This window comes from Ovis canadensis, chromosome 2 (genome assembly GCF_042477335.2).
Source record: "Ovis canadensis isolate MfBH-ARS-UI-01 breed Bighorn chromosome 2, ARS-UI_OviCan_v2, whole genome shotgun sequence".
NCBI lineage: Eukaryota > Metazoa > Chordata > Mammalia > Artiodactyla > Bovidae > Ovis > Ovis canadensis.
Genome location: NC_091246.1, coordinates 2,433,264 through 2,552,840, shown reverse-complemented (window position 1 = coordinate 2,552,840; position 119,577 = coordinate 2,433,264). Strand labels below are relative to the sequence as shown.

General features: G+C 42.9%; 2 protein-coding genes across 10 annotated transcripts; one reads left to right on the top strand and one right to left on the bottom strand.

Moving 5' to 3' along the window:
- The first annotated feature begins 6,642 nt into the window (after positions 1–6,642).
- Positions 6,643–97,242, top strand: CNTRL (centriolin). 9 transcript variants are annotated; one of them, XM_069575225.1, is made up of 44 exons: positions 6,643–7,323; positions 13,731–13,978; positions 16,743–16,873; positions 21,166–21,296; positions 22,669–22,810; positions 24,691–24,877; positions 27,673–27,866; positions 34,104–34,223; positions 37,564–37,792; positions 39,038–39,147; positions 41,162–41,356; positions 46,939–47,092; positions 48,108–48,328; positions 51,450–51,626; positions 54,885–55,019; positions 60,655–60,800; positions 61,393–61,600; positions 62,288–62,467; positions 64,332–64,511; positions 65,239–65,355; positions 65,650–65,794; positions 66,223–66,371; positions 67,977–68,157; positions 69,214–69,527; positions 71,057–71,262; positions 73,189–73,381; positions 76,082–76,212; positions 76,355–76,495; positions 76,599–76,725; positions 77,469–77,633; positions 78,319–78,478; positions 79,925–80,040; positions 80,125–80,342; positions 83,324–83,481; positions 84,588–84,661; positions 85,685–85,873; positions 86,269–86,494; positions 87,956–88,161; positions 89,090–89,230; positions 90,572–90,844; positions 91,015–91,077; positions 94,314–94,520; positions 96,454–96,594; positions 96,802–97,242. In XM_069575225.1, the coding sequence occupies exons 2-43, from the start codon at positions 13,762–13,764 to the stop codon at positions 96,511–96,513; spliced, it is 7,017 nt and encodes a 2,338-aa protein (XP_069431326.1). In that variant the 5' UTR covers positions 6,643–7,323; positions 13,731–13,761; the 3' UTR covers positions 96,514–96,594; positions 96,802–97,242. The 9 variants fall into 9 exon arrangements, with proteins under 9 accessions (XP_069431326.1, XP_069431329.1, XP_069431328.1 ...); XM_069575229.1 differs by having other exon boundaries at positions 7,206–7,323; positions 13,731–15,010; XM_069575226.1 differs by lacking the exon at positions 6,643–7,323 and adding an exon at positions 7,546–7,607 and having other exon boundaries at positions 11,265–13,978.
- A 1,950-nt stretch (positions 97,243–99,192) lies between these two features.
- RAB14 (RAB14, member RAS oncogene family) lies at positions 99,193–118,965 on the bottom strand. The gene is made up of 8 exons (XM_069575235.1): positions 118,609–118,965; positions 111,119–111,177; positions 110,002–110,055; positions 108,524–108,701; positions 105,767–105,833; positions 102,815–102,902; positions 102,429–102,459; positions 99,193–101,474 (listed from the first exon to the last, which is right to left on the bottom strand). The coding sequence occupies exons 2-8, from the start codon at positions 111,168–111,170 to the stop codon at positions 101,297–101,299; spliced, it is 648 nt and encodes a 215-aa protein (XP_069431336.1). The 5' UTR covers positions 111,171–111,177; positions 118,609–118,965; the 3' UTR covers positions 99,193–101,296.
- Positions 118,966–119,577: the final 612 nt, after the last annotated feature.

Genomic DNA, 119,577 nt, shown 5'->3' with positions numbered 1-119,577 from the left:
AACTTTAAAAAATGATCTACCATAAAAGTATAAGATTTTGATAGTGTTTGTTAAGTAGGAGCCTCATTGCTGTAAAGCGAGACTTCATTTTGTTGGTAATTGTAATAATAACGGAATTGTATGAGTAGTGAGTGAACATTCTCATGGAAGTGATGCCGCTGACATGTATGCTGTTGCAAGACCGTCTTCTAAACCGGGACCAGTAGGCTAATATTTGAACCACTGAGTCTTGAACCATATCAAGCAGGAACAATGATAAGACAATTACTAAGCAAAAGTATATTAAAAAGATTTAATGTAAAAGGATTTTTAGATTGCAACTGGTGCAACTGATAAGTCTGGCATCAATTCAGTCCAGAACATTTTCACACCGAGAGTCAGAAACGCTCTCAACTCTGGTGAGAGTGACTGTAGCTGTAGTTTAATTTTTGGCCAATTGGTTCTGTAACTGAAGCCACGCAAAGGGAAAAACATTTTATTTCAAGGTCATATTTAATATATGCCAACTCTTCTCACACAAACTTCAAAACTCTGGTCACAAGTAGACAATGTGTGTTTCTTATTTTGTGTGCAGGCCTGCGCATGGACTTAAACTATAACTAAGAAGAAACAAACACAGTGACACAGACACGGAGCCAAAAGAGCTTCTGGTCAAATTTCACATCATTTTCAGTACTATTTACACAGTACTGAAATAGGCCACAAACATCTGTCACTCCCTAATACTGAGGAGGGAGATTCCCCTCCTCCCCACTTGTGACAAATAAACAAAACTATGATAACAATGAACAAAAAAAATGATAACAACTGAGGTTATCCAAACTTCCTCAATCATAGCACTACTGACATCTGAGGCTGAATTACGTATTGTTGTGGTTGCCCTGTGCATTGTAGGCTATTTAGCAGCATGCCTGATACCATTAGGTGTCAGTACAACCTTCCCAGTCATGAAAACAAAATGTCCCAGACATTACCAATGTCCCCCTGGACAAAATAACCCTTGGTTGAGAATCAGTGGGTTGCTGCTGTATGGCTTAGTATTTAAAGGGAGAATGAGGAAAGTACTTACTTATGCTCCTATCAAAGATACAGAATTTAGCAGGCTCTCACTTGAGCTGTTTGACTATTTTAAGTTAACATTGCAAACTGTAATTCCCTCGATCCTAGTAGGTTACAGTCCATGGGGTCGCAAAGAGTCGGACACGACTGAGCGACTTCACCTTCACCTTCCCTCATAAAGATATTATTACCTCAAATACCATCTCTCTAATGATGACTTCCAAATTGATATCTCCAGTGAGAAACTCTCCTTCTAAATATTGGTTTGCTCCAGGGTTCTGGTCTTTTTAAAAATCTTTTTCTACATACATTTACTGGCAGGCAATCTCATTTAATGGCATGGATTTCAATCCCATCTCTGTACACCAATGCATCTAAATTTCATTCCCTGGAGCTCTCTTCTACCTGCCTTACTCAAAACCTCCACTTGAATATCTACTGCCTCACTTAAAATCTCCACTTGGCAATCTAATTAGCATCTTAAATTTAATACATCCCAACTGAAATTCTAAAGATCTCCTCCACCACAACAGAGCAAACAACGAAAAACTGTCAGATGTCTGAAAAAAGCTTCTAACATAAATTTGTTAACATAAACTTTCCCCCTAAAATTAAGGAGGGGAAAATCTTGCAGGAAATATAGCTTATACAAAGTGAAGAAGACTATTACCCTTTCCACAAAACAAACAAATGAGACGTAACATTCTTGTAAAGATATATTGCATTCATGAAGCTAGAATAGGATACTATTAAAAGGAACATTCAGAAACAAAATGAGCTCTTGGATATGAAACACATGACAGCACAAACAGAAAACTTTGGAAGATAAAGCAGAGTAAATCTTCAAAGAAAAAATTAAAGCAAAAAGACAAAGGGATGGTAAATAAGAGAAACAAGGAAAAGATGATTAGAGGGCCAGCATGAATAATGGGAGCTCCAGAAAGAGGGAACAGAAAAGAATGAAGGGAAGTTTCATCAATGAAATAATAAGAAAAAAAATTAAGAACAGAAGGACATAGTTGTTAGATTAGAAAAACCTTCCAAGTGCCAAGCAGAAAGATGAATATATATTGATACCAAGGCACATCATTTGAAACATTTGAGACACTAAGAACAGAAAAATAGATCCTACTAGTTTCCAGAGAGAGAGAAGGAAAGAGGCGACATATAAAGGAGTAGGAGTTGAAAGGATTAGGAGTTAGAATGGAGAAAGGTTTGGGCTTTTCAGCATGGGAAGAAGACGACGATGAAGTAATATCTTCAAAGTTCTAAAGGAAAATTATTTCTAATGTGGAACTCTATATACAACCAAATTATCCATCAACTGTAAGAACAAAGACATTTTTTAAAATGCAAGATTTAGAAAAAGTTTTTCCCTTCTGTAACTCTATGCGAATGTGCTACTACCAGAGTGGTAGAGAATGTGCTCTACCAAAATAAGAGAAAAAACTAACAGAATAGAGATACGGGATACACGTAACAGGAGGCCCAATGCAAGACGGAGGCAAAAGGATTTCTCAGTAGAATAATGAAGGGAAAATCCTTGATGACAGCAGTATGCAAGATTTACAGGAAAACCCAAACACTTGGAGCAGCTGGGACTCAAAGGACCTAGATTTATGTTGCTCTTATATCATTTCTCTAACTTGAGGTAAGAACACCCACGTGAATCTGATCTAGGTTCCTATTTGTATTTGGCATAGGCCTGGCGTGCTGTGATTCATGGGGTCGCAAAGAGTCAGACGTGACTGAGCGACTGAACTGAACTGAACTGAACTGAATCACATTCTCTGGAGAAGAATCACATTCTCCTACTCCAGTATTCTTGCCTGTAAAATCCCATGGACAGAGGAGCCTGGTGGGCTACAGTCCATAGGGGTCGCAAGAGTTGGACATGACTCAGTGACTAAACCACCACCACCACCACCAATCACATTCTGTTGAAATTCCTGCTTTTTGCTCCTGACCCACACTACTCCCTATCAGGTGCCTAGTTGCCATGATTTCTGTTCTTACTCACTATGTGACCATGTACACTGACATCCTAAGAAACAGTTCCTATATACTCTCAAGAGATAAAACAAGGTTGTGATCTAGAAACTATTCACCTATCTACTTTAGGGATCCTAATAATGGCAATCTTGACCTTTCCTTAAGTAGGCTTTCTACTTTTCGTTTTCTACTCAGCTATTCAAAGCTAAATATTATATTTGTTGTTGTTAAGTCAGTATGTCACGTCTGACTCTTTTGTGACCCCATGGACTGTAGCTTGCCAGCCAGGCTCTTCTGTCCATGGGATTTCCCAGGCAAGAATACTGGAGTGGATTGCCATTTCCTTCTACAGGGGATCTTCCTGATCCAAGGACGTAACACATGTCTCCTGCATTGGCAGGCAGATTCGTTACCATTGAACCACCAGGGAAGTCCAAAATTATATTAATTAAGGACAAATATACACTTGGAAAAACTATAGAGAAAAGCAAGAAAATTATTAAAAGTAAGAATTATTAATATAAAAGCCATTTTCCTTTGGGAAAAAGGGTGGGAAATGATATAGGGGATGGGTACATTAGGGTTACAAAGAGAGCATTTGTTTCTTAATGTGGGTGGTAGATATGCAAGTATTCATTATGTTATTATTCTTTAAGCTGTATTTAAATTTTTATAACCTCTTCTATATATGTGATAAATAATAAATGCCATGTAAAAGATTAAATAACACATTTTAAGAGTGATGAGTGCTTTTTACAGAAAAATCTAAGTGGAAGGTAAGCACAATATATTCTATAAATATTTATGTGCTCTCCTTTCTTTTGTCAGATTCTTTAATAAACTTAAATTATATAAGGTAATAATAACAAAGTACTGGGTGTGTTAGTAACATATATGTGGGTTGTAAGTACTATAATAATAGCACAAAAATGGGGAAAGAGGAAATAAAGGAGTAGCATTTTTATGTTTAACTGGCATTAGATTAGCACAAATATGAAGGAGATTTCTATAAGTTAAGGTGTATATGGTAAGCCATAGAGTAATCATTAAAACAAGAAGTGTTTTTTTAAAGTTAATTAAAATGCTAAAAAAAAAAAAAAACAACTGCAGATGGTGACTGCAGCCATGAAATTAAAAGACGCTTACTCCTTGGATGAAAAGTTATGACCAACCTAGATAGCATATTCAAAAGCAGAGACATTACTTTGCCAACAAAGGTCCCGTCTAGTCAAGGCTATGGTTTTTCCTGTGGTCATGTATGGATGCGAGAGTTGGACTGTGAAGAAGGCTGAGTGCTGAAGAATTGATGCTTTTGAACTGTGGTGTTGGAGAAGACTCTTGAGAGTCCCTTGGACTGGAAGGAGATCCAACCAGCCCATTCTAGAGGAGATCAGCCCTGGGTGTTCTTTGGAAGGAATGATGCTAAAGCTGAAACTCCAATACTTTGGCCACCTCATGCTAAGAGTTGACTCATTGGAAAAGATTCTGATGCTGGGAGAGATTGGGGGCAGGAGGAGAAGGGGATGACCCAGGATGAGATGGCTGGATGGCATCACGGACTCGATGGACTTGAGTCTGAGTAAACTCCGGGAGATGGTGATGGACAGGGAGGCCTGGCATGCTGCGATTCATGGGGTTGCAAAGAGTCAGACACGACTGAGTGACTGAACTGACTGACTGACTGAATCCCTTGAATCTATTTGTCACTTTGGGATTTGATTTAGGTCATGCCTGAATGGTCTAGTGATGGTGACTGCAGCCATGAAATTAAAAGATGCTTGCTCCTTGGAAGGAAAGTTATGACCAACCTAGACAGCATATTCAAAAGCAGAGACATTACTTTGCCAACAAAGGTCCATCTAGTCAAGGCTATTGTTTTTCCAGTAGTCATGTATAGATGTGAGAGTTGGACTATAAAGAAAGCTGACTGCAGAAGAATTGATGCTTTTGAACTGTGGTGTTGGACAAGATCTTGAGAGTCCCTTGGACTGCAAGGAGATCCAACCAGTCCATCCTAAAGGAGATCAGTCTTGAATATTCATTGGAAGGACTGATGTTGAAGCTGAAACTCCAATATTTTGGCCACCTGATGCAAAGAACTGACTCATTTGAAAAGACCCTGATGCTGGGAAAGATTGAAGGCAGGAGAAGAAGTGGACGGCAGAGAATGAGATGGTTGGATGGCATCACTGACTCAGTGGACATGAGTTTGAGTGAACTCCGGGAGTTTGTGATGGACAGCGAGGCATGGTGTGCTACAGTCCAAGGGGTCACAAAGAGTCAGACATGACTGCACAACTGAACTGACTGACTGACCATTCTCTGGACTTTGTGTATATTTTCGACAGCTACTTATTAGATCTACACCAGCATACCATGATTTGACAATGGACCCTACCTGAATATCATTACAGACTTTAACAGGTATAGCTGTGAGGTGACACAATAAATCTAATTCTCTGTCAGAAAAGAGAAGAAAAAAAAAAAACAAAAACAAGTGTCAGAACAAAACAACAAAAAATAATAGAGCTAAAAGTCAGCAATGTACACATTCCAAACTAAATATCATCTGAGCTTAGAATTTTTTTTAAAAAAGGATAGATCTTCCTTTCAATTTAAAATGTGGGGCTTTTCATGAATTTTGACTTTTCTAGAGCTCAAAGGGTCTCCTGTGTTGCTTAAATACTAGTGGGGGAGAGAGAAGCATCATTCACTTAAATGTGAATGTGAATGGAGCCCCCTGTTGAAAACTACCCGAATTTCTGATTCCTGAATCCATCTCTGCCTTTCAGAAAAATTACAAGTGCTTAAGATGGTTCATAATAAGGCCCCTCTTCTTGCTTTAGCTTCTGCACTCCAGATTTTTGGCTGCCATCCTGATTTACTTAACATCAGCTCATTGCCAAGCTCCTTCTCCCCATTCTTCCTGGGGTTTGCACAAGTTGCTCCCTTTGCCAAGCAAATTTTTCCCCACTCCCATACTCCTTGATAAGTTCTTTGGTTCTTCCAAGACTCAAGGATGAGGCATCATTTCCTCTGGAAAACCTTTGCCTAATACTAAAATAAGTAAAACATACTGAGAACTTATTACAGGACATAAGAAAGAACTTAGAACTCTTTCCACATGCACTAACTTTTATAACTATCAGGAAGTGGGTAGGATTATCCTGTTTCGTAGAGGAGGAAACTGAGGCACAGAAAGAGGAAATTCTTAACAGTGTTACACAGACAGACCACGAATTCTGAAGGAAGGAACTGACTATGGAAAACTGGTAAGAACAAGGGATGTGAAGTCACAAGGAAGGGAACTGTGCTAAGAGGGGGTCTTCCAAGCGAGCTGTTAAGATTGGAGAATTGTGGTAAAGGAGACTTAATGCCTGCTTTGGCGGTTTTTGGAGATGGTGCAACCTCTTATGGTGATACCGTCCAGGGTACCAGCTGGGAAATGGGAAGCTGGAATGGAGGAACAGTGTCCTTAGAGACCAGATTTTTAAAAAGAATTCACCGTATTTCCTTAGCATTCAGCACAGTAAGTGCTAAATTCTCTTAAACTATGTGTTAAAAGTATGTGGTGAAATGCCGCCCTTTCAGGCAGGCCACAGCCGAAGTTTCTTCGACTGCTTCTTGTTTTGGCTCTCCTGTCACAACCTGAGGACTATTCTCAGCCAGGACTCCCAGGCTGCTCTCATTCCCGTAACCTCGGGTGCATCTGAAACCTAAAGTGCGTTCCCTCAGAGGTTCATCTACGTCTGGCTTGTCTGGCCCCTGAAGAGAATTCGTCTCAGAAACGGGCGGTGCGAAGGAGGAGCGTGCGGCGAGGCACACTAGTTCAAAGCCAGACGGCCGGCAATGGGAATGCGGGGGCTTGGTGACAGCGCTACATCGGTCTCTCAGGTGGTCCTCAGGCCCAGCTCCCGCGGAGCATGTCAAGGCCTGAGCAGGAGGAGTCAGCCGCTTCGCCTCAGAGAAAAGAGCGGAACCTCTCGCCGCCGGCAGCGGGAAATCTCGCCTCGCGCGGGCTCCCGCGGGCTCCCACGCGCCTTTGCGCGCCCGCGGCCCTGGCCGACTGAGGGGCGGGAAGCCTGGTCCCGCCCCCAAGCTCCGGGGAGGGGCGTGGCCGGTACAGGCCCCGCCCACGCGGCGCGCACGGCCCCACGGCAACCGGCACAACACAACAAAATGGCTGCCGCGCCGCTGGGCGCCTGAAGGGAACCACCGGCACCTCTCCGCGCGGCCTCGTCCGGCGGGCTTGCTCGGCCTCGCTCCTTCGTGGTGAGTGCCAGGCCTGGTCTAGGCCGTTCTCCGGCCTCCAGGCGGAGCGGGTGGGGACCAGCGGCGAAGGCGGGAAGGCCTGGACCCAGCGAGGGATGGGTTCGGGGCGGGGGCGTGTGCCTGGGAGTTGGGATTGGACGGGAAGGAGGGGAGGGCCCGGAACCGGCGCGGGGAGGAGGCTGCAGGGAGGTTTGGATAAGAAGAGAGGAGGGCACGGGCGGGGGCTTTGGGATGAAGGACCGGAGTGTGGGGAGGTGTGGACGCGGGGAGTGGGCGAGTGACAGGTAGGGTCCCGCTGCCGAGCGGAGGAGGGTGGAGGTGCGCCAGGCGTCTGCGGGGGATGGCTGGGAGACGGGATGGTTTGGTACCCTGACGGGCGTCCTGAAACCAAGCGGAATCCAGTACATGGAGAAAAAGGAGAGTTAGGGTATGGGGAAGAAAAGTTAAAAGAAAGGGAAGAGCAAGTACTTTGTCGTATAACGGTTAAGGGACAGGTACATTTCAAGTCAAAGCTTGGCTTCACGTCTTGATTCTGCCACCTGTGCTACTGACTGTCTGTGAGATTGGGGCTTGGTAATGTTTCCTCGTTTGTGAAAATACTCACTGATCACTTTTGAGTGTACCGTGTGTGCCAGATTCAGTTCTCCGTCCTTTAGTCCTTCCCATTAACTGATTTAGAATGTAAAATAACTTGAACGAGGTCATCATTCCCATCTTAAAAGATGAAACTGTGGGTCAGAGAGGTTAAATAATTTGCCTATGTCACACAGAAAGTGGGAAATTAACATTTGAACTCAGACTTAGTTGTAGAAACCAAGCTGTTAATTCTTAATGATACAGTGTCACTTATAAATGAGGCTAATAATGGTCATAATATACATTATCTGCAAGAATTTGTTTGGTAATGTCTTTAGAGTGGGGCACAGCCCTTCACTCATTCAACAAATATTTATTGTGCAGCAAACAGTACAGCCTCTACTGTCTTGTGGCCTAAACTCTAGAAGGAGAAACAAGCAATAATCAAGTTGTTGCACAAATAATCATTTAATTGTAATTTTAAGGTGTTGTGAAGGATGCTGTTGGGGCAGAGACCTGATCCTGTTGTGTGTTTTGAGTGTGGAAGCCCTGCCTTCCCATCCCTGTATTCTTAGAATCTAGCACAGTTCTTGGTGCCTTAAAGTTGTGGAATAAAATTGAATGACTGAAAAAAAAAAACTAATGGAAAGGTTTGGGAAGCTTCCCCCCCTCCCCATACCTGAGTAGCATGGAGAGAGATGTGAGAGGAGAGTGCGGGATGTTACTAGGATACAGAGGGACATAGGTGTCAGGGTGCTAGAAGGGAGAGGCAAGTAGATAGCCAGTTGGGTTGAGATGAAGTGGAGTGGATGGAGACTGGAGTATTTTGTTTGAAGAGGGGATAATTAGAAGCCACAATATTCGAATGAGTTAGGGGGTCAGAATATTTGCTGTGATGAGCAGTTTGGGAAATCAGGATGAGTACAGAAATGTGGAGGCAGGGCACTGGAGAGAACTGTAGCGAAATGGAGAAGACTAGTACAGTGTTAGGGAAGAGACTTTGTGGGAGAACTTGGCAATCAGAATGGGATGAAGGGTGGGAGGCAAAGGCTGATGAGCACAGGATGGGAGAATTGCTGTTGGTGAGGAATAGGAGTCAGGATATTTGAAAGGACTAGTTGGAGAATAAGAGTGTTGAAATGGGTCAGAGGGTATGGGATGAAGTCAAATTATAGGGAAAGTACTGAGATGTGCTTAAAGGGCTAAGGGGTGCCATGGAGAGGCATATGGAGGTCAAGAAATGGGGATGGATATTTGCTTACTGGAGTAGCTGGGAAGAGAGATGGAAGGTTTGTGAATTATAGAGATCTGCCTCATTTGGATGGAGAAGGCAATGGCACCCCACTCCAGTGCTCTTGCCTGGAAAATCCCATGGACGGAGGAGCCTGGTAGGCTGCAGTCCATGGGGTCATAAAGAGTCGGACATGACTGAGCGGCTTCACTTTCACTTTTCACTTTCATACATTGGAGAAGGAAATGGCAACCCACTCCAGTGTTCTTGCCTGGAGAATCCCAGGGACGGCGGAGCCTGGTGGGCTGCCATCTGTGGGGTCGCACAGAGTTGGACATGACTGAAGTGATTTAGCAGCAGCAGCATTCTCATTTGGAAAAGATCAGAGATGATGGAATCTTAGGAAAGGCTGGATAGAGGTGAAGGTGTAGACTCTACTCAGCTGTGGTGGAGGGGGTTGTTAGATCAAGGCAAGTTTCCAAATCTGAGCAGGACAGGATGCTCAATCATATGATTTTGACTATCACATCATTCCAGTGGCTTTCTTTTATTCTGCAGACTTCCTTCTGGGTTTTCAGACTATCTCCAGCTCTGGGCTTGTTTTGATTTCGGTTTATCCTGCCCCTTCACACACACTAGCCCTGCCTCTCATCCCTGTCTTCTCTTTTCTATTGCTCCGTCTTTCTGTTGTTTATGTAATTGCGGACCGCAGCCTTGGTTGAGCAACATCGCTCTCTCTCTCTCCTAAGCTCGTGCTTCAAGGTTTTACTGCTGCCCGGTGTCCTTCCTCAAGTACAGTAAATCCCATTTTACTGAGTTAGCGCTTCTGTGAGATCGTATGTCCAGGCTTTACAGGGGCTATGGCGACCCGGGGAGGAGGTCTGGGAATGCACTGTGACTTCGAAGCCATCATTTAATCTTTCAGGTTACAATTCATTAAAGGAAGGAGTTGATTTTGATTTCTGGAATCCATTCTAATATATTTATTTCACTCTATTATTGAGTAAGGCAGAGTTTTTCTAATCAAGAGACATCTCACAATATTCTAGTGAGGCCCAAAGAGTCTTGGTCATTAGGATGTTGTGAGAGGAATTCAGGATGGTTCATTATTTTTAAGAAGTTAGAGATAAGACTAATGTGCAGGGTACAAAATAATTGCATTGCATTCAAATGTAGGATGTATGTGCATTTTGAAACGAAGACACTAAAAATGTGTATAAAGCGTATCTCTGTAGCATGTCACATGCTGTCATTCTAATTGTATCATTTTCTATCATGCTGTGAGATAGAGAAAGACACACAGAAGTGGGAACTGGGCCCTGTACTGCTCCTCTCTTATTTTTTAAGTCCCTTGCCCTTATGAAAACTGTATTTAATTCAGGAATGAATAAAGTTGTGTTATTAAAGCACATGCCTCTTAGCTCTTTTCAAGCTTGAGTACATTATTACTTAGAAAGAGAGCACCAGTGCAGTCTAACACAGAATGAGGCATATTACTAAGAGACTTTTTGCCTTGGCAGAATGTTAAGATAGAAATTGTTTGCCACACTTGTGAAATTAAGTCCTAAAGCTTTGTGGTTAAGACATCAGTAGCAGTTGTGTGAATTGAAGGAAGCTTTTCTGACCTTTGTGGATGATTTGACATGAAAAAACGAAAGAGAAAGTAAAGACATAGATTTGCATTTTAAAGTGATTTAGATTGTTGGAACAAGGCAGTTGTCCTCGTTGTACTGTATACCTGTGAAACAATAATCACTTAAAAAAAATTTAGCAGGTGTTTGTTACCTTCAAACTAGTCGCCTTAAGATGCTAGATCATGAGTTCAGTGATGCTTTTGTTGTATTAAATTTTCTGTTTTTCCTTCAAAAAAATTAAAATGTTTTTAAAAGCTACCATTTATTTTTATTTCTTTTCCTTCCTTCCTGTTTTTATTATTTTTTTGCCATGCCTCACACAGCCTGTGGGACCTTAGTTCCCTGACCAGGGATCGAACCCACAGCCCCTGAATTGGAAGCATGGAAACGTACATGGACAGCTGGGACAGTCCCTGGCATTAGGATTTGAGCTATCCAAAAACTCTGGGTCGCAGGTTGCTTTTCTAAACATTAGTTTGTGTTTTGTCTTCACACTTCAGGGCTTGCCTGGTGGCTCAGTGGTAAAGAATCTGCCTGCAGTGCAGGAGACCCAGGTTCAGCCCCTGAGTCGGGAAGATCCTCCGGAAGAGGGAATGGCTACCCTCTCCAGTATTCTTGCCTGGAGAATCCCATGGACAGAGGAGTCTGGTGTGCTGCAGTCCATGGGGTTGCAAAGAGTTGGACCCAACTGGGTGACTAACACATACACATACACACACTTTACATTTTCAGTAGTGAGGGTACGGGAGATTATGGATATTGAGCAAAGTAGAATCATTGTTAATGCAGCTTGTTCAAGACCTGTACATCTTATAACATTTTTTGGTCTTAAAGTTTGGCAGATTTATAATGTTTGCAATGTATTTATAAGAGCAATTGTATACCATGAAAATCTTTTTTGCATAAACCTAACTTGTAAGTTAGGACTCTTGGTATTGAGGACTGATACTGCTTATGAAGATAGCCTTTTAGTGAAGTATTGAATAGCATTTTATTGTTTCTAGGTTCTTTATGAATAATGCATTCAATAAATAATTATCTGCCATCTTCTAGGCTTTGTTCTTGGCCTGGAATACATCAGTGAATAATGTCACTACTTTCATGGAACTTATATTCTACTAGATTAATTGTGTGATTTGACTTACAAGTTAATTTGAGAGAAGAACTGATTCTCATCATTACTCTAGCTAGCATTCTATCTGAATTTGGACTTTTACCTAATACCACTGGGTTTGGCAGTGATTTCTTGAATATGACATCAAAGGCACAGGCGGCAAAAGGAAAAATAGACCAGTTGGATTTCTTTAAAAATTTTGAACGAGTATCAAATTACAGTATCACAGGGACCTCCTTGGTGGCCCAGAGGTGAAGAATCGCCTGCCGGTGCAGGAGACACGGGTTTGATCCCTAGGCCAGGAAGATCCCACATGCCACAGAGCAGCTAAGCCCGTGTGCCACGACTACTGAGCCTGTGCTCCAGAGCAGAGGAGCCCCAGCGACTGAAGCCGGAGCACCCTAGAGCCCGTGCTACGCCTCAGGAGAAGCCGCCACAATGAGAAGCCCTCGCATGGCAACTAGAGAAAAGCCCAGGCAGCATCGGAAGACCCAGTACACTAAAAATAAATCGTTTTATTTTTTAAGACAATAGCAGTTAGTAGAAAGGAAACCACAGGGTGGGAGAAAACTTTTGCAAATTATTTATTTGACTAAAGTTAATATGCAGACTGTATAGTGAGAACTCCTGAAAAGGTTAAAAAAAAGAAAGACCAAAGGCAAGCATTTGCAACACCAGAAATTAGATATAGAGGTCTGTGTGGCTCCAGCCCACAGAGTATAGGAAGCTAGTGACAGATGTGAGGCTAGCGAGACAGGGCCATATCATGGAGGATCTCTTCGGTCAGGATAAATATTTCATTTATTACAGACCCACAGATTAACCTTTTAAATGGATCACTCTGGCCACAATGCAGTGATGGAAGAGGAAGGGAAGAGAGCTCGTAGACAGATCGGCTGAAGCTGTTACAGTAGCTCGATGAGTGTGGGGGCCAGAGTGGGCGAGGGGGGGTGGGGAGAAGGGGAGAGGGCGAGGGGGTGGGGAGAAGGGGAGAGGGCGAGGGGGTGGGGAGAAGAGCTGATTCGAGAGACACTCGGGAAGTAGAATTGACAGAACCTGGTGACTGGTTACGGGAAGAAGGAAGTGACTCCCAGTTTCTGGCTTATTCCCAAGAGCATTGTCCACTAGTAAGGGAACGCTGGGGGAGGAACAGGATGGGAAGTGAACGAGGGCGGAATGAGGGAAATGATAAGCTCAGTCTGGACATGTTGATTCAGGATGCCAAGGAGATGTCAGGTAGACAGTTGAGAATAGGTGTCTGGACTCAGAGAAGAGTTGGATTGGAAATGTAAAGATCAGTAAAAAGGTGGCATTGGGAACCATGGGTGTACATTAGATTGTGTCAGTTGAGTTTAGAGAGAGATCAGAGGAGACCTGAGGAGCTCTGACATGTAAAGAGTGACTAGACGAGCCTTGGCCAGGAAGGCGGGAGGAGAGTGTGGTGTCCCAGAAGCCAGAGGAAGAAACTGTGGCAGGAAGGAGAGAGCACTGATCAGCATGAAATGCTACTGGTTGTCAAGTATTTCCAGCTTTATGCACTCCAGAACTCTTTGTAACTAGAAGAGGCACTGTGACTAGTTTGGTCCAATAAACTGAGAACCAAAGTGACAGATGAGGCTTCTGGCTGGAGTATATGTCAGTACAAGACCCGCTGGAGGTCTCTCTTCCCTCTGGTAAGGTAATCAGCAATGCCTGAAATGGTGTCTGCTTCCATCTGCTTGGAGTAGTGTGGGTTCTAGCATCTATAACTTCTGAATTTAAAACTTTGTAGTCTTGAAAGTTCTGGAAATAGACTAATAGTTTTGATAGCTCTAAAAATTAACCTTGTTAAATATACTGGAAACTCTTACAGGTTTTGATGGATACCTGGCTTTATTCTTGCAATGAAGAAAGGTCCTCAGCAAAAAATTTCCAAAACAAAGATGCCACCATCATCTCACTCTCCTAGTCCATCATCTCTTACGTCCAATATGAGATCTAGGTCACTTTCACCTTTAAACGGATCTGAGACTCTGCCTTTTCATTCTGGAAGACAGTGGTATGAGCAAGTCGAGATTATAGGTGAAAACACTATGCTTTTGGACTGCCACGACCAGAAAGGTAATGCTTTTGAATCTGCACATTTCACCAAATACTCTTCTAAGTACAGATGGAAAATATTGAACTTACATTTTTGATCCAAATATAACGTGTATCCATCCTACTAGTAACTTGACCCATTGTTTTTGACAGAAATTGTCTAAGGACAGTGGAGGATGGAGGCTTCTGGTTGAGGGTGAAGATGTCTGAAAGGGTTAGGAGAAGGGTTTCCAGAAAGAGGAAGCTTTATTTCCTGTGGTAGGAGAGGGCTTTAAAGTTCATATGCCAGTTTACCATCATCCTTGGTTGAGGGGAAGGCATATCTGGTCACTTAGTACTTTAATTCCGTATAAACATGTTGTCCACCGCTGGGCTGTTCCAGTCTGCTTATAGGCAAGCTGCCAATCTGTGAATGGACTGATTCTCAGATCAGGGACATACATATGAATGTTCACCAAGGTTTTTTTGTTTTTCTTAAAAGCATTCCATCAGTCTAGGAATCTGTTTTCAAAAATGGGTTCTTTTTTTAAGAAATTTACTTACTGTGATTAAATACAAAGAAAACTTTTTTGTGATTTCTTTCCTATGTCATGAAATCATGGTCATCAAATTCTATTGATGAATACTGCTGCTGCTGCTAAGTCACTTCAGTCGTCTCTGACTCTGTGCGACCCCATAGACGGCAGCCCACCAGGCTCCCCCATCCCTGGGATTCTCCAGGCAAGAACACTGGAGTGGGTTGCCATTTCCTTCTCCAATGCATGAAAGTGAAAATTGAAAGTGAAGCCACTCAGTCGTGTCCGACTCTTCACGACCCCGTGGACTGTAGCCCACGAGGCTCCCCCGTCCCTGGGATTCTCCAGGCAAGAACACTGGAGTGGGTTGCCATTTCCTTCGCCAATGCATGAAAGTGAAAATTGAAAGTGAAGCCACTCAGTCGTGTCCAACTCTTCACGACCCCGTGGACTGTAGCCCACGAGGCTCCCCCGTCCCTGGGATTCTCCAGGCAAGAACACTGGAGTGGGTTGCCATTTCCTGCTCTGATGAACACCGGTCAGTGTTTATTCATAAATATCATCAGCATTGAGTTTGGACTGTACCCTTGCTACCCACTGGCACATTGTTATTTCTAATTTGATTAACACTTTAGAATATTTTCTTCTCTAGATTGGGCCAAATTTTTAAAATTATTTTCTTTTGAACCAAAATAAATGTAATATATACTTATTATAAGTAATCATGGGGAAACGTTGGCCTACAGCCTGGATCTGGGCTCCGAAATCACTGGAGATGGTGATTGCAGCCATGAAATTAAAAGACGCTTCTTCCTTGGAAGGAAAGTTATGACCAACCTAGACAGCATATTAAAAAGCAGAGACATCACTTTGTCAACAAAGTCCATCCAGTCAAGGCTATGGTTTTTCCAGTGGTCATGTATGAATGTGAGAGTTGGACTATAAAGAAAGCTGAGCACCAAAGAATTAATGCTTTTGAACTGTGGTGTTGCAGAAGACTCTTGAGAGTCCCTTGGACTGCAAGGAGATCCAACCAGTCCATCCTAAAGGAGATCAGTCCTGGGTGTTCATTGAAAGGACTGATGTTGAAGCTGAAACTCCAATACTTTGGTCACCTGATGTGACAAGCTGACTCATTTGAAAAGACTCTGATGCTGGAAAAGATTGAGGGCAGGAGGAGAAGGGGACGACAGAAGATGAGATAGTTGGATGGCATCACCGACTCAATGGACATGGGTTTGGGTGGACTCCGGAAGTTGCTGATGAAAGGGGAGGCCTGGCGTGCTGCGGTTCATGGGGTCGAAAAGAGTCGGACACGACTGAGCGACTGAACTGAACTGAACTGGATCTGAACCCAGGATTAATTGTCTTCGATTCATAAAGAACCAAGAGACAGTTTTCTTTTTATGGATGCTTTTGTAGAATTTAACTTGGCTTTTTCAAAGTGTTTTTTTAAACTGGAGTTTAGTTGATTGGCAGTGTTGTGTTAGTTTCACACGTGCAGCAAAGTGAACCCGCCATTCGCACGCACGTGCACACTCTCTCTCAGGTTCCTTTCCGTGGACGCCGTTACAGACTATTGAGTAGAAGTTCCCTGTGCTGTGCTAACATGGCTTTAATAAGCTTGGATTGTAATATCCAGGAAGGTCTTTAGACAGGGTATTCTATCCATTAAGTTAGTACTTTATAAAATATGTTGTGATCCCTTACCATGAGTTTCCTACCATAACAAAAAATAGGAAAAGGACATTTTTAAGAATTCCATTATTTTTTTACTTGATTAGATTTGTTTAAAACAAAAAACTAAATAATCCAATATATTTTTTTAAAAACTAGCATTAAAATTCTGCTAAAAACCTCAGTGCTGCCCATACTTAAAAGTATGTTTTAGATTCATCTGCCTAGGTTCAAGTCCTAGATCTGCACATTTTTGGCTGTAAGAGCTTGAATAAATTGTTTTTCTAATTTTTTTTTATAAAGGAGAATAGTAATTTCTATCCCAAAGGTTTGTTGTACAAATTGCATTTTTTAATGTAAAGCGTTTAATACAAAGCTTGCACACAGTTAATATTTATGAAGCATAACTGATTGTCATCATTGTGAAATGCTACATGAAGTAAAATATTACTTAAACATTCCAATTAGAGCTAGCTAGCTGTTTTTACAATTGCATGGTTTAAATTTTTGTTGTTGTATAACATCAATACAGTTGGTTTCTCAAAGTGTTCCTGTCTTCCTCTTCTGATAATGATCTGTTTGTGTAACTTCAGAAGCTGATTCACAAGCCGGAGTTCGGTATATTACAGAAGCCCTTGTTAAAAAACTTACTAAACAGGAAAATTTGGCCTTGGTAAAATCTCTGAACCTTTCACTTTCCAAAGATGGTGGCAAGAAATTTAAGGTAGGTTACCAACATTTCTGAATACAGACATTGATTTTAATTTTTGCACTTTAAAATGAAAAAAATATAAATATGGGATTTACACTGTTTCACCCTAATGTCGCTGGATTTGTTGCAGATCTTTTAGTGTTTCTAGTGAAAGTTCTCCCTCAGAAGTGTGAAGTGCGACATCTTTAAATTCATAACCTCCTGTTATTCTACATGTCATTGATTCTTTCTAGAAAGGGTCAGCAAACTACAGTCTAAATGCCAGATTAGGCCTACTGCTTGTTTTTGTTAATAAAGCTTTATTGGAGCACAGCTACACTCATTTATTTCCATATTGCCTGTGGCTGTTTTTGTGTTACAATATCAGAAGTAAGTGATTGTCAAAGAAACTATATATGCCTCACAAAGCCAAAAAATAGTTACTACCTGGCCTTTTGCAGAAAAAGATTACTGATCTTTGCTCTAGACTGTTTGCTACTTTATTCTATTCATAAACTCTACACCATGAATACATTGGAATTTAATTTTTATTTTTTTAAATAAAAATAATTTTGTTTATTTTTTATTTTATTATTTTTGTTTATTATTATTTTTATTATTTACAACTTAATATTTTTGGTTGGAAAAAATATAAACTTAGATGCCTCCTACTCCAGTCACAAAAATTAATTCCAGGACATTGACAATCTTAATGAAAACAAAACAAAAATCAACCAACAAAAGTGCTATGAAAGTATTAGGAAAGAATATAGTTTTAAATCTTAGAATTGGGAAGGCCCTTCTAATTGAACACCAACCCTAATACCACAAAGAAAAATATTGACAGATTTAGCTTACATAAAGATTAAAAAGTGGTGTTTAACGAATTATTATGTTTTAAAAAGTTAAAGAAAAACAACAGGCTGGTGGGTAGTGTTTCTAGCATGTGTAACAGTATCTGCATGATATAAAGAGCAGCTGTGATTCAATAGAAAGAGACAACCAAACGGTAAATGTGCAGAGGATAAGTCTGTTCACAAGAGTGTTATAAATGGCTGTTAACATGAAAATATATTCAGTTCCATTAATGTCAAAGAGATGAGAACTAGAACAATGGTTTGATGCCATTTTCCATCTTGTATGTCTAATGGACAAGAATTAAAAACATTGTTTCAGCATTCAGAAAGATGTGAGAAATGGATCTTCTCGTTTGGTCTTAGTGGATGTATAGATGGGTACAGCATTTTAGGAAAACAGTTTGATAGTATTTATCAAAATTTCAAATGTACTTATTTGATCCAGCAATTAAGTTTGTACTTACTGAGTTTATACTCACCAACATAGTAGTTCTACTCCTTGATGTCTATTAATATTTACACATGTATCCAGAAGTATCTGAAGAGTAATGTTTATTAGGCATTATTTAAAATAGAAAAATTGGAAATAACCAATTGTCTGTCAGTGGGGAATTGCTTAAAAATTATGGTGCAGTAGACCATGGAGTGGGCTTCCCTGGTGGCTTGGTGGTGAGGAAGCCACCTGCAGTGCAGGAGCTGCAGGAGACACAGGTTAATCCCTGGGCAGAAAGATCCCCCGGAGCAGGGCATGGCAGCCCACTCCAGTACTCTTGCCTGGAGGATCCCATGGACAGAGGAGCCTGGTGGGCCACAGTCCATAGGGTCACAAAGAGTTGGACACAACTGAAGTGACTTAGCATGCACGCACGCCATGAAATACTATCAAGTGTCTTGAAAAACAAGAACAGAAGCAAAAACTCCCAGAACTCTATGTATCAATGTGGGAAAATGGTCTAGTATGTTTAATGGAAAAAACAAATTCTAAAATATTTTTAGTAAGGTCTCAGAATACTGTTTTAATGAATAGAAAGGTCTGGGTGTATATACACTGGTCTGTCAACAAGGGTTACCTTTGAGCAGTGAGATTTTTTGGTGGGAAAACTGAGCTGAAGACCTGATGAAGAGAGCTTTTTAGGTTTTGTTTGAAATTTGTATTAGAGTATATTTATATCTTATGTAATTAAACAGGAAAAAAGGAGACATCCTGGAGTTTAAAGATTGTAAAAATGAAATATCAAGTTAGTAAGTCCTTACAGTGTGGTTTCTATATATGCCAGGTATTACATTAGGCTGTAGGAATAAATATAGTAGTGAATAAGCTTAGTTTCTGATTTGGGGAACTTAGAACTGAGTGTGAAGACTGAGTGTGAAGAATGCCTAGAATTAAGAGGAGAAATATTGAGGGGGAATCAAAGGAAGTGAGTGGGTCTGGGAGAGACAGACCCAGTGAAAAAGTCTGAAGGGGCTGTTGGCATAGAAGATCCAAGAGTGTGGTGAATGGAGACCAGTGGAGGAGGGACTTCAGGAGGAGGAGACACGCTGTAAAATGTCAGAGCATCAGCCGACCGTGTGGAGACTGGGAAGAAGCTGTTTGATTTGGGTGTAAGAGGCCCTCTCCGTTCTGGAAGCCCACCAGCTTCATTCTTTCAGGGTCAGTGCTGCTTGCTTTTTTCTGCCTGGTATTCTCTGTCTGCAGATGGTCACACAGCTAGCTTACTATTAGCGTCTCGCCTCAGTGCGCCTCCTCTCTGTGAGGTCTGCTCTTACCGCCAGCTGCAGGTAGCTGCCTCCTCCGTCACTCCCTCTCATTCTGCCCCGAGACAGAGACTGATGTGGCGCCCACTGCGCGCCAGGCACCAGTACCGAGTGGTGAACACAGCGACAGAACCTGCCCCCATGGCGCTTCTATTCTGCCACATCAGGTTATCTCCTTGCTAGTATACTTCGGTGCCTGGAAGCTTTGTTCTCTCTATTTGTTTATTGGCTTTCCCTGTAAATGAAATCAAGAGCCTTGTGTTCCTTATCCATCACTGTCTTTTCCATATTTGCAGTACCCAGAACAGCTCCTGGCACATAATCCTTGTTTGATTAGTATTTGTTGGAATGGGCGAATGAATGGCTATCTTGCAGAGAGCTCTTTGAATACATAGTAGGGATGGAAGACGTGTTGCCTTACCAATAGACTAATACTGAATGGGAGGCCGCAGAGTGAACAGAGGTACACAGGTTTTATGAGAACATTTACGCTTACTCCTTGGAAGGAAAGTTATGACCAACCTAGACAGCATATTGAAAAGCAGAGACATTACTTTGCCAACAAAGGTCCGTCTAGTCAAGGCTATGGTTTTTCCAGTAGTCATGTATGGATGTGAGAGTTGGACTGTGAAGAAAGCTGAGCGCCGAAGAATTGATACTTTTGAACTGTGCTGTTGGAGAAGACCTTGGACTGCAAGGAGATCCAACCAGTCCATTCTAGAGGAGATCAGCCCTGAATATTCATTGGAAGGACTGATGCTGAAGCTGAAACTCCAGTACTTTGGCCACCTGATGCGAAGAACCGATTCATTTGAAAAGACCCTGATTCTGGGAAAGATTGAAGGCAGGAGGAGAAGGGGACAACAGAGGATGAGATGGTTGGATGGCATCACCCACTTGATAGACATGAGTTTGAGCAAGCTCCGGGAGTTGGTGATGGACAGGGAGGCCTGGCGTGCTGCAGTCCATGGGGTTGTGAACAGTTGGACACAACTGAGCAACTGAACTGAACTGAGCATGTTGAGTGTAGATTCCAGTGACAGGGAAATTGTCTGGTGCACTGGTATGTTTCCATTGCCTGGTGCCACATCTGGGATGTAGCAAATGTGTAGTGAATATCTGTTGAATCATGACTGTTTCTATTTTTTGGCCATACCACACGTGGCATGTGGGATCTTAGTTCCCCAACCAGGGATCAAACCCATGCCCCTTGCATTGGCAGCTCGGAGTCCTAACCACTGGACCATCAGGGAAGTTCCGAATAGTGACTTTTTCTAAACTTGAGGGGAAGAACCAGGAGAGAGAAAGGCTGAGGATCCAAGAACAAAGGGAGAGGAGACGGGAGACATTGTGCCAGAGCATGAGCGCCTCAGCTGGGCCTTGAAGGAAGGAAGGGAGAGGCAGAGGCAGAGGGAAGTGGAGGAGGCGGGAAGGACTGGTGGAGAAGCCTCTCGCGGAATAGGCTTCAGTTTCTCAGTATGTAGGAAGTGTCATCTCCTGCAGGGCAAGAAAAGTTTGGCAGCTTGAGGAGAGTGGCCCCTCCTGACCAGAGAGAGCTGCACCAGGGTTCTGTGCAGGGGAGCAGGAACGGGGAGCAGGAGCGGCTTGGTCTCTGGTGACTGATCAGCACAGCCCCTGATGCATGTGCTCATATGTCGAGCTTATGTCGAGGAGTCTGTTGTTTAAAGCATTTATTCATTTGTTTCCAATTAGTATATTGAAAATTTGGAAAAATGTACTAAGCTTGAAATACTGAATCTCAGCCATAATCTAATCGGGAAGATTGAGAAGGTGGACAAGCTGTTGAAGTTGCGTGAGCTCAACCTATCATACAACAAAATCTGGTGAGTAAATACTTCCTTGGGTGGCACTGCAGGGTCGTCATCTTTGTTAATGAGGTAGACTCACACTGCCTGTGTTACTGAAAGAATCCTTTGAAAGAGCACACTCTTTGGTTATTCACTTGTAGTCTAGCCCTTCACATAGGATAATTGTCATATTTTGGCATTTCTAAAGAACAGAATAATACCTAGCATTACCAAAGAAGGAGATACACTTTTTGATTACCAAATTGTATCTTAGTTCCATTTTGACAGGACGTTTTCCCAGCTGCAGTCTGTGATGAACTGCCTTATTCATTAAGGAAGTTGGCATGAAGCAGAATGTTTTAACCCTGTCGTTTTGATCCTAAAGATATTTCGACCTGTTTTGAGCCTATGTATTTTATCCTGATGTTCTTTGCTCATTTCTGTAATAAATATGCCCTCAGTCTTGTTTCTACTTCATTATATATATTACTTATTCTGAGAAATAAACATAATAAAACTGACAGAGGCTAAAAATACACATAGAAAACGTGCTTTAGGCGAAACGATACAGTTATCAAGTGCTGAGAGTCTTTGCGTCTGTGTATTTTCCCTCCACGTAAGACTTGGTGTATAGAATGTCCAAAGAACAAAACAACCGTAGCAGAAGCTCTAATATGGAAAAAATGAAATGGGAAAATATGATTAATGAATTAAATCCTTAATGTAAAGTTTGTATAAAAAAAATTGATCCTGATGAAAATACTTTCAACAGAATAAAACTGTAAGTACGTTTGCCCAGTATAGAGAATTGACAAAGGAATTAAATTGAAATCAACTCAGGGAAATATTTCATCAATGAAAATTCACCAATGCAGGCGATAAATGTTTTATTAAATATTGATTAAAACATCTTTTTTCATAAATACAGTGTCATTCTGGGGCTCCACCTGCTCAAAATGGCAGCGTGTCTCATAGCTGGCATGGCTAATCTTTTGGTAGTGACTTACGGTAGTAGTCGAGGGCCTCTTCTCATGCGGGGCTAGAAGCCTGGAGAAGGCTGCATAGCACCGTGTGTGCTGTGGAACTTTGCAGCTCCCCCCTTGCTGCCCCACTGGTAGTCTTCACAGTGCTTAGTGAGATTCTCCCAGGCAGCCTCCTCTTTTCTGTGTTGTGGGATCCTAAAGGCTGATAGTAAGAGAGTTGGGACACCTGGACACGGACAGTAATGGAGAGTTTACTGGAGCTGTTCTGGTAAGTTTGTTTTTAGCCACTATTTTTAAATTCTCATTTGTAACTTATAGCTGTGAAAAGCAACTCCACGTAAAACCATGCCTGTTAATTTTTAAAATACAGTGAAGGGACACTATCATTGTGCTTAATAAGTTTGATTTTACCCTTTGGTTTCTAGCAAAATTGAAGGCATAGAAAATATGCACAGTCTACAGAAGCTGAACCTTGCAGGGAATGAAATTGAGCATATTCCAGTGTGGCTAGGGAAGAAGCTAAAGTGTTTGCGCATCCTCAACCTGAAAGCCAACAAGATATCATCGGTAAGTTATTCAAAGTAGCAAAAGTACTTAAATTTTTTGGACTTGTTGAGGTAAAAAGATTAAAATCTAAGTATTGTTTTTTTTATGGGACTTCTTTTGATGTCCTTGACCAAGCATCAGATTCAGACAGAGCTGAGTGTTCTCTGTGGTAGTTGAATAGACACAGACGTGGGTTTGCGTGACCACATAGTGATGAGAGCTGGCGTCACGGCATTTTCCCATCTTTCGTTTCATCTGAGCCTCTGAGTTCTCTCCTTATGGAGACAGTGCAGGGGTTATTTTTATAATTCTGTGAATTAGGTGCCATTTTATTATTCCCATTTTGAAGTGACGTCTCAGAGAGGTTAACTCTCTTACCCGAAGTCATTCAGCCTGTGCTAGAATCCATGTCACTTCATGCCTGGAGCAGAGTTCTTTTTTTTTCTTTAATTCATGAATTAATCTGAATTAACCTTGATTATAGTATTAAGTGCTACAGGAAGTGTTAATCACTAGCTTTTTGTAGTAAAGCAATTTTATCATGGTTCACATAAGCTGATGGTGACATGTATTTTTCTCTGTCATAAAATATATGAGTATATTTTATAATTTTCTTGTAACATTTATACAGTTAGATATTCAATAAGCATTGCAAAGTGAAAACATTAATTTATTTAAATCTGTATTAAAATGGAAACAATCCTCCTATAATTTAAAGAACTTAAGCCTTAGAATAGAAAATAAAAGAGGTGACTTCCAGTATGGGTCTAGATTTGCCTTCTGTGATCTTTGGATAAATTTTCATCTGTCTAAAACTCACTGTTTAAATTGGAAAAAGTTTATCCCCTGCCTTCTTTATGGAAGTGGTATAGGGCTCAGGTGAAATGATAAAATGTGAAAATAAAACCTTTAAGGAATACAGCCTTAGAGTCATTTAGTGTCTTAGACTTTTCCAGTATAAGGGAGCAGTGATACGTGCCTTTTGTTTAATGCTGTGCAGTGTCTCTGCTTTGCTGCTCCATCCTTACGACGGTCTGATAAGGTGAGTCTGCCATCTCACTCTGGCAGCCCCAAAGACTCAGAGCCGAGCCCCACGCCGCGTTGCACAGCGTCACCTTGGAGAGCTTGGGGTTTAGCGGGTGATGGGAGGAGGCAGCCACACATGTTCCTAAAGTAGTTGATCCCTAGTTAATACTGTTAACTGTATGGAAGCTCATTCAATAAATGCTTATCTGTTACTATTTCTAGTTTTGTACACTCACTCATCTCAGTTCGTATTTGAATTGCGTTCAACAAGAGCATCCATTCGGGGAGATTTGTTTGCGCTGGCTATTAGTAGTAGTATTTCTCAACCTTTTAAAATCCCTCTCTGGATAAATGTAAAAATCTCACTTCAGGACTGTGAATGTTTCTATGTATCCTTATTTCTTTTAATTATCAACTATAACAGTTATCTGAAGATTTATAAAATTTGTCTTTTATAGCCATTTATATTTTTGATTTGTTCATTCAGAGTAATGAAAAGATAATAGGATTAGAGTTACCCAGTCTTGAATTCAAATCCTATTTCATTCACATATACTCTCTGAGCTTTGAACAGTCACCTAAACTCTTTGAACCTCAGTTTCATGATCTATAGAATTCAGACGCTATGTCATAGGTTTCTGTGAGGAGTCACAGATGGCATGGCATGTGGAAAGTGCCAGATATAGCTCTTGATACATTCTAGGTCCTCAGATATTCCTCTCTGTCCCGCCGTTCAAACTACCATTGGATAATGGGTTTTATGAATAGGTTCCTTGTCATGATAATTGTAATTTCCTTGACTTACTACTTCCCTTAGGTATGTTTAGGATGTTTAAATTCAATTATGCCAATAATAATATTACGTATCATTTTAGCTCCAAGATGTAAGCAAATTGAAACCACTTCAAGATTTGACTTCTCTGATCCTAGCTGAAAATCCAGTTGTGACCCTTCCGCATTACCTTCAGTTCACCATTTTTCACCTCCGATCCCTGGAAAGTTTGGAAGGTCGGCCAGTAACCACTCAGGACAGGCAAGAAGCTTTTGAGAGATTCAGTTTAGGTAAGGTGACATATTTTTTTAAAAACTAAATTTGGATGGGAGAGGAATTTATTTTCAGAAACAATTCAGAAAAGATATATTTGTTATTAACTTTATAATGCTATTAAAATTGGCATAGAAAATGGCACCACAGATCAGTGAACTCAGCGAGTACTCATCAGGCCTGTGCTGTGAGCCAGGCTCTGTATGTGGCACTGAAGATAGGGCTAGCAAGACATAAGGCACTGGCCTTCATGCAGCTTCCATTCCAGTGGAAAAGACAGACAACAAACAACTAAAGCCAGACAAAGGAACAGAGCTGAACCCCTTTTTGAAAAGTGGTGTAAAGGGATGGCTCTCTGAAGAAGTGACATACAAGCTGAAGGCAAAGGCAGAAGAGGGTGAGAGAGAGGGAAAAGCTTGTACTTTGCCGTTGGGAAGAGGCTGGTGGGTTGGGACAGAAAGAAGACTAATCTGACAGGAGGATAGCTCAGGTTCAAGTTTGGAGAGGCAGGGGCAAGATGACACAGGGCCTGGGCTTTGGGTGTGTTCCAGGCACAGCAGAAAGCACTGACAGCATTTAAACAGGTGTTGTATGTTAAGAAGATTATTTCTGATGCAGGATGGAGAATGACTTAAAGCAGGGCGAAGTGGTGATAAAGGGGCGTGTTAGAAGGCTATTGGCTTAGGAATGTTGGTGGCCTGTATTTAGATGATAGATGTGGAATGCACAGATCCACTTTGGAAGCGGAATCAGCAGCACTTTCTAATGGATTAGATAATCCTCAAGCTTCTGGTAAAAATGGGAGAACTTAGAACTCTGAGTTTGAATGTCTGTGAGGCAGCCAAGAAGAGAATCAGAAATGTGTGTCTGCATTTCAAAGAGATCTGTCCTAGAGATGTAAATTTGGGAGTCGTCAGCATAAAAATGATACTTAATTCCACCTGAATCAACTAGCTCTCTCAGGCAGCCGTTGGGGAGAGCAGAAAGGGGAGCCAATTAAGAAAACAGAAAGAGAGGCCATCAAGGGAGGAGAAAACCAGGAAGTAGTGGGTTGCAAAAGTCTGAAGTTTTCAGAAGAGGAAGTGGTCGACTGTGTGGAGTGTCACAGAGACGGAAGGAGAAGGATGCACACAGAGAAGTGCCCTGGCAGCGTAGCGATGAGCTTGACGAGAGCAGTTAAGGAGCGGTTGGAACAAATGCTGGGTTACAGATTGAAGAAGGGATGGGAGGAAGACATTTGGATAAAGATTTGAAATTTCCTCCCACAGTTTCTCTCCCCTCGTACCTAATAAGTGAGTTTTAAAAAGTTTAAAAAATTTCACCAATCACTTCCACACCAGGAAATTGTCAGAAGCATCAAAGCTGGTAATCAAAGAAGCAGAATATTCAAGAGTTAAGTGAAGAAACAAATCATGGCTTAGTTTCTTTGGTCCTTGGGAGGACAAGGAGATGAGACCACAGAAGAATAAAGAATGTCTCTTGATAAGTGGGGTGGGACACTTTCTCTATCAGAAGGAAGAGAAGATGTGTGTAGGTGTTAGTTTTGTTGCTTTGGGGCTAAGAAAATGAGGAGTTTCTACTGATGGGGTCTGTCTTATTAATAAAGTATGAGCTCATCAACTGAAAAAAGAAAATAGGAGTATGGGAGTTTTGAAAGGAAGAGGAAGATATGAAGTAGCCTAACACAATAGTTGTGTAATAGTTACAGGCCATGAACCTGTATGTTCAACCATTTGAAATTGATGTTAGTCCTTGTTTATTGATAAAAACAGCGGTTTCATGTGGTTTGATCCAACACTTCAGAAATGTGGTAAACGTTTATTAGTTTGGGATCCCCTAACTCAACATTTGTTTCCCAGAAGGTGATGTTTTGGAATCATTAAAAAACATAAATGAAGCAAAGAGAAGTCAAGTTGCGGGAAGTGTTTAAAGTACCTATGATTCATTCGCAGCTTTGAGTGTTAATGAGGAGCTTTTAGTGATGCTGAGCTCTTGGGAAGGCAGACAGCAACCCCCCTGTGATGAGGGCCACAGCAGAGGTGCAGGGTGGCATCATAGCATTCCTGAGAAGCCTCTTATCTGGGGAGGGTAGAGTCAGGGTTGGCTTCTCATAGTGTTTTATATTAAAAAACCAAACCTGGAGGATGCAAAATAGGCCGGTAGGAGATAGAGGAAGACAGTTCCGGACAGAAGGTGTGAATAAAAGCCTGCAGATGAGAACAGGCATCAGAAAACTGAAGAAGTGGAATCATTTCAGAAATGTGTGCTTGAAAACAGGGCTGGAGAGGGGATTTGGGACCAAATCATGAAAAGCCGTGTCAGTTCTTGATGAAAACCTTTTGGGTCCTATCCTAAGCATCATAGGAAGCCTTAGAAGGATTCTTGAGACGTCTTCTCTGGAAGCTCAGCTGGTAGAGAATCCACCTGCCATGCAGGACAATGTGGTATTTTATTTTGTAAGCCCGCTTGCAACATCCTTCAAAGTGTAATCACTAATATCAAATAAAATTTTGCATGTTTTTTCTAAGAGACTTGGAAAAAGCCACCTCATTTATCAACACACAGATGCTTGGAATTAAAGTATTATCTTTTAAAATCGTTATCCAGATGATTATGCCTTCCTTCCTTTTAGTATAAATCACTTTCTAGCTCAAAATAGTCTTTTTTTCCCTAAACTATAGTGAATAATTTAAAAAGTAGAATTGTATTTTTACTATTCTAAGACTTCTTCTGCTGTTATTTAAGAAATAGTCCTGCCCTTCTTCAAATAGAAAATATAATGATTCATAAACTATTCAATTTTTACTGGTAGAAGAGGTAGAAAGACTGGAAAGAGACCTGGAGAAGAAGATGATGGAAACTGAAGAGCTTAAAAGCAAACAAGCACAGTTCCTTGAAGAAATTAAAAATCAAGATAAATTGAACAGATCATTAAAAGAGGAGGCTATGCTACAAAAACAGAGCTGTGAGGAGCTCGAGAGTAACCTTAACACGAAAAATGAACTGGTAAGTCCATATTTTACATTGCTGTGACTGTATTCTCTTGAAATAGAAAATTCTCTGTTCTTAGGTCTGAAAACACAACTTCCTGGCCGTAGAATGGCGAGGATGTGGTTTAACAGAAGTAGTGTGCTGCAGTTGACTGCTCACTGCATGGTATGGCTGCCCAGAAGATGCGTGCTGTCTGGGACTGTGCCCCAAGCCTGCAGACAGTCAAAGGGCTGTTTCATGGAAGAGGGGCTGGAGTTACTGATGAAGCGCCCAAGACATAAAATTAAGTGGCAACTAGTATTATAGGGAAGCAGTTTTTCATTTAGTAATGAAGAGGAAATCTAATAGCTGTCTTGAGATAAAATGTGATGACTCTGATTGTGTTTGCTCTCACTGAAATAGGCATGTACTCAGGGTTTAGGAAAAATATTAAAAAAAAAAATTAGTCAGGGAGACGACTAAATCACCTTAAAAGACTTCTTCAACCTAGAGAATCTGATCCTGTAAAATTATTAGGCTACTTTCCTTGAAGGAAAAAACAGCTGTTGGTACTCTTTTTTTTTTTTTTTTCATTTGACAATTCTTCCTCTGATCTAAGCATAACTTCAAAGAACTGTATTTCTCTTATAATTAATAGAATCCTTTATACAGTTAATTTTTTTTTTTTGGTGTCCCTCTTTCAAAATTGGCATTCTGGCTTAATTACTTGATTTGTTGACAAGAATTCTGCCTAAACACTTGCATTTTTAAACAAGGGGGGAAAAACGTTCCCTTCTCTGTGTGGAGAGAGAAATCGTTGCTTAAAGTCTACATACCTCTTTCTTGAGCACTTCTTTATCAGTGGGGGACATGGTAAAAATAAGGACAGCTTCCCCAGCTTTATTAGTCAAATATTCGTAACATTTGTGGCTTTCTTCGTATGCCTTTTATTTGAAGGTAGTTTTCAAATATGCCTACCGTAGCAGGTTGTATATGATGTTAATACTTCAGTGGTTATCAGTGGTCTTACGCGTACATCTGCCGTGCTCCTTTCCAGAATGGAATGGATCATTGAAGGCTTACTACAGTCAGTTTCATTTTAGCAGGGAGCTCTTTGTGCCATCCCTTAATGTTTGTATTTAAAATACAAAAAACAGTACTTAAAAAATAAAACCAGTACTTACTGTGGTAAGTTTTCAGTATCGCATTACATTTGTGAACATTTAATAAATTTTCCTGAGTTACTGATCTTTTCTGACAATATAAAATTCACTTTTATTACTAAGATAAAGGAAGATTATAATTTCCATATGCTGAGATTTTCCATGCATGTTAGTCAACCTGTTGAAAACCTTGGCAAAGTATTGTATTTATTTATTTTAAATTGAAGGATAATTGCTTAACGTATTGCATTGGTTTCTGCCAAGCATCAACATGAATCAGCCTTGGGTTTACCCATGTCCCCTCCCATTTGTATTTATAATCACGTGCTATCCCAAATTAGGAGTTCTTACAGTTACCTAGTTTTCTCTTTTGTTTGTTTATAATGTTGATATGTTTGTGCTATAAATAAATGTTTTGTAAATCAACAGTTTTTGCTGTTTCTTTTCTGTAACTATTTTTGATTAGAAGACAGACTGGGCTGTTTTTTAAGTCTTTATGTTATTTTTATCGTTAACTATTTAAATCACATTATATACAAAGTTAATATGTTTATTATACCAAATTCAGACAACACAAATGTATACAGTGGAAAATGAAGGTTTCATTCTTTCCTATCCCAGTCTTTGGAGGTTAATATGGATCCATTTTGTTTTCTATGCTTATGTAATATATATTAATTACACATGTAATTGAATATATATAGACATATATATACCTTTGAGTGTTTTCTGATTTAAAAAGGATCTTACTGTATATTTTTAAAATTCTGCCTCTCATTTTTAATAAAACAGTATATCATTGGCCAGCTCTCCAAGTTAAAACTACATTCGCATGTACATGTGTGCGCACGTATATGCACACACACATAAGTTCTTTTTCTTTTCAAAGTCTGTCTTGTGTTCTGTTATATGGGTTTTCTGTAATTTATTCAATCTATTGAATATTTAGGTTGCTGCCACTTTTTTGTTATTAGGAACAGAACTGTAGATAAAATCTTACTTAAAAAAAATCTTTATGCCTTATGCATTCATACTCATAATTCCTTAGCATAATCACTGTACGTTTAAAATTTTTTAATTTTGGTTAATGTTAATGCACCCCTCAAAAAGCTTATAATTGCTTCACACTTCTATAGGAATGGGTGAAGGAACCCAGTCCTTCAGTTGATATTATTTTGAACTTGTAAATAGAGTAGAAAAAAATAGAATCTCACTGCTTTAATTTCACAATGTTTTAGTTATTGAAGTACTGAATATATATTTATTAGCTATTTTGTATTTCTTCTTTAAATTCATCTTGTTTTATTTGTTATTTTATGATTCCAAAGAACTGTTCTATGTTTAGAAAAAATAATTCTGTGTCTTATTTTAAGAACCTATATTTGAAAAACATTTTCCTTTATCTTATGCAGAATGTCTGGTGGTAATATCATCTATAGTTGTAAAATATTCTAGTTTCATGAAGTAATTCCTCATGTAGTATGCAAATTAACTTCTAAATGAAACATAATAGCATTGAAGGAAAACTTTTGGTGGTCATTTAACCTGTAATGGTCCTTCTCTCCTGCCACCCACAAATAATTAACTTTCATATTAATATTTCTCATTGTCTTTTTCAAATTATTTAAGTTATTTAACTCTTGTTCTTGTTTCCCCAGTTTTAAAGTGAGGACTATTTACCTGCCCTGTGACTAAGTGAGGTTATGAATCTGAAAATGCTTTAAAATGAACTAAATTAAGTAATATGGTAGTAAATTTGAAACTCATAGGTAGGATGATGATAAAATGCACCCATATAAAAATAATGCAGGTGTTAATAAGCATATCTTCCCAAGGTAAGTTGTCAGTAAAGAGCAGCTTCCAGTGTCACAGCCTCATTCTCTAGAATTCTCCAGGTGATGCTGTCCGTCTGCTTCTTTCTCCTTTTAGCCCTTGTCTTGGCTTCTTGCAGACCCTTGTCTGCCGATTCTTCATTCCTCCTTAAAGGTAGTCTGTCCAGGGCTGAATCGTACACTGGTTTTCACGGTTTGCATGGTAACTTGTGTTAATAGACTTACGTCCATTTTAAGTTTTGAAACTGGCTTGCCTTTCGAGAAATGTGCTTGTGTGTGTACATATTTTTTTTTAATGAATGTGTACATAGGAGAGTGAGTATGAATGTGGGGAAAAGAATTTGTATTATTTTTCCTACTGGTAAATATGTTAAGTTCAGTCAACTCTTGATTATCCACAACTAATACTGTGACTACCCTACTTTACAGGGCCTTAGACTCCCAGTTTGTTCTCATTTATTCATTTCTTCAATGGACATTTATTGAGTGCCTACTGTATGCTAAGCCTACTGCTGTAAAAGACACAAAGTATTTATTGGTAAAGTTGACCCTTGAACAACATGGGGGTTAACCCATGTAAAACTTTTAGTTGACCCCCACTATCCTTAGTTTCTTGGTGTCCGTGGATTCAACCAACCACTAACCGTCTAGTACTACAGTAAATACTATTGGAAAATACGTGTAAGTGGACCTGCTCAGTCAAACCCGCATTGTTCAAAGGTCAGACTATATTTGTCTGCAGAGGCCAATTCATGTATTCTCCATGGTCCAGTCACATTTGTTTTTCCCCACTGCCACCAAAGAAGGCAGTGGCCACCCGCTGCAGTGCTCTTGCCTGGAAAACCCCATGGACAGAGGAGCCTAGCAGGCTACAGTTTATGGGGCCGCAAAGAGTCGGACACGACTGGGCAACCGAGCACGCACTGCCACTGACCTTTGAGGAGCAGAGCCCAAGAGTCGTTGACACTGTGGGTTGTGAGTTGCTTTCTTGAGACTCAGGGACTCGTGAGCACTGGTGAAAGCATCTGTGTGGGTAATGCGCTTAGCACCCCACAGCAGGACATGGAAGGCAGTGTAGTATAACAGAGTGTTAGATTTGAAATCAGGAGACTTGGAATTGAGCTCTGCCTCTTCCACTACCAACTGTGCAGCTGGGCAACTTACTTAACCTCTCTGTGCAGCTCTCGTCATCTCATTGGGTGGTTGTGAAGATTTAGTGAGATAGCACATGCCAGATGCCTAGCATAGAGTCTCGCATCCCATGAGTTCTCAGTCAGGATTGCCTGTTATCCCCGTTAGCCTTGCTTCCCCTCAGGTCGATAGTCAGGAGGTGACTGAAAGCTGAGTCATGCACGACTTTGGTTTCGTGGGCCTTATAAAATGTTCTGTGTCTATTCTCTTCAGCTTGCGTTTTCATATTAAAGAAGTCTTTCTGCATGCATGTTTTTTGTCTAGTATCTACCGTTGGATGCTGGGGGCAATGAAAAAGCAGAAATCACTTAGTGGACCTTTGAAATGAATCAAGAATTGGTTTAGTAGAAAGGGAGCTGGTACTGGTAGTTAATAAAATATTTAATTTCTACCACTAATTATTTAACATCTGGCAAGTCAGTTAACCAATCTGGGATTCAGTTTCTTCTTTAAATTTATTTATTTTAAATGAAACAAAGATGAATATTTTTAATGACAAAAGGTACAATTCACAAAGAAGATATCATAAACCATTGGCACCTTAACAGCAAACAAAGAAAGATATAAAGCAAAAGTCAGAAGAAATATAAGGGAAAAGAAAAAATTCATAATCATATTGATACATTTCTCTGAGAATATTTTATCAAGTGCAGAAAAAATAAGAATAGGAGCATCTTAAGTGATGTCATTACTAATTTAAATATAATAGCTTTATATTTAACTAATCTATATTAACATATTATACACAAATATATTAAAAATTTTTTATCTCATGCATTGTTATTAGATGTCCACAGGACATGTAGAAAAACTGGCAAAAGATAAGCATTACTAAATTTCAAAAAGTAGAATTCTTTTTTGTGTGTGATTCAGTTATACATATATATGTGTGTTATTTTAAAGTTTATTTTCCATTATAGGTTATTACAAGGTATTGACCATAGTTCCCTGTGCTATATAGTAAACCTTTGCTGCTTGTTGCATATTGTTTTAAATTAGAAGTCTAGCATTCTAGTCGTACTGTCAAACGTGGAATCAAAATGTCATAAATTTTTTAATTAGGCAAGACTTCGTAAGTTTTCTAAAACATATATGTCATTCATATATTTATATATATGTGTGTACAGAAGCTTTTCTACTGTGCTTAATAAAGTCTTAAGACCATCAAAAGAGAAAAAAGGGACGGGGAAATTGGAAAACGTGAACTGAGTGAAATGGGGCCCTGCATAGGAAATAGAAGGGAAACGAAGTAGCTGAAAGTGAAAGACCCTCATACAGGCCAGTTGTTTTTAGACTTGGCTGCTCATTAGAAACAAATCTGGAGCTCTGGCAAAAAACAAAAGCAATACTTGGGCATTTGTAGTTTATTTATAAATTCAGAAGATTAGATTAGATGATTTGTTTTCTTTTAGCTCCTAAAATTTCCAAGAATAACTGAGGAGTTGTAATATGGTAGGATTACTTTATTAAAAGTTTAATACCATCATATACTTGGATCTGATTGAGCTTGTTTGCATCCCTTATCCTCTATTACAAACATAATGCTCTGAGCACTTAGGACCAAGCTGTTGTTAGTCATAGCTGAGATAAGACAGCGAGGGCAGCGCACCAGTCAGAGCCAATTTCCTACTTTCATCCTCCCCACTCCTTCTAATTTCTTTGTAATTAATGTCTAATATCATGCCTATCCATGAAGCTGTTGTAAATAAATTAAGTAAATTAGTACCAATTATTGGAAAAATCAGGAAGCAGATACTTAGTAGACTAGTTACTTAAAAATAATTGTTAAGGATTATTTTCACATTTGGATAAAACAAATTTAAATGATTTTTTAAAAAACTTTTCATTACATCCTAAAATAACATATAAACTTCAAAGGTCTCTTATGTGATCTCTTATGAAATGATAATGTTGTATTTCATTTTTTATAATACTTTAGAATTAAGATAAAATGCTCTTAATGTTCCATCTGCAGTGGGATTTTTTGAAATCTAATAATCAGTTATGATTAGAACTTGCCACACCAGTCCACCTTTACACTAACTTATTGAATCTGTGTGTTGTTTCTTATCAAACTGGGCCAACAGCTAAGACAGAAGACCATGGAACTAACGCGAGCATGTCAAAAACAGTACGAACTGGAACAGGAGTTGGCTTTTTATAAAATCGATGCTAAATTTGAGCCACTGAATTATTATCCCTCAGAGGTGAGTTATTTTAATTTTGTAGTAATCCAAATTAAAGACGGGATAGAAGGGGGCAGGGGAGGGCAGGGTAGTGGTGATGTTTAAAAATATCTTATTGTTAATCATATTCATATTATGAGGATATCAGCAGAATAAATGTATCTTGGTTCAATCTGTGAATGACCTAGGTCAGTGAGATAGAGCAGTGTCCATAAGAGTTTAAAAGCCCTAAAATGATATTTGCCCACATCCATATTTGTAACCCAGAGCAACCTTCTAATGCTCAGTTATCTCACTAAGAACTGTAGTTTGATCAGTTAGTTCAGTCACTCAGTCGTGTCCAACTCTTTGCAACCCCATGAACCGCAGCACACCAGGCCTCCCTGTCCATCACCATCTCCCGGAGTTCACTCAGACTCACGTCCATCGAGTCTGTGATGCCATCCAGCCATCTCATCCTCTGTCGTCCCCTTCTCCTCCTGCCCCCAATCCCTCCCAGCATCAGAGTCTTTTCCAGTGAGTCAGCTCTTCACATGAGGTGGCCAAAGTACTGGAGTTTCAGCTTTAGCATCATTCCTTCCAAAGAAATCCCAGGGCTGATCGCCTTCAGAATGGACTGGTTGGATCTCCTTGCAGTCCAAGGGACTCTCAAGAGTCTTCTCCAGCACCACAGTTCAAAATTCTTCAGTGCTCAGCCTTCTTCACAGTCCAACTCTCACATCCATACATGACCACAGGAAAAAACCATAGCCTTGACTAGATGGACCTTAGTTGGCAAAGTAATGTCTCTGCTTTTGAATATACTATCTAGGTTGGTCATAACTTTTCTTCCAAGGAGTAAGCGTCTTTTAATTTCATGGCTGCAATCACCCATCTGCAGTGATTTTGCAGCCCACAAAAATGAAGTCTGACACTGTTTCTACTGTTTCCCCATCCATTTCCCATGAAGTGATGGGACCAGATGCCATGATCTTCGTTTTCTGAATGTTGAGCTTTAAGCCAGCTTTTTCACTCTCCACTTTAACTTTCATCAAGAGGCTTTTTAGTTCCTCTTTGCTTTCTGCCATAAGGGTGCTGTCATCTGCATATCTGAGGTTATTGATGTTTCTCCTGGCAATCTTGATTCCAGCTTGTGTTTCTTCCAGTCCAGCGTTTCTCAGGATGTACTCTGCATAGAAGTTAAATAAGCAGGGTGACAATATACAGCTTTGACGTCCTCCTTTTCCTATTTGGAACCAGTCTGTTGTTCCATGTCCAGTTCTAACTGTTGCTTCCTGATTTGGATACCGATTTCTCAGGAGGCAGGTTAGGTAGTCTGGGATTCCCATCTCTCTCAGAATTTTCCACAGTTTATTGTGATCCACACAGTCAAAGGCTTTGGCATAGTCAAGAAAGCAAAAATAGATGCTTTTCTGGAATTCTCTTGCTTTTTCCATGATCCAGCGGATGTTGGCATTTTGATCTCTGGTTCCTCTGCCTTTTCTAAAACCAGCTTGAACATCTGGAAGTTCCTGGTTCATATATTGCTGAAGCCGGCTTGGAGAATTTTGAGCATTACTTTACTAGCATGTGAGATGAGTGCAATTGTGTGGTAGTTTGAGTATTCTTTTACATTGCCTTTCTTTGGAATTGGAATGAAAACTGACGTTTTCCAGTCTTGTGGCCACTGCTGAGTTTTCCCAATTTGGATTTTGGAAGTTTGGATTTAAGGAAGCTGAAACTGCTAGACCATTCTGGTATGACCTAAATCAAATCCCTTATGATTATACAGTGGAAGTGAGAAATAGATTTAAGGGACTAGATATGATAGATAGAGTGCTTGATGAACTATGGACTGAGGTTTGTGACACTGTACAGGAGACAGGGATCAAGACCATCCCCATGGAAAAGAAATGCAAAAAAGCAAAATGGCTGTCTGGGGAGACCTTACAAATAGCTGTGAAAAGAAGAGAAGCGAAAAGCAAAGGAGAAAAGGAAAGATACAAGCCTCTGAATGCAGAGTTCCAAAGAATAGCAAGAAGAGATAAGAAAGCCTTCTTCAGCAATCAATTTTGGCATATTGAGTGCAGCACTTTCACAGCATCATCTTTCAGTATTTGAAAGAGCTCAACTGGAATTCCATCAGCTTCACTAGCTTTGTTCGTAGTGATGCTTTCTAAGGCCAACTTGACTTCACATTCCAGGATGTCTGGCTCTAGATGAGTGATCACACCATCGTAATTATCCGGGTCATGAAGATCTTTTTTGTACAGTTCTTCCGTGTATTCTTGCCACGTCTTCTTAATATCTTCTACTTCTGTTAGGTCCATACCATTTCTGTCCTTTATCGAGCCCATCTTTGCATGAAATGTTCCCTTGGTATCTCTAATTTTCTTGAAGAGATCTCTAGTCTTTCCCATTCTGTTCTTTTCTTCTATTTCTTTGCATTGGTCGCTGAAGAAGGCTTTCTTATCTCTTCTTGCTATTCTTTGGAACTCTGCATTCAGATGCTTATATCTTTCCTTTTCTCCTTTGCTTTTCACCTCTCTTCTTTTCACAGCTATTTGTAAGGCCTCCTCAGACAGCCATTTTGCTTTTTTGCATTTCTTTTCCATGGGGATGGTCTTGATCCCTGTCTCCTGTACAGTGTCACAAACCTCAGTCCATAGTTCATCAGGCACTCTATCAGATCTAGTCCCTTAAATCTATTTCTCACTTCCACTGTATAATCATAAGGGATTTGATTTAGGTCATACCAGAATGGTCTAGCAGTTTCAGCTTCCTTAAATCCAAACTTCCAGGAAAACTGCACTGCCTGCTTTAGTGTCCATGGCATAGCCGTATGCCTGTATTGTTTGTTCAGGAATCACTGGGTTCACTATTCATCAGTCATTTATACAAATACCATAAATGTCACTGTAATGGAAAGCCATTTAACTTCCAAGATCCAGTGATTCCAATCAATATCATATATCATTTAGTAAAAATTAAGTAATTAAAACTTATTAGACTGAGATTTTACTTATATGCCAGCCAAGAAACCACAATACAGGAGTTGGCTTTGAGAGATCTGCTTTGAGAGATTGAGCAGTACTTAAAAAAGCACATATCTGTAGGTACTTCCATAATCAATCAATCCAGCTCACTCTTCAGGGATAGGAAGAGGAATCTTTTTGAGACCATTTTTTTGTTCTAGTTCCTTTTTAGTATTAAGAATAAGATACAAGAATTCTGTATATAATCATATATATTTTTAACTTCTGTATGTAAGATTAGTATTTAGGCAATTCTGTGCTATATTCTTCACTAATAAAACAAAAAACGTCGCTTGACTGCATAGCAGTTACTTAGTAAGCATAAGCTCTGTTTATTTTGTTTTCAGTATGTTGACATCGATAAAGCCCCAGATGAAAGCCCTTACATTGGCAAGTCCAGATACAAGAGAAATATGTTCGCTACAGAGAGTTACATTGCAGATAAGGCCCAGCCAGTCGAGATAAAGAGGATGGAGCCAGAGGAAGGGGAGCAACTTAGAAACGAGCATGTGAACTTGAAAGCCCGTATGCCACTGGACACGGAGCTGGAAGACAAAGAGAACAAAATAAGTACAGGTTAAAACAAGTTACTTTGAATTCTTTAAATATGTAAAAAGACTGAATATATATGCTGACTTTTTAAATTCTTCTAGTTAAACATGCTGAAGGTATTTATTATGATGGTGTTTACATGAGAAGTTTAAAACAAAAGTAGTGATTGATTGAGCAGGTTATTTTTTAATCATTCCTGTTAGGAGGGAGAATTAAAATCTGACCATAATTTGGCAACATGTCCAGGGGCTCCAAGAAGGCTTAAATCTGGTTGTCGTGACAACAGATTGTTCTCACCATTGGACCTGCACATTCAAAGGCACAGTTAGTAATTGAAGCAAGTACAGTTATTGATGCCTGTGCATGCTGCTAAAACCTGAAGCAGTGCGTTGGGTAAGCGGGATTAGTGTATTCTTCTTAGGCTTGGGTCCAGGGCTGACTTCTGACTCTCCTGACCTGTCCCACACTCCACCTCCTCAGTTGCCTCCCAAATCATGTAATTCAAGGAATCTTACCACTTCCTGGCAAGTCATAAAGAGAAAGAAATCATCCCAAGGGGACACTTGGAGACCGTCCAAATGGCAGAGTTTGAATGCACTTACCCACTTAGCTCTATGCATATGAAAGAATTAGAAAGCAGTCTTGAGTTCACGCGTCTATCTCACTGGTAACCATGGCCCATTGTGGGGATCTCAGTCAGTGAGATTAGTCGTCCGTCTTCCCATTTAGCTGGTTGGCAGCTAAATGGAAGAACTCAGAAGGCCAGTAGAGGTTGACCTGGAGACAGGAGAAACGAGGCTGGCTGCCATGTCTGCGTGCGCTTTCCTTAAGGCTCTGGAAGGGAAAGGCAGACTGCATGAGCCACCTGTGCTGGCCAGCTTCACGGGGCTCACGGTTCCATAGGAGGTGGGGAAGGAGGGAGGGAGAGAGGAATTGGAAACTCGAGGCAGAAAGTCATTTGTAAGTACATATTTTCAAGTAAAATCCTTAGTCTCTCAAAAGTTCCTTAATCTGGGGACTATCAAGTAAAGCCCCTGTTATGTTAAGAATTTTACAAGTCAATGGATCAATTATAGCTCTTTATCATATCATGAAACTATTCTATAGATTAATAGAGAGGAAAACCTTCATCAGCAATTACTTTTTTTATGCATGTGATGTATAATTACAGAATTTAATTGGGGAAGTTATTGCTAAGAAAAGGGTAGAAATTTGAGAATTAAATATTTTTCTTGTGTGTGTCTGTGTGCATGGTTTTTAAATTTGTAGCACAAGCTCGACTATCAGAACTGCATGATGAAATAGAAAAGGCAGAACAACAAATTTTAAGAGCCACTGAAGAATTTAAACAACTGGAAGAAGCTGTACAGCTTAAAAAAGTAGGTGAACGTAAAGCTGTATTGCTGAGAGGACACGCCGAGAGTGAAGCGTGCTTCCCTCTTCACAACTGTGTAAAGACCGTCTTCAAACAGTCTTTACATCAGTGCTGCCTATTTAATTGTGGAATAACAAATTTCAGAGTCAGACGTGGTTCTAGCATTTTCCAATTTCATTTCCTACCATTCAGGATGACATCCTATTAGCATTTTATAGATTGTACAGGTATACGTTACTTTTATGTAAAAAAGATACATTCCATCTACTCTATTATGAAAGTGTCTAATTTATCAAGGGAAGCAGCTTCCTAATATCTTTCTTAATTTAATTAAACAGTCCCCAGCATTAAGATCTTACCTGGGACCTAGATTAAGAGCCAGAAGACATCTCTGTAATAACATTATTAAACACAGGCAGCAAAAATATAAATGATATAAAATGTAGTATGTAAAAAGACGATGTCATGAAGAAGTAAACAGCTCAAAACCTGGGACGTAGCTGAATAGGAAGAGAGTTCAAAAAAGGAAATATTCTGACATTTTGGTTTTTAAGTATGTAGAAGGTTTTGATTATTTGCAACTTCTAAAAATCAATAGTTCAAAATTATGATGGTAACTGTATTCACACCATAGTAAGTAGAAAAGAACATGAAGTCCAAGTTATCTGTTCTTTTAAAAAGATACTCTGTGTGTTACTTTCAGATTGTTTAGTAACCAGAAACTGATTCAGGTTTGTGTGGCCGTTGCTGACTGGGCTGCGCCCTGAGTAATGAGCAGCTGTGTTCCTCCCACAGGGACAGGAAGTAGGCAATAGATAGTAAAAATAAGTGTAGCAGAAATGTGTAGGTAAACAGCATAGGTTGTAGGGAGGGAAGAAACGAAAATTAGGAGAAACGACAGAAAGGATGCCGAGTGTGGCGGCCCACAGAGGCCTCGCTGAGGAGGCAACAGTCAGGCTGGGAGAGCGTGGCAGGGAGCCAGCGAGGCCTCCAGGCAGAGGTGACAGAGTGTGCAGAAGGCTTCAGACTGAAGAGCCCTCTGCAGAGTGAGGGAGAGTGTGTGGGAGATGAGGCTCAAGCGTGTGCCAGGCATCACAGACCCTTTTAAGGGGTATGAATTTATCCTGAATGGAATAGGAGACCTTTGCAGGACTTTAGGTGGTAGAGTGGCTGGTCTTGTTTGTATCTTTGTAAGGTCGCTCCCCTGCTTGATGAGATGAAGTGGGTTGAGAGAGATGGACGGAATGGAGATGAGTACATTGGTTTGGAGGTTGTTGTCTCGTGCCGGCGGGGTACGATAATGGCTTGGACCACAAAGGTGGTGGTAGTCATGGAGAGAAAGGAGACTAGGTAAAAATCTGGAAGGAGAAATGGCGGGAGTTAAAGGATTGAAAGTGGGAGACGAGGCAGACAGAGCTGTCAAGAGTAGTTTATAAGAATTTATGATTTATAAGAATAATTAAATAAGAATGTTTTAAAACAGCACTGGCCAAAGCTTTATATAGATAAATTGATAGAAGTAAATAATGTACAAAATATTTAAGTAAATAGATCCTTATAAAATGTACTTAGGAAAAAACTATTTTAAGTGAGTTATTTAAATATTTTTACAATATTTATATTTTTAAATATAATAAAGCCTTATAATAAAGGCTTTTAATTACACTGTCAGTTTTATATTCTAATACAAGGGTAAGTGCTAAAGTCAACTACCATTAAGGCTATGGTTATTATTATTAATAATTTATGTTATTTGTACTAGAATGAAAAGTTTCATTACTACCTGCATTTATTTTCTCATAAGCTCTTGTAAAATAAACATTTTTACGTGTAATAAAGATAAAAGTGTAAGCTAGGAATGGATTGCCGAGATAACTCTTACATTTTACTTTTGCTAAGAAAATCTGATAGAGCATGCAATTATACTTTTTTAAAATTGTGCTAGTTGTTTTCCATAAATTTGAAAATCAGTGTTTCTGTCCTTTGCTAATTGTGTATTGGGGTGTGGGGGGAATTAGATTTCAGAAGCAGAGAAAGACTTTCTTCTCAAGCAGCTGAGTGGTAGGATACAACTTTTAAATAAATTACGCCAGGAAGCTCTTGATCTAGAAATGCAGATGGAAAAGCAAAGAGGAGAAATTGCTGAAAAGCAGGAGGAGATCAAGGACCTCCAAAGAGTTATTGATAGTCTGGATTCCAAAGACCCAAAACACGTAAGTAAATGAAGAGAGCTTTGGCTTGGTCTGTGGGGGTGAGAATATCACTCCTTCTGTTAATAGATATTATGTCTCATCATTTTTAGCCTCAGAGTCCTTTCTGAAAATCTCTTACTTTGATGCACAAATGTGAGCGACGTGTTTATGTGTGTGTGTGTATATATAACATGTCTGTATATACATATTGTTTGTTGTTTTCATTTAGTCACTAACTCATATCTGACTGTTGCGTGACCAAGCTCTGACCTGCCAGGCTCCTCTGGGATTTCCCAGGCAAGAATACTGGAATGGGTTGCCATTTTCTTCTCCAGGGAGTCTTCCCAATGCAGAGATTGAACCTGATCTCCTGCACTGCAGGCGGATATTTTACCACTGAGCCACTGGGAAGCCCACATGAAAAATTAGAGATTTTAAATAATATATAATATGGCCAGCAAATTTGGAAAACTCAGCAGTGGCCACAGGACTGGAAAAGGTCAGTTTTGATTCCAATTCCAAAGAAAGGCAATGCAAAAGAATGCTCAAACTACCACACAACTGCACTCATATCACATGCTAGTAAAGTAATGCTCAAAATTCTCCAAGCCAGGCTTCAGCAATACGTGAACCGTGAACTCCCTGATGTTCAAGCTGGTTTTAGAAAAGGCAGAGGAACCAGAGATCAAATTGCCAACATCTGCTGGATCATGGAAAAAGCAAGAGAATTCCAGAAAAACATCTCTTTCTGCTTTATTGACTATGCCAAAGCCTTTGACTGTGTGGATCACAATAAACTGTGGAAAATTCTGAAAGAGGTGGGGATACCAGGCCACCTAACCTGCCTCTTGAGAAATCTGTATGCAGGTCAGGAAGCAACAGTTAGAACTAGACATGGAACAACAGACTGGTTCCAGATAGGAAGAGGAGTATGTCAAGGCTGTATATTGTCACCCTGCTTATTTAACTTCTATGCAGAGTACATCACGAGAAATGCTGGACTGGAAGAAACACAAGCTGGAATCAAGATTGCCGGGAGAAATATCAGTAACCTCAGATATGCAGACGACACCACCCTTAGGGCAGAAAGTGAAGAGGAGCTAAGGAGCCTCTTGATGAAAGTGAAAGAGGAGAGCAAAAAAGTTGGCTTAAAGCTCAGCATTCAGAAAATGAAGATCATGGCGTCTGGTCCCATCACTTCATGGGAAATAGATGGGAAAACAGTGGAAACAGTGTCAGACTTTATTTTTTTGGGCTCCAAAATCACTGCAGATGGTGACTGCAGCCATGAAATTAAAAGACGCTTACTCCTTGGATGAAAAGTTATGACCAACCTAGATAGTATATTCAAAAGCAGAGACATTACTTTGCCGACTAAGGTCCATCTAGTCAAGGCTATGGTTTTTCCTGTGGTCATGTATGGATGTGAGAGTTGGACTGTGAAGAAGGCTGAGCACTGAAGAATTGATGCTTTTGAACTGTGGTGTTGGAGAAGACTCTTGAGAGTCCCTTGGACTGCAAGGAGATCCAACCAGTCCATTCTGAAAGAGATCAACCCTGGGATTTCTTTGGAAGGAATGATGCTAAAGCTGAAACTCCAGTACTTTGGCCCCCTCATGAGAAGAGTTGACTCACTGGAAAAGACTCTGATGCTGGGAGGGATTGGGGGCAGGAGGAGAAGGGGACGACCAAGGATGAGATGGCTGGACGGCATCACGGACTCGATGGACGTGAGTCTGAGTGAACTCCGGGAGATGGTGATGGACAGGGAGGCCTGGTGTGCTGCGATTCATGGGGTCACAAAGAGTTGGACACGACTGAGCAACTGAACTGAACTGAACTGAACTGATGGCCTATAATGTCTTCCCTTATCACATTTATTTGCTCAAAAGTTGACCACCCTGTGTAAGGCCTCTAAGGACAGGAACTGTATCCCCAGGGGTCAATACTACGTTTAGAATGATTGCATTAAGGAAAATAGTCAAGAACAGGCCTATAGCTACTACCCAAACAAAGCTCCTTTCCTCCCTGTTTGAGTTCTGTGATCTATGAGTGTAATTACACCCTAGATTGTCTGTTTGCTTTCAACAAACAACTGTGATAGTCTTGGCATACAGGGAGTCTAATACACACTGGGTGTCTGTAAAGTATTACATATAGAAAGAGGTTAAATGAAAAGTAGGAAAGGCATGCAAGTTTTGAAGGTTGTCACAATCAGTGTATCAGTGGAGACAAAGCATGCAGGCCAGATTTTAAGACTCCTGAAGTTCAGTTCTAGGGCTGTAGCTTTAGTCTCAGTACCAGAGGATGTCTGTTTCGCTCATTTACCCAGAAGGAGCATTTTTTTTCTGGTTTGTACAAAGTTACCTTATTGGCTAGTGTCTGGCCCCCATTTTATTGCTGCAAAATGTGAACATTTTAGCAAGAGGGAAAGAAGCATGGTATTGCGCATATTTTTCTGCAGATATAGACTAACCTTTATTATCAGATGAAGTATTTTTCTGAATTGCAAATAGAATTTAAAAGTAAAAGCTTGACAGATCAGAAAGCGGTAAATGAGATATGATGAGAAACGTATTAAGTGACAGTGATGTGTCTTGCATTGCGCTTGGTTTTAGGATATACTGTGAGGAACTTTATTTTATTACAGCATCCAAATGAGATTGGTGACTTTTTAACTTGCATAAGAGTAAAAAGAAAAAGAAAAGGGGGGGGGGGACTTCCCTATTTCCCAGTGATTTAAAAAACAATCTGCCTGCTAATGCAGGCAATGTGGGTTCCATCCCTGGGTCGGGAAGATCCCCTAGAGAAGGAAATGGCAACCCACTCCAGTATTCTTGCCTGGAAAATTCCATGGACAGAGGAGTCTGGCGGGCTACATACAGTCCATTGGGTCACAAAAGAATCAGACTCAACTTAGTGACTGAACAACAACAAATAAGATAAAAGTGAGACCAGCCCTGGGATTTCTCTGGAAGGACTGATGCTGAAGCTGAATGAAGCTCCAGTACTTTGGACGCCTCATGTGAAGAGTTGACTCATTGGAAGACTCTGATGCTGGGAGGGATTGGGGGCAGGAGGAGAAGGGGACGACAGAGGATGAAATGGCTGGATGGCATCACTGACTCAATGGACGTGAGTCTGAGTGAACTCCGGGAGTTGGTGATGGACAGGGAGGCCTGGCGTGCTGCAGTTCATGGGGTCACAAAGAGTGGGACGCGACTGAGCGACTAAACTGAACTGAACTGAAATGATTTCCCAAGTCTCTCTTTTAGGAAGAGGCAGAGCCCATGCTTACGCTACTAGATGACTTTCTCCTCACAAAGGAGTTACAAATCTAAAGAGCTTAATTACTTTTAAAATTAAATCAGTGCCAAGCCTAATCAAGTTTTCAACAAACGCAAGCATTTAACTAGTTTTCAAAAGCAAAAGATACTATGTAAAAATCAAATCCCTTTAGTTAGAGAAAACGGTTCACAGAAGTAGAAATATCAGAGGAACAAGGAACAAATGTAACAAGGGGGGATTTGTATCCCTGTTCACTATCTAGCTATGCCCTACGGAAGCAAAAGGTAACAGTACCCCTAGAGGCAGTCAGCCTGTGGTAATCTGCTGCAGACGTTTTCGTGATTGGCCTGGGGGAGCTTCCTGTGTTGTGATTTAAAGCGTGGAGGGTGGGACCTGCTTGCAGAGGCTGCTTGCGATTGGACGGGCTGGGTTGCCGCTCAGCCTCCGCCAGGAATGTGGTTTGAAGTGCTGGGAGGTTAGAGGCTCGGAGGCGCTTACAAAAATGTGGCTGTCAGAGAGGGAAGTGCACATGAGTTTCAAGGCAACATTAGAAAGCGTTCCGCCCACAGCTCCTCTGTTCTCAACGGCTCAGTTTTAACAGGACACATTCTAAGTTAAGGTATGACCATTTTCTCTCTCTCGATCTCTGTACGAGGACTTAGAAAGGAGGAGGAGTCAGAGATGTAAGTTCCTGTTTTTACAATACCTCTATTGTGAGCTCCACGGTAGGGAAAATCGCTGAATATACTTTTGCTCCCATGTGTTTAATGCAGATCATTGACGTATTGAACTAATTTTTTGTCCTGCATGTAGAGATTTCAGTAGAAGTTTTAATGGTGAATTTTTAAGATTTATTGATACAAGTATGAGGGCAGAAGATTTTAAAAATTTACTCTGAGCCACAAAAATCCTAAATTTACTTAGAATTTAAGCTTTTATCTTTAGTTACCTTTTGAGAAAGATTTCAGATGGGTATTTTGGGAGAGTAGGAGGAGTTTTGAAAATCCCATTGAGTCAAGCTGGCTCTCATCTGTTCTTCAGAAATGAAGAGACTTTCTTTCTTGTCTTTGGAGGCAACAGCATGTAAAGCTGAGGACTGTTCTTTTATAGTGAAATTACAGTCTTAGACTTGAGAAGAATGGAGTTTGTTACTCAGATGGATATAGCTCTTTCTCCTGATCACTTTCTCTTGATTTATTTTTGTCCTGTTCCTCTGATCCTGTGGGGGCAAGCTAGAGCTCTGAGAGTGTGTGTGGGAGGACACAGGTTCTCTGGGGAATCATTTTGTCTCCATATGAACAGTCGCCTGAGGAGACCTGGGCAAGTCATTTGGTGGACCTGAGATTCCATCCTCATGCGTGAAAGAAAGAGGTAGACTAGAGCATTGGTTCTCAGGTTTTTATCCCAGCACACCTGAGAAATGCAATCCAGTCCTTTCAGTTAGCAGCAGCTCCCTAAAGCAGTGACTGTCAAGGTCGATGTGGGTGTGTGAAAGCTTTTTTTCTACCAGGAATATATGTAGTGGTTGGAGGAGAAGGGCGTGCCTCCCTAGGGCCCTCCGTCTTGAGGATCACTGGCCTAAATGGTCTTTGAGGTCTCTCTCAACTCCCAGTTTATAGAACTTAAAAGCAAAATGTTTCTTTGTATAAAGAATTGGAAATAAAATTGAATTCTAAGGAAGAGTTTATTTCATGTCTCTATCCCCCCCAAAATATTATAAAAACATTACTTTGCTGACAAAGATCCATCTAGTCAAAGCTATGGTTTTTCCTGTAGTCATGTATGGGTGTAAGAGTTGGACCATAAAGAATGCTGAGTGCCAAAGAATTGATGCTTTTGAACTATGGAGTTGGAGAAGACTCTTGAGAGTCCCTTCAACTTCAAGGAGATCAAACCAGTCAATCCTAAAGGAAATCAGTCCTGAGTATTCATTGGAAGGACTGATGCTGAAGCTGAAGCTCCAATACTTTGGCCACCTGATGCGAAGAGCTGATTCGTTGGAAAATACCTTGATGCTGGGAAAGATTAAAGACAGGAGGAGAAGGGGACGGCAGAGGATGAGATGGTTGGATGGCATCACTGACTTGATGGACATGAGGCTGAGCAAGCCCCAGGGATGGGTGATGGACAGGGAGGCCTGGCGCGCTGCAGTCCCTGGGGTCTCAGAGAAAGCAGCTCATGTGAAAACGACACAGTGTCTGACACAGAACAGATGCAAATCGTTACATTTTCTTTTCCATTCTTCCTTAGAAGTGTTATTAAGGATTATTATTTTTATAAACATTAAAAGAATTTGGATTTTTTTTTCTATATAGTGCCATATGAAGGCTCAGAAAAGGGGTAAAGAACAACAATTTGACATTATGAACAAGCAGTACAAACAACTTGAAAGCCGTTTGGACGAGATACTTTCTAGAATTGCTAGAGAAACTGAAGAGATTAAGGACCTTGAACAACAGCTTACTGAAGGTGAGAATTCTAAGCAGGACTTGAGGTCTATCAGTCTCAGTGTTAGTAAAAGACAAATGACAGGCGTTAATCCAAATATCAGCTGAATATGCTTCAGCTGTTAGTGCTAGTATTTGATAGTGAAACATTTACAGAGTTCTCAAAAATGTTTAATAAAGTTAAAAATTTTTATTTTGGTTTTCTTGGGTTGATGTCCTAGTGAGTCAGGTCACTGTGGCAGGAAGTGCATACGTGATCATGATAAACACTGGTATGTGATTGTCTTCTTCTAAGGCATAAAATCCTTGTGACTTATCCCTGCTATCAAGCACTCAGTGTCTGGTTATAAGGAGAGTGCAGAAAAGAATTTTAGAATCTATTTTTGGAATGCAAATTTAAATCGTGGCATTGCTGAAACAGTGGAAGAGGAAGATACTAGACTGTAGTGATGAGAACCTTGACTTGGTGTAAAAAGATCCCAGGCCTCGTTTTACTGTTATCAGCTGTGTGACCTGGGACAAGTTATTTTTGTCGTGATCATTTAGTTTTAGAGAGGTTTAAATGAGATAGTGTTCATAAAGTGCCTGGACATAGTAGGCAGTCACCCAGGATGTGATTGGTGGTGGTTTTTTTAAGTCTTCAGGTTATAGGTTACTGCTGCTGATCTTGGCTTTGACTTGGTTCTGTTCCGTGTCCAGTAGTAAGAGCTCAGTTTTGTTGCACATTCTTCATTATTTTATTTGGAAATTACTACTTGAAACTTTTTACAGCATGAATTAAAGCATTTCATAAGCAATGCCAGTGATTATACTATTTTTATTGTATACGTGCTTGATACTCCCGTACCATGGATAATAGGGGGGAAGCTATTATTGTATCTTAAATATGAAAAATAAGATAGTAGGAAATCATTATTAGAATCAAATTTCATTCTTAGCTAGTAACAAATAGCTAAGGAGTCTAAATGCAGTAATAATGTATCCTGAAAGCATCTTCTTGTATAGACCATCACCTCCCCTTTCTCTGTCTTGCTTAGGCCAGATAGCAGCAAATGAAGCCCTGAAGAAGGACTTGGAAGGTGTCATCAGTGGGCTGCAAGAGTACCTGGGGACTGTGAAGGGCCAGGCCGCTCAGGCCCAGAGCGAGTGCAGAAGGCTGCAGGATGAGAAAGAGGTGTTGCTGCAAAGGTTGACCGAGGTCGAGCAGGAAAGGGACCAACTGGAAATAGTTGCCTTAGACGCAGAAAACATGAGGAAGGTATGATTTGTCTCTTCCTGTCTGCTCTCCTTAGCCTCAGAAGTCGATGGTGCCCAAATGAAGTTAAGGACGTTGGCGATGCTGCGGTTGGAAGTGGCAGAAGCGGCAGTGGCTGTCCTGTGTTTTGGGCTTTTTTCCCCTTTGTGATGTGCTGGGAATGACTTTTTTTACTTTACTAAGAAAAGGAAGATTATTTTAGCAGAATTTCTATCCCTGAAAAGTACTGTGCTCAAATAGCTTGAAAGAATAAGAAAGTGTAGCTATTATAATAGGAGAAGGCAGTGGCAACCCACTCCAGTACTCTTGTCTGGAAAATCCCATAGACAAAGGAGCCTGGTGGGCTGCAGTCCACGGGGTCGCACAGAGTCGGACACAGCTGAAGCGACTTAGCAGCGGCTATTATAATTACTATATTAGATGTTCATATTTTATTATTTGTGCAGCAAAATTAAGTACAACATAATTTTTCTTATTGTTATTACTTCATGATGTTAGTGTTATTTTACAGATGACAAGATGGACACAGCGTCGTAAATTAAACCTTCCATGCTTGGTTTGTTGACATTCATTCAGAGAGTTCACTTGCTTTGTTTTAGTTGTTTGGCAAACTTTATACTGCAAGAGAATCCAGATTCCCAAACCTCATCCCCAGTAGGGCTGTCTTTGGAAATTTGAATTAATGTGTTTTAAAAGAATATCAAAAATATTTAGCACCATGTACCAACAACTCAGCTTAAAAAATAAAACAGACATACTTGAAGCCCTCTGTGTACTGCCTCCTAGAAGTAGCAAAACCCTGGGTATGGCTATTATTTCCCTGTATATCTCTTCTTTTATTTTATGTGTGTCCATCTATACAAATATGTAGTACTGTTTAGCATCTTTTTAGGATTTATATAAAAAGCACATAGTGTATTCTTTGGCCACTTCCTTTCTTCCTTCATGTTTATACTTTTGAGAATTGCGCACATTGATACAGTTAGCTCTACTTTATTTATTTTGATGTTTGGAGCATCCCATTGTCTGTGTGTACCGCAGAATTTATTGCTTATTCATCCTCTTCTTGGGGGATATTGAGATGGTTTCTAGTCTTTCGCTATTATGATACTGAGAGTGACATTCTTACATACATCCGGAGCATGGGGACTGTGCTTACAGGGGACTGGGGGTCAAGGTATGTGCGCCTCCTCCAGTTCACTAGACGTCATCGAATGGCTGTCCATGTTCACTCTGTGAGTTTCTGCTCCACCCGCAGTGTGAGGCTGCCATCACACCGCATGCTTGCCATCTGACTGTCGTTCTGTAAAAGCCTCAATTTTGAAACGATTTCAAGCACACAGGAGAGCTGCAAGAATTACTCACTGTAATTTCCATTCAGAATCACCGAGTAATACTTTACCACGTTTGCTTTATCTCATATTTAATTTTACATGATTTTATGTATATTTTTATATTAATTTTTTTCCTAATCATGTTAGAATTAGTTGTAGGCAGTCATGCTCTTTAGCTTTGAAATACTTCAGCATGTCTTTCCTAAGAACAAGGACATTTTCTAACGAAAGCACAGAATAAGGATCAAATTCAGGAAATATAATATTTTGCCAGACTTAATGTTTCCCAATCTGCTAGGTTTGAAATGATCTTTGTGTTTTTTTAACTTCTACAGGAGAGTTGAAAGAAGAGTTCACTGAGCTTCTGTGTGCTCTCCTAAATTAAACAAATAGTTTACCACATATATACATATATATATATATATTTTGCTGGGTCATTTGAAAGTTGCAGGTGTTAAGACATCATCCCTTTAGGCCACCTCTCTTTAAACGAGGCTGTTTTCTGCCATCGCTGTGGTCCCCTTATTGCACCTGGAAAGCCAACAGCAGGTCCTTCCTGCTGCTTACTCCCTGAGCCGTTTTCCCGTTTATGCCAGGGGTGAGCTGCACAGCTGTGTGTGTCTGTGTAGAACCCACCAGTAGTTCTGTATGGTGTCCCACCTTCTAGGTGTGTCTGATTGTCTCCTCATGGTTGGTTTAACTTGTTCCTCGATGCTCTGTGCAAAGTAATGTCTTGTTTTAACTACACTTGCCCCTAATTACTGGAGAAGTTAAGTACTTTTCATCTGTTTATTTGCCGTTCAGTTTTTCTCTCCAGTAAATTCCCTCTTCATGTTCTTTGCCCACTTTTTTCTGTTGGATTGCCTGTCTTTTTCTTAATGATTTGTAGAAGCTCTTTATATATTCTGGATATTAATTCCCTCCTGGTTTTATGGAGAATCTGCATCCTGGACCAGCAGCCCAGATGATTCAGATGCCAGCTGGTCTGTTATCACCCACTGAGAAACTCTTCTGTAGAAGTCCTCATCACAAGATGCTCCTTTGTGATCCAGAGCAGTTTGGTCTAATTCTTCAAGATCCCAAATAAATAGATGAAAATTATAATGTTTAATCATTAAAAAAAATGGACTAAAATGGATCAGAACTATGGCATACTAATCAATATGTACTATACTTGTCAACATTCATTTAAGTTTCTCTATCATCCTTAATATTAGAGAGTGCTAGTCCCATTTTGTTCTTCTGGTAAGTGAACATACTATGGTTTAATAGAAAGTTTCGGCTTTGGAGTCAGAAATCTCAGTTCACATTCTGACTCATCGTTTTTTTAGCTGCACAGCCCGGTGCTGTTTATCTTGATGTTCATTCTCCATTTCCTCATCTGTAAATCTGGGATAATACCTTGCCTTACATAGTTACTATGCGGGTATAGTGAAATAATGAATGTAAAAATATTTATTCCAATGTCTGAAGGAAAAAAGGCCTTAAATTTTATCCTCTTTTTTTTTTCTTTTATGAATACATAAGACTCGTTTAAAGGATCACAGCTGGTTACTCTGAAAAACACGTTGTAGCTTGCTGATTTTTCTGATAACAGTCAGGGTTTTGTTTTCCAACCTAGATTCACACAGCCTGCAGCCTCATCATATCGCCAGTGAATGCTGTCTGTGCCTGGGCAGCAGTGGCTGGCCAGCATTTGGTTTAAGTGCTCGGGTTACTTATAATGACTTGCAGATGCTTAAGCAGCACGATGAGGGTTCTGTACTTACACATACACTGAATCCTTACAGGAGCTTGCGGAGCTAGAAAGTGCCCTGCAAGAGCAGCATGAGGTGAATGCGTCCCTGCAGCAGACCCACGGAGACCTCAGTGCCTACGAGGCTGAGTTAGAGGCGCAGCTGAGGATGAGGGAGGCCGAAGCCAGCCAGCTCAAAGAAGAGCTGGGAAAACTAGCAAGGCTCAGCCAGGTGAGTAAGAGCATGAAGCCATGTAGAAACCAAGTAGCCTGGGCCTTAACATAACAGCTTTCCTTTCATTTGCGCTAACATTAAACCCTTTTTAAGCCCATGTGGACTGATGGGCCTCCCCGGTGACTCAGTGGCAAAGTATCCACCCACAATGCAGGAGACGCGGGTGCGATCAAGCCCTGGGCTGAGAAGATCCCCGGAAATGGAAGTGGCAGCCCGCTCCAGTGTTCTTGCCTGAGAAGCCCTATAGACAAGAGGGCCCTGGCAGGCTACAGTCCATGGGGTCTCAGAAGAGTCAGACACAGCTCAGCAACGAAACAACAGTGTGATGCGGTGAGAAGAGCACATGTTTGGAGTCAGACGGCCTGAGCCCAAGTATGGCCCCTGTGTGAAAGCGGGCAAGTCACCTCATGGCTCTGAGCTTCTGACAGATACTTACTTCTTCTGTCATGAGAGCTATGGTGAGGATAAGTGAGACAGTGGACAGGAAGCACTAACAGTTGGTAATCACTAAATTCTAGTTTTTCTTTCTCAAACCAGCTTCAAGAGGCCTCTTTCAAGTTGATAGTAAATTTTACCGTGCTACTTTCTGTTTTGTTTGGGTGAAACATTCACTAGTTTAAATTATACCTTGAAAATTAGATAAATATTTATTCACCCAATAAATACGTATTGATTGGCCATTAAAGACCAGATGCCCTGGGTGCTGTAGAGAGAAGCACAGCCATGGTTACTGTCCTTGTGAAGCTGACAGTCTGGTGGGTGAAACAGGTGTTAGAGGGAGAAAGGGGTAGGGCCCTGTGCTCGGGGAGCAGTGGTCAGGGAAAACTGCCCATGGTAATGATGTTTCAGCCGAGACTTGGAAGATGACTAGGGTTTGGCTGTGCAGGGGGAGCAGGGGTGAGATGAGCAGAGGTAAGGGATGTGTTCTAGGCAGAGAGGCAAGGAGAGAGAGCATAATGCATTTGAAATGCTGAAAGTATGCCTCCAATATGCCAGGGATGAGGAGAGGAGTAGGGATGAGAGTGAGGAATAAGGGCAGAGAGGCAGACAGTGACTAGTTATAGTATATTCTTGATCTCATTAAAATACAATTTTGTTTAGCTGTTAGACAAATGGGTTGCATTTTCTACCAGGAAGCCCACTCAGACCTTCCACTGTATCTGCTGAAACTCTGGGTTCAGGACTCTGATTTTCCTTTAACTTGTGTTCAAAGCATTTTATCCTGCATGTGAAATCAGAATCTGTTTAGATTGTCTCTCCTGCTAGACTCAGAGCACAGTGAATGCCCAGATTGCAGGTGCCTGTTCCAGTACCTGCACCTGAGGAGGGTTAATAGCTTCTCACTGGGTGAAAGTTAAGTAAGGTAAGATAGTTTGAAACAGGCACAGGAAAAGATGCTCAACATTGCTAATTATTAGAAAAATGAAATCAAAACTACAGTGAGGTACCACCTCACACTAGTCAGAATGCCCATCATCTACAAACAGTAGATGCTGGAGAGGGCCTGGGGAAAAGGGGGCCTCCTGCACTCTTGGGGGGAGTGTAAGTTGGTACAGCCACTATGGAGAACAGTATGGTGGATTCTTAAAAAACTGAAAACAGTTACTGTATGATCCCGCAATCCCACTCCTGGATCTATATCTGGAAAAGAGGAAAACTATTTGAGAAGATACGTGCAGGCCAGTGTTCACAGCAGCACTGTTTATTGATGCAGTAACCAGGACTTTGGGAGCAACTTGAATGTAAATAGATGAATGGACAAAGAAGATGCAGCGTGTGTGTGATGTTACTTAGCCATAAAAGGGGATGAAATACCATTTGCAGTCAAGTGGAGAGGCCGAGAGATGACCATACCAGGTGAAGTAAATCAGAGAAAGACAGTTAGCACAGATCACTTACATGTGGAATCAAAAAAAGTGATACAGGTGAACTTATTTACAAAATAGAAATGGACTCATAGTCGTAGAAGACAGATTCATGGCTACCAAAGGGGAAAGGGAAGAGGACAGATAAATTGGGAATTTGGTATTAATATATGCATGCTGCTGTATTTAAAACAGGCAAACAAGGACCCCCCTGTAGCACAGGGGATTGTATATAGTATCTTATAATCTATAATGGAAAAGAATCTGAAAAAGAATAGGTGTGTATTTGTACACTGAAACATTATAAATCAGTTATATGTCAATTAAGAATAAGGTAATTAAAAATTGAAGTAGTTTGAATCCCAGGAATTCATGTAAAATCGCTTTCATATGATTAGAAAAGGAAATAAAAATAGGTTGGCTTATTATAATAATTGTGTTACTTTCCATTCGTTTACTTATTAGATACTAAATGACCATTTACTGATTGACAGCATTATATTTCTTAAGAGTACCAAGTTTTATAAAACTGTAGTTGACCTGATCAGAGTGTGGAAAAGAGGAGATTGGAAAGAAAAACAATTAAAATAGCAGTAAATATTAATATATTTTGTAACTAATAGTAAATATAATTTCTAGATGATATCTCCTTTGAAATAAAATTTAAATGTTTAAGCCAGCCCTTACTAGCTTAAAACTCTTTTGTACTTCCCTTGTCCTTTTTTAATTTTTCTTATAAGTCTTGACAAAAATAGGCCTTTTCTCAAATTCATGTGGCATTTAAAAGGGCATTCCCTTCCTTGGCATCAAGACTACCAGCACTGGTCTTCCAGCTGCACGTGGAGAGCACGGGCGTGACAGACCGTCTCTCTTGGCTGTACAGGCCTCTGATTGGCACCTTTTAGTTATTGAAGTCACTTGTGATGCATGTTAAATGCAGGTTCCTGGGCCGTGTCCTAGAAACTCTGGCCCATCAAGTCTGAGATGGAGACTGGGCCTCTACGTGTTTAACAAGCGTGCCCAGTGATTTTGGTGCAGGTGGTTGAGACCACAGTGTAAGAAATATGGGTCTAAGGGAAGGGAGAGCAGTAGTTGTTGACTCCCTCACAGAGCTTTTAAAGGTTGGTATCTGGGCTCCCTCCTGGAGATTCTGATGCTTACCCGTCCTTATGTGTTAATAGTTGAAGGAGGCCTGTGAAAACCCTACCTTGAGCCTTTTAATTTGGAGGTACAAACATAAAACTGAATTATAAAACCAAAGCTCCCAAGGGATTGCATGTGTATGTAAGTTTATGCATATGTGCTAAGTCCCTTCAGTTTATTTATGCCTTATAAGATCATAAATTATTGCTATTTTACTTTTTTGTATCATTGCTTCCTATGGCAATAGCTAGAACAGTCAACTCTACAAACAGAACTTGAGAAAGAAAAACAAGCCCTCAAGAATGCCCTGGGAAAAGCCCAGCTCTCGGAAGAAAAAGAACAAGAAAACAGTGAGCTCCGCACCCAGCTTAAACAGCTGCAGGTAGGGACTTGCTGGCTCCAAATGCATTCTTACTTGGGACGCCCGAAGATGCTGCCATCCATTAGTCAGACACTCTGCAACCTGCTCTGACATGCAGTAAGCTATTTGCAAAAAGGAATTTGAGCTAGGATAGCACCGTAGCTTCTGTTCCTCGTGAGCCCAGAATTCTGAGATTATTACTGTGCGTGTCCTTTGTGTGGTTATGATGGTGCTGAGAGATGCAGGCTGTGTTGATCCTAAACCGAGAACACTGTAAGCTGATGGATGGCAGCAGTGCCTTGCATTCCCCCTGATGACACCATTGTCACCAGCCTGGGCTAAAGTACGCAGCTGGACACATTCTTCCTCCACTGAAATATTCTTGTAATTATCCAGGAATATAACTAGAACTTCTTAATTGTAAAGCTTTCACAGTCTCCTTCTCAGAAGTGATATCATTTTACATTTGTGAGAGTTTTCTTGGGCATATTAATTTTACAGCTATTTTCACAATAACCTGCCCCATAAACTGCAGGAGAAGCAGGTGGACAGGATTTTCCAGGTAATTAAACGTTCTCAAAGAGGACAGGTGCCTGAAAAAATGAGTACCTGGACCAGCACACAGGCTTCCAGGTCTGTGGGGTTGGGGGCCTCACAGCTGAGGCGCCAGCTGTTCCCCTTCACCAGAGACCAAGGGGCAGAGTTGTGCTTATCTGTGAGGAGGGCTCCAATAATTCATGTAGGGGGGTTGTGACAAATAAGACTATATAAGCTCACCTGAATTCTCTCTCTTTTCTCCCAATGCATAGAATATTTTTTTCTCAAAGTTTAAGTAGATCTAGTTACCTGGAATCTTGTTTTTACTGCTATCATTTCAGCTTCTGAAGTGAATATCATAAAAAATATACATGCTTTCTATTCTTGTGTGAGTTCCGTGTTTGTTAGGTATTCTTTTATTTTTACTATGGGAATTTGCAAATCATTACAAAATCAAAGAGGAAATACCCTTAGCCCTTTGCTCACTCAGCTCAACCGGTTGCAACATTCTGCTATTCTTGTTTCAGTGAGTCCACTTTTTTTTTTTTTTTGGCTGGGATACTTTAAAGAAAATATCATACCTCTTTATTTCAACACTAAGTACTTCAGTATATATCTCTTAAAGAAAAGGACTTCAGGAGCCTTCTCTCCAAAGGAGAAACTGAGATCAGCTTTCCAGAATGCTGGTCCATGCTATGAGATTCTCTTAGTTGGAACTGGGTCGTTTGGTTGCTTGGCCTTCTAAACTCCTGATACGGAGCTCAAATTAAACTCTGCATTTATCTTTGTCAGAAATCGTTGAGTTGCCGTGAGCCAAAACCTACTAATGCTAGCTCAAGGAAGGAGACAGGCAGCTTGCTAGGGACCAGAGCTGCTTTGTCAGCCTCCCATCCAGGCGGCTCTCATTCCTCCTGCTCTGTCTCCCTGGACCCAGCATCGACTCCAGGCCTGCGCCAGTGTAACTTTACAGGACTCGCTCTCCTGCAGACTTGCTGGACAGGATTTTGGTTCTGATACTGGAGGGAGTGAGAACTCTCTGTCTAATCAGTGGGTTGGCTGTCCTGGGTCAAATCACCTGTAACCAGGATTAGATAGTAGTGCAAATATGGGTGCCTCGGGGCAAAGGGCAGAGACAGTTTACAGATAAGAGACTCCAGGTGGACAGACCTGTTCATTGTAATGCTGAATTCACCGTATGAGTTCAGCTCAGTTGTGTCCCACTCTTTGTGAGCCCATGAATCGCAGCACGCCAGGCCTCCCTGTCCATCACCATCTCCCGGAGTTCACTCAGACTCGAGTCCATCGAGCCAGTGATGCCATCCAGCCATCTCATCCTGGGTCGTCCCCTTCTCCTCCTGCCCCCAATCCCTCCCAGCATCAGAGTCTTTTCCAGTGAGTCAACTCTTCGCATGAGGTGGCCAAAATACTGGAGTTTCAGCTTTAGCATCATTCCTTCCAAAGAACACCCAGGGCTGACCTCCTTCAGAATGGACTGGCTGGATCTCCTTGCAGTTCAAGGGACTCTCAAGAGTCTTCTCCAACACCACAGTTCAAAAGCATCAATTCTTCGGCTCTCAGCCTTCTTCACAGTCCAACTCTCACATCCATACATGACCACAGGAAAAACCATAGCCTTGACTAGATGGACCTTAGTCGGCAAAGTAATGTCTCTGCTTTTGAATATGCTATCTAGGTTGGTCATCACTTTCCTTCCAAGGAGTAAGTGTCTTTTAATTTCATGGCTGGAATCACCATCTGCAGTGATTTTGGAGCCCCCCAAAATAAAGTCTGACACTGTTTCCACTGTTTCCCCATCTATTTCCCATGAAGTGATGGGACCAGATGCCATGATCTTCATTTTCTGAATGTTGAGCTTTAGGCCAACTTTTTCACTCTCCTCTTTCACTTTCATCAAGAGGCTTTTTAGTTCCTCTTTACTTTATGCCATAAGGATGCTGTCATCTGCATATCTGAAGTGGTTGACATTTCTCCAGGCAATCTTGATTCCAGCTTGTGTTTCTTCCAGTCCAACGTTTCTCATGATGTACTCTGCATAGAAGTTAAATCAGCAAGGTGACAATATACAGCCTTGACCGTCCTCCTTTTCCTATTTGGAACCAGTCTGTTGTTCCATGTCCAGTTCTAACTGTTGCTTCCTGACCTGCATACAGATTTCTCAAGAGGCAGGTCAGGTGGTCTGGTATTCCCATCTCTTTCAGAATTTTCCACAGTTTATTGTGATCCACACAGTCAAAGGCTTTGGCATAGTCAATAAAGCAGAAATAGATGTTTTCCTGGAACTCCCTCGCTTTTTCCATGATCCAGCGGATGTTGACAATTTGATCTCTGGTTCCTCTGCCTTTTCTAAAACCAGCTTGAACATCAGGAAGTTCAGTGTTGAAACAAAAAACCCAATATTATACCAGGTTTGAAGAAAATTAATCATTGAAGTAGCATATAGGTATTCGGGATGTAGAACTGTTTTTCTGTCTAATTTAGGGAAATTTTATCGGTTTTTTTTTGTTTTTTTCACTTGAAAGAGACGTTATCTGGATTTAATTCTGGGGTCTAGACGTGTTCACTAGTTTGTTAGTGAAGATATGCTCGCGTGTAACAGATACTCCCACAGAGTATTGTGAGCTGTTAGAGAAGCTTCGGTGCCATGGGGAGGTGTCTCTGTTTCTGTCTTTTCTACCTTTTAATTGTGTCCGTTCTCCAGCATGTACCAGAGTAGAATGCTGAAGTGAAGCCGAATGCATGTATCACTCATCTTCAACGCATGGCCCATCCTACTTCATCCGTAACACACCTCTAGTCTTATTTTTAATCTATAACATCCTCCACCTTGAGAGCTTGTTGGGAGGTTCTAGAATGATGCTGTGAAAGTGCTGTACTCAATATGCCAGCAAATTTGGAAAACTCAGCAGTGGCCACAGGACCAGAAAAGGTCGATTTTCATTCCAGTTGCAAAGAAAGGCAATGCCAAAGAATGTTCAAACTATTGCACAATTGCACTCATCTCACATGCTAGTAAAGTAATGCTCAAAATTCTCCAAGCCAGGCTTCAGCAATACATGAACCGTGAACTCCCTGATGTTCAAGCTGGTTTTAGAAAAGGCAGAGGAACCAGAGATCAAATTGCCAACATCCTCTGGATCATGGAAAAAGCAAGAGAGTTCCAGAAAAACATCTATTTCTGCTTTATTGACTATGCCAAAGCCTTTGACTGTGTGGATCACAATACACTGTGGAAAATTCTGAAAGAGATAGGCATACCAGACCACCTGACCTGCCTCTTGAGAAACCTAAATGCAGGTCAAGAAGTAACAGTTAGAACTGGACATGGAACAACAGACTGGTTCCAAAGGGAAAAGGAGTATGTCAAGGCTGTATATTGTCACCCTGCTTATTTAACGTATATGCAGGGTACATCATGAGAAACGCTGGGCTGGAAGAAGCACAAGCTGGAATCAGGATTGCCGGGAGAAATGTCAATAACCTCAGATATGCAGATGACACCACCCTTATGACAGAAAGTGAAGCCTCTTGATGAAAGTGAAAGAGGAGAGTGAAAAAGTTGGCCTAAAGCTCAACATTCAGAAGACGAAGATCATGGCATCTGGTCCCATCACTTCATGGGAAATAGATGGGGAAACAGTGGAAACAGTGTCAGACTTTATTTTGGGGGGCTCCAAAATCACTGCAGATGGTGATTCCAGCCATGAAATTAAAAGACGCTTACTCCTTGGAAGGAAAGTGATGACCAACCTAGATAGCATATTCAAAAGCAGAGACATTACTTTGCCGACTAAGGTCCGTCTAGTCAAGGCTATGGTTTTTCCAGTGATCATGTATGGATGTGAGAGTTGGACTGTGAAGAAGGCTGAGCACCGAAGAATTGATGCTTTTGAACTGTGGTGTTGGAGAAGACTCTTGAGAGTTGGATCTCAAGGAGATCCAACCAGTCCATCCTAAAGGAGATCAGTCCTGGGTGTTCACTGGAAGGACCGATGCTGAGGCTGAAACTCCAGTTCTTTGGCCACCTCATATGAACAGTTGACTCATTGGAAAAGACTCTGATGCTGGGAGGGATTGGGGGCAGCAGAAGAAGGGGACGACAGAGGACGAGATGGCTGGATGGCATCACCGACTCGATGGGCATGAGTTTGAGTGAACTCTGGGAGTTGGTGATGGACAGGGAGGCCTGGCATGCTGCGATTCATGGGGTCGCAAAGAGTCAGACACAACTGAACGACTGAACTGAACATTCTCCACACCCCACCCCCACATCTGTTCACACTGAATTATTTTGAAATAAATCCAAAACATCTGATTTTATCTGTAAATAACATACCATTGTATGTGTCTCTGGAAAAGAAGGGCTTTAGAAAGAAGCATAAATTAATTCCCTGAAGGCCTTGTCGTTAGGCTCTGGGCTTTCAGTGCCATGGCCAGGGTTTAGTTCCTGGTTGGGGAGCTGAGATCCCACAAGCTGCACGGCATGGACAGAAAAAAAAACAAAAACATAAACATAGATGCCATTGTGATACCTTAAAATTATGGTCACCCCCGATATCGTCAGATACCTTAAGAATATTGAAACTGTCTCGTTTTTAGAAGTGTTTTTTGGAACCCAGACGATGTGTTCACCGCGCACTTAGTTGACTTGATTCTTAAGTCTCCTGTAATCTACAGGTTTGCTCTTTTCTGACCTTTGTTCCACACTGAAGAAAACCAGGTGTTTGCCTTGTAGAGCTTCCCGTAGTCTAGATTTTGCTGGCCACATCCCCACGGCGTTGATTAACATGTTCTTATGTAGAGGTTTATTTAGATTCACGTTATTTAGTTTTTGGCAAGAGGAAGGTAGTGTCCACAGGTACTTCCTGTGGCGTCACCACGACACAGATCATAACGCCTGTTTGTGTCTTTTGTGACTTGGATTAATCAGTAGATTCAGATATTGTCAGCCGAAGTGGAAAGGATTTTTTAAAAATTGGTAAAAGAAGTTGACTAGAACTGTTATATGGTAAATAATAGAGGCTGTGTGTGTATGTGTGAGTGTATTTTTAAATTTTGTTTTGGTAACTTTTACCCCTCTTCATTTTGCCTCCCTCCATAGGATGACAATAACCTGTTAAAACAGCAGCTTAAAGGTTTCCAGAGTCACCTTAATCATGTAGCTGATGGTCTGATTCATCCAGAAGAAGTGGCAGCTCGTGTAGATGAAGTAAGGAGAAAATTGAAATCAGGAGCTGGAGAGATGAGGTAATAGAAGGTTAGGACCGCCTGGTATAGAGTGGGCCGAGTTGCGAATGTGGGCTTCAGTGATGAAATCCCCTTTCCGCAACTGTGCATGGCTGATTTCTTTTGTAAGGTTTTCTCCTTATCATATGACCATGATTGAGACACAGATTACTTAATTCAAGTTGTCCATCACTGATATTTTTAATCTTTTATATGTTTTGTTATTATTTAATTTAAAAAACATAAAGGTTTTATGAGTAACTCATTCTTGAAAGCTTACTGCAGATGGTCAGGAAGTAGAGTCATATTATACACTTTAAGTAGAAAACAAATAGCTAAAGAAAAACAGGCTAATTTGAAAATGTGAAATGGACGTTTATTCTTTGAACACACATTGTTAGCCTGAAGGTAGCCTGTGCTCTCAGAGCGGCAGCATCAGTTGATAAAACAATGCTTTGCGCTCTGGAGATGCACAGTGATTTGCTGTGGACTGACAACAGGTGCCGTCCCACACAGCTCTTCTTCTCATGCACTAGTGTTACTGGCGTGCTTGCGTCCAGTGTCAAAAATAAAATGTCACGTTTATAACACCTTTCCTCTCCCCCCTTACCAGAATCCACAGTCCTTCAGATGTCTTAGGGAAAAGTCTTGCTGACTTGCAGATACAATTCAGTGAAATGCTGACACGTTCTCAGTGGGAGAAAGAGGAAGCCCAAGGGAGGGAAAGAAAACTCCAAGAAGAAATGGCTCTGCATCGGGAGAAGCTGGCGGATGGACAGGAGGCGTTCAGGAAGGCCTGTGAGAGCGCGCTAGAAGCAAGGGTGAGACATGGGCAGGAGGCAGCCGGAGGGAAGCCTTTAGAACACATGCATGCTTCTCAGCAAGTCACCTTGCTGCCTTTTTTGTGTAGATACAGTGGAGGGCATTCCCTGGTGGTCCAGGGGTTAAGACTGCTCACTTCCATGGCCAAGAGCTGGGGTTCGATCCCTGGGTGGGAAACAGATTCCACAAGCAGCATGGCATGGCCACAAAAAAAAAGTGTTTGTTATATTAATTATACCTTGATAAAGGTAATTATACCTTTAAGGTATAATTAATAAAGCTATAATTTTTAAAAAATACAGTAATTGCTGTTAAGTTTCACTCCTAGTAAGTCAGGCTGTGTGTGACTGAAATGTAGCCCTGAGTGTGGTGCCCGATGGCAAAGTCAGGCTCCCGCAGGACGCTGTTTTCCTTGCTTTTGGAAGCAAGTGAGCTGTTTCTTAACATGCAGGTCAGTAACACCGCGTTGCTAGAGCATAGTATGGTGCCAGAATCTGAGTTTTTGATGTAGCTATTTTAATGAGGCAAATGTTAAAATGGATCCTAGAGAACAGTTGTGATTAACCCATCCCCAGTAAGCCATTAATACTCTTTAGTAAAATGAAATACAATTCTCCAGAAGGTGTTTATTTTGCTCAAAAAATATTTTGCTTAAAAATCAGTTTTGAAACTTGATTTCCTCACAGATTAATTTTGACAAGAGGCAACACGAAGCAAGAATTCAGCAGTTAGAGAATGAGATTCACTATTTACAAGAAAACCTAAAAAGTATGGAAGAAATCCAAGGCCTTACGGATCTGCAGCTGCAGGAAGCTGATGAGGAGAAGGAGCGAATTCTAGCCCAGCTCCAGGAGTTAGAGAAGAAGGTGGGCAGGGCCAGGGAAGAGACACACGAGCCCTGCTGCCAGGGTCCTGCTCTCAGCGAAGGGGCAGCTCAGAGGGCTGCGGCCCACGGCCACCTCCAGCTGCACGGCTGGCTCAGGGGCCTGCCCTAGAGAGGCCTGGGTGCACATCACTGGATCTGGAGCCTGAGACGAGGGAGCGTGGTAGACGGAAACAAGGGGATTGGGACGTAAGGAGCGAGCGAAGAGTCGGCTGGGTGGTACTTAAGTGCTGTTGGGATGATTTGCCTCCTTCCACGCCCCTTTCCAAACTGGACACATCTGTGGAACATTACTTCTCAGCTCCTCACTTTTCTTTCTGATTCCCTGGCCTCTCTTTAAGCTTCTCCAGAGCTACCGCAGCCACTACTCCCCTTGGCACACCTTGTGCAATTCAGAAGCTGCCCCCAGCGTCTCTGAGGTCACGAGTGGAGCACCCCGACTGACCACAGACTCCTTTGCCGTCAGCGCCCTCGCGCCGCATGATCCCAGCGCCTGAGCCCCGGCTTTCCTTGCCTGTGGCTCTCCTGTCCTTGCTTTCTTCCTTGTCCAACTTAAATCCCACGGTCTCCCACTGTCGTCATCGTTTGCAGATATCCTCAGCTTCCTTGCTCCTTTGCCCTGTCCTCTGTGACAGAACAGCAGCTGTCTGCGTTCTTTAGCCCTGCACTCGTGGCTGAGTGTTCCTGAGTTAAAACCCACCCATCCAGGCATAGCGGTAGCATTGGGAGTGGTTGCCAGCCTCGATGGCGGCCGCCTCGCTTCCAGGTGGTGGCGCTGGGAGTGTTTGCCACGCACGGATGGGCAGCCGCCTCATTGCATAGTGGTGGCACTGTGAGTGTCTGCAGCCTCGGATGGCGGCCGCCTCGCTCCTCTCTGGAACCTCGCTGTCAGGCTGCACTGCTCTGTACCTTCTCCCAGCCCCTGTGAGTGGCCTCCTTCATGCTCTAGTGAGAACACATCAGTTCCCTAGTCTTACGAGTCTGCCTCCAGAATCTCTCTGGAGTGTCTGCACTTTGTCCTTCTCCAGGGCCACCAGCCTCATCCACCGTGACACGTCATCTCTTCTGGACAACGGCTGCGGCCACGGCACAGCCGCCGTTTCCACTTACCACCGGCTCCACGGAGCAGCCAGCACAAAACAGAAACAGACTCTTGTCAGTCCCTGCCATCTTCCTCTCCCTCCAGCAGCCTCTGTTGTTCCTAGGATAAGGACTGAAACGCCTTTGCCTCTGAGCCGCCGCAGGCTTGGCCTCCGTTGGCGCCCCCTTTTCTCACCGTGCTGCTGCTTGCAGTCCCCGAGACCCCCAAGTTCTGGCTCCCCCTGCACCACGCCTCTCCCCCTCTCTTCTCCCTGACTCCCTCTCCCACCAGTCTAGGTCTCTCCTGCCAGCCTCTCACAGAGGTGGGTCCCTTGTGCTCTCCCTTGAGAGCACCACTCACAGTCTCAGTTACACATTTGCCTCGGTGTTCGTTTCACGTGTGTGTCTCATAAGCCCCTCGAGGGCAGCAGGCAGGCAGGTCTGTTTGGTTTACCACCATATGCCCCAGTGATCACAAGGGGCTGGTCCATTGCTTGCCAGTGGTGCCAAGAAAGGTTTTTCCAACAGATGAATGGATTTACGAGCACAAAGCTTCCAGACTAAGTGTACTGATTTCATTCTAAGTTACTGTACAGTTTGGAGGCGTTTCTATTTTTTAACTCCGAGCACCTGCTGTGTACCAGGTATTGTTCTAGGCATGGGGTATGTGAACAGAGTCCCTGCTCGCATGGGGCTTGCATCTTAGTTCATTGCTACCAAATGAGTCATCTCTCTGTTTTTTTGTTTGTTTGTTTGTTTTATCTCAGAAGAGACTTGAAGATGCCAAATCTCAGGCGCAGGTTCTGGGTTTAGATAAAGAATTGAAGAAACTAAAGAAGGCTGTGGCCGCCTCTGATAAGATAGCCACGGCCGAGCTCACTATTGCCAAAGACCAACTCAAGTCCCTTCATGGCACCGTTATGAAAATTAACCAGGAGCGTGCAGAGGTGAGTCCCACACACAGCAAGTGCCCACCAAGGCTGCCGCTGCCGAGGCACCAGCCCCTTGCGTTTTTGAGCTCTCATTAGAGACTCTGGCTCTTGCGTAAAGTTGTCTGTTTCTCTTCAGACCTGATGGGTGCACTTCCACCATCACAGCCCTGCCATGGGTGTGGTGCTCTAGAGAGTCCCCAAAGAACCATCAGATGAAGCGTACCATCCTCCCCTCAGAGGGTAGGGGTCTGCTGAGGGCGGCAGCTGTCAGCGCACAGCTAAGCAGGAGTCTGCAGGCCCTTGGGGTCATCCTTCTGAGCCTCAGCCCTTCCATCACGTATAGAGGCACATGGGTCTCTTCACAGGGTTATTATGAGTCCTGCCCGAGATGAGTCTGTCACAGCCTGTATAGGACGCAAATGCTGATGCGATTAAGACCACGGGTTGTAGGAGGGAGAAGCCTAACCACGGGAGCCCAGAGTCCCCCCAGTCATGGGAGACTGTGGGACAGGGGAGGAAAAGCTGGTCTGTGCTTTTTGATGTAGCACCCTGCTCACTTGGACCCCACAGAGGGCTTTGAGGGGCTGCCAAGTGATGGGTAGGCGAGGTGGGGCCGGGCGCCTCCTGTGCAGGAGGTAGCCGGGCGTGCGAGCTGACGAGAGCAGAGGCTGAGTCTGGGAGGGAGAGAGGAGAACACAGCCCGCAGTGCCGTGCTGCCTTCCCCGCGCCTCCGTCCCAGCAGGACCTGCAGGAAGCAGAGCGGTTCAGCAGAAAGGCAGCACAGGCTGCGAGGGATCTGACCCGGGCGGAAGCGGAGATCGAACTCCTGCAGAACCTCCTCAGGGAGAGGGAGGAGCAGGTCAGTGCCGGGACCCCGTGAGACCACCTCCTTCTTGGGTCCTTCTCAGTTCCTAAGCGATTGAATTGTGGTAGGGACCCTCTCAAAGGATTCTGAGGTCCCGTCAGCAGTCAGTCAGTACTCAATCCTCTGCTGTGTGCCGGGCATTGCGCGGTTTAAATGCCCAGAGGAATGGGGTTCCTCATTAGTGCAGTAGAAGTAAAAAGTCAGACGATTATAAATCACACTGCAAGGAGAAATGCATCTGGAAAAGAATATTCACTGGCAACTTCTTATATGTGATTTTTTAAATAGCTTCAAATTGAGATGGAGAAAGTAGAGGTAGGCACCCGAGGAGCAAGCTCACAGGTGCTGGAAATCGAGAAATTGAATGAGACCATGGAGAAACAGAGGAGAGAGATCGCGAGGCTGCGGAACCTACTAGACCTCACCGGGGCTGGTACAGTACTGGGCTTTGGTTTTAAAATCAGATCATTCTGTTTGTTTTTTCCCTTTAGCAGATTGATTTGTTACCAGTCAAGCCCATGCTTGATTTATAGAGCTGTGATAGTTAGCTTAATAAGTAAAGAACTTTTTCCAGTGTATATAAGTGCAGTATCAAGGGACTTGATTACAAAGAGAGAAGAGATTCATTTTTGTATTTTCAAAGAAAGGAATGTTTACAAATCTGTTTCTTTCTCTGGCTCACTTTCTAAGTGAATAGCAGTGGGGTATCTGTCCTCTTTAAGTGCCAGCAAACGCTTACTACCAAAGGACAGCTGTGAGGAACTAAGAGTCATCGGCTCTCGTGGAGCCACTTTTGTATTTTGAGAGAGAAAGGAAGTAGATGACTTCATGCCCAACTCATGGAATAACTTTCCTTTACAGATAACAGAGGAGGCATTGAAAATATTTTGGAAGAAATTGCTGAACTCCGATGTGAAGTTTCTTACCAGAACGATTATATCAGCAGCATGGCAGATCCTTTCAAAAGACGAGGCTATTGGTACTTTATGCCACCACCATCATCATCAAAGGTAGGAAGTCTGTGTTGTTGGGGATATATACTAAGTTTTCTTTAAGAAAATGTAACAAAGTTGCCTTCCGTAAATCTGTGATCCGGTGTCAAGAACAACATATCTAGGCTAAGCCATGCCTTGAGGTTCTTAAGTGTTTACACTGAGATCGAAGTAGGGCGTTCCCAAGGAATGTGGCAGTTGCCCACTCATGCTCAGGTATATGTGGTGGGCTCCTAGAATAAGGATCCTATAAGGGAGATAAAGTGACTTGAGCCCAGAGAGCCTGTTGAAACTGTTGAAGATGGCAGTGGAATTATACAGAGGCTGAGACAGAAAGCTAGGCACCTGGATTTCATTTCCTTTTAACAGTCATTCATTCAGTGCTTACTGAGGTCTAGGTCAAGTGCAAGACTTTGGTGGGAAGCCATGATGAATGATACAGCCCCTGCCCTCCAAGAGTTCATGAGCTGGGGAGGAACACAGTTACACCAGTGTAATTACAAAACAGTGGCATACACGTGACAATAGACCAGACGTCTCTGCCCCCGTTGCAGAGAATTACAAATTTATCTCATGGGAATGTTTAGGAAAGAAGCCTTCACAAGCAGGGGCGTGAAGTAAGTGCTAAGCAACCCTCACAGGATGTGCTCTCAGGAGCGAGGGGACAGCCCGCAAGGATGAGGAGCGTTGGGTTAGCCACGGCAGGTAGCCTTGCGGGGCTTGAGGGTGGGATGGGAACAGTGAAAGGCAAAGTAGATTGGGGCCATGAATTTTTTTTTTAAGGGACTTCAGAATCCCTTACCCTTAATTATAGGCCTTGGGAAACTGCGGTTGTGTGTGCCATGATCAGAGCTCGAGCTTCGGAGGAATAGTCTGGCAGAGTGTGAAGGCTAGACCTGCAGTGCGTGAGCTGCTCTGCGTGGGGCTGTTTGAACTCACTTGGGTGAAGGATGGAAGAGGCTAGAGCAGAGGAGCTGGAGGAGAGGAGGGTTGAGGGGTGTTTAGTGGGCACAGAGTGAAGGTTTGTGGCCTGAATCTGGGAAGGAAGGAAGGATTCCATCCTGCTGGAATCAGCTGACAGCCATAGTCGGGAGAAGCAGCCCTAACCCGCTGGGATCCCAGGGACGTGTGGGCTTCCTCAGAACCCCAAGAGCAGAATCTAAGATCCTCCTCCCAGATCCCTAAGGAAGCCAGACATCTTGGCACAACCAGGGCCACAGGTGGAAGCAGCGTTAAGTTAGAGCAGAGCCCGAGTTGGCTGAAGGTTTGGAGGGCCAACCTGCAACTGGGAAGGAGAAGGAGCGTAACAGTAGAGCTCTAAGGCCCGGCCCGGCCCCCAGCGCCGCAGGAGACGGAGCCCCCAGGCAGCCTGGTGAGCACCTGCTCTCCACGATCTTACCGAGAGGAGAGAGGCCGCTCGGGAGGATGAGTGCGGGGGCCAGGAGGCTGGCACCCACACAGGCTGTATGACCGTGTGCCCGCGTCTCACTCTCATGTGAGAACGAGAGTTATGATGTAGGAAGAGAAACCGGTTCTGTGTCGGCGTTGCTGTAGACGTTGATCTTTCTCCACATCAGTCTTTTTATCTTTAAGAGATGCTGTGCGCTTCTGTCATTTGTGTAGGTTTCCAGCCATAGTTCTCAGGCCACTAAGGACTCTGGTGTCGGGCTGAAGTATACAGCCTCAACTCCTATTAGAAAACCACAGCAGGACGGGAAGGAAGACGGTGCCCCTCCAGCTGCCTCGGGATACTGGGTTTATTCTCCTATCAGGAGCGGGTTACATAAATCGTTTCCAAATAAAGGTAAGTCAGATCACATCCGGGAAGTTGCATTTCTGTTGCCTGGTTAATGACTTTTGGTCCCCTGAAATCCATAAGGTACAGCCCAGTCTCTTCCCTTGCTCGGGAGGCCCTCTGTGACCTCGTCTTGGCCAGTGGCCCCCTTGCCTCCCTTCCCGTCGCTCTCCTGCCTGTCAGCCATGCCCAGCTGCATGCTGTGTCTCACGCCTCCGTGTTTGAGCCCCTCTGTTCAGAATGTTCTTCTCTTCTTTTCTCTCCCAAACTATTCCTGCTCATCATGACTTCAGGAAGACCCAGGTCCTCAAAAAGCACTCTTCTTCTGGACCCTTCCTCCTCACTGCCTTACCCAGGCACACTGAGCAGCTCACCTGTGCTCCTAGAACGTGGCAGTTTACATCCTTGTTTCGGGGTTAGCAAACTAGGTAGTTACTGCAACTGAAATGAAGTATTGCAGGTCTGTCTTCCAGAGCCCCAGAGGAAAGAGTCGGACCTGGGGTAAATCCCAGCTCTTTCACTAAGTAGCTGTGTCATACTAGGCAAATTATTTAGCTGCTCTCAGAGTGTTAATCTGTAAAATGGGAATATTACATTCTGAGAATTTGTTCATTCAGGAAATGGAGTGCCTGCTGTGTGCTTGGTTCTCTGTCATCAGTGATAAACACAGCTAGTTCTTGCTTCCTGGAGAGATAAGTGAGCAAACCCCCGCCGAGAGAGGCTGTGCGCCCTGACAGTGGTGGAGCTTGGCGCTGTGGGTCTCATAGCACTTCCCTGCTGGCCTCATGTAACATGAAGCAGGCACCCAAATGTTGCTGAATGATGAGTGAGTGAAGACGGGACAAAAGCGAACCAATGGATAGGTGTCGGAGAAACTCAGGTTCACCTGGTGGAAAGAATTGGAATCCCTGTTTCGATCCACTTTTCAAAACTGCTTTTGACCTTTTTTACAAAATTTTATTTTTGCATCTCTCATATCTTGGCCTGAATGCCGCTGTTCTCTGCTAAGTGTGTTTACCTAGTAAGCCAAGGGAATAAGACACACTCCTGTGTTTCTGTTTGAAGATGCAGACAGTGGAGGAGAGAGCCGGGAGGAGAGCGAGCTGGATGACCACGACGACCGCCCGTTCGTCCCTCCTTCTGGATACTTGATGTACACCGTGTTCCCCGACGGCTCTCCTGTACCGCAGGGCATGGCCCTCTACGCACCGCCGCCTCCCTTGCCCAACAGTAGCCAACCTCTCACCCCTGGCACTGTTGTGTATGGCCCGCCCCCTGCCGGTGCCCCCATTGTATACGGGCCCCCACCCCCCAGCTTCTCTGTCCCCCTCATCCCAGTGGGCGTGCTGCACTGCAACGTCCCGGAGCACCACGCCTTAGTAAGTGGGGAGATGCGCGAGCCCGGTCCACACTGCTTCCCTGGGGGCCGCCTCAGAGCCTATGTCCCAGAAGTGTGCTTTTAAGGCTGATGTGTAGAACCCAGCAAACTTTCTGTTATTAAAATACTGTTCTGGTCAGAAGTTAGGGTGCCAGTCAGAAGTTGTGGTCTAGTTTAACCATTTTATAACAAAAATGCTTTCAGCCCAGAAATTAGCCGTGTTTAAAGAAGGCTTATTGTGTGTGTTTTTGTTGATAAGCGCTGTACGAGTGTGTATGTGTGGGCATGTGCTTGCCCAGTCGCTGCGGTTGTGTCCGGCTCTGTGACCCGGCACATGCGCGTGCCTGCCTGTGCTTGTGCACACACGTGTAGACATGTGTTTACGTGTAAACACGTGTAACAGCAGCACAAAGTAATGCTTTGCTGGGGATCATCCCTCGCTGCTGAGATTGATGATTATTCTTTCTTTCCATAGCTCTCTTCTTCTTGTGCCCATAATTTTGTGTTCTGTTTTTCCTACTTAACGTTACAGGCATTTTTCCCATGGTTTTCATAGACATTTTCAAGAAGTATTTTAATGACTGCATAACACTTCTTTATTTGTAGGCAGTGTAGTTCATTTAACTTTGTATAAATTTTACTGTATTTCATATTTCTCCTCTAGGCTAAATTCAAGAAATGATTCCTTCCTAGTCCCTAGCTTACTTTTCAAGCTTTTGGCACTAAAGAAATAAAATGCATTGCAAGTACCTCCTTCAAACTCAGGACACCTGGATCCTGATGTTTTCCTGAGCTCTTGATTTTTCCCTTTTCCTCTCAGCAAACTGAGAGGAAGATAAAGGATTCGAGTACCTGGGTGTGAAGCCACGAGCCCAGTTTTAATCAGTCAGCCTAGTTCCAGAGCTGTGGATATTTGCATGGTTAAATGGCCGTTACTCTTGTTCGCCTGCCATGCTCTGGTGCACACTGTTCTTGGAACAGTTCTGTTGGCTCATTTGTTAATCTCTTAAGCTGGCTCTTTCACCCTCAACTAGTACCAGCTGTCTATATGGCTCCCCAGGTATGCCTTTATATCTCCTATATTTGTACATTACTTCTTCGGCTTAGATATTTCCTATTTCATTTCTTCTTCAAAACCAAGCAGAGCACCCCTTCCTCTAAGTAGCCTTCTCAGCCCACTCCCCTCCCATGTGTCCAGAGGAGGGGGAGACGTGTACGTCTGTGTCTCTGTCAGATGCTGAACTCTGGGACCAGACAGCACCCGCAGGAGGTGCCTGCTGACTGTTTATCAGGAAAGCATAGCTGGACTGGGGGAAGAGTCGTAGGGTCTGTCGGTCCGTCCATTGCATCTATGACCTGTGAAGACATTGGCTTGGCTTACTTTTTCTTTTCAAACTGAAGTCTTAGGAAGCTACCACTATTTTCAGGGCATAGATACCACTTTAACCACAGTTCGTTTCAGTTTGGGGCAGGAAAAAGGGGAAATGACCTAATGAGATATTTCAGTATTGCATTTTTTTCTTTATTCAGGAGAATGAGGTTTCTAGATTGGAAGACATAATACAGCATTTAAAATCAAAGAAGCAGGAACAGAGGATGAGCGTGTCCCGGCGGCAGTCTGAGAAAGAAATAGAAGAACTGCGCCATAATATTGATGAACTTTTGCAAGAGAAGAAAGACTTAGTGCGCGAAGTAGAAGGTCTGCATAGAACCATCCAGAAACATCAGCAGCGAAAGTAACTATCAGCCATTTTATTTTTATGATTCAGATGAATTAGTTATTAAGGTAACCAAAATCAGTGTTGTCCTGTAGCACTTTCTGTGATCTTGGGAATGTTCTAGATCTGTCCCATCCAGAACAGTAGCCTTAGCCATGTGTGGTTGTTGAGCACTTGAAATGTGGCTAATGAAACTGGGGAACAGAACTAAGTTGAGTTGAATAGCCACGTGGTGATTTCTAAGTTCTCGTGGCCAATAGTCCGAGCCAGCGTCTCTCGTGGTCGCCCTTGGAGAATGGCATCCCTCCCCGTCGTCCTGGCTGCAGGCTTGCTAGCTGTCCTCAGCACTGCCCGTTCCGTCTACTCCCCCAGGCGTCCAGCTGCTCTCAGCCCCGCTGACGCTATGCACAAAGGGCTCTCGCGCTGGCCCCCTTCTTTCATTGTCGCTGCCCTGGCCTTCAGGCACTCTCACCCTAGGTCAGGTTCTCCAGGCCTGGTCTCTGTCGCTCCGTCCCACCCTCGACGTGGCTGCAGCCCTGGCCGTGCGTGCCCTCATGCAGTGCTTATTCCCACCAGCGGACATTCTGCTCTCCCGGCCCTGCACCCTGCCTCTCTGCTCGTCTTTCTCTTCCCACGAAGTGCTTATTCTGGCCCTGCGCGCTTTGCCGCGGTTTCCCTGAACACCGCCTTTCCTCCTGCCGCCCCACCTTTGCTTGCGCTGTCCTCTGCCTGCCCCGTGCAGCTCCAGTGTGTCTCTCCAGGTGAAGGTCAGGGACCCCCTCTGATATAAGAGGTTTCTCACCTCAGGCTCCCACAGTTAAGAGTTGGCAACGTTGGGCATAGTGCTATTCATACTGTGTTGTGCGATACCCAGGAGGGCAGGCGGGCAGGCGCAGGGCCTCCCTCTCTGTGCCCCAGTGTCTGGCAGAGCGTTCGTCAGCTAATGCAGTATCTGCTGCATGGGTCAGTCACACAGAAGCGCATCTTCTGCACTAGGCCATGAATTATGACAGTTCCTCAGTTTTTGTCCATTTAGCCAGACTGGCCCATGTGCCAGGGTTGGAGGAAGACCTGTGGAGGACCTTGAGGTGGGTGAGATGTGGTCTCGGCCTTGTAGGAGCAAATGCAGGAGTGACTAACAGACCTGGCAGGAAAAAGCAAGGGCCACCGAGAGAAGGCTGGACTCGATGCTTGAAGGCTTACAGGAGGGTTATTTCATTTGCATAGGTGTATATGAGGGGGTAAAGTTTTTGAGGGGGATGTAGGCCAGTGGGACAGCCACTTCTTTTCCTAGTTGTAAAAATAAATTATCATTTGGGGGAATTTGGATAACACAAAAACGGTCAAAGAAGAAAGTAAGAATTGTCTGTATTCATTTAAAGACAAACTGTTAATATGTCAAGTTTACTTTCACGCTTTTCTGTACAGATAGTCCCATTTTCAAGCAGGTTTGCCTCTAGCCTTGCGTTACCAAGTCCTGTGTTATGCTTCTTGACTTGTCAGCTATCGTCACCACAATTGTACTCTAGCAGAAATGTAGAATAATTTTGAGGGAAACGGATGGTTGTCTTGGGAGTGGCTTGCTTTATTTTTATACCACAGAAGAATTGAAGTATCAGCATTGTCTTGACTAAGTGTTGATTAAAAAAAAAATCTTTATATTTAAAAGGGAAAAACAGGAGCATCATACATTATACATACTATTCACTTATTGTCAGCAATATGCCACGTTGAGTAAAAATATGGTAACATAACCTTGAACTTAGGTATACTTAGACCTTGAACCAGGGTAAACATAGGCCTTGAGCTTAATCAGATGTAGCTGTCTGTCCTATCCCTTCTCGTATTAGAAGGTCAACGTGCATCTTTTTATCACTAGGCTGTAGGTATTGATATGGTCACATTTAAAATCTCTCTATGTGTGTGTATGTGAATTTTTTTTAGAGACTTCATTGATGGAAATGTTGAGAGTCTTATGAATGAGCTAGAAATAGAAAAATCACTCAAGCACCATGAGGATATTGCAGATGAAATTGAGTGCATCGAGAAGACCCTCCTGAAACGTCGAGCGGAGCTCAGGGAGGCTGACCGACTGCTGGCGGAAGCCGAGAGCGAACTTTCATGCACAACAGAGAAAGTATGTGCTGCTGTGCTTGGATGGAGGGGCTCACTGTCCCCCGCAGGATGGGTTAGAAGGAGAGCGTGTAGGAGCGCAGTCGTCAGAGTCAGGCTGCACTCTGCTGGTTAAGGAGCTGCAAGGATTCGGGCAAGTCACTTAAGTCTCCGAGCTTTGCTTTCCTCAACTGTAAATTCAGGCTAAGAAAACCTAAGCTGGGGAACTTCCCTGGTGGGCCATTGGTTAAGAATCTGCCTTCCAGGGCAGGGGACACAGGTTCAATTCCTGATCAGGGAGCTAAGATCCAACGTGCTGCGTGGTAGCTAAGCCCACACGCTGCACCTGCAGGGAAGACCCAGCACAGCAAGAAACAGACCACCTAGGCTGCTCCGGATGAATGAAATGAAGTTGTGTATTTAAAGCTCCTGAAAGTCGTTTAGTTCCTAACACACCCCACCTCCTTATCCTGTGTGTGTTAAAAATTACTTGGGCTCTAATGTTTATTAAATGGGTTAATCTTATATTCTTATAAAATAACAATGGACCTCATAGTCAGACTCTTAGTTATTCTCCAGGTTGACAGTTGATATAAAATCAAGTATTTTTTGCCCTGAGGTAATATTCTTGAGACGTCAACACAGAGTAATTTGGGGAGAGAAAGGAACTGCCTCTTATTGAGCCCCTGTTAGGCCACACGTTGGCTGTTTTATAAATACCTCTTCATTTAATTTTCCTGGCAACCCTGTTAGATGGTCGTTAGCCCAGTTCCCAGATGTAACTCAGAGAGCCTGGTCTAGCCTGTGGTCACATGGCTGAAGTCCTGCCTCACCAAAAGAGCTTTTTAGCTAGATGGGAATTCCAGGGTTAAAAAAAAGTCCCTTATCCACATGGGGCACCTCAGGAACTACTATTTTTACATTGTTGTTTCAACATGGACCAATTTGAATGAATAGAAATCTGTTACCCAGGAGCTGAAATGAAGGGTTTATGAAAGTAATTCTGAGTGGTGGCTTTTTAAGAATGGAAAAATGTCCCCATCTTCTTTTCAGATGATCAGTTGCCTCTTCTGTCATATGGTAGATCACTGTGAGAGCAAATAGGTGTGTGAGCAGGACCAGAGAAAAACCTGTCGGTGGTGTGTAAAAGATTACTGAGACCGGTAGTTGGCAGAAAGAGGAAGTGAACCTAGGTTCAGGCTAGTAAGCTTCTCCTCCTTCACCTCCCAAAATGGCTCAGGGAGACAGCTCGCTCAGGAGGAGGAGGGAGGAGAGGGCGCTGTGTTTTGTAAGGAATGTGCCAGACTTGTTAAAACGTGACATACACGGAGATAAGAAACTGCCTGGAGACATGCTGGCTTTCCACGGTGGGTAATGAGTTTTGTCCAGTGGCTTGCTGATGAATCTGGCCGAAACTGGCCATCCAAAGTGGAAAGCAGTGTGGTGAAATATTTAGCACTTCGGGAGCCAGCCAGACCCTCTTGTGTCCACACAGAGTGTTTACCAGGTGAGCTTCACATACAGACATCTCTGACTTGCGTGCAACTGCAGTGCAAAGTGTCTCGCTGAACAGTGAGTCACTGCCCAGCCACCTTCTAACGATACTCTGTTTTTGGATCTCTCGTGACATTGTTTTTAAGCCTCTTATTTTAGACAGAAAAAGAAACCAAGCTGATAGGGAAGAAAATGCTATTTTTGCCAAATCTTGTATAGGAAGGTTTTGAAGTATTAAATATTTGATTCCCAGTCATAATTAAACTATCCTTAGAGTAATGGGATTTTACTGAAGATAGCATCGAGAGTAAAGGCGGAGGCTCTAGGAACTCCCGCGGTGGTCCCGTGGCTGAGAGTCTGCCTGCCAGTGTGTGAGAAGCAGGTGCAGTCCCTGGCCTGGGAGGATTCCAGGTGCCGCAAAGCGACTCGCCCACGCGCCGCCACCGCTGAGCCCCAGCTCTGGCGCCTGTGCTCCGCAACAAGAGAAGCCCCTGCAATGAGGAGCCTGCAGCTGCGCCTGGAGAGCAGTCCCCACTCACCGTGACTGGGGAAAGCTCACACGCAGCAGTGAGGACCAGCTCAGCTGGAGATAAATCAATAATCTTATTAACAGAAAAATCTCTATGGAGGGAATTTTGGTAAAATAACGTCTGTGCCACTTAATTGGGTAGCTATTTATTCACTTTTTTCTTCTCTTTTTAAATTTTTTTTTGAGGGGGGTGGATGTTTTGGTTTAGATAACTTTTACATGAAAAAAATAATAGTACAGAATATTTTTAAATAGAAAATCATCTACCATCTCACCACCCTCAAATTACTGTTTTTAATTTTGAAAGCCTTTCTCTTTGTTGACAAGATACAGTTTTATATAGTCGCTCTTATAGTGCTTGTACCACTTTAAATTTATTTTTTTAGTTAACATTTTATCATTAACATTCTTCCATGTTACTACCTTGTCATCTTATTTTAAAGACTACGCAATATTCCATTGTGTTGATGCATTATCACTTACCGAATCAATTATTTGTCAAGCCTTTCATTGTCTCAGTATGCAGTGAGCAGTTTTATATAGCAGTTCTGAATTCTTTTCTGAGAACTGGCAGGTGAAAGTGAATGAACATTTCTATCACTCTTTCGGTGTTGTTTTCTAAGAGTTGTGCCAAGTTACAATCCCAATAGTTGTAAGAGAATATTGCAGCTGAATTGCTTTTAATGACAGTTTCTTTTCTAGACAAAAAATGCTGTTGAAAAGTTCACTGATGCCAAGAGGAATTTGTTGCAAACTGAGAAAGATGCTGAGGAGTTAGAAAGGAGAGCTCAGGAAACAGCTGTTAACCTTGTCAAAGCTGATCAGCAGCTCAGGTAGGCAGACTCGCTCGGCCACTGATACACCCAGTGAGATGAATGGGAAGTTTGATTCTAAGAGGATGGTAATTGCTTTAGGATAAATAACACGTCATGTCGAGGTTAAGGAGTCTGGGGGAAATAAAGCGATATATTTCAGATTGTTGCAGGCTGACACAAAGGATTTGGAGCAGCACAAAACCGAGCAAGAAGAAATCTTGAAAGAGATAAACAAAGTTGTTGCAGCAAAAGACTCAGACTTCCAGTGTTTAAACAAGAAGAAGGAGAAACTAACAGAAGAGTAAGTACGGCCTCTGCCCGGCTTCGCGGGGCCTGTGCCGGGTGAGGGCCCCCGGGGCTCGGCCTCTCTACCGATTTGCTCTAGTGCTGCCGGTGCTTTGTAGGCTGCAGAAGCTGCAGAAAGACATCGAGACCGCAGAGCGCGCTGAGGGTCATCACCTGCAGGTCCTGAGGGAGTCGGAGGCCCTCCTGCAGGCCAAGAGAGCAGAGCTGGGTGAGCTGAAGAGCCAGGTATGGCAGCAGCGCCTTGAAAGCCAGCTCCTGGGGCTGGGGAGCCGCCGTTCGTGTTGCGGTTATAAACATGATATGTGTTTGATTGTGGGAAAAACTGGAAAATGCATAGTAAAGTGGGATTGAGGCCATATATCCGAGTGGATAGGGATAGAGCCCAACCCAAATTTGAATCTCAACTCAATGTCTTATTGAATGAGTGAGTGTGAAAACATGATCTTTCTGAGCTCGTTTATGTTAAGTGTGTGTGCAAATATTTGTGTTTGAATTTTTAGTCTCTGCCAAAGTGCAAACATGGTCCTCTGATAAGGGAGGGCAGTGAATGTTGTCTGTTTCCTTCCTTTCACGTGTCTGCATTTTCTGTTTGTCTGAAACTGAATATGTATTGCCCTTAAAATTGTAAGTTTTAAATTTACAAAACGAGTAAATTTCTTAAATCCCTGCCTGACTTTCATTGCCAGGGTGGTGTCAGTTGGAATGAAGCACAGATAGAGAAGCTCTTTGAAACCCTGACCTGAGGGGTGATCGTTGCTTTCCTGTCATTGTTCTCACTGTGATTTGAGCGAGCTCAGGGCCTTTATTAGGCATGTCATGCCTGCATTCCCCAGCCTGGCCTTTCTGACTCTTGCGGCCAAGATAACTAAAATTAGACTACCACCTCCACACAGCATTTGGCTGGACGAAATATCCTCCATCTCAGCACTTTGGTCAAGCTGCGTATTCTTTCCCTCTCTTTGATGCAGGTGACGGGCCAGCAGCAGGAGATGGCTGTCTTGGACAGACAGTTGGGGCATAAGAAGGAGGAGCTGCACCTGCTCCAGGGAAGCATGGTCCAGGCCAGAGCTGACCTCCAGCAAGCGCTGAGGTTGGGGGAAACTGAAGTGACTGAGAAGTGCAGCCACATCAGGGTGTGTCTCTCAGTACTTTCTAAGGGCCCTGTAGTTCTGTAGATTTATTTCTGGATGTTTCTGCTGGTCCCCCCAAGATGCAGACATGAGTCCCTGAGTCTCGCCGCCCGCCCCGCCAGCTCGCTAGTCTCGAGCCTCTGGGGCTGTCGTGTGCCGCTGGCCCTCCGTGTTTTCTGGCCATGCCTGAGGTCTTCAGCCTCTGCGTTTCTCATGCTGTTTCTTCAGGACTTTCCTTTCTGGGAATGCCCAGATCTGACCTAGTTTGCATAGTTCAGCCTCACGCCACTAAGGGACTTCCCCAGCTTTTCCTGGAAGCGATTTATCTTGCTTCTGAGTTGGTAACGCTCTGCACATTTCCTACAGAACCTCAGCCTTTCTTGATCATGGTTCTGTCCCTGGCCTTACTTCCCCAAAGGTACTAACAGCCCCTGGAGGGCAGGAGATGGACCTGAATCAGCCTTTTCTCTGTAACACACAGCCTTGCCCATAGTAATAATTGCATATACATTTTAAATGTAAATATGTTAGTGTAAATACAGCGCTATTCTTAATGTAAAACACAAGATGAGCTTATTTTCAAATGAGAATTTATATGTGAGACAGTTAATAACAATTGATTTTAAAGTATTTTCTGTTCATAACTTGGTAGAGGTGGGTTGACTTTCTTCTTTTTTTCTTTGCATAGGAACTAAAAGGTCTTCTGGAAGAACTGAGTTTTCAGAAAGGAGAACTGAATGTCCAGATTAGTGAGAAAAAAAATCAGCTTTCACTTATAAAGCAAGAAATTGAAAAAGAGGAAGAAAGTCTTCAGGCAGTTTTAGGGCAGATGTCTAAGCATAAAACTGGTGAGTTTAGGGTTTAACCTTAGTTCTGATCAAAGAAAGGCAGGTTATAAATGGAATATTTAAATTAGCTGAAAGCAAAATTTTCATTGCTACCAGAGTGTGATGAAAGATCACTTACAGGCTGTTGATTGAATTATAAAATGAAACAACCTCCCAGTGTCTTAAACTCTTAAAATACACACCTGTCAAACTTACTAGGTAGCCATTTATATTTATCTGGAGAGGGCAAGCATTTATGCACATCACAGCAATATTTATTTCTCTTTTTCAGTTTTATTAAGAAATAAGCCTTAATTTCCTTGTTTAACAAATTTAGCTGAGTTACTTATAGTAGAATTTATGACAAAATTTGGAAACAAATGACCAATTTAAAAACCATATTTTAACATTTAATGACATGCAAAAATACTGATAAGAGTGAAAAAATAGATGAAAACCAAGCATTGCATGTAGTCTTAACTTGTTTTAAAAAATATGTGGGGGGGACTCCCCTGGAAGTCCAGTGACTAAGGCCTCGCCTTCCAGTGCAGAGGGTGCAGGTTTGATCCTGGTCGGGGAGCTAAGAGCCTACATGCCTCACAGCTGAAGAACCAAAGCATAAACGAGAAGCCCTGGTGCAGCAAATTCAGTAAAGACTTTAAAATGGTCCACGTCAAAAAAAACTTAAAGAAAAACAGACCGTTAAAGTCTTAAGTGAAATGAAAGTCACTCAGTTGTGTCCGACTCTTTGCGACCCCGTGGACTGTAGCCTGCCAGGCTCCTCTGTTGATGGAATTCTCCAAACAAGAATACTAGAGTGGGTTGCCATTCCCTTCTCCAGGGGATCTTCCTGACTCAGGGATCGAACCTGAGTCTCCCACAATGCAGGCAGATTTTTTTATTGTCTGAGCCACCAAAATATTTAAAAAGTAAAATATGTGTGTGAGGGTGTGTATATGCCCACACAGAAGCTTCCGGAAGGAAATTGTCAAGGTGCTGTTGCAGTGGTGATCATCTTTGGATGGTAGGATAATGATGGGTTTCAATTTTTTTCTTTTGTACTTTTTTCAGATTTTCTATAATGAACAAATATTCTTATAATCAGAAAAAGTTGTTAATATTTAGAAATCTATATTTCAGAGGACAAAAGAATTGATATATAAATTTCAGCTGATATAGTTTGAAGTTTTTCTGTTTGATTTAAAATCTTTTAGGTAGGGTATAAGTTCTTTTAGAACTAGATCTTTTTTGAATATTTGTTTAAATTTTTTCAGCAAATTAATGTTTAGCAATACTTTTAAAGGATTTTTTCATTCAAAATGCAATTAATTAGCTCCATTAATTCAGCACAACAAATATGTATTTTATTACCTATTGTTACATCAGCCAATAGCATTATTTTCTGTTTCATTTTGTAAATGTTTCCACATTCAATTAATAGCCTGGACCATGCTTTGTTTCTGTTAGAACTTAAGAATATTCTGGACATGTTGCAACTTGAGAACAACGAGCTGCGAGCTTTGAAGCTACAGCATGACCAAAAGATGTCTGAGTTAGAGAAGACTCAGGCTGACGTGCTGGAGGTAAGACGCCAAGGCATTTCGCTGCTGGCCGACCACGCAGCCGCTCCCCATCTGTACGGCTGAGTCCTCTTTCACCTTCTTTAGGAGAAGCTGGAGCTGGAGAATTTGCAGCAGACAGCCCTGCGACAGAGAGGGGAGATCGAGTGGCAGAAGCAGCTCTTAGAGAGGGACAAGCGAGAGGCTGAGCGGACCACTGCTGAGACCCGAGCGTTGCAGTTGTGTGTTGAGTCTTTGTGCAAACAGAAGGAAGATCTCGAGGAGAAATGTGACAGCTGGGAGAAGAAGCTGGCACAGACCAAACGGTGAGAGCAGGGGCGAACAAGCTTGCAAGGCCCCTTCTGGAAGGCCAAAGCATTACAAAGACACTGTTTAAAAAATTGGAAAAGGCAAAAAAAGGAATACAAAATACACCAGAAACTCAATATCACAGTACAATTCACCAGTAGCATTTTGGGATGAATTTTCCTTTTAGGCTTTTTTCCTCCCTTAAAGCATTTTTTTTTAATAACTTGTGATTTAAGTAAAATAATGTATGCTTGGAATATGTGAGTCAGTGGAGAAATATACCTTGTTGTGGGTAGGAAGGCCCAGTAGTAACCCATTGTTAAGATTCAGTTCTCCTCAGATCGATCTGTAGATTCAAAACAATCACAATTAAAATCCCAACAGACTTTTTAAATAGAAATTGGCCATCTGATTCTGAAATTCTTATTGAAATGCAGAGGACCTAGGATATAAATGCAGAGGACCTAGGATATAAATGCAGAGGACCTAGAATATAAGACTTTTTAGATATGACGCCAAAACAACTTTAACAAAGACTAAAAGCTAGAGCCGACAGCGTGTGATTCTGAGACGGTGCGCAGCCATGGTGGTCGGAAGCACGGTGGGCTTGGCGTAAAGGTTGGGAGAGAGGCCAGTGCAGCAGAGCAGAGTCTGCAAGTGAACTCACAGAGCATGCACAGCTGGTTCTGACGAAGATGCAAAATAGAGGAGAGATGGTTCCAAAATATGTTGCTAAAAGCACTGCGAAAAAATGAACCTTGATCTATACTCACACCAAGTATGAAAATTAACTCAAAATGGGTCATAAACATAAAGGTAAAACCAAAATATAAAACTTGTAAGGGAAAAACTAGGTAAAAAAATCTTCATGGCCTTGGGTTAGGCAGAAATTCCTTAGATAAGACCCTGAAAGCGTGATCCGTAAAAAAGTAAGTTGATAAAACTGAATTTCATCAAAGTTTAAAATTTCTGTTTCTTGAGAATCCCCTGGTGATCCAGTGGTTAGGATTCCATGTTTTCACTGCCAAGAGGGCAAGTTCAATCCCTTATTGTAGAACTAAGATCCCACAAGCTTCACAGTGTGGCTGGGGGAAAAAAAAAACAAACAAAACTTGTTTCGCAGAAGACACTGTTGAGGCAATAAAAAGACATCTCAGACTGAGAGAGAAATCTTTGCAACTTGTATCTGATGAAAGACTTGTACCCAGGATGTACATACATGGATCACGAACTCTCAAAACGCAGTAATTAGAAAATGAAGAACCCAATTTGCAAATAGGCAAAAATTTGAACATTTTATTTAAGAAAATAGATTAATGGCAGATAAGCACATGAAAAGATGCTCAGTGTCATTAACAATTAAGGAAATGCAAATTAAAACCACAACTAAATATCATTACATACCTATTAGAATAGATTAAACACTGACCATACCAAATTCTATCAAGGAATTTTCATACACAATTGGTGGGAGTATAGAATGTCAGTAAGAGTACTTTGCAAAATAGTTTGGCAGTTAGACTTAAAAATGCACACGTACACCTACCAGGAGATGTGGCTTTCCCACACCTAGAGGTGAGAGCGTGTGGCGTGTGCGCACGCGGCCATGCTGAATTGCTTCCATTGTGTCCCCCTCTTCACAACCTGTGGACCGCAGCCCACCAGGCTCCTTCGTCCATGGGATTCTCCGGACAAGAAGAGTAGAGTGGGTTGGCATGCCCTCTTCCAGGGGATGTTCCCAACCCAGGGATCAAGCCCACATCTCCTGTGTCTCCTATATTGGCAGGTGGGTTCTTTACCACTGGTGCCACCTGGGAAGCCCAGAGGTTAAAGCCTGCGTCTGTATAAAAACTGTACACTGGTGTTCATAGCAGCTTTATTTGCAGTAGCCAGATACTGAAAACACCCAAAATGCCCATCAGCTGTTGGATGGGTTGGCAGATTATGGTATATGCATACCATCGAATGGGCTTCCAGCTGGCACAGTGGCGTGGAACCCACCTGCCTATGCGGGAGACACAGGTCCACTCCCTGGGTTGGAAAGAGTTCCTGGAGTAGGGAATGGCCACCCCGCCAGCATTGTTGCCTGGGAAATTCCATGGGCAGAGGAGCCTGGCAGGGTGCAGTCCATAAGGTCACCAAGAGTTGGACAGGACACAGCACACACACAGGTGCACCGTCGAATGGGCTTCCCTGGTGCCTCAGTGGCAGGGAGTCTGCCTGCTGGCGCAGGAGACGCGGGTTTGATCTCCGGGTTGGGAAGATCCCCTGGAGAAGGAAAGGACAACCCACTCCAGTGTTCTTGCTTAGGAAACCCATGGACAGAGGAGCCTGGCGGGCTACAGTCCACGGGGTCACAAAAGAGTCGGACATGACTTAGGGCTGAACAATAGCAACAGACCATAGAATACTACGAGGCAACAGAAAGCAAAGGAGTATTAATAACATGCAACTATGTGGCTGCGTCTCAGAGTAACTATGCTCAGTGAAAGAAGCCAGACAAAAACCAGTCCATAGTGTGAAAAAAAAAACAAACAGTCCCCAGTGTGACTCCTGTTCATGTAAAGGAACGCATGCTCATACGTACGTTTTTTTTTGACAAATCTTATTATACATAAAATTGCGTTTTTTGCTTTTTCACTTATAAGTTAAGTCCATTTTAATCACATGTTTGGAATTATAAGTGCTATCCATATTGTCCCTGATTTTTATAAAACTTCAATTTTAGCAAGTCACTTTTTGAAATGACAAACATTTCCAAATGTTCTATTTGGAAAGCTGAAAATAAGGGTTTTTTTTTTTTTAAGAATGGGTTGAAGAGCCTTACAGTTTGTTAATACTTATTAATGTTTGTTATGTTAGTAAATTATTAATAATTTATTAATATCATCCAGACTCCACAGCTGCATTGTGACACGTAACACTATTCGTTAGTTGTCTCATATTTGTGCTTGGACATTTTGTGTTTGACGGCCTAATAGTCTCGCTTGTATCGTAGGGTTTTAGCAGCCACAGAAGAGAGTAGCAAAGCAAAGCAATCAGACTTGGAAAAGTTGGAACTGGATATCAGAAAACTGCACCAGGAACTAGACCAGCTAAACAGAAACAAGCTCTCACTGCACAGAGACATCGCGGCTGTGCAGCAGCAGCTCCAGGGTAAGAGGCGCGGCGGGGAGGCAACTGTCTTCCTTCTGCGGGAGTCTTTGTTTAATTGTTTGCTTTCTTATTACAGAAATAGATCATGCTGGAGGGCATGGGGTTTCTTTTAGAAGTGAGAAAAATGTTCTAATATTGGGTATGGTGATGGTTGAACAACTCTGAATTTACCAGAAGCCATGAAATTATATACTTTAAATGGGTGAAATGCATTATATGTGAATTACATCTCAGTAAAGCTGGTTTGTTTTTTTTTAATGAATTCATATTCCTTAGAGAACAGTGTTAAAACATAGCAAAGTGACAAAAGTTACTTTTGACCACACTCTTCAGAGATAATTTCTACTAGCAATGTAGTAAATATCCTTCAAGATTTTTCCTTGAGGGGTAGTGTGTGTGTATAGATTTAAAAGCAAAGATGGAAATAACGTATTTATGACCAAATCTTTATAAATCCTCATGATTGTTTATTTATGTTACTAAGTAATTCCAGCCAACAGTATACTTGTTGAACACTTCCTGTGTACTGGGCATGATTGTAGATGTTTCATATGCATTTTATCATTTAATTCTTATAACATTTTTATGAGGTAGAAACTATGATTTCCCCCATTTAAAGAAGCCAGCTTAAACCCAGTTTCCTCAGGACTTGCTTAAGCGAGAAGTGACCTGCTTAAGCTCACCCAGTTAGTAAATGACAAAACCAGTACAGATAATAAAATTTATTTTCAAATTGTCTTCCTGAACGGTTGTACCAAATTTACATTTTTATCAGCAGTGTGGAAGGTACCTGTTTTTAAACCACGCACCTCATCAACACTAGGTATTGTGTGTGAGTTTTTTTAATTATGAATTTTTGAACGTGTTAATCTTTGTTTTTTTAAACATGTAAGTCTTTAAAAAACGCAAGGCCCCAAGCCCAGGTCTGGCTTGCACATGTGCCTCTCTCTCGGCCTTGAATAAGATAGGGTGGCGGAGTCGCCTGTTACACCGTGACAGAAGGAAGCATGAATGCACTGTCAGTCTACATGTTTAAGGGGACTGATGGGAAACTGGAAAACGTATGCATATGTATTTCTTACTCTATGTAAACGTTATTTCTGTAGAAAAACGAGAAGCAGTAAACTCATTACAGGAGGAACTAGCTGACGTCCAAGACCATTTGAACCTAGCGAAACAGGTGAGCCTAACAAACGTAACCTTCCAGTAGTGTCCCGCAGGTGTGCAGATAGCTGCTTGAAATAACAGGTCAGAGGCTGGTTCCTTCTCATATGAGCAGGTCCCGTAGAGCCTTATCTAACACAAATGTAATATATGCAAAACCTTTGATGCAGAGCAATAATTTTCTAGTTTATTTTAGCCCTAGAATTCTCCATTCAAACAATGTTTTGCTCAAAGCTAGTAAGTAAGGTGGCTAGAAGACCCCCGTAGTTGCTCAGCCGCCATCCTGGGGGCTTCAGGGACCAGACGGACCTCTCTTCCCCGTGGCACAGATGAGGCCTTTAGGCTTCTCAGCGTCTTCCTGCAGGGATTCAGTGTTGCCCTGTGAGAGTATTGCCGTGAGCTGAGTTCCAAAGAACCTCCGGCAAGTTTCAGGCCTTAGTCTCTGCTTTGTAAGTGGCGGGTTAGGCTGGACACCTGATGCTCTTCCTTCTGCCTTTACGATTCTGTGTTTCTAAGATGGATGAGACTTACAAAGTATTCTGTCCTTCAGAAAGTCTTACACGGCTCTTATGAACATTTTCTATGTTACTAGAAATACGGAAACTTTTCCAAAAGCGTTTAATTAGGGTTCTTTGAAGAAAGAAGTATTTATTGTTTTGTGAATTTTTTTAAACCTGTATAAATATTTCAGATGGTAACAAAACCATGACGTCAGGTTCAGTTTCAGTCAGAATTAAGGCTTGTTCACAGCTCTTCTTAATCCTAGCAATCCTGTGAGGTGGGTGGTGTTTATTCCCAGCTCAGTGACGAGATGGCTAAATTTCGGAGGAATCAAGTCTCTTGCTGAGGTTGTATCATCTTAGGTACTAAACAGAGGGAAGTCAGTGATTAGATGGAGCTCTGGGTGCCTTCGCATGTTTGCTGCAATGCTGAAGGATGTGGAGCTTCCATCTCACCGGGCTTAGGTGGCGCAGCTGTGGCACTGGCGCCCTAGTGAAGGCGGCTCTGTCCGTGGTTTGAGTTGTTCTTTGCCCTGAAGGACCTGCTCCGCACCACCAAGCGCCAGGACGTCCTGCTTGGCGAGCAGACCAGGCTGCAGGAGGACCTCCAGGAATGCATGAAGAGGTTGGAAGTCTGCCAGAAAGAAGAGGAAGCAAAGCAGCAGCACCTGCAAGCGCTTCAGAACGAGGTGGAGGAAAGCAAGACTGAACTCGCCCGCCAGGAGACGGTACCACACCCCGCGGGCGCTGCAGAAGAGAAGATGCTTCCCCGGCGGAGCGCTGCTGAGGAGCTCCCGCTCTGGGTCTCGCTCGCTGTGCCTGCCCTGTGTGACCTGAGGGGGATTTCACACCAGCTCTTTGCCTCCCTTGGTATTAATATTGTAGGACAGGCCCCATAAAGAACCGTGGTGGCCACCTGTCAGTTCCTGCGTATCCCCTCCTCACATGCTAGCCAGATCGTTTTCCGTCCCCACCTGATGTCTTTTGCAAAGAGAACTCCCTCTCTATCACCGCGGGCTATTCGCTACTTTCTGTTAGAACTGGAGTCCAACTAGTGTCCATGAAGATTCCCGTGGGACGTTGTTTGTTAGCTGGTGACTAACTGAGGGTGTTCTCTAATAAGACGTTTCAGAGACTCCAGAAAGAGAGAGAAAGTGAAGAAAAAAAGTTAGAAGCCAGTCGAGCGACCCTGCAGGAGCAGCAGCAGCAGCTGGAAAAGGAAATCGCAGACCAGAAGAGCACGCTGGACCAGGTGCTCAGCCAGGTGCTGGGGGCCGAGGAGCGCGCCAGGACTCTGCAGCAGGAGGCGAGGTGGGGTGAGACCCTGGAGAAGACGCTCTCCCAGACCCGTATGTATTCCGGAGCGCTGCCAGGGTCGGGGGGGCGGGACCCGCTGACTGTCCTACGAAGCGTGTGGAGGAGGCCCGGGCCTCGGCCGTGGCCCAGACAGGGCGCAGGACCGGTGTGGGGGACGTGCAGCCCCTCACTCGGTCCTCCGGGTCCTGCGAGAGATGAGGAGGCCGGCCCAGAGCAAACAGAGTCTGTCTTTATAGAGATGGAATTTGATCCCGACACAGTCAGGTGTTTCTCCTTGACTTTATCGCTTTCTTTGAGACTGCTTTTTCAAGGAAGTGGAATATTAAGGCAAAGAAGTGCCAAAAGGTGCCCTAAAGGCTTTCTATAAAACTACATTAATTCTGAGCTTTGGAACAATGATCCATTTCATCTCAGCCTGTTACAAAAAACAATATTAACAGTTCTATGATACAGTTGTTGGCCATTGGGTCTGTTTATTCTTTTGAGCCATACATAAATGAACTTGACTCCAGGGCAAAAGATGGTTCTTACGTCAGTAAATGAATTCTTTTTCCCTCAGACTTCAGATTTTAATAATGCTCAGAAAATGATGTTCTCCCCTGTGGAAACTTTGAGGACTTGGGTTTTGAAAGGGTTATTACTCCTTTTTCCCTGGGAACTCTTGATTCAGACCCAACCTTTCACATTCTGAAACAAGCCTGAATATGCTGAGCCCGACCCCGGCAGAGGCGTGAGAAGCGATGTCTGGGCAGGGCTGTCCGGGCAGGGCGCTGCTTTACGCAGGCCGGTCAGGAAGACCTGTGTTAGGTGTCACTGTTGCGTGTGAGCGTCATCTGTTGAGTATACTCACCATGCATCAGGTGTTTGCACGCATGGTCCCCATTAAACACCAGGAAATGGGCTCCTTCTGGAGAAAATAAGGCTCATGCCACTCCAGAGCCGCTGTTCTTTCCCTGCGCTGCCTCCCATGAAGGAAGAAATACTGTGCCCCTCCCTGTATTTGAAAGGAGGTTTATAACAAAGCATTCCAGGGCTTCCTTGGCCGCCCAGCGATTGAGACTCTGCACTTCCAACGCAGGGGCGCGGGTCCAATCCCTGGTCGGGGAGCTAAGATCCCGCGCGCCTCGTGGAGCAGCTAGAAATGTAACAGTGGAGAAGGGGCGTGAACAGACATTTAAACGGGCAAGTGAGAAAGTAACTGGCGTCTCGGCAGTCTGCTCCGTGTTCCACGCGCCTCCCAGGATTGGTGCTCTCGGGTCTCAAAGACTCAAGAGGAAATGGTGGCCGCCTGTCACACTGGAATCAGGTCCTTCAGGAACAAACTACATCAAAGGGCAGCCTTCTCTGAACCTTGCTCCGGGCTGCCGGCATGGGTCGGGGGAGGTAGACAGCTGGCTGGCGGAAGAAAGTGGCTGAGTGAGCAGCATGTCCTGTGCGGTCTGTCCTCAGCCAGCCCAGGGCCTCGGGCTAAACTACCTGAAATGCTGTTTCAGAACGCCAGCTCTCCGAACGGGAGCAGCAGTTGCTGCAAAAGTCAGCTGAGCTGCTGGCTCTTCAGAAGGAGGCCGACTCTATGAGGGCAGACTTCAGCCTCTTGCGAAACCAGTTCTTGACAGAGAGGAAGAAAGCTGAGAAGCAGGTAGCCAGCCTCAAGGAAGCGCTCAAGACCCAGCGCAGCCAGCTGGAGAAGACCCTTCTCGTGAGTACCCACTGCCCCGCCCCGGCAACTTGTGTGCTGACGCCTTTCCATTGTTAACTAGCATACGGCTGGCTTCCATGTAGAGAAAAGACTGGGCAGCCCAGTCCCTAACCCAACTGTTGCTTTGGGTACCTCTTTGCGTAGTTTGTGCCTGAAGCTAATGGTAGATTTTGCCTGTGTCTGGGCTCAGCCCTGGCGGAGTCGGCTGGCTGGCTGGAACGCTGATCACAGGCTCAGACAGCACCCTCGGCGAGCCAGCCTCTGCACACCTCTCCAGCGAGGGTGCAGGGGTTTGGGGGCGGGAAAGCTTCTGAAGACCCTCTTCCCCAGCTGCAGTCTGTGCTCCCAGGCTTTCTCACCGTGCCCTTTCTGGTCAGCGTTGGCTTTAATCATTATCCTAAAACTAGGAGGCTCAATCTGTCATGCTCTCATCCCTGAGACAAATTGTGGGTGGTGGTACTCAGATGAGTTGAAAACAGTTTCTGATGCCTCGAGACCGATGGGCAGTGATGGGGGCTGTCCCAGAAAAGGGTTTTCCTAACCCTCTGGAGGAGTTCATGTCACCCTGCAGTGTGAGTGTGGCTTTGCGTCCGGATGTATTTCCCAGAGGGCAGCACCACTCACAGTGTCGCGCAACAGGACTGCGAAGAGAGTAGGCAGGTGTCTAGGCTTTAATCCTCCCAGGGGCCCTGTGATGGTGGCTGTTGTCCACGTCTCCCAGACAGGAGAGGGTAACCTGATCCCAGTGGTAACACGGCACACCTAGGGTTCAGGCTTTCTGCTCCCGGCTCTACCACCGCTGCTGCAGAAGGCTGGTCGATCGTCCCTTTTATAGCTGGAGGCCAGACAGGAAACGAAGTCTCAGAGCTAGTGAGTGTGCCAGGCAGCCGCGCGCCCCTCCTGAGTTCCTCTCCTCCTCCCCTGCTAGGAGCAGAAGCAGGAGAACAGCTCCATGCAGAAGGAGATGGCAACCATCGAGCAGGTGGCGCAGGACAACCACGAGCGGGCCCGGCGCCTGATGCGGGAGCTCAGCCAGATGCAGCAGGAGTACGCGGAGCTCAAGGAGCAGGTGAGCCCGCAGCCCCGGGCGCAGGGCTGGTCTCAGCGGCGCTCGTGCAAGGGGCGCGGCTCTGTGGAGACTGTCAGACTAGCGATCAGATTGTTCTTCTAGTCCTGAAATTTAGAACTTTCCACAAGAAGAAAGTATTTGTTAAAGATACACTCTTAAAATGCCCCCAAGATACACTTTTGAAATGCCTCAAGTTCACCAAACTTAAGTTAGTTTTTGAAAGAAAAATGGCAGTTCTTCAGCATAAAATTTTATCAAGTCCCAAAGTGCTATGTTGAAATACTAGATTTTATGCCAGAAACCAATCTGTAAGAGACAAACTCCCAAGGAAACCTCTGATCATCTGTTGTGCAGCCAGGCCGAGGAGAGGAGGACGGTTCGTCCTCGATGGAGGGTCTCACCCTAGACCCCCCTGTGTCCCTCAGCCCGTGTCAGGGACTGGGCCGCCCCAGAACTCTCTAGTCAGCCCACTCGGGCCCCTCGACTGACCCTGCTACACTTTGTCCTTTGGATGACCCCATGTGGCCCTTTAGTTTCATCTCTTCCTATAACCACCCTCCCAAAACACACACACGCACACGCACACACACCATCCCACCCCACCCCACCCCCTGTTTGGCTCAAGAAAAAATTACTTTTAAAGGCCCCTCGGCCTCTCTAAATTTGGGAGGGCAGTTAGCAGAGAGTATGACTGTAGTTTCTCCACCGTGCTCTTTATGGAGAGAGCCCCATAGAGTGGTCTCGGGTATTTAACACAATCTGTGGCACCTGAGGAAACCTCCAGACTCCCCACCACCAGATTCTTCACATATAAAATGAAAACATTCAAGCAGACCTTTGCTAAGCCCCGTTCAGTGCTAACATTTATAACCTAGACCACCTACGGCTTCTTTCAGTAAATGCCCCTTTTCTCATTTGAAGACCACTAAGGTGCCGCATATGAATTCTCACCTAGCTGTCACGTTTCAGGACACAGGAGGTTTAGGAGTTAGCTAGCTTGCCCTGAGTTGTCCTGGTGCTGTCTATTGGAGGTGGGGCTGGAGCCCAGCTCTGTCCAGCTGCAGCGAGGCTGGCTTTGATGGTGTGGGCCACCTGCACGCAGCACCACCCTGGGCTTTTCCATACGGGAGTCGCTCCGGTTGGAAGGCCAGTAAAATCGTTCACTTGGTAGCTTAGAGATACTTGAGTAGCTGGGAAAATGGCAAATTTTTACAGTTCTAATCATAATAAGTAACATTTGTAGGTCTTTTGGTATATGATACATGTATTTAAAATGTTAAATCATTAAATAACAGTTCAGTTCCAGTACCTGGTGGTATTTGACTCTCACTCGCTCTGTAGATGGTAAACCAGAAAGATCTGGAAAGAAGACAAGTAGAAATCAGTGAAGCGATGAGGACGCTTAAGTCTGAAGTGAAAGACGAGATCAGAGCCAGCCTAAAGAACCTCAACCAGTTTCTCCCGGAGCTGCCGGCAGACCTGGAGGCCATTCTGGAAAGGAGCGAACACCTAGACGGAGGGCTGGAGAGCTTGAAGGAGAACTTTCCATTCGCCCTGAGTGAGAAGCTATCACCTTTTGAAGAGAAACTGCATTTTTCTCACGTTCACATAATGGTAAGGGCTTGTTTATCCTGCTGTTCCCTGGACTTCCTGAAAGGGCCCTTTGGTCCCCACCTCCCCCAGAGAAGTTCAGACAGACTGGAGGGTGGGAGGAGGGAAAGGTGGGTTGGTTATGACGGTGGTGCTCAGAGACTCTCTGATGGTTCCCTTTTCCTCTGAAAAAGGATGAACACTGGCGTGGAGAAGCTCTCCGGGAGAAACTGCGTCACCGTGAAGATCGACTCAAGGTTGCCCTTTTAAAAGAAAAAAAAAAAAAAGTATAAGCTGCTCAGCCTGTTGAGAGTGGGGGAACGTGCTCTGTCGCAGCTCTCGCGGCAGTTTTATAGGTTACACGTCTGAAGCTCAGAGAGGTTGGCGTCACAGTTAATCAGCGCCAGGGTCAGGGTTCAGAACCATGAGTTCTGGTGCTCAGCCCAGGGTTCCTGAACCCTCGGTAATGCTGCTTTGCCTCAGCTGAAACTGATAGGACCCGCAGACAGAAAATAGAGATGCGCTGATGAAGACGCGGTTCACAGGCCTGTGGTCGGGGGAGGGACTGGGGAAACCAGAAAAGTAGGCTTGGGTGTCAAATGAGAAGCTGTTTGGCTCAGGATATGTTGAACTTGAAGGCTTCATGAGACACACAGGGAAGGATGTCTGTCTGTAGGCAGCTGAAAATAGGTGTTTAGAATTTAGTTGTAAGTTCAGTTCAGTCGCTCAATCTTGTCCAACTCTTTGCGACCCCATGAACTGCAGCATGCCAGGCCTCCGTGTCTATTACCAACTCCCAGAGTTTATCCAAACCCATGTCCACCGAGTCGGTGATGCCATCCAGCCATCTCATCCTCTGCCGTCCCCTTCTCCTCCCGCCTTCAGTGTTTCCCAGCATCAGTGTCTTTTCAGATGAGTCAGTTCTTTGCATCAGGTGGCCAAAGTATTGGAGTTTCAGCTTCAGCATTAGTCCTTCCAATGAATATTCAGGACGGATTTCCTTTAGGATGGACTGGTTCGATCTCCTTGTAGTCCAAGGGACTCTGAAGAGTCTTCTCCAACACCACAGTTCAAAAGCATCAATTCTTCAGTGCTCAGCTTTCTTTATAGTCCAATTCTCACATCCATACATGACCACTGGAAAAACCATAGCCTTGACTAGACGGACCTTTGTTGACAAAGTAATGTCTCTGCTTTTCAATATGCTGTCTAGGTTGGTCATAACTTTCCTTCCAAAGAGCAGTTCAATTCAGCTGCTCAGTCCTGTCCGACTCTTTGTGACCCCATGAACCGCAGCATGCCAGGCCTCCCTGTCCATCACCAACTCCCAGAGTCTGCCCAAACCCATGTCCATTGTGTCGGTGATGCCATGCAACCATCTCATCCTCTGTCGTCCCCTTCTCCTCCTGCCCGCAAATTTTCCCAGCCTCAGGGTCTTTTCAAATGAGTCAGCTCTCTGCATCAGATGGCCAAAGTACTGGAGTTTCAGCTTCAACATCAGTCCCGCCAGTGAACACCCAGGACTGATCTCCTTTAGGATGGACTGGGTGGATCTCCTTGCAGTCCAAGGGACTCTCGAGAGTCTTCTCCAACACCACAGCTCAAAAGCTTCAATTCTTCAGTACTCAGCTTTCTTCACAGTCCAGCTCTCACATCCATACATGACCACTGGAAAAACCATAGCCTTGACTAGACGGACCTTTGTTGGCAAAGTATTGGCTCTGCTTTTGAATATACTATCTAGGTTGCTCATAACTTTCCCTCCAAGGAGCAAGCGTCTTTTAATTTCATAGCTGGAATCACCATCTGCAGTGATTTTGGAGCCCAGAAAAATAAAGTCAGCCACTGTTTCCAGTGTTTCCCCATCTATTTGCCATAAAGTGATGGGACCAGATGCCATGATGTTAATTTTCTGAATGTTGAGCTTTAAGCCAACTTTTTCACTCTCCTCTTTCACTTTCATCAAGAGGCTTTTTAGTTCTTCTTCACTTTCTGCCGTAAGGGTGGTGTCATCTGCATATCTGAGGTTATTGATATTTCTCCAGGCAATCTTGATTCCAGCTTGTGCTTCCTCCAGCCCAGCGTTTCTCATGATGTACTCTGCATTGAAGTTAAATAAGCAGGGTGACAATATACAGCCTTGACGTCCTCCTTTTCCTATTTGGAACCAGTCTGTTGTTCCATGTCCAGTTCTAACTGTTGCTTCCGGACCTGCATATAGGTTTTTCAAGAGGCAGGTCAGGTGGTCTGGGATTCCCATCTCTTGAAGAATTTTCCAGCTTATTGCAATCCACACGGTCAAAGGCTTTGGCATAGTCAATAAAGCAGAAATAGATGTTTTTCTGGAACTCTCTTGCTTTTTCCATGATCCAGCAGATATTGGCAATTTGATCTCTGGTCCCTCTGCCTTTTCTAAAACCAGCTTGAACATCAGGGAGTTCATGGTTCACGTATTGCTGAAGCCTGGCTTGGAGAATTTTGAGCATTACTTTGCTAGCGTGTGAGATGAGTGCAATTGTGCAGTAGTTTGAGCATTCTTTGGCATTGCCTTTCTTTGGGATTGGAATGAAAACCAACTTTTTCCAGTCCTGTGGCCACTGCTGAGTTTTCCAAATTTGCTGGCATATTGAGTGCAGCACTTTGACAGCATCATCTTTCAGGGTTTGAAATAACTCAACTGGAATTCCGTCACCTCCCCTAGCTCTGTTAGTAGCGATGCTTCCTAAGGCCTGACCTAAAAATGTGGGGGTGAAGAGTATAGTGGGGCGCTGGGAAAGGAGAGTGAGGCGGGTAGAACCAGAGAGGACAGCGTGCGTCTCTGGAGAGCGGCCACTCGCCTCGAGGCCTGGGAGGGAGCCACGTGCAGTTCCGAGGGAGTGAAGGCCCTTAACATCAGATAGCCTCCGGCCACACGTGGCTGTTTAAATGGAAATTCGCTGTCATTAAACCAGGTTAAAAATTCTGTTCAGTTAGCACACTTCACGTGCTCGGCAGCCACACATGGTTAGAGGTTACCATAGAGGGCGGCAGATTTAGAACATGGAACATTCCTGTCGCCGCAGGAAGTTCTGCGGGACAGTGCCTGCTGGCAGCGTTGACTAGAGGATCGTTTCAGAGGTGCCGTGGGGGAGCCGGGAAGCACTGTGGGTTGAGGGTTCCGTACACTGTGAGACACTCAGAAGGCCTCAGTGTGAGCCTGCCATCTGAGTCTGAGCAGGCGTCTAACGAGGAGGAAGCGGAAACCCCGAGGGTCGTGACAGTGGCGCACAGGCTGAGGGAAAGGCCCAGTTAACGAGGCCACACAGGAGACGTCTGGCACCTGCCCGCCCCACCTTCCCCCCTTTAACTTTTGAAGACAACAGGATTTTCAGCAGCCACTTCTGTGTTCTGACAGTCAGATTCGCCTTTCAAATGTTAAACGTGAGGAAGCTGCTCAGCACTAGTTCTGACGCATCCCTCTGTAAAGCCCTAAGTCTTCCCGTCACACTTTCAGGCCCAGCTCCGACACTGTATGTCCAAGCAGGCAGCAGTGTTAAGCGAAGGGAAGCGGCAGACCGAGGGCACACTACACAGCCTGAGGAGGCAGGTCGATGCCTTAGGGGAGCTGGTCACCAGCACGTCGGTGGAGTCCACGTCGTCAGCCACTCTGTCTCAGCGCGAATCTTCCCTTGCAGAGGACTCCCATCTTGGACCAAGTCAGGTAGGAGGCGGCTCTTCATAAGTGGTCTGGCTTGTACACGGAAAGTCCCTGAAAGCTTTGAGGCCCACAGCCTAGAGGAGACTCAGAAGGACACAAGACAGTGAAAGTGAGAGTCGCTCAGTCCTGCCCAGCTCTGCAGTCCTGCTGACCATACTGTCCACGGAACTCTCCAGGCCCGAATCCTGGAGTGGGTGGCTGTTCCCTTCTCCAGGGGATCTTCCCAACCCAGGGATTGAAGCCAGGTCTCCCACATTGCAAGCGAATTCTTTACCAGCTCAGCCAGCAAGGAAGCCCAAGAATACTGGAGTGGGTAGCCTATCCCTTCTCCAGTGGATCTTCCCAACCCAGGAATCGAATCGGGGTCTCCTGCATTGCAGGCAGATTCTTTACCAGCTGAGCTCCAGGGAAGCCCAAAAGGCATGAGTTTCCCCAAGATTTGAAGGTGGAAGGACACGAATGTCACCTTCAGATCTCGGGGAAACTTGTCTTAGGGAAGACTCACAAAAGTTTTCATGGTCCCTGGGAAAACTGGAATCAATTGGTTGGTAGTAGATGTGTAAAGAGGATAAGCTGATGATTTAGAAAATCAACTAGGAAACAGGGACATAGTTAATTCTCCTATGAAGGCTTTCCACTGTTTGGATTTCCTTATCATCTATTTGGTAAATATAACGAGTTTAGGTAATTCCCTGGTGGTCCAGTGGTTAAGGATTCTGTGTTCTCACCACCGAGGGCCCGGTCTGCCTCTCATTGGGGAGCTAAAATCCCATAAGCCATGTGGCACAGTCAAAAATAGAAGAGTTGAGACCTCTGAAGCCAACTTGTATCCCAGTTTAGTCTGTCCACTTGGGAAAGGTGATTGTGCCAATTGTTAGTCCTAAGTGAAGTTTGAACACAGTTTGAACTCTTAATTCAGAATCTATTTAAAAAACCACAGCACTGGATTTTACATGTTTTCTGTGTGAGACCTAGATGAGGTTAGTAATTATTTAGAAGGAACATAAAATATATTAATGGAATCCGTAAATAGGAAGACAGTATTCCTGTCAGATAATAGCTACCATGTTGCATGCCTAGTGTGGGGGTGTGGTGGCTCAGCAGTAAAGAATCTGCCTGCGATGTGGGACTTGTGGGTTCGATCCCTGGTCAGGAAGATCCCCTGGAGGAAAGCATGGCAACCCACTCCAGTATTCTTGTCTGGAGAATCCCAGGGACAGAGGAGCCTGGCGGGCTACAGTCCATACGGTCAGAGAGTCAGACACGACTGACGCGACTCAGCACGCAGCGTGTGCACACTGAGCACTGCGTGCACCGCCTCCCTTACATCCTGGGAACCAGGATTTATCCTTCTCTATAAATAAACTGGAGAGAACAAAAAATGATGTCACGGTCACAGCGAAACACGAAACCAGGATTTAGACGCTGATCTCTCTTCACTGCAGAGCAGTGTATTGCGTGTGAGCCCAAGAACATCCAAGGCCAGTTTGCGTCTTTAATAGACACACAGCTTGCTCATTAGCAGCAGAGCCACGATGTGAATGCGATCACCTTAAATCTTCCACGGTAGGACCCAAGTCAGATACAAGCCAGGACCGTCATGGGCCTCAGGGCAGGCCGTGAGGGTGAGTGTCAGAGGCACAGAGCTTTGTAGAGATGGCGACTCCGGAGGTGAGCCCTGAAGAGTGGGAGACAGGCACGCAGGGGTGTGGGTGCCAGCTGAAGTCTTCAGCTCCCGTGGCCGCGAGACCCACAGCGTCCCAGGCCCAGGAGGGCAACGGAGGCGGCGGGAGAGCTGCAGCATGTAGAGAGGGTTTTGTCAGAAGTATGTTGGGTTCCGGAGTCTCAGTCTATTGTTATGTGGGATGAAAATCTGAACTAGGTTGGAGTTGGGGGTCTGGCTTCCGAGCCGAACGCTTTATCTCCTTCTTTCCAGAGCTCCTTCCGTCAAGTTCCGCAAGGCCCGCCACGATCAGTGGACAGCCACCGACACTGATGCTGTCCTCAGCCCCTGCTCACGGGCGCCTGCGACAGAAAGCTCTGTTACCTATAAATGACTAGCACTTTCAACTGGCAGGTGTTGGATTGTAGCTTATCATACACTCTTAAGAAAAGTAACCGTCTTAACTTTTATCCTGGGTAATTTGTACGATGGGTCATCTTAAAACAATTTTCCAAAGAAGTACTCAAATATATTTACCTGTTCGCCATGATGCTATCATCTAGTTGTGTGAATTTTACTGTTGCAGGAATTCACCCTTAGTACTTTCTCATCCTGTTGTAGGACAAGTGGCTCAACCAGATGGAGGAAGATTCTCTTGCCTAAATATGAGGAAACAGCTTTCTCCACTACCTCACTAACTTCATTAGAATGTCACTTGGTTTTTGTCGAGAGCCAGTCAGTCCAGATGCTGAAAACCCCACCGCGGTTCATCCCACTGCTGCTGCGGCTGTCAGCGGTTTGGAAGTCCCCTGCACATACGGGAATATTGTATACTGTTTGAACCAGGGCCGTATATGGCTGAGGGTTTTCTTTTTTAAACCTTTGAAATGCATTATTATGAAACCAGTGCTGATCTGAATCTATAAACTGGTAAAATCTGTAGTTAGAAATGTTAAGAACAACATACTTAGGCTCCTCTTTATTTATAGTGCCAGAAGTTATTTTTGGATTTTGTTTAAAATCTATTTTCATATGAAAATAAAAGATAAAATGTGGGTCTGACATCTGACTTTACATTTCACACATCTTCAGTAAAGCCATATATTTTTTACCCTAATTCCAAGAGAATGTCAAATCTTTGAGATGGCTTTCCATCTCTGTCTGCAGGTTGAAGTATGTTGTATCCATCAGTGATTTGAAAATGCCTGTCATAAAACCATAATACATACTTCAGATGCCTTTCCTCAGCAAGAAACATTCTTTGGTGCAAAATTAGAATTTTGGAAAATCCACGTGCATTTTCAGTCGTTCAGTCACGTCCGACTCTTTGTGACCCCCACGGACTGTGACCTACCAGGCTCTTCTGTCCATTTGACTATTCGGACAAGAATGCTGGAGTGGGTTGCCATTTCCTCTTCCAGGGGATCTTCCTAACCCAGGGATCGAACCCGTGTCTCTTGCTCTGGCGGCTAGATTCCTTACCACTGATCCACCTGGGAAGCCCTTGGAGAATCCGACTCAGTGGTAAATTCAAACTGTGTTCAGACTTTAGGGTTGTTTTAAAATATTCCCAGGAACTATTTTGTAGGTTCCTAGACAGCTTTTGAACCAGAATAGGTATTATATACCATGTTACTATATATAGTATAGCACTATTCTCTGACCACCTGCTGAGGTTTATATTCCTAAGTTGTTTGCCTAGAGCTGGACCATTAAGGTCTGGGATAGGGACTGACATGGGATAAATGATTAAAGACAGTGAAAATGGCATAAAACTAACACCCAGTAAGTTCTAGAAAACATCTACCTCCAATGTAAAGCTGATTTGGTGTCTTTTTTACTTACATTGTTTCATTTTCACAAGTCTTGGCAAGATGCTTAAAAGCCTGGCCTATTCAACAATTACTGAAATCCTTCAAGGACAGTTTCCTGGTCTGTCCATGTGCTGAATGGGGGTAAAATACTTTCTTCCTAAGCTGCCACGTGAACAGGAATCATTTGTCTTCCGTTAAGGTTGCGAACTGAGCCACACGTTTATAATAAAAGTGAAAGCGAAGTCGCTCAGTTGTGTCCGACTCTTTGCAACCTCGTGGACTGTGGCCTACCAGGCTCCTCTGTCCATGGGATTCTCCAGGCAAGAATACTGGAGTGGATTGCCATTTCCTTCTCCAGGGGATCTTCCCAAGCCAGGGATCGAACCTGGGCCTCCCGCATTGGAGGCAGACTCTTTAACCTCTGAGCCAAGAGAGCACACTTAAAACAGGGGTGTGGAGAACTTCCTGAAACTACAGTGTTATTGATTTAGAAGGTGATTTGTGTATGAAACCAAACACCTGGTCTCAAAAGACGTCTTTCCAAAGAAACTACTCCCTCCAACTACGATTATGTAAAAATCACCAGCCACCACCCCGCCCCCCCCAAAAAAAAATCAAAATCACTGCATCAAACACTTTATTGTCCATGAAAAATACTTGAACATCATACTGGAATGTCAAACGCATAGAGTACTGAGCACCAATTACTACTCAGGAGGGCCTCATAGGTGCAAGGGCAACAAGGAACCCAGAAAAGCAGGTGACCACACAAGTAATAAGCTCTCCATGGGTTAAAAATTAAAAGAATTTCACATTCTCCCCAAGGTGTACTTGCCCAATATCTGGCACACAGATGCTTACAACGGTCTGCCCCTCTCTCTCGGAGCACCCAAGTTTATTACAGGGGATTACACATGCAAGTAACAGAACCTGGTCCCAGGCAGCAGGGAACAGTGTCCGCCACCAGACGTGCTGGTCTCACACTGGAGGAGGCCAGACACCACTGAGTGTGTTCTGAATGCACGGGTCGGCCCGGAGCTCCGTTACCGAGTGACGTGGATTTATGTGCTACTGACGCAGACGTCTCTTTTTAAACAAGGGCAAGTTCTGCAGTAAAAACTGGCAACTTAATGCCAAACAGCTATTTGCCTGAAGAAAATATGAAATCCTGGCATAATTTAGAAAATAAGGCAAACAATTTTACTTTAATCTAGATACAGGTACTTTATTTACAAATATTTAGATTAATAGCATTTTGTTACATCAAATGAAGAGCACAGCAGTCTGAGTAAATCCTGTCACAGAACAATTAAGACCCACTGTGACGAGCTCTGGGAACCAGGGTGTGCACCTAAACACGCCACAGGCTTCTGTCTGTGATGGCTGCCCTGCACCCCGGCGGGTGGGTGGGTGGTTTTGTTTTTGTGAATATATACACACATACCAGCAAGTCATGGTCCCTGGGTGAGCCCCTTGTGATCCAACAGTGTAAGCAAAACGGATCACTGTGCGTCCTTAACAGCACATTCCCGATACACTCCAGGTATCTTGTTTTTTAAAAAAGTTAAACAAAGACAAAAATAAGATGAGTCCACAAATTAACCAAATCCTATTTTCTGCACATTCCAGTTTTGGCTTTTATTTAACATTGACTATACAATACTCTGGTACTACCACGTGTTTACAACCCAGAAAGCAGTATTTTTTACTTTAGTGTCTGTAAATAGGGATTTTAAATGTGTATTTTAAACACAGCAGTTGAGCTGAGGGTGCATTTTATATAACATACTGAGGTTTTACCTATCCTACTTCAAATAACTTCTCAATTCCCAGCCTGAACCATAAACTCAATTAGGAATCAATCAACAGACGTAGAGAGCTTGGTAAAACGTAAGTTTGCTGTCTACAGACATGAGATCGTTTCCTTGCAATACAGTATTCAGTGGCCACACCGCCTAGTGCAAAGTAGTAACTTACTTTCTATCAGTACAAAGACTGCAACACCATGAGAAACACTTTCCCCTTCACAGACAATTTATGCCAACATGACATAAATACACTAAGAATACAAGGGGTATCTTAAATTATTTCACTGTAGTGTTAAAAATGCACTATTTAAAATCCCTTAACAGCAGACCTGCAGTTCTGGCTGTCTGGTTCAGAATCTCACCATTCCGAGATACAGGTATAAAAGCTTAAAATGTGCAATAAGAAACCCAGCCTTTTTTCTTCTTCTATACAGTAAGGCAAGAAATGCAGCCTGTGATGCAAAATGTTTACAGAAAGAGAAAAGCAGGTTAGCACATTGTTGACTGCACGAGAACAGTTAAGAAAACCAGCAGGGAAGCCGCAGTGCAAAGATGGAGCAGAATCTGCTAGTGTTAATCCTCTGACGCCAGGAGCTCTTTCCAGCATAACGTCCCCAAACACTGCCAGCACCAAAGGGTGGAGCCAGTATATCATGTGAACAGAAGTTGTGTCTATTTCCTCGTGTGAAATGGAAGGGAGTAACATAGGTCACATATAGGTCCTACTGTACAAACTGGTATTTTATACTGTTCCAAGGCCAGTAATCAATTTATTTTCTTCATTAAAATAATATACACAGAATGTATTGTTAGTTCGGTTCCTTCAAATTTTATACATATTTACTTTCTGCTAAAGAGAAAAAGATAAAATGGTGTAAAAAAAAAGGATAAAGCTATTAATTAAGCATAAGAAAAAAGATAAATGGATATTTCCCCTGTGCAAGGCTAAGACAGAAGCAAACCGCCTTAAGAAAAATGCCACCCACACAACAGGGAATTTATCCGACAAAAACAAAAGGCTTTGAAGAACGCTTTCTCTATCATCAGAAGTCATTTCACAGCAATAAATTTATGGGTTACAACAGACATACCTGAACAGTTAAAGATGGGAAGAAAGCTTAAGATATCATCAAATTAAACCGTACAATAGACAAAGCCTTGCCAAAAAGAGGGAGGGGTAAACAATCGAGTCCAGCATCAGTGCTCCGTCTAGTCATGGACTCTGGTGGCCACACACCTGTCAGGAGGACAGTCGGGGGGAAAGTCTCGATTTACCATGCAGGAGAGATTTATTACTCTACTTGCCTTTGATAACCTGATTACATCTAATTGTTTAGCAGTTTAGTATTGTGTTAAACTGTTTTTACAATAGAGTTGTTTTTTTCTTTTTAATTAAACCCAGTAAGATGTACAGAAGACAGTGAGGCAGTAAAAAGTACTGCTTCCAACAGACAAGAGGTGAAAGGTCGAGTGAGAGCCACGGCGAGGAGGTCACTAGCAGCCGCAGCCTTCCCTCTGGGGCTGGGGCTCGCTGGTTAGCCGGCCCCCCTGCGGGGCTGAAGGTTTGTGCTGTACACCAGACTCGGCGGCGTTCAGATCCAAGCTTCCATCCTGAATGTTCTGATAGATCTTCTTGGCAGCCTCAAGGAAAGCATCTTCTACGTTCTCTCCCCTAAGAGGCAATCGACAACTTTATTGGCAAACCATAGCTTTCTCCAAAATGTAAGACATTACACACTGACCTTTTGCTAACCTTTAGTCAACTGCCATGATGTCTTCAACTCAGCCACTGTCATCTAATAAGGGATTACCCGAAGACTGAGCTGAGAGTACAGCATGGGGAATACTTTCTGTGGAAAGCGTACAAACAATACCAAGAGCTCTTTGTGCAAACCTATCTGAAACTGTACAGTGCTCTAATCATTAAAATGTTATATAGTAATATATAACAATAATTAAGCAGGCCATAATGGGGGGTGTTCTACATAGAGATAGAATTGTCTCCAAACAGTATTCCAGGTCTTGAATGGCCTGATTAGCCAAGCATAAACTGTACTGTTCTTACCACGCTTAGCCATGTTCACGTTTGATATTGGCCCTTTTAGCACCAACAGCATAGATTGAGGCTAAACACCTTTTGTTTAGGAGTGGAAAATTTTATAGGAGTGCTGGGGTTCAATAATGAACGTGGAATAACAATTAGAAATGTTAATTATGCTTCTAATTCCTCTTAAGACATTGAATATTTCCTAAAGTCATGCTTTTACTAAAATGAGAAGTATTAAATCAACAGGTTGAACAACCTTGAGTCCAAGATGCCAAATTCAGCCTTGGTTGTAAAGGTCACTGTTAAGCCTTTACACAATTTGTGTTAACACAATTTCATTTATTAACCTGTATTACCAATGGGTATAATCAAGGTATAATATTTTAGGGAAAGTAACAAAAAACATTATTTTGAAAAGTGAAACAAAGGGATTTTTGCTGTTTTCCCTGTCATAAGCATTACACATTTACATATTATACACTATATGTATATATACATTATACATTTATATATATATGGTTCTACTTTCAGAAATTTGAATATAATTAAAAATGATCTACTAATTTTAGTCATACTTACGTTTTTGCACTTGCTTCAAGGAACAACAAACCTAAAAATAAAATTCAGACTATGAAGAACATTTCAAATTAACTCACAAGGACATTCTCTTCAGTGACTTCTGAGTAAAACTTTCCCATCAGCTTTCAGTACTACCACCACAGTATTTTATGAAAGACTATGAGTTTGAAATGGAGGGAATCTTTATGTCATTAAATAATTCTACTGCCCTCGAAATGAATCTCAAATACAAACGCATTTTGTTATTTCCTCATTCTTCGATTTGAGCAATTTGCACTTAAAAAAAGAAAAAACTGTCCAATCATCTGCACGGTCAAAACCCCATTTCTCCTTAGAAATTCTCCCAGTGTGACCCAAAAAGCCATGAAGTCTCAAAAGAAACCCACCATTTTCTTCAGCAAACTGTTTGGCTTCCTCATACGTCACATCCCTCTGAGCCTCCAGATCTGCTTTATTCCCTATGAGGATTATCACCTGGATTGTAACCGAAAGAGAGACGTCTTACACAAAAGCAACCTTTAAATCAGACATGAAAACTCTAAAATCCAAAAATCTGGAGGAAAAAACACGCAGGTCTAAAAAAGAAACTAAATACTAGCAATTACCCATCAGACAATGGCTACAGAATCATGAAGGTGTAACTATGAAGAGGGACAGAGGATGTCTCCCAGGGCACTGCCTGCAAGAGATGGTTTCTGCCTTTCATTAGATTTTCTAAAGTTCCTGGAATCCACAGAAAGCTTTAAAACTACTAGTTCAACTTCTGAGGCTATAAGTAAGGAAATTAATACTCAAATAAAGCAAACAAGGACTTGTTAAAAGATCACTCCAGAGTCTGTGGTAGGCAGACATTAGAATCAGGCAGAAAACCCAAACTGTGGCCTTCCAATCCTGCCCTCCCCTGCACCATCCGCAGGCTGGGCCAGGTCTGTAGCAACTGGTGACAATGATGCATCCACGATGGGGGACAGCGGGGGTGGGAGAGCGTATGTACAGTGAGTTCAAATTGAAGGCAAAATACGTTCCCCTTCAAAACTGATGTGGTAAATCGAGATACTTCAGAAACGGATGGTTTCAACTAAAAGGGCTGTCCATCACTGACTTCTTTTCATGTGAAATTTCAGCCCCTGGCCGTCCTTTCAAAACATGGTGTCCATGAACTGTAACTATTTTGACCCAAATGTCCACCTTTAGCATTCTTCAATCAGTGTGGACAAGTGCCCACTGAGGATGGGAAAACATTTTCACAGTCAGCCCACCAATCCAGTACAGAATAAGGCAAGAACACTTGAAAAATGAAACCAAGGTTTTAAAAAAATCAAAGTTGGTAAAGTCACGATGGCTAAGTAGTACAGGGCCATTATAACACAGGCACTCAGTACAAGAAATGTTTGCTTAACGGAGACAACACTGCCTGCTCTCCATTCCTTAAGCATTTCCAAACCACGCTTCCCATCTTCGGGAGATCGGAGGCATAACGTGGCGTGCTAACGAGACCGAGGTGCAGCATACACTATCAACAAATCAGAAAGCACGTGACTTCCACACAGAAACCAAAGGCAAAGTTACAGAAAACGCAACGTTTCCATTGGACCTTGAGAGTTTTTCTTTCTTCTATAATAAGATCTGGTAAGATTTTAAGAGGCATAAAGGAAACAAGAAGGACATGGCTAATTTTTTTTATTATGCTCCTCTAACGACTCTCTACAATAAATTGTTTTCTTGCTGTCTTTAATGTTTTACTTGAACATAACAAAAGAATCACAGAAGTTTACTGAAGAGAAGAGCTCTTATATATCCCTTTCACCAAGTGTCCCCGATACTAGGATCCTACACACTCACTGCGCACACTCAACACCAGGGAACTGACACCGGCAGAACCCGCCATCCTCGCTGAGCGCCCAGTTCTCCTGCGTGCAGTTCTGGGCAGTTTTACTGCAGGGACAGACCTGTGTCACCACGATCGGCTTCTTGACTAAAAACAGGCTACGCTGCGCTGCCCTCTCCACAGTCAGCTCACACCTTCACCCCGTCACTAACCCCTGGCAACCACAAACCTGCTCTCCAACTCAGTAACTTTTCTTTTTGAGAATGTTTTATATAAATGGAATCATACAGTATGTACTCTTTCGAGACTGGCTGTTTTCATTCAGCACAACACCCATGAGATCTATGTATCTACAGGTGACTCCCTTGTATGGCTGGAGAGCATGCCCCAGAGCAGATGCACCAGACTGTTTCACTGTTTACCTACTGACAGCCATCTAGGTCGCTTCCAGTTTTTGACTACTGCAAACAAGGCTGTATGAACATTCACCTATACATTGGCATGTATACCTACAGTGGGTTTACTGTGATAATGAATAGGAAAGTTCCAGACACAGTCCCTGGCATAAAAGGCAAACCATGTTAACTGACTCTTAAAATAATTAAGTCGCTGTTCCCTCATGAAAGCCAATCTCACCACTGATTACATATTTACTAAATCAGGCCACTGCCAGGCTCTGGGGTACAAAGCTAAGTCAGACACAGGCCTTACTCTCACAAAGCTCAGTCAGTCCCAGCTCAGGGCCTTTCCTCACTTGTCCTGGAATACGCTCCACAGAATCCACCAAAACCTTTTTACTCCTAAGTCCCAGCTCAAACACCACCTCCTCTGTCAACCTGGTTTCTCCAGACGGCACTGTTCATACTGGCTGCCCCTAAACACACCACCAGCAAGCGCTACCCCAGCCAGGCTGTGTCCAGCCTTCACTCTGCTTTCCAGTAGCCATCTCCCCACAGGTGATCTCCCTGCTGGACTACAACCTTTCACTGGCCAAAGACCCACATTCTGTTTTGTATACTGCAGAGCCTACCATAGTAGCTAGTCTTTAAAATCTCAGATAAATAACTATCTTTTCAGACTGGCTAATTTTTTATAATATGCAGAACTGTTTTTATTTTTAATTGAAATTTTATTGAGACTCATGTAGTAAGAAATTATAGAGATCCCTAGCACACTTTGCCCAGCTTCCTCTAATGGTACCATTTTACGAAATTAATGCAGACTGAAGTGCAAGTTTCAGATTTCACAGTCTCCACCTGACATGAGATCACCACCCCACTTGTCACTTTCATTTTTCTTAAACCACAAACATGAACAAAAACCAAGTGTAAGCGCAAAACCTGGCATAATCCATATTCGAAAAGAGGGTCTAAGTTTTCTTCAGTTTAAGAATAAAGATTCTCTCGTTCCTAGTACCCAAATACAAAAAGAGTCCACTTAGCAAATGGCTTTGCTTTCTGGGTCAACTTAGATCCTAAGCGTTTTGTACAGCAGACGTCGTCTAACTCACAGTGTTTGGGTTGGTGAGGTTCCTGGCGTCCGTCAGCCAGCTGCTCAGGTGATTATATGTGCTTCTCCTGCAAAAGTTAAGAGTTTCGTTTTGTGACTGCCACATACCGTTGCCATTTCAATAGGGAAGAAAAGAAACTTCATCAAATATATTTTAAACATATACTTAAAAAGTATTTTTGATTTGACTAGATTGCTGCCCTAGAGAATTGTGGGATGTAAACATACACTTTTCAAATATCCAGCCAAACCTTTTGTTTTAAATAAACAACTCAATAGTCAACAACTTTGCTAATCACTTACACGTTAGGAGTAAATTATTTACATTTAAAAACATAAACAGACCAATGAGCAAGCAAGAACAAGATAAAAAATTGATGGAAAATAATTCTGAACTCTGAATTTTAAAAATTGGCTTTAAGAAGATTAATACATTTGACTAGAAACTGAAGTCCCCGGGGATATCAGAGAGTGAGTTTATCCTAACTGTACACTCTCGTTTACCAGCAGCTAGATCATTTGGGGACTCAGAACGCCGTATTTCTCCATTTCCTCCAAATCTGAGAGTTTAAAATCTCCTGGCTCCTTTGCATTAGTCAAGTAGGACCTAAGACAGCAAACAAATCCAAATAATTTAAAATAATACATAATATACTATTAGTATCAGTTAGACTTTACCAAAAAGGTCAAAACATTTTTTAAATTTTGATGGTTAAAAATATTTCTAATTTATACAGACTCATAGGACATTAATCTATCAGGTGAGGCAACAGAGCCCCATCAAGAGGCAGGAATGATTTCGCAGCAGGTGCAGGGCCTTCCACAGACACTGTGTCCTGAAGTGTCTCGAGTTCAGTCTAGTGAATAATGTTCCATCATCTCCAGCTGCCAGTGTTCACACAGAATCTGATATACTCCTTTCCCAGAGAGAACGGAGAAGAATTCCTTACTCAGAATTTCTTTTTACTGTGCTATATCATATTATACACAAACCACCACCTACATGTCAAAAAAGTCACATAAAGTTTTTTCCCAGTGTTTTCAACTTGTCCAAGTAAACAATGATCAAATATAAATTTTAAAAAGCACAAGCCTTATCACTCATATCTCAATAGGCTGGAATTAAAAAAAGAACACACAAAGAAAAAGCAAAACAATCTACAATACTATAGATACACTTAAGAACACATCACTGTAGTTAAATTTTATTAATAATGAATGCAGTTTTCAACTATGCAGCGCCTTCAGGAATGCATCCCTCACAGAAGGATGTCTGTACAAATGGCCAGGTGCTTTACCTGTCTTCCCACAAAACCACTTACCAGTTGCCTGGCTCCAGTGAAGAGCCTTAAAGCTGTTCCCTCTGTTTTGCCCTGAGACCACCTAATTCGAAAATTTAGTAAAACTTCAAGCACTATAATCATAATGATCCACTATCTTTATTCTAAATAAATAAAATAACCTTGCTGCTACTGCTGCTGCTAAGTTGCTTCAGTCGTGTCCGACTCTGTGTGACCCCACAGACGGCAGCCCACCAGGCTCCCTGTCCCTGGGATTCTCCAGGCAAGATACTGGAGTGGGTTGCCATTTCCTTCTCCAATGCATGAAAGTGAAAAGTGTCGTGACCCCCATGGACTGCAGCCTACCAGACTCCTCCATCCATGGGATTTTCCAGGCAAGAGTACTGGAGTGGGGTGCCATTGCCTTCTCTGAAAATAACCTTAGGAAACCCCAAATTAAACAAACTTACGACTGAAGCGACTTAGCAGCAACAGCAGCAGCAGGAAAGAGTCCCTTTACTACAGAACTTCTCAGTGTGCCTCTTTGGGAGCAGTGTGAAGCACTTCCCAGAAGGACACACATGTGCCAAGTCTACCACTTGGCCCCCCTTACTGATTCCTACCCGCTCAAAGGTGAGGCGAGAGTCACTCTGCTTTAGACACTCTGCATTGATACGGAAGGTGGTCTAGTCCATTTCCTAGCTTACAGCAGACAAACAGCACAGCGTTTAATGAAGCGGCACAATTTTCCCAAATTAAACATTTAAGGTCCAGTTTTGTTATTCTCCATCAATTTCTTTTGAGTTTCCATAAATAGCAGAGCTGAAATAAATTTAATCTTGCAGCACGGAGTATCATGAGCTACTTCAATCCATTTTAGGACACAAAAAAATTTTAATAAATATTTCAGATTCAAGTATGAGAATTTTTTATAATCTACCACGTTGGATTAGCAAAACTACTTAATTCCTTTGCTTGGCCTTATTTTGAAGACGTGAACTTTTAACACTGCTGCTGCTAAGTCGCTTCAGTCATGTCCGACTCTGTGCGACCCTATGGACGGCAGCCCACCAGGCTCCTCCATCCACAGGATTCTCTAGGCAAGAAGCTGAACAGAGTAACTCTTAAAGATTTGCTTGCTTTCTACTGAAGTGAAAATATTTGGTGTGAAATATTTCACCTCAAGTAATTCAACTAATACTGCTTTTCAGAAGAGTATTCTTTCACTAGCTCCACCAGCATCTCCCAAAGTTTTCTTTAGTCTTACCCACTTTCAGATAAGGAAATCAACATGTTATCAATGTATCAAATCTCACACACAGCAATTTAGAGAGAAAAACCCTAAAACCCAAATAATAAGTCATTTAACAGATACACAATTACAAACTATAGAATGCCGAACAATTTTTAAAAAATCACACTGCCTAAAGTAGATGTCCTTTCTCAAGTACGAAGGTTGGAAATTATTGACCTCTCACCTAGTGATGTCATACACCATCAGCGCTCCCGCGGCTCCTCTGTAGTAGCTCCGTGTGACAGCTCTGAACCTCTCCTGTCCTGCTGTATCCCAGATCTGCAATTTGATTTTTTGGCCACTAACTTCAATTATTCTTGTACCAAATTCAACACCAATTGTGTGAGGACAGTCAGCCATAACTGTTAGGGAAGAAAGGAAATACAATATTCCAACTTGCAGAAAGCTTCAAGTTTAGATCAATGGGAAAATGATCCTACTAGACAGCCAAAGGACTCATTAATGCTTATAGGCTATAAACAGAGTGAAGCTTGCATGGAAAGAAAAACATCAGCAAAAACCCTTAAGGAAGGAGCCACAGGGATGTGACTGGAACAGGCTTAGAAATTTCTGCAAGGAACCAAATAATAAACAGTTCACATTCTGCCAAAAGACCTCTGTTACAGGACTCCACTCTGCTAAAGCACAAGAGCAGCCACAGACAACACATGGAATAGGCATGACAGCATTCCCGGAAAACTTCACTTCTAAAAACAAGCAGTGCCTGGATTTGGCCCACAGGTTACTATTTGCTCTGGGCTAAAAGGATCTGCTAATTAAAAATAAGGATTTTAATAAACTTCATAACAACATTATACTATTTAGCCTTCTGACACTTCTTACCTAATAACAAATTAATGGTTTTAAGACTCTAGGAGTTTTCAGTCAAACTAGTATTTATTCTAAAAAATGTTATCAATACTTCAAAGATGGTCATGAAATTTAGTATGTATTTATAATTATATATTTGTAAGTCTAATCCAATAGGACAAGTCTATCAATCCTTTCTTTATAATCAGGCCACTGAAAACCTATATTCACTGTTACTCCTCTACAGCACACAGACTACTAAACACTTCCTAAAATGCTACATTAAGCCAAAAAATGCCACAGAAATAATTTTAACTATTGGGAACAATTTCAACTATATTTAGCCTGTCAGTCACATGAAATAAAATGGCCCTTCTCCTACCACACAAGACAGAGTAACACTGACTCTAAAATGACCAGCCGTGGATGCAGAAAGAACTCCATTTTAAATGATTCCAATCTACTATTATTTAGCTATTAGCAAATGGTATCTGAGCACATTTCCCTTAATAAGATAATTTCTATAACGGAAAGTCAGAGAACAAGAAAAAGATTATTTAAATTTGAAATTGTATATTTTTATTTTTTAATAGTATATATTTTTAAAACCGAAGTTTATATCATCAAAAATCTAGTCAATCAAACTATATATGGCATAAAAAAACACCACCATATATACAAGTATGTTTCATCTGTACCTATTAAAAAAAAATCACTTCCTAAAGACAAAAGTACATATACATAGGGAAAAGTTGTATTCTATTGCATAGAGTATATACTGAAAATAACTTTGAAAGGCAAGAAAGTGGCAGCAGGAATCTGCCGACGCTCCGCCTTACACACTGAACTTACACTTCTTCTCTGTGAACTGGTGAAGCAGGCAGGACTTTCCCACTCCCATGTCCCCTGGTAAAAAAAAGTTTCAGCGTTATCCTCTTATAATTACATGCAACGATTGCTATACCTCTTTTACCATATTCCATCACAAACCTCTGGGCACTTAAAAGATTTACATTTTCATAATTTATAATGAGTTCAAAAGATCCAGAGGCAGGTTTTCACTGTGATATATAAACTGACTATTCCCAACCTTCACTGGTGGTAGAATCTGGTTATGAACTATGTCAATAGACAGACACCAGCTGGGAAAAGCTTTTTAACAGAGAAACTGCTGTAACGGTGTTTTCTACTTTAAACTATTGCAACTTTTTGTTTTTTCCCTTAACCCACGCATAAAAGCCAAAACCTCCTAGGAGCGACCAACAGGGCAGCATATAGCAAGCAGAAATCATCAGCTTTGGAATTTGACTCACTAGGTCCCATGATATCTCCTATTACTTATAGACTTTCACAAGAGAATGTGCATCACATGAAAATCCTAACAGAACAGATATCATCTCTGACTGTACTAACAGCAATTTAACCTTTGGTGAAGGAAGCATTACAATACAGTCACGTAAGCTCAATATTAAACCAAACTAATGGGAAGAATTAATAGAAAAATACGCATATTTCAACTTACTCTTACATATGGATAAACAGCATTGTCTTACTTTGAGCTAAATCTTCTTGGAAGTGGATTAAGAGAAAAACTACCATTATATTTCATGTATCTTACACAATTATTCTGAATTTTTATCAATTTTTGGAATCCAGGGGGCTCTGAGAAATTTCATGATATTTTTGGAATGTATCAATGCTCCTAGGAAATTAATCTCACTCCCAGTATTAACTTTCAGGTAGCCCTCAAGAAAAAACAACATCACTTCAAAGGTAGCCAGCTTTGTACCCAGGGTGACAAGGTAACAGGTACATCATTGATGAAAAATAAATCCTACCAAAGGAGTTTTAATTTTGCAGTGAAAAAGACAAGTATTCACTTCCCCTGGGGTACTATGTTAAGTATTGGCATGTAAACATTTTGTATTTTAACCTTTGGAGAACAAGAGTATAAGTTAAACAAGCTTACCGATAATAATATATTTAAAGATGTAGGAGTAGTTGTACGGGGCGGTTGCCATGGCGGCACTAGAAACAAAGAAAACCGAGTTACTTCAGGGAAAAGCGTGCACGAGTTATCCAGGCTGTGTGTCCTGTGAAGACATATACACGAGTTATCCAGGCTGTGTGTCCTGTGAAGGTATATATACGAGCTACCCAGGCTGTGTGTCCTGGGAAGGTCTATACACAAGTTATCCAGGCTGTGTGTCCTGTGAAGATTCGTAAAACAAACCACAGTGATTATCAGCAAAATGTAGGTCACAACAGCAGAAAAAAGTGCATTCCCCAAATTAATCAAATACACAAATTCTCTTGGATGAACACTGCTTCAACACTCTCATGTATTATCCACAGAAATAGAACATATATCAAAACAATTCCAATATTTCACTTTAGGAAATACCAGATAAGAAACGCTACTCTGGAAAATTTTGATCAAGGAAATCTTTATAAATTTAAGTTTAAACAGTATCATTATAAATAGTCCTCCTCCCCTGTTGAGGTCTGCGTCGCTGTAACTCATCAAGTCTAATCATCTATTTGTTTGGAACACTTTGATTTTACAATAGAATGTTATAAAAAGTAACCACCAACTTATAAACACAAAATAACCTTTTCACTCTACTTGAAATAATCATAGCATCCAAAGAAAAAGTAATCATATTATTTCTAAGCGAAACGTCAGAAACAACCACATGAAACTGTTTTTGTTGTAGATTTTTTTAAAAAGGCAATTATTGATCATTTCATACAGTTCCTAATATAGCACTTGAAGGTTACCAAATGTCTGCTATATATTTTTCCAGGAGTTAAAAGAAATAATGACATATTGTGGTTGTAAAATTTGAAAGTTTATGTATTACAAGATATGTTTGAAGATCACAGCTCATTTCTCACCCCCAGAGAAGACTTTAACCTAAAGAAATCTAATTTCTCTCCTACTTTTAATAACTTTAAAAAAAACCTCTCCAATTTACTCAAATGAATGCCTTGACTGTGTCTGACACTGGGCTAGGTCCTAGAGAAATAAGAGGTGAATTCTAAAACTGGTAATAACTTACAATAAACTTTATTCCCCAATAAAACTGAGAGGAAAAAAAATTTATTCTCAAAGCAGTTTTCAGCTGAAGATAAAAATTCTTTATAAATATTAAGGTTTAACCTCATTTTTACAAGAACTGATTTTCCAATATTTTTTTAATCTGGTTTTTACTGTTCTAGCCAACTGTCACATACTTAACAGGATTGGGGAAACCCATTTACTGAAATTAACAGCTTACTATATGTTACATTTCAGATAAAATTTCTCAGTAACTAATAAAATTTAACTTGCAGAAAAAGTACATATTTAAAATAAGTGAATTATTGTTATTAGGGAAGAGAAAGCTGTTAATTATAGTCAATTACCAGACAATCATTTCACACAATATAGTCTTCCTACTTAGCTGTATGAATTACATTTAACAGAACTGGGACATGCTGTAACACATTTATCATCAGTCACATCACAGAAAACTCCCTTGACCAGTTCCTTCAGAAAAGAAAGTGTTTCTAGTTGGAGTAACTGTGATTCTGAACATCATACATTAGTACGGTTGATTCCTTTTTTCCAGAAACAAGAATGACCTTGGTCCTGAGGTTCAAACTGGTCTGTATTATTCACCTAATTTTGAAGAGAAGGAACAGAATCATCTCTCACAATAAGTGACATTTAAAGGCTATTAATTTCTTCTTGGGCTGCATTCCCTTCAGGTTCCTCTCTTCTAACTCGTCTTTAACTTCTCTTTTAAACTTCTCTTTCCCCATTCAAACCTGGGGGAAAGTAATCAGTCATCTTTAAACGACTGCTGCTGTCCTGGCTCTCCTCTGATGTTGCTGTATCTTTTCTTTCTTCTAACTTAGTTACAGCTGTACATACTATGCTTCCTTTCATTTTATAATATTAAAACTGTGGACTCTTAACAATCCCAGTTTCTACTTGAAATGCTCTAAAGGCTAATCATGAAATTATAAACCAGTTCTAGTTGTACTAATTTGTGTACTTGCTAATTAATCATACAAGCATTTGTTAATATCTGAGATGACTGATTTTGAAATTTTATTTCCAACCATTAATTAGTAAGCTATTTATAAATAAAAGAGAATCATCACTATTTCAGACTGAAAGCCAGCACCCTGTTCTCCACCTCACCACCCAATTTTCTGGTTAAGTTTCTTAAAAATTACAATAAAAATCCTAAAAAGCACAGGTAAAGGAGAACTACTCTGACTGACTAATTCCAGTAGACAGGCAGCGAAAACTGTCAAGCTCTGTAGCCACTAACACAAGATTCAAAAAGATTCCCATAGTTAACTGACACAGTTCACTCAAAATTATGTATTTGCAATAGAACCACGTTCACGTGGCCCCTTTTAACTCTGCTTGGGGCTTCCCTGGGGGCTAAGGTGGCAAACAATCGGCCTGCAATGCAGGACCCCTGGGTTCCATCCCTGGGTTGGGAAGATCCCCTGGAGAATGGCATGGCTACCCACTCTAGTATTCTTGCCTGGAGAATTCCATGGACAGAGGAGCCTGGTAAGCTACAGTCCATGGGGTCGCAAAGAGCTGGACAGGACTGAACACTTTCCCTTATTAATACTGTTTTAGCAAAGGATTTCTCAACCTCATCTTGTGAACATGAAACATACACCACTATTAAGGTAAGAAATATATTTAAATGGAGTATGCTACTGAATGAAACTCTACAACAGGTGCTTTTTTTTTTTTTTTCACTTCATAGCAGCATGGATCTATTTCCAGGCCAATACATATAGGCCTAATGGTTACTAAATGCATGTTAAACACTAATCACTGTTGTGCCAAAATAGAATCACACTGTCTCCATCTACTGAATCAGACAGTGTTCCAAACAGAACTAAACATATAAACGGCAAGTTTTGAAATGTACAAATACAGAGGAAGGTAGGTACTTTCAAATACTGCACTTGTGGGAATCTGAAGTGCCAAAATATTTTGACTAAATAAAGTACATCGGTACTATGAAATGATACACATCTAACTGAAAAACCATTTAGATATACGCATTAACCTGGAAGCATAGTCACGATTTTAAGTGGAAAAAAAAAAAAAACCATGCTGCAGAGTTCCATGAGATAACATATACCCATTTTTAAAGACACACACACACAATCCTATATGTATACAACATAGAAGGATACACACCAAACTGTAAAAATCAACACATGGAATGAAAGAGAAAAAAGGAAGGGGAGAACTATTAACTTTTTTTACATATCACTAAGAAAGAGAAAGTGAAGTCGCTCAGTTGTGTCCAACTCTTTGCAACCCTATGGACTGTAGCCTTCCAGGTTCCTCTGTGCATGGGACTCTCCGGGCAAGAATCCTAGAGTGGGTTGCCATTTCCTTCTCCAAGGGATCTTCCCAACCCAGGGATCGAACCCAGGTCTCCTGCATTGTAGGCAGACCCTCTGAGCCACCAGGGAGCCCTGATAAGTCACTGGGAGGACACTGTAAGTGTCCACTACATTCATCAGTAAAACCCTAAAATGTTAAAAGTAAAAAAAAAGGACTGTTAAAATATTCTAAGCATTTTTACATATAATTCTAATGTGAAACAAGAACAAACAAAAAAACCCCAGCCATGATATTTCCAACATTACTTCCACATTTACCAATAAAATGGGGAACATCATATGAAGTGACTCGTGATCAGATTCAAAACACAAACAAAAGGGGGATTCCCTGGCCATCCAGTGGCTATGACTCTGCTTTCACTGCTGAGGGCCCAGGTTCAATCCCTGGTCGGGGGAACTAAGATCCTAGAAGGCCCCTGGCGCTGCCAAAAATAAAAACAAAACAAAAAACATAAAAACTAGAAACAGCTCTAATCCCCAATAATGGAGTATATTTTTTCATTTTCTTATTGTTAGAGTCCTTGCTGTATTAACTTACATGTCTATTCCTTTCACAGCTGTTACGTGGCATTTTATTCCACTCTTAGGACATAAGGTGTTGCTGTGTAATTTCTATGTAACCGATTCAAGACAACAAAGGAAAAAAGCAACCCCTAAATAAACATATTCTGGGTGACTTAAATTCTGACCCTTATAGTCTAAACTAAGCAAGGCTTTTTTATACATGAAAAATGCTGTTAAAAACACCTGAACCAAGATAAACTGCTTTTGTGATTCCAATATAAAAATTTTCAAATTATGTTAGGTTTTGACAATACAGTAATGATCAAAAAATACATATACATATATATATATATTTATATTTATATATGGGCCCTCACTTCATGGAGCTCAAGAAGAGAAGCCCTTTGGTGCACTTACAAGACTGCACCTGATCTGTCAGTGAAGTGGACACAAAACTTTGGGAGTTAATCTATTAAACTAATCAAAATATGTGGTCAATTTCCTGTCCTCAACCTTGAAGCAACCTCTGAAAATAACCCACTCATCTCAGAGAGCCACCTAAAAATCACCTCAGTTTTGACAAGATTTTTGATATCACACTTTTTTATAAATTAATGTGGTAAGAAAAAAGTTGATTTCTCCATGTGTCAAGAGAAAGACAAAATTTTTTAGCTAATTATGATGGCACGCTGTGAACAGGAAATAAAGTAACACTGTACCTCTGTCCACAGAAGGAAAGTATTCACGAGAAAACACAAAACTAACACCCTGCACTTAGAATTAGAAGGATCAGAAATAGTGAAAAATTTACTGAGGAAAGGACGTCTGAGATTTGCTTCAAAATAACCTGGTAGGTGGAAAAGAATCTAAAGTAGAGTGGAAGGACTTTCCCGGTGGCGCAATGGATAGGAATCCACCCGCCAATGCAGGGGACACTGGTCCGACGATCCCTGTTCCGGGATGATCCCACATACTCGAGAGCAACTAGGCCCACACACCACAACTACTGAGCCCGACTGCCCGAGAGCCTGTGCTTCCCAACAAGAGGAGCCGCTGCAATGAGAAGTCTGTGCACGCCAATGAACACCCAGCTCAGTCAAAAACAAAAACAGAATTCTAAAAAGTAAACAAAAAAGTAAGAGAGTGGATATATGTGTATGTATAACAGACTCACTTTTCTGCACAGCAGAAACTAACACAGCACTGTAAGCCAGCTATACTCCAATAAAAAGTTTTTTAAAAATAATGATTTGGTGGAGAGGGTACAAGTACATATGGATGAAGTAAGACTGAGCGCTGTTGACACTGGATAATGGGTATATGAAAGCTCAGTACACTACTCTATTCTGCACATGTTTAAAACTGTCCAGAAGAAAGTTTCTCAAAAGCATAGGATCTTCGATACCTCTACCTGTACACTGCTGTCTCCAGTAATGCACAGCACTCTTAGTCACAAAAAAAGTCTCAAGTTTTAAAAAATGAAACATATCTCAGTAGCCCTAGTTTTAAAGTAACTTATTTGCCTTATACAAAGTTTCCTCTAATTGTATAATATTTTACTAAAATTATGCAAAGATACTTAATACTGATAAAAATCAGTTGTAAAAACACTCCATATTCTGAGTGTTGCAGTATGCACAACAATGAAGTTTAACATGAAATGTAAAAAAAAAAAAAAAGGTTTTAAGTGCAGCTTTAATTCCAAGGGAATTTTTTAAGTTATTAAAATTCTAAAAGTTTTACATCTTTACAGTAACTGATTTACTGAGTGCCTAATATATGTCAGCTACTTTATAAGCAATCTCGAATTCTAAAAACTCACTTTACAAATAAGGAAGCCAGCTCAAAGAGGAGATACGTCCATGGTCATATACTACTAAAGGGAAAGCTAAGATTAAGGCTCGGATCTAACTCTACAGCTCTCCAAAGCCATGTTCCTCTCACTCACTCAACAAATCTTAGACACTCACTACTAGCCTGGCACTGTCAGAGACAATGGGGGCTGACCAAACTTCAAGCAATGTGCTAAGGGTTTTAAACCCCACTTAAATCTTCACAACAACTCTAAAATGTAGGTAGTTATCCCTTGAATGGACAAGGACCCTTAGTCTGAAGATGTGAAGAACTTGCTTGAAGTCACCAGGAAGTGGCAGTACTGGAGCCGGAACCCTCCAAAACTCCTAGCCACTACAAGTCTCAAAGGCATGACCAAGTAAATGGGTGTAAGCAAAAAACTGAAAAAAATTCTGCAACGTCTTGAGGAATGGGGGAGTGGGAGCTAGGTTACTGCAAGGTCAAATCTGTCCTCGACAACCACACGGAAATACTAGGCAGTTCTGACAGCGACGAAGCGAGCAGTCAACTTTGCAGGGCTTCAAATCTGGACTCTCGACATTTGCTGTGGGACCACCAGGAAAGCATCTGCTCTCTGGGAACTCGCTTCTTCTTCAAACATAAAACGGAAATCTTGTCATCTATCCTCTGGGGTTGCAAGAATGTGAACTAGCAGTGTAGTGGCAGACAGACTTTGGGTTATAAAGGAGAAGTCAGCTGTTATCCAAACGCAAACATAAGGAAAAAGGAATCAGACTGTAGCTACACGTTCAGTGCTCATGTCTGTGCCCCTGGCCTCACCTGAGTTTGCATGTACCATCGTTAATCAGCCACATCGCACCTCCACACCTGTTTCCTCACCTGGCCGATGAAGATCCTCTCTTCACCACCCAGAGCAACGTGAAGGAAGCTAAACCTGCGGGTCTAGATACCTAAAATCCGCGTCCAGCACACAGTAAAGAGCAAACCACCGAAACACACTTGGCTCCGCCTTCTTTGCTTAAATTCTAGAAAGGCCAAAAACTTTCTGTCCTCGTTATTTCCACCGGCTACCGACGATCGAGACCGTACAGGATGCCACAGACATCACAGAGCTTCCCCCAAATCAGAACCTCGCCGCACGGACCCCCAGACCCGCGCCCAGCCCGAGGCCACGCCGGTCTACCCCCACCGGCAAGGACGCCGGAGTCGGTCCAAGCCGCCGGCGCGGCTCCGGGCGCCCGGCTTTTGTGCTCGGGGCCAGACGTGGCCTACGGGCCAGGGGTCGCCACGTCCGGGGCTCGCGGGCTGCGCGGCGGCGCGGCTCGAGCGGACAGACCCGGCGGGGGCAGGTCTGCGGCGGCGGCAAGGAGACGGGGGCCCGCGGGCGGCGCGAGTCGGCCCAGGCCGGCCGGAGAGGCGGGGAAGGCGACGCCGCACCCACCCTTCCCCACGCCGCGCCCGGAGCCCGCCGCCGGGCGGGGACGAGCGGGGCTCCGGCGGGCGCCGCGCGGGGACAGCCTCGCCCCCGCGCGGGCTCCTGTCAGGCCCTGCGCCGCGGAGCCCCCAGCCGCCCGCGGGCCCGCTGCGGCCTGACGCCGCCCGCCCCGCGCCCGCGCCCCCGGCCCGCCGTTGCCCGCAGCGCTGGCCCGGGGGAGCCCGGCGAGGGGAGCCCGGCCGGCCGGCCCCTGCGGGAGGCCTGGTTACCTGGGGGGTTGCTGGTGGCTGGGCAGCTTTCCGGGCGGGAGGGGGGCGTCAGGACGAGGAAGAGGAGGGCGGGCGCAGCGGGAGAGGGGCGGGCGCGGCCGGCCGAGGCCCGGGCAGGCAGCGGGCAGGCCGAGCAGCTGCAGACGCGCCGGCGGCAGTGGCGGTGGCAGCGGCGACTGCTCCCGCGGCTCCCTCAGGATCTTCCTCGGGCTGGTCCAAGATGGCGGCGCTCCCTGCACAGGGTTTCCTGTCACCCTCGCGATGGGTCGGACCACAAAAGAAGGGGGGAGGCGGATGCGCGCGCAGCTGGCGGAGCCCGGAAGAGGGTGGCGGGGCCCGGCCGGTGGCCACGCCCCTTCCTCAGTCCTCCCCTCTGGACTCGTCGCGACGCCGCCGAGCCCGCCCCTCTGGTCCTCGCGCCAGAAGGGGCGGAGGAAAGCACTCACGCGCAAGCGCAGTCTCGTGTCCTCCCCGCCCCGGGGAGCTACTGCGCAGGTTCGCGTGGGACCTGAGGTACCTCTGGGTCTTGCAGGTCTAGGAATGTTGCGCTGGGCACTTTTTACTATTCTTACTGTCACTTAATGGACGCTTGCCGTACACCGGCCACTATGCTAAGCGCACATTTACGGCACTCATTCATCATGCACGTGTTGAGCGATTCGTACCTAACGGTGAACATGCTAGGTCCCTATCCAACAGCCCCAGAAGGTGCATATCTCCATTTTACTGATGGTAAAACTGAGGCTCAGACTGAGCAAGTCGCTTGTCCAAGATCATGCAGCTAGGAAATTACACTTTCTGCTCAGTTTCACCTCTGTCCCTTACAGCCTCCCTTGGAGGGGTACTTTTAATGAGAGAGAACTTGTGATACTTTTCAGAATTTGGCCACCCTCTTCCAGCTTAGGCTTCTGTATCCCCTCACTCGAAAGTTTAGTGCACACCCGTGCAAGACCGCATTCTGACTTTCGT

Coding starts and splice junctions, on each gene's coding strand:
- CNTRL (XM_069575225.1), top strand. CDS start 13,762: ATGAAGAAAGGTCCTCAGCAAAAAATTTCCAAAACAAAGATGCCACCA. Junction 37,793..39,037: donor AGAGAACAAAATAAGTACAG/GTTAAAACAAGT, acceptor TTAAATTTGTAG/CACAAGCTCGACTATCAGAA. Junction 71,263..73,188: donor CAGAAACATCAGCAGCGAAA/GTAACTATCAGC, acceptor AATTTTTTTTAG/AGACTTCATTGATGGAAATG.
- RAB14 (XM_069575235.1), bottom strand. CDS start 111,170: ATGGCAACCGCCCCGTACAACTACTCCTACATCTTTAAATATATTATT. Junction 108,702..110,001: donor CCAGTTCACAGAGAAGAAGT/GTAAGTTCAGTG, acceptor CTTCCCTAACAG/TTATGGCTGACTGTCCTCAC. Junction 105,834..108,523: donor ATGGTGTATGACATCACTAG/GTGAGAGGTCAA, acceptor TAACTTTTGCAG/GAGAAGCACATATAATCACC.